General features: G+C 46.2%; 1 protein-coding gene across 6 annotated transcripts; it reads right to left on the reverse strand.

Moving 5' to 3' along the window:
* Nucleotides 1-36,215: 36,215 nt before the first annotated feature.
* On the reverse strand, nucleotides 36,216-105,801 carry PATZ1 (POZ/BTB and AT hook containing zinc finger 1). 6 transcript variants are annotated; one of them, XM_069619804.1, is made up of 5 exons: nucleotides 103,446-105,578; nucleotides 100,534-100,564; nucleotides 93,817-93,988; nucleotides 45,292-45,429; nucleotides 36,216-37,446 (listed from the first exon to the last, which is right to left on the reverse strand). In XM_069619804.1, the coding sequence occupies exons 1-5, from the start codon at nucleotides 104,675-104,677 to the stop codon at nucleotides 36,917-36,919; spliced, it is 2,103 nt and encodes a 700-aa protein (XP_069475905.1). In that variant the 5' UTR covers nucleotides 104,678-105,578; the 3' UTR covers nucleotides 36,216-36,916. The 6 variants fall into 6 exon arrangements, with proteins under 6 accessions (XP_069475905.1, XP_069475904.1, XP_069475903.1 ...); XM_069619803.1 differs by having other exon boundaries at nucleotides 100,501-100,564; XM_069619802.1 differs by having other exon boundaries at nucleotides 100,402-100,564.
* Nucleotides 105,802-144,179: the final 38,378 nt, after the last annotated feature.

Raw genomic sequence — 144,179 nt, forward strand, 5'->3', positions numbered from 1 at the left:
AAGATGTGTGTGAGTTGTGGGAGTTTGAGGCAAAAGTAGAGGCCTGACTGGAATGACAAAAGGCAATTAATAACTTGCTTATCAGAGGTTCTTCCTCATGGGAAGGGGGGAGTATACCACACCCTGGCCAACTGAGTCCAAACATCTCTCTGGTAGTTGTCTCCTCCTATGTGATCCTTCCTCATGAAACCGCCCGCAGGGTCAGGTAGCGGCTGCCATCCCCTGGCCACATGGGAGGAGGTCACTGCTGTGGAATCCGTGATAAGTCCACTGGATTCATCACAGAGGCCTCTTCCAACCCCACAGATACTCGCACATATCTCCTACTACCCTGACTTTCCACTCAGCACCTACAACACTAGAATGCAGCTAACCTCCACAATGAACTTTTTCTATCTGCACACAAATATATACCACTTTGGACACCGCAACAAACTTTAGAACCCAGCTATTCCCCACAATTCAGCCTAGCTGCACACATTGTCTCATATACCGTGAACACCACTTCCAGAATTAGAATGCGGCTATCCACCACAAATAATTCAGTCTAGCTACACACATACAGAGTGCACACATGCACCCATTTATTGCTCTGAGTATCTCGACTGACCTGGATTCAGGTTCCAGAGGATGTTCAACCTAAAACGCGTTGAGACGATACCATCTGTGAAAGGCGGTATACAAATTCCCATGAACATAACAATTAATTTCAAGGGTTTTGTTATACCATAGTTTATTCATGGGCCATTGTACATGTTGCACCAATAGTTTTTTCCAGGACCCACTAGCTATGGCATTTGCCCGTGTCCACTGCATATTTTAATGCACAATTTCATTCAAGTCCAGCCATTAGGTCTTCGACCATGGCTAGTGGCCACAGCCGTTTTTGTGTATGGGAAAGTGAAGGGGAGTTGGCCGAAAATGTAACTTGTTTGCTTTCTTAATGGGGACCCATGGTAACTTTTTGCTTGGAAAATATAAGCAAAATCCGCCATGCAAGTCAAAAGTTATTAGCACTAGAATGTTCCAATTTCCTATGGCTCATGTCATTATCGTAATCATATTTTGGGATTAATTAAAGCCGATACAGACCTCTAAATATTAATCCAGAACCCAATGAAAGCAAAAAAGGCTATGATACGATGGACTGGATTCTCACAATATGCGAGCCAAGGTTGGTGTAAACTCATTTCTGTCAGCGGATAAAAAATTGGGGTACATCACAAAATATATTGTGAAGTTTCCCGATTGGAAAATAAGGAAAAAATTCCTCAGATTGCGGTTAAATGTCGCTCAAGCTGGAGAGGTGCTGTCAAAAAGAGGAATGAGGGAATTAACTAAATTCTGCTGCAATGGGTGTAAATCCCCAGAGGAACAAATACTTCAAACATCTGCTAATGGAGGGAACACGGCAGCTAAGATCTTTACTATTCAATAGATTTGGTGTGAACTCCGAGGGGCATGTGCCAGATACGTTTTAGGATTGGTTAATCTCAGGACAGAATCAGGCCCTCTCAATTGCTGTAGTACAAGTGTTTGGATAGATTCAATATAGCATTCTAAAAGAGTAAAGCTTCTGGCAAGCTTGAGAACAAACCCTTTGGAATTTCTGGAGTAATGTGAGCTGCCATAGCAATAGGACTCTTCTTGGGCATGTCACTTCCCCCTTCCTCAACCCTCCCACTGTTCGTCCATTTTGAATTTAATTACTCATCAGTTTTACTATATGAATGTTACCTTTTATGAATTTTATGTTAATTATTCAATGTTCATTATGATTTGACAATTGTCTCTGTAAAATGTTAAAGTTGTGTGTATATGTAAAAGGTTACATTTTAACCAAATACAATAAAATATACATTTTTTAAAGTAATATTCCTGATTCTTACATCTGCTTAGATTCACATGCTTTGCATAGGCCAACAAACAGTGGTAGGAGCTGAGTATTGCACATGCTCTTTTCGAAGTTCAAAAAGGGACGTCGACTGGTCAGGTTTCTAATCTGAGCCCTAGTTTGACATCACTGTACCCTCTTTTTCAACACTTAGCAAGCCCCGCCCACCTGGTATCTTCCAGCTTCCTGCTCTTTTTCACCACTTAGCAAGCCCCGCCCACCTGGTGTCTTCCTGCCTGCCGCTCTTTTTCACCACTTAGCAAGCCCCGCCCACCTGGTGCCTTCTTGCTTGCCGCTCTTTTTCACCACTTAGCAAGCCCCGCCCACCTGGTGCCTTCCTGCTCTTTTTCACCACTTAGCAAGCCCCGCCCACCTGGTGCCTTCCTGCTTCCCGCGTTTTTTCACCACTTAGCAAGCCACGCCCACCTGGTGCCTTCCTGCTTGCCGCTCTGTTTCCCTACTTAAGGAGCCCTCCAGCTTCTTTTCCTTTGCAGAGGGGGAGCAGGTGCAAGTGGATCTAGGTCACCAGCCCCGCCCACCTGGTGCCTTCCTGCCTGCCGCTCTTTTTCACCACTTAGCAAGCCTCGCCCACCTGGTGCCTTCCTGCTTCCCGCTCTTTTTCACCACTTAGCAAGCCCCGCCCACCTGGTGCCTTCCTGCTTCCCGCTCTTTTTCACCACTTAGCAAGCCACGCCCACATGGTGCCATCCTGCTTGCCGCTCTGTTTCCCTACTTAAGGAGCCCTGCAGCTTCTTTTCCTTTGCAGATGGGGAGCAGATGCAAGTGGATCTAGGTCACCTGGCCTAAGCCCCGCCCACCTGGTGCCTTCCTGCCTGCCCCTCTTTTTCACCACTTAGCAAGCCCCGCCCAATTGGTGCCTTCCTGCTTGCCGCTCTTTTTCACCACTTAGCAAGCCCCGCCCACCTGGTGCCTTCCTGCTTCCCGCTCTTTTTCACCACTTAGCAAGCCATGCCCACCTGGTGCCTTCCTGCTTGCCGCTCTGTTTCCCTACTTAAGGAGCCCTCGATCTTCTTTCCTTTGCAGATGGGGAGCAGGTGCAAGTGGATCTAGGTCACCTGGCCTAAGCCCCACCCACCTGGTACCTTCCTGCCTGTTGATCTTTTTCACCACTTAGCAAGCCCCGCCCACCTGGTGCCTTCCTTCACCATCACTGTCTTGTGCCCAATGCTGGATTTGACTTTTATGGACTTCATTCATTCACGGTGTGTCACTCTTTCTCAACTCTCATGCTGGACTTCCTTTGCATCTTGTACTCATGGTGGCCCTGAATCATACTGTTCCCATCTTCATCTTGTATCCTGGCTTGCAACATTATGTGTTAGTACTGACTTCTGCAATTGTATTCACTCTCCACTCTTGCTTCTCCACTCTTTTTGACTGCTTACTCTCTTTTCTCTCCTCCTTTCCCTTCTCCCTTTTCCCATCTCCTCCCCTTACTTTCTTCTATGCACTTACTCTATCAGAATTGTCCCTGGACCTAATATGATAGCAACCTCGTCTGTTTCCTCCACCCTCCCATTACTGTTTTTTTTCCTCCCCACCATCCCTCCAGCACTATCTGAAATGTCGTCAGGCCTAGTATGATAGTCGCTTGTTTTGTTCCTCCCCTCCCTTTCTGCACCCCTCTCCCTCACCTTTTGTTTTTCTCCGGCTCTACCAGAAATGTCGTCAGGCCTAGTATGATAGTCGCTTGTTTTGTTCCTCCCCTCCCTTTCTGCACCCCTCTCCCTCACCTTTTGTTTTTCTCCGGCTCTACCAGAAATGTCGTCAGGCCTAGTACGGTAGTCGCCTGTCTGTTTCCATTTCCTTCCCACTCTCCCCCTCCCTCCCTTATCTATGTCTTAGCTCTTGCACTATCTGAAATGTTGTCAGGCCGAGTATGATAGTTAATTTCACATCCTTACTGTTCATGGCCTGTAAGAATGTGGTTGTATTTTCCCTTGTTCCCTCCCTTGCCTTGAAGCGCTTTGTGTATAGGCGCTATATACATAAACAATCATATATTATACCCATGATCCCTCACGCATCGAGGTTTCTCATGTTTCTGACATGAGGGAGTATGAAGCATTAGCATGAAGTATAGGTAAGTTCTGAAGAGGTGTGAAATATTTATGATTTGTCCCAGAACCTTCAAATTGAAAAGGGGAGGAAGGGTGTGTGCATGCGAGTCTAAGCAGATATCAGAAATCCGATTATGGCAAGTAATGTTTGCATTCTGAAAGTTGTGGATCTGCTTAGAATCACATGGTTTGCATAGACTAGCAAGCAGTACCTGGAGAAGGTGGTGGGTTATTTGAAGGTAGAGAAGCAAAAGGATGTTTTAACACTGCTTGACCCACTTGTATCACCTCTTGAATGTATATCTAAAAGAGAAGTGTTTTGTGAAGGTATGAATGGAACTCCACGTGGCAGCTTTGCAAATGTTATCTAAGGGCACATTCACAATGAAAGCTAGAGTAGCCCCAGTGCGCAGAGGTGAGCGTGCTCTGAGCTTGAAAAGTGGTTCTCCTAGCAAGTGAATAACAAGGTTGGATGCATCTGACAATCCATTTAGAGATAGCAGATTTAGAGACAGGATCCCCTTTCTTCCCTCCCTGTGGTTAGAGACACAAAAAGCAGTCTGATTTTCTGAGTGGTTTAGTCTTTTGAATGTAATACATGACAGCCTTCCTGACATCCAAGGTATGCAGACTTTTTTCTGTGTTTTGAGGGTTTTAGAAGAAAGCAGGATCTTCTATGGATTGGTTTACATGGAACTTCGAGATGAATTTTGAAGAAAAGTGTGGATGTGTGCGTAGTACCACTTTGTCCTTGTGAACCATGACAAAGTGATATTGCACTGGAAGGGCTTGTAGTTCACTCACTCTCCTTATTGATGTAGTGGCCACAAGGAAAGCAGTTTTATACATTAGATTTTTTTTTTTTTTTACTGTTTTTGCACATTGGCTCGAAAGGGGCTCCCATGAGCTTTGTGAGTACAACATTACAATACAAGTCCCAGCTAGCACTAGATCATCCCACTGACTGCTTGCCAGAGATCAGAGACCATCGTTTTGCTAACCAGTTGCGCCTGTGGAACTAGGTAAATGCATGAGGCCATCATCTCGAGCAGGCACACAGTTATTACAGTTAACTTGCCTTGCATACAGTTATTTGGCGAACGGCTAGGTAGTGGGGTATTTGCAACAGCATGTTCTGAAATCTTTCATTTGAGGGGAAGACTAGTCCCTCTTTTCTCTTCATGATTGCTCCCAGAAATTGTTTTGTTTGACTGGGTACAAGACTTGATTTTTTCTCGATGGAGAATCCCAAATTGAACAGAAGGTTGATTGTTCTTTGGGTGTTGTCTTTGAAAATTTTAGGGGACACCCCCGATCAGCCAGTCGTTCAGATAAGGGTAAAATGGGATTGACTCTGCATAGTGTATGGGGGGAAAGGTCTTTAGGGCCCCCATCCCCTCCATTTCTCACCAACGTGCAGCCTATGACTCGCCCAGCCATCCATGCACCTGGGGCTCGGGATGACTGCGGGTCGACACATGGGGCTGCACGGCTCATCCTGAAGTATGGTACAGACTCCATTTTGTGACCCACTTAGACTCCATTTTGAAAATAAGCAAACTTAGGCCTCACTAACACAAGCAGTCTGTAGGGCTACAGTTCTCCCCTCCTGACTGCGCACAACGAGCCCGGCGCTTCCCTCGCCCTCCTCCACTTCGTGGGCCTGCTGCAAGCTTGTTCTCATGGGAGACTAGGCGCGAACAAGTTACATAAAAAAAAAACAGTATCTTTCTCTTTCCGCAGTTCATCATTGACCTGCACATGACGGGCCAAAGCTGGGGTTTGAGAAAAGCAAGCTATCTATATAAAACTTGCCCTGTCCCCTTGCAGGCCCCCAATTTATTACACCAGCTGTGGATAACCCCCAACCCTGTTCCCCGTTTGAAGTGCCAGACATGTATGCTAAGCGCGCGTGCCACCCTGTTTCACCCATGCAGCTAAGCCATCTGAAGGAACAATAAATTCACTTTGAGTCCATAAAACTGATTATATATATTGAAATAAGATGGCCATCACGCATCCCAGATCATACACGAAACCACGACGTGTATGTTCAAGCTTTTCATTACTAATCAAGGATTACTGTTTTGCACAATAAACAAGGCAATGTATGATCTCAATATATACTTAAGAATGTATGATTCTAAATGTATTCAAGTAAGGGTTGCAATATGTATGGTATTTATGTAAGGAGTGCCTATTGTATAATAGAGTGTCCTTCGCAGCATTCATTTAACCCCCGAGTATTGAATTATGCATGTCATATTAGAAGCAGAACATTGCAGACATTTCACTGTACCAATGCACACACTAACCTATTTCTACCTCAGTTAAAATGAAAACCCTATGTGTGCCCCACACAACGTAGCGAATGCACGGCCCAAAATGCTATAGGGCTGTTTCTCCCCTCACCCCTCTCAGGTACTGCTGCGTGCACAGCCCCCACATACCCTCCCACTCTGGCCGGGCTCGGATTCAAAACCTTAGCCTTGTGAATGATGCAATGCTACAACTGTAACCTCTCACCCCTTTCGCTGAGCCTGCACCAAGTATGCCCCCTCACCTCAGCCTCCTTAATTAACATTGTCACCATGAATCTGCCTACCACCCCCAGACACTGGTTAATGAAATATGGGCAACAAGGCCCTCATCTTAATCTTAACGCTTTGTTGAAGTTAATAGTGCATGCCCCTTCTGAAGTGTATCGCCTCAGCTCACCCCTCATCCCCTGTGTGGCAATATATTCTTCTCACACAAACAATAAATAATTGTCTCAGGAGATCTAACAGAATGATTGGGGTCTGTGACACCTTAATGTTATGGGTAATTTTGCCTCTTGGACCTATGTGTTCTCACTTTTATTGTTTAGGACAAATTTGAAAGAGTATGCCTTTCATGTGTTAACTTAGATAGATGATGGTCAAAGTATGTGTGGCCACAAGGGAAAATGTTATGTAGCATAAATTGTAACAGTTTGGACTTCCTCGGACCAGGCGATCCACCCAGATGAGCCCAGCTGACCCGAGCACCCCGCACTGGCACCACGTGGATCTCCACCAATCATGGAGCACTGCGCTTATACAATGTTTAGTATCCAGTCTTCGCCACCCAATCCCCACGACTATGTGCCCGCTATAGCTCACCTCACCAATGACGTTATTTTGTAATAAATATGAATGTTTTTCTATTGCCAGACAGAGCACTCTCGGAGTTCGCAGAGTTCTCTGCTTGCCCTATATTAGTTTGGATAAACTTTTATTTATTAACTTCACCCGCACTTGCTTTTGGTCTCATTCCCATCTGGGGTGTGTCCATCATTGACTCTTCTTGGGGAGTTCTAAAGGCCTTTTCGGGGGGACGCTCACTTTCAAGTGGTGACCCCTAGGGCGAGAGGGTACAGGTACCACTTCACAAAACCCATAGTACCGCTCGCTGGAGCCGGGGGTGGCCATTGAGCGTGGGGCAGCGCCTGGACAGACCGGGTCCAGAGGGTGTCGGATCAAGACGGACACGTGAGTATCAAGTGCGAGCAACATTAAAAGGAGTTGGATGTGGAACATAGTGTACAAGGTCAGACTGAGTTAAGGGGGAAACTGGAATGGGGACCAGTGGGGTATAATAAATACTATCCTATTCATTTTCTTTTTCTGCTTATGGCCATTAGGATGAGTTAAGATTACAAAGTGAAAAGGGAGTACAGAACCTAGCTCTGCAAGGGGGTAGAAGGCGGCGCTGCATAGTGCTATCTTGACTAGTACTGGGAATAAGGGGAAAATAGACAAAATTAGTGGGAGTCTCACATAAGTGGAAGACTCGGAGTACAACTTAGAAACGCTTTATTATTTTTCTTTTCCTGATGTACAGGAAAAATACTCACGACCTAAGGGGTAAGCGGTGTAAGGTTTAGGAATAAAGGAGGACCTCGTTGGTAGAGCAGTGAGAAGAGGGAGGGTATATGTTGTATTTGAACTATCTATTGGTCAATGTTATATATTGGATTTGTTATGTTGGTTTGTAATCACTGTGTTTTTGTATTGGCTAAAATGACTTATTATCCTATGAATAAGTGGGCATTGTAAGTGTGACACTGTTACGAACCGTTCCCAACGGTGGTCTTTTCTGCGCCGGTGGCGCTTCATGCCATCTGTTCACGCCGTCACTCCCAAGATGGCGTCGCGGAATCGAATGGACGGTCTAGAACCCATCCCATCCATTGAGGAAACTCCGCCCGGTGATTTGATCACGTTACTTAAACCGCCGGAATGGGAGACTCAGCGCGTTGCTACTGTTGTTAGTGGTCACGCTCCGTAAGTCTTCACTTAGGACAAATACTGGAATTTCGTTTCCAAATTGGTTCCAACCTTCCACCTCCTCCCTTTATTGAAACCTGCTTGTCTATCCTCTTTTCTCTTTCCCAGGCTGACCGCGACCAATCACTGTCACTTCATAGCGTTCAAGAGCTCGTTACCGGTGAAGTCGCCTTCAGACCTGCTCACAGTCCGTAGGTTACCTCCCCTCTCCCTTCGATTCACATTTCATCACACAGGAAGCCTAGTTCTATACTTACCTCTCATTGTTTCCCCCTCGTGTCTATTCATTAGGAATCTCCGGACTACATCTCCCATCATTCATCCCGGGAATCTCCATTCACATCCCCCTTCGTACTCAGACTGGGTAGGTGGAGCCAAATCCCTTACATATTCCTACAACCTGTCTTCTCTTAAAACATCACTGACCTTGTTTTCTTCCTCTCCCAAAGTTCCCGCCGGTCCCGAACCTCTCAACAAACCCACCTCCGAGAATCGGCATAGCAATCAGCGAACTATCGGAGAACTTCCGGGAGAAACCTGCACGCTGAAACATTTCCACCTCGAGGCTGCAGCAGAAGTCTTGTCAAATCCCATTAACTCAACGCTCTCAAGCGGCACAGGGTTTTTTCCCCTTTACAAAGGGTTTCCCTGCCGCATCCTTCATTTGCCGAGTTAGAGGCGAAGGGAGGGTGTAACAGGTGAACTCCTGATAGCCTCACCTCACTATTGAAGACAAGGTAGGAAATCTCCAGTTGTTGTGTGGTGTTGGGGGGAAACTGAGTGAGCCATTACGTTCCCACAGTTACAACTAACTCTAAAGTTAACAGATAGCAACGCCTGTGGGTGGTAGCTTGTAGCGTTTTGACTCTCTTGGTGCTCCCTACCTCACCGCAAATTAGTATGGAGCAGCAGGTCCAACAGTTGATGTCGGCTGTACAAGCCCTCTATGGGGAGGTCCAACAGCTTAAACAGGAAAACCAAATATTGCGACAACAGGTGGGTCGCTCAGCCCATAGCTCAGAGGTTCCCCCGGGTCCACTTCCATTCGGAAAATTCGATGGAAATCCACATGCCATTAAGGAATACCTAGAGGCTTGCACAGTTCTGTTTGCTTTTAAGGCAGCCTTTTTTCCTACGGATCGCGACAAGGTGGGCCATATGATTGTCCAAATGACGGGCGCAGCATTAGCATGGGCTACCCCCCTTGTCACTAATAATAACCTGATTCTGGACTCCTACCCCGCCTTTTGCAACAGTGTCAAAAGCATGTTTGGCAGGCAAGAAATCACGATAGCCTCACAAGAGAGGCTGTTGGACCTTAAGCAGGGAAGTCAGGACCTCTTGACATACATTACTAGGTTTAAGCAGATGTCCGCCGACACCTCCTGGGCGGACGACACTCTAGTTACCATATTTCGACGAGGGCTATCTGAAGACCTAAAGGACGAAGTTTCACGAGTCCCCCGTCCTCACAACTTAACAGAATGTATTGCATTAACAATGCAACTAGACTATCGCCTCCAGGAAAGACAGCGAGAACGACGCAAGTGTCGTTCACAAAAAGCCTTTTCTGAAGGGACAGTCCCTCTACCCAAGACTTCAGTAACAGAAGAACCGATGCAATTAGGTCCCACTAGAGGTCCTCTTTCTCCAGAAGATAGGTACAGAAGAAAATCGTTAAGTTTGTGCATGTATTGTGGGGCTAGTACACATACGGTAAAGGAGTGTCCCCTTAGTCCCAAAAGGAAATCGGGAAACGCCAGCGCCCGGCCGTGAGGGGAACAACGGTCCAGGGCTCTTTGACAGTTACCGGTTCCCTATTGGCCATACACTCGGATCCCGACCCTGTCCCAGAAAGCGCCATGATTGTGCTAGAAGTGACCCTATCCTGGGACAACATACAGCCTCAAAGAGTGTCTGCTCTCATAGATAGTGGAGCTGCAGGGAACTTTATTGACGATGTCTGGGCGGCACGACATGGTATTCCGAGAAGAGCAAAACCCATAGCAATCCCAGTGGAAAGCGTGGATGGTAGCCCCTTAACCTCAGGACCCATTACTAATCATACTGGCCCTTTAAATTTGAGCATTTCTAATCACCATGAATCACTGGTGTTAGACATTCTCAAAACAGCCCATTACCCGTTAATCTTAGGGTTACCTTGGTTGAGGAAACACAATCCTTACATAAATTGGGCTGCCGGCACTTTGTTCCTAGGCTCGGAACACTGTGTTCAACACTGCTTAGGATCAAACAACCCGTCCTTAAACCAATCAACAACCAACCAGGGGCTCCACCAGGTGAAGATTCTTCCCCCTGTCTACCAACAATATCAGGAAGTCTTTGCACAGACAGAGTACTCCTCTCTTCCACCACACCGCAGAGATGACTGCGCTATCGATCTAATCCCTGACAGTCCTCTCCCCTTTGGGAGGATGTATATACTATCTGCCAAGGAAAAGGAAGTACTGAAAGATTACTTACACACACATGTACAGAACGGGTTGATTACTGAGTCTAATTCCCCGGCAGCAGCTTCTTTGTTTTTTATCCCGAAAAAAGACTCTGCCGAACTTCGCCCATGTATAGATTATCGAGGGTTGAACAAAATTACAGTCCCAGACAGGTACCCTATGCCCTTAATCCCTGACATATTGGAGGCGGTCAGGGGTGCACAGATATACACCAAGCTAGATCTCAGGGGAGCCTACCACTTGATACGCATAAAATCTGGGGATGAGTGGAAAACAGCCTTCCGCACCCCTTTTGGTCACTACCAGTACCAAGTTATGCCCTTTGGTCTTACCAACGCTCCCGCAGTGTTCCAAAGGTTCATGGACCACTTGTTCGCAGATATATTGCTACATTATGTTATCATCTATCTGGACGATATCCTGGTCTTTTCTCCCAATGAAACTACACACGTTCAACATGTCAAAAGTGTCCTTTCCCGTCTGCAAGATAACCATCTATTTTGTAAAATAGAAAAGTGCGAATTTCATCAAACTTCTGTCACTTACTTGGGGTATGTCCTTTCACCGCAAGGAATCTCTATGGACCCGACAAAGATCTGCGCCATTAGGGACTGGCCATCCCCCAAGTCCATCAAAGACATACAGAGGTTTTTGGGATTCGCCAACTTTTATAGACGGTTTATTCCACACTTCTCTTCTCTTTCTCAATCACTTACACATTTGCTCAAAAAAGGGGTCCCATTTGTTTGGACTCCCGAAACTGAGACCTCCTTTAACGCTTTGAAATCCATGTTCACTAGAGCACCCATTTTGGCGGTTCCAGATCAAAACCGACCATTTATAGTGGAATCAGACGCTTCCCATTCGGCACTTGGAGCGGTCCTATTACAGCCGGATGCACAGAATATGGAAAGACCAGTAGCATATTTGTCAAAAACCCTCACTCAAGCGGAGCTCAACTACACAGTCTTGGGGAAGGAGCTCCTGGCTATAAAAAGAACTTTTGAGGAGTGGCGACATCTGCTGTTGGGAGCGCAACACCCTATAGAAGTGAGGACGGATCACCAAAATCTACGAACCCTGCAGTATGCACAGACATGCAATAGTCGCCAAGCTCGATGGGCACATTTCTTTTCACCATTCCGAATCACTTTTACCTTCATTCCAGGTAGAGTTAATTTAAAAGCGGATGCTCTATCTCGACGGGAGGGCAAGGACCATAAGAGCTTTAAACCGGAGCCCTTATTCCCCGTTGCTAAATTCATTCCAGTCATACATCTTTTTATACAGAAAATCAGAGATCATACTCAGAGGATGTTGACGGTCAATCCAGACATTACCACTCAGCAAGAGTTATCAGTTAACAACGGACTCCTATTTAAAGGAGATAGGCTATTCATCCCTAATGAAACCCTTCAATTGGAGGTACTGCGACTATGCCACGATTCACGGATCGCTGGGCATAGAGGAATCTCCAATACCGTAGAACTGATCCTCAGGCATTTTTGGTGGGCCACGGTTAAGGAGGATGTACGGGAATACATAGCTTCCTGTGCAATTTGTCTACAGACTAAAGTTCCTCGCAGACCACCTGTGGGAAAATTGGTGCAAATGCCACTACCCAATAGCCCCTGGCAAATTATATCCACTGACTTTATTGTGGACCTTCCAGACTCGGACCATTGTTCCACCATTATGGTCACCGTGGATTCGCTAACTAAAATGGCACATTTCATCCCCCTTCCATCTGTACCTTCTGCCCTACGTATGGCCCAAGTCTTTTTGGATCGTATCTTCTCTTTACATGGTCTTCCCGACACGATTATCTCTGATCGGGGTCCCCAGTTCACCTCCCGGTTCTGGAAACATTTGTGTAACACCTTAGGAATCTCACGTGCTCTGAGTTTGGGCTTCCACCCTCAATCTAACAGACAAACGGAACGCCTAAATCAGACGCTAGAGGGATACCTCCGATGCTATATTTCGGCAGCACAAGACAATTGGAAAGACCTACTACCTCTTACAGAATTTGCGTATAATAATGCTGTGCATTAGGCCACAAAAGTCAGCCCTTTCTACTGTACCTGTGGCTTTCATCCTTCCGTATTTCCATCAGTCTCCCCTTCTTCCTCAATCTTCCCGAGCTTGGAGAAGCTTTCGGACTCCGTTCGACAAGGACACCAAAGGGCATTGGAATCCTTGAAGGTGGCACAGGATAGAAGCAAGGCGCAGACGGACAAACACAGATCCCCAGATCCTCCTCTTGCTGTAGGGGATCGTGTATGGTTGGCCAGGACGTTTTTGCCCCGGAGACTCTTCCCTTCTAAACTGTCCCCTAAGTACTTTGGACCTTTTAAAGTGCTTGAGCGGAAGGGATTGGCGGCCTTCAAATTGGAGCTACCCAGGTCCTGGAGCAGGATCCACCCTACTTTCCATGTCTCTCAGCTGAAATCGGATATTTGGAACCGTTTTCATCTTGTCCCTACTGGTACACCCCCTCCGATACTTCGGAGTTCTGGCCCCGAATACGAGGTATCAGATATCTGTGATGCACATTTTCACAGGGGGTCTCTGCAGTTTTTGGTCGATTGGAAGGGCTATTCACCGGCTGAGAGATCCTGGGAGCCCGCCTCTGCGGTACATGCTCCGCGCTTGATTCGCACCTTCTATCGCCAGCATCCGGGTAAACCGGGTGCCGCCTCCTTTGGCAGGGGGCATACTGTTATGAACCATTCCCAACGGTGGTCTTTTCTGCGCCGGTGGCGCTTCATGCCATCTATTCACGCCGTCACTCCCAAGATGGCGTCGCGGAATCGAATGGACGGTCTAGAACCCATCCCATCCCATCCATTGAGGAAACTCCGCCCGGTGATTTGATCATGTTATTTAAACCGCCGGAATGGAAGACTCAGCACGTTGCTACTGTTGTTAGTGGTCACGCTCCGTAAGTCTTCGCTTAGGAGAAATACTGGAATTTCGTTTCCGAATTGGTTCCAACCTTCCACCTCCTCCCTTTATTGAAACCTGCTTGTCTATCCTCTTTTCTCTTTCCCAGGCTGACCGCGACCAATCACTGTCACTTCATAGGGTTCAAGAACTCGTTACCGGTGAAGTCGCCTTCAGACCTGCTCACAGTCCGTAGGTTACCTCCCCTCTCCCTTCGATTTACATTTCATCACACAGGAAGCCTTGTTCTATACTTACCTCTCATTGTTTCCCCCTCATGTCTATTCATTAGGAATCTCCGGACTACATCTCCCATCATTCATCCCGGGAATCTCCATTCACATCCCCCTTCGTACTCAGACTGGGTAGGTGGAGCCAAATCCCTTACATATTCCTACAACCTGTCTTCTCTTAAAACATCACTGACCTTGTTTTCTTCCTCTCCCAAAGTTCCCGCCGGTCCCGAACCTCTCAACAAACCCACCTCCGAGAATCGGCATAGCAATCGGCGAACTATCGGAGAATCTCCGGGAGAACCCTGCACGCTGAAACATTTCCACCTCGAGGCTGCAGCAGAAGTCTTGTCAAATCCCATTAACTCAACGTTCTCAAGCGGCACAGGGTTTTTTCCCCTTTACAAAGGGTTTCCCTGCCGCATCCTTCATTTGCTGAGTTAGAGGCGAATGGAGGGTGTAACAGGTGAACTCCTGATAGCCTCACCTCACTATTGAAGACAAGGTAGGAAATCTCCAGTTGTTGTGTGGTGTTGGGGGGAAACTGAGTGAGCCATTACGTTCCCACAGTTACAACTAACTCTAAAGTTAACAGACACACTTTACGACACAGAGTAAGTGTATAGAAGTGGTATATAAACGAAACAATACTGGTGTAGATAGCATTGTAACTACATAATACATATACCAGTAAAAGGTACTAAGGGGGGGGAGGGGAGAACTCAACATTGGTGCAGAAACACCACTGGCCCATATGTGTTAGAGTCTACCAGGTTATGCGGATAGGATAACTAAATACCATGATCAATGGATCACGGAATTAAAACGAGAGGGGTTACCACAAGTATGGCCCCAGGGAGGATCCTTCGTTAAGAATATACTGGATATGGTGGCCACATGTCTATTCGTAAAATATAAAGGAAAACAATTGCAGAATAGAAGAGAGATATTAGACTTGTGGAGGTTATTTGAAGAAGTGCCTCCAATAAAAAGAAAAGAACAGATAAAGGAACAGATTGCCCTCCTTTCCATTATTCTCTATTGCCAGGGGAGATGCAAAGAAAAGGAAGGGCCGACAGAGGTTGCACGAATATACCCCCTTTTAAACAAACCAGTGCCAGCCGAGGGATACAGTGACCCGGTGTATGTGTCAAAACCCACTACCCCAACCCCACCAAGACCCGCAGCACCCCCACCATACAAGCGCCCAAGAGCGAGTGGACAGGCGAGTACCCCGGCAATAGATATTGAAACATTCACAGAAGATTTAGACTCCAGGTTATCAATGGCCCGAAGCGAACTGTCCAGACTAAGAGATATGTGTGAACAAAGTGGGTCAGGTACTTCCAGGATCGATCAGACACAGAGGGCACAGACACCCAACAGGTCCATAGAAGAAGGATGGAAGAAGGAGGAGATACTATTCCGAATAAACAATGAGCCAACAAGAATAATAGAGCTAGAGGTGGGAGAGGGCATGGCATCGGGAGGAGCGGAAGAGCTATGGTGTGACAGAGGAAGATGAGCTGGAAGGAAGGAGAATAGGGATTGCAGCAGGAGGACTAAAAGTAAGGTTAGATGAAACACCTCTGGGGTGGACAATGGAAGAAGAATGGACTGGGAGGCTAAGAAACAGAGTGGGAAGGATGGCCGGAGTGGGAAAATGAAGGACAAAGGTCAGTACTGGGAAAGGAACAAAAGGAAGGTTGGAGCTGCCCCTGATACACCAGGGAGGAGGGAGGCCAAATTATATACCCTGGGCACAGATCGATAAGGCAAACTTGTTGAAATCACTGCCCCCACTATCAGGAGGTGCCAGTAAATGGATATATGCATTCGAGAAGAACACGGCAGGGGTTCCATTGGCAGTAGGTGATGTTAAAAGCTTGCTGGTATCAGCGGTGGGCGAACAAGCTGATCGGGTTTGGGCGAAAGCGGGCTTCCCAGGAATAACATTATATTGTGTTCGACATGATGGTGCTTTCTTTAATACAGTAAGAGCCAGAATCTGGGACGCATTAAGGGACACATTCCCAGACACAACTGACTTAAAGTCAGTAATGCAATGCACAATGAATGACGAGGAAGATGCAATGGCCTTCATTTTACAGGTGCAGGAAATGTGGAGAGCGAAGACGGGCACGGCCTGGGATCAGTCAACATCCCTGTTTTACTTTATAATAAAAAGAGGGCTCCGGAAAGAAGTTCAGAAAGTGCTATATAAAGTAGCTGGGATTGAAGCCAAAGGTTGGCCCGAGATACAAAGTATTATAGTGCACCATTGCAAAAGGATCAAAGAAAGGGAGAAATAGATAGCACAGAGAAGACTGGCAGACAAGGCAAAATTAATTCAGACGAAACTATTAAAGGTCACAGCAGCTGTAGCTGCACTCCCCACAAAAGGGACAGAGAAGAGGAGGAAGGGTCAGCAGTAATCCAAGCAAGAATGGCAACCAATTGGGTCAGAAATGGACAGGAGCAGTGGAATGGTGAGGAACAATACGGTGGGCCACAGTGGCAAGTGAGGAGTGCTCGCAGAGGATGAATTGGGTACAGGGGGCAAAGAGGTGGTGGTCTAGGATATGGCGGGTATGGAGGTCCAGGTTCAAGGTGAGGACAAGGGAATTGTTGAAATTGCGGAAGGTGGGGACATTTTTCAAGGCAGTGTAGAAGCAGACCAATGAAATATTACCAAAATGAACAACAGTACGGCCACCCCCAGCCCGGAAGCCCACATGGGCTGCCAATGGGTGGTAGAGGGAGAGAAGAACAACAGGATCAAAGATAAACAGATGAGCGCAGGGCACCATCTTGTCATGTTCAACAGCACCCACAATACCGCGAACATATGATGCATGTACAAGATAACCCTTTCATCACAACGGCAAATGGTGCGCCCACAGCCTTTGGCGGAGTGGCAGTGGTGTCAGGAGATGTTTTTGACCATGGGGGAACAACAAGGCACCCAGCATAGGACAGCCCACAGAGAACACTTGTGTGTCCAGTACTATCAATGACCCTCGATGCAGCTGAGGAACAATTGGTGGTGGCGGAGATAGGAAATAATTTATTTTTATGGTGGACTCGGGAGCCGAAAAATAATGCCTACGGGACTGCAGGTTTCTGTTATCTAATCGTAAATTGGAAATTCAGGGGTTCTCTGGGGACGTTCCTAACTGTCATGACCCATGCCCCTGGCCCTCACTGGCAAGTAAGCTTTCCAGTTAGGGCCAGGTCAAAGGCCTTAAATCCTCCTCCAAGACTCTCTTGGAGTTAGTCCTGGCGCCTTTGGCACCAGGCTCATAACCATCATGAAGACCAACATTAGAATGGGACTATTTAACTTGGGGGGCGGGGTGGGTCAGCCAACATGGAGGCACACACATAGCACACACAAGGAACTGAGCTATGCGGTCTAGTCTTTTGGGTGTGGCAGGCCTGGGACTACTTTACCTGGACTACTTTGGATGTGGCAAGCCTGGGACTATTTTACCTGGACTACTTTACCTGAGACTATTTCAACCGCACCCAAACAGCAGAACATGCTTTGCATTATTCTGCTGTGGGCAGCGTAACGCTCACCGTGTCCAGTTCTTTCATGCCAGCTTACCTGAAACCAAGGACCTGCAGAGAGAGAAAGAACACTACAAAACTTACCTGGAAGAGTATCCTGTCTTCGATGCATCGCTGACTTCAGTTCCACTCACCTGAAGGTATGAACTCCATCATCCGGCACCGCATGCATCCTGGAATACCATAACCTGGAAAGAGGAGAAAGAAAGACAGCATTAGTAAGAGTTTACTCTCGTTTCCTCCTGAATGAAGAAAGCCACACAATTCTTACCTGGTTCGACATCTCCTGGTCAGTATCATTGCTGGAACATTACGGCGCTCGGTGAGGAACATCGCAACCTGCAAGGAGAGAAAAGACACAGGTTAGTAATATAAAAGGCGAAACAGCACTGCGCATCGCTCATTACTCACCGGACAGCATCACGCACACCACGCTTTCGCCTACCGGCCCATGCTCATCTTCAAACTGCATGACAACACCAAAATACCTTTCCATACCTAAAAGGAAAAAAGCAAGACATTAGTATTCGAACTAAGAGGAACATAAGAACTGCATATGAAGACTGTAAAGCAGCAAACCTACAGAGTCGCAGCAAAAGGGGGCTTGCACCAGTGAAGTAACTGGGTCGCTGCTCGTCCCCAACATGTACGCGCACCTGCCACGAGGAGCAGGACATAAGCATCCAACTTTTACAATATTAAGACCCATCTTTAAACAGAGGCCTTACCAAGGGACCGGGAGAGGGTTCGAGAGTGCAAATCATCCAACCAGGGCTGGGTGGTGTCCCCGTGGATACCAGGTGAGCATAACACTTACACAGAGGATTTGGATGTAAAAGTGGGTGGGAAGACAGTACGAGCACCTTTACTGTACTATGAAGAATCACTGATTAACTCGCTGGGCAAGGACCTCCTCAGCAAGCTCAATATGACTATATCATTCACAGAAAGAGGGATAGTATGCTCGACCCCGGGATTTGCGCAATGTGAGTGATGTTGGTGGTACACTCATGAGCCACAGCGCCAGAGGCCCGCGGCATACCAGTTGATCCAGACATGTTCATCCAGGGACTAAAAACACTAGCACGAGTGGTCCCTAAGTTAAAGCATCAAGAATGGAGTGTGCCCGCAGAGTTTGTTTTCCACCCTATAGCACGCCCAGAAATAATGCCAGGAACAGTGATGTCCTTAGATTTGCATGCAGTACATGTGTCAGCACAAAGAATAGCAGTTATAGGAATGGGCATACATGGGTGTCAGTGGCGTACAGTATTGTGCATGAATGCCAACATAGCACTGCGAGACTTGTCCAACGAGGACCTTTTTACTGATTCAGACAGCGATGGGGAGATAGTGATGGAGATTGCAATCCCCTGTGATATCATGATACAGACAAAACAGGTGTCAGTACAGCTGATGGCAGTGGTAGGGGCGCCAACTTCCTTCTTTAATGAAGACATGCAACTGGTGCCACAAGAATTATGGACCACAGGCCCACACAATGTCGGACTGTTGCGCAAAGTGACACCAGTAAAAATAAAACTCAAACCTGTGGCATTGCTCTCCAGGATGAAGCAATACACACTGTCTCGAGAAGCAGAAGAAGGGATAAAAGAAACAATATATGCCCTGTTAGGGGAGGGGATAATAGTGCCCTCCAATTCACCATGTAATACTTCTATCTACCCCATCAAGAATGCAAAGGGCGGGGCGTGGAGGATGATCCAGGACCTACGCCTCCTTAATGACATCATACAAAAAGAATTTCCTTTGGTCCCAAATCCTGCGTCAATTTTGTGTAGCATACCAAAAGGTGCATCATACTTTACAGTGGTAGACTTGAAGAATGCATTCTTCTCTTTCCCATTGGACCCCAAGTCACAATACTTGAGAAGCATTCACCCTGGGAGGGAAAAGATATGAGCATTGCAGATTAACTCAGGGGTACTGTGAGAGCCCAAGTATACTCAAAATAATTTTACATGAAGATCTAGGCAATATTGTCACAAAGAGCACGATCATTCAATATGTGGATGACCTACTGATTTTCGGAAAAGATGAAAATGAGTGCAGAAAACACTATTACACTTTTGACGTTACTGGCCCAGAAAGGTTACAAGGTGGATAAGGAGAAATTACAATACTGTCAGAAGAAGTGTTGTTTCTGGGTCAGTTCATATCAAAGGATGGTAAAAGAATCATATCAGACAGGGCGGCTGCAGTACGCACTGTAAACGAGCCAAAGACAGTGAAAGAAATGCAGAAATGTCTCGGCATGTGCAATTACTGCCGTACCTGGATATCAGAATATGCAGGATACAGGAAACCATCACTGCAGGGACTCAAAGAAGCACAAAAAGAAAATATAGAGATACAATGGACAGCAGAAAAGCACAAGGCCTTCAACACGTTAAAAAAAATGGATCTCTACAGCACCAGTACTCGCAACCCCAGATTATGAACGCGAGTTCTACTTATTTTCACATTGTAATGGGACACTCATGACTGCAGTGCTAACACAAAAAACATTGTTAGGTCACAAGCCACTGGCGTACTACGGTGGTACGTTAGATGCAGTAATGCAAGAACAAAGTATGTGTGGCCACAAGGGCAATATGTACCATAAATTGTAACAGTTCGGACATCCTCAGACCCAGCACTCCACCTAGATGAGCCCAGCTGACCCGAGTACCCCGCACTGGCACCACATGGATCTCCACCAATCATGGAGCACTGCCCTTAGACAATGTTATACAATGTTTAGTATCCAGTCTTCACCACCCAATCCCCACGACTATGTGCCCTCTATAGCTCACCTCACTGATGACATAATTTTGTAATAAATATGAATGTTTTTCTATTGCCAGACAGAGCACTCTCGGAGTCGCAGAGTTCTCGGCTTGCCCTACATTTGTTTGGATAAACTTTCACTTATTAACTTCACCCGCACTTGGTTTTGGTCTCATTCCCATCTGGGGTGCGACCATCATTGACTCTTCTTGGGGAGTTCTAAATGCCTTTTTGGGGGGACGCTCACTTTCAATAGGTGCGCCGCTAACACTGCTAGTACCTTTGTGAATACGCTTGGTGCAGAGGCCATGCCGAAAGTGAGCACCTTGAATCGGTACTGTTATCCTGCTATTTGAAAGCATAGATTATTTTGGTGCACTGGGAACATTGAAATATGAAAGTATGCATCTTTCATATCCAATATTGCCGTGTAATCCCCAAGAGAGGAATTACTTCCTGAAGTGTTATTATGCAAAATCTTTGTGACTTGACATACGCGTTCGCTGGATGCACATCAAGTACAGGGCAGATTGTTAGGTCTTTCTTTGGCACAAGGAGGTAGGTTGAATAAACACCTGTGGTTACCTCGTTTGCTCGGATGATTTCTATCCCCGCCACAGAGGATAACACCCACTTGTCCAAAGTGATCCCCTCCCATGCGTGGGTGAATTGTGTGATGCAACCTACTACAGGAGTGGCATGGGAGGAGAACTCGAGTGAGGAGTCATTGCATGCTTGGGTGGAGTGGAGCCTCTAGACCATTTGTAACTTCTTTGAAAGTTGGAGGACTGTCCTTGTGAGGTGCCCCAAATGGTGATGGGCTGCCTTGATTGTAACCAGAGGATTGTTGTGGACCCTGGCCACTGAACCTTCTAGTGTTAAAAGTCCCCTTTTGGTCAAAAGGTTTGTTGGATAGTTGTCCAAGAGATTTTAGGGTGTCATATTCCAGTTTGGCACTTTTCAGGGCACCCTTGACTGCCTTACCGAACAGGACATTAGTTTCAATGGGCATGTTGAGCAACGTGGCATGCATTTCTTGTTTGAACCCTGGACTGCCTTAGCCAGGCATAGCATTTGATTAATGTGCCCTCGGCTATAATGCGGTCTGTATCGTCAGCAGCATCTAATTAGTTTTTTAAAATGCAGTTATCCACCTGCTTGCCTTCTGACACAGTTGTTAGAAGTTGTGACTTAAGAAGCTCGGGGATTGCCTCATAGATCTTTTTGCTTTCTTCATCAGGCAGAGCCTTCACAGAGGCTAGAGGTGTGCCCGCCCTTTTCCTTTTAGTGGTGACTGCCAAGGAATCGGGTCTACGCTGAACTCTGATGTACCTAGGGTTTTGGTGGGGGCTGGCCTAAATATTTCCAGATGCAGGGGTTGACCTCTCTTGTAAGGTTTGGTGTAAGAAGGGAAGGCTGAATACACCTTTGGATAGATTGCAGGGGGGGGATAAATTGTGTGGCAGATTTCTTGTCTGTCACAACTATCACGACTTGTTTGTGGGCTCACCTGTTGAGGCTTGGAGTGCTTCTTCTTTGTTGGTTCTGGCTGCCCGCGTTTCTTTGAGGTGCGGGTCTCATGGAGGTAAAGACAGGCTTCACCTGACGCCACACTGTCGGTAGCCGATGGTCTAGGAGTTCAATGTTCAAGAGGTAGGCAGGTGCCCGGGAGGAGAGGAAGCGATCCGAAGGCAACCGCGAGGTGAGCAGTCCTGGATGGATGAACCGCCGAAGACGGTAAGGCACAGTTGTGGTCGAGCAGTCCGAATGGCTCAGGAAGTTCTGGGTGAAGAGGTAAGGCAGTGCGAGGGCAACCGCGGAAGTGTAATCCTGGGAGGAAGGACCGCAGAAGGCGGCAAGGCACGGCTGTGGTCGGGAAGTCCGGAAGGCTCAGGAAGTCTTGGGTGAAGAGGTAAGGCGGTCCGAGGGCAACCGCAGAAGAGCAATCTTGGGAGGAAGGACCGCGGAAGGCAGCAAGGCACGGCCACGGTCGGGAAGTCCGGAAGGCTCAGGAAGTCCTGGGTGAAGAGGTAAGGCGGTCTGAGGGCAACCGTGGAAGAGCAATCCTGGGAGAGGACCGCGGAAGGCAGCAAGGCTGGGCCGCGGTCGGGAAGTCCAGGAAGGCACAAGGGAAACAAGGAAGATTCCCAGTAGTGAAAGCTAGGAACAGCAGCCGAACTAGGAACTGTGAGCAAATTGACACGCGCCGAACCGCAGGGGCGGGGCGATTCTCTAGCCGAGCTAGAAGCTATACCGCTGATCAGAGAGCGGTGTCCGTCATGTTGGAGGGTGTGTGGAACCATTCTGGCACGTGGTCGTACGGACCAGGACATCCAAAGGGGGCAGTAGCGTGGTTTCATGACATTGTCTCCAAGAATGTCCTCCACAAAATCCTTGTAAATTTGGGCCTACTGGGTGTCTATTTTAAAATGTTGGGCAGCCTTAGGAAGTATTATACTGGAGCAGATTTTTTTAGGGGCGGTGTCTGAAACTGCTTTCGGCACCTGTTTTGGAGGCCTGTCATGTGGCGACCACTATTGCCCAAAGAACAGGGATGGCTTAGAGGATTACTCCTGGGGTGTGCGTTTAGTGTGGCGTGAAGTGTGTGTGCCGGAGCTGCCGGGTGATTTCTCTGTCACAGGACCACTGGCCTGCTTGGGGTTAGCACAAAGGATTACATTTTTTTTTATTTTTTTATTTTCCATAACAATACCAACAAACCAAGTTATCAACATTGAAACATTGTTCAGCAGTCTTACGCGTTAACCCCTTCCCCCTCCCTCCTCCCTCCCAAGACCACAGTCTGTGCTTTGAGTCTGCTATTCCAGGGCTCCGATTACAAGCTGCCATCTATGGTAGTGTCTTTGTTCCTCGAATTGAATAAAGGCACTGTGAACGCCACCCATTGTTGCAGATCATCACTGTTGTCTAGTTTCTGTTCCCGTAATGTGTTCTCCCATGCTCCAGATTCCGCCGTTACCCATTTCTGGAGGTCTCCCCACCACAATACTGCACTTGGGCTTTTGATGTTTCTCCACCCCATGGCGATACACCTTTTTGCTAGTATGTACGTCAGGTCTTTTAGCGTATTCAGTGGTTTGTTCTTTCGACTTCTTCTATGTCCACCCAGAATGCATGACACCGGGGTTTGTATGTACAAATCTATGCATGCCTCAGCCACCTTGGTAGCTATCTGTGTCCAAAAGAGTTGTATTTTCTGGCCCCTGCTCCCTTGAACTTCGAGAGCACCTCTGGTGTGAGGTACGCTCTGTTGGTGATGTAAAACTGTATCAGCTGCAGTCTGGCGTTTCTGGAGACCTTTTTGTGGTAGTGGGTTATTTTTTCCCCATGACTTGTCCTCGAATTCCATACCCAGCTCGTTTTCCCACTTCGCCTTGCATCTAAGCTCCTCATTGGATGTACAGTCCAGTAATGTTTCATAAATTCTCGAGATTTCGTGGCCCCCTTTCATGACATTTAGTAGGTTTTCTATGGTTTCATGTTCTGTTACTTGGTTCTTGATGTCAGGCCATCTTTCTGTGAGCCTTTCCATCACTGCTCCATGTAGCAGGAACTGTCCAGCGGGCAGTGCCGTAGATTTGTGCAGTTCGGCAAAGGTCAGGATCTCTTGGTCATTTAACAGATCCTCCAATGTGGCTACTCTGCAGGGCTCCCACCCAATTCTTATTTCCGTTTCACCCCAGTGTCTGCCCGCCATGGTCGCTGCTATAGGGATCTGGGGGGAAATCAGATCCATTATCTTTGTGATACGGCATACCCGTTTCCAAATCTGAATCCCAAGTTTCACCAAGTAGGGGCAGTTTTGTGTTGTGCTTGCCGGGGCCCGGAATAGGTCTCTAAGGAGCATTTGTGGGATGGTCGGTTGTAGGAGTCGAATGTCTGTCGTGATCTCATCCGCCATCCATGTCACTACATGTCGCAGTTGTCCTGCCAAAAAATACAGCTCGAAATTGGGGATTTTCAGGCCTCCCTTTTCATAGGGTCTCTGCAGTACTTGTAGTGAGACTGTATGCCTTCCCCCTTGCCAGAGGAATTGCCTACAGAGCTTGTCCAGGTCCCTGAAAAATAATGGGGGGTTTGGGGGATGGGGGTGGACGTTGAATGGAACATTGCTAAAGCAGTGCAACAGCCGGGGCAATGCTACCATTTTGAGGAGCCCGGCCCTCCCTGCAACCGACAGTGGTAATTTTCTCCAGAAGACCATTGATTTTTCTAGGCCCTCCCTAGCTCTCACCGTGTTCAATGTATGTTCTACTTTGGGGTTTCGGTGGATGGCGATTCCCAGGTACTTGAATGAGGTGGTCTTCCACTGGAGGGCCATAGCAGGGAGATTCTCAATTCATTCCTCGCCCAAGGCAGCCAGGGGGAAGAGGCATGACTTTTCTTTGTTTATATGGACTCCCGTATATCTATGGAACCCATCCAGTGTCTCCAATATGTATGGTAGTAGGTGTTCGGGATTATTCAGATATAGTAGCGTGTCATCCGCGTACATAGACACTAAATGTGGCACCCAGTCTAATATTATGCCCCCATCGCCTGTCGTAGGTAGGCAGCTACTGGTTCGGCGGCAATGATGTATAACATGGGGGAAAGTGGGCAACCCTGTCATGTGCCCGTGTAATTTCCACTTATCTGAGTATGTTTTTCCTGTACGTACTATGGCCATCGGGTCTGTGTATAGCACAAGGGATTACATTGAACTCCGATCGCCTTCAGCAACACCAAGGATGTCGATGCTGCCCTCACTGGATTCCCCCACCACATCTATGGAGGCCTCAGCCTGCATGGCATGGGCGGCCCAGTGTCGGGTTCAACGGTCCTTTAGGGTTTTTTGGGTGGAAAAGTCTGCAGAACTTGCAGTTTTTCTCAGGCAGACAGTGATTGCACACCTCGTGCATGTCTTTCCAGGGTTATTTCCTGTTGCAGGAAGGGCAAAATTAAAAAGGAATGTTTTCCATTGCTAGTTTAAGGGTAGCACAGTGATAAAAGGGAAGATAAGGAGTCAGAAGAGGCATTCTCTAAAAGGTTACAAGTGTATGATCTCCACCCACTCTGCCTACTGTACAGGGCTAAGGACCGTTGGGGCCTAGGTAGGCTGCAGACAAAGTTCGTCAAGACAGGAATAGTTGTCGACGAATGGTCTTGTCTTCGAAAGCCATCGCCGGAGAACAGTGTACGGTCATAGAAAGGACAGAAAGAAAATCTAACTTTAAACTTTTTATAAGCCAGAGGGAGGAACTCCACGATGTACATCAAACTACGATGGTGGACGCGTGAAGGATCATGGGTACAGTCGACGTCCCTTTGAGTTTCGAAAACAAAAAATGTAATACTCTGCGGCTACCACTAGATGCCAGCCTTTGCATAGCATGTGATCTAAGCAGATCCACATGCCTCAGAAAAAGAATAAAACACCATTACATAATAGTCAGATCATTTTCAAGCTCTGCTGACCCCCTCACTTGTCTTGCCCAAACTCCTTTTCCTGTTGGTAGACATCTTTTCCCTAATCCTCCTTTTTTATTATTGTTTTTAATATTTAAGTGTTACTCTGATTGATTGTCTTAATAACAAACTTTTGTAATATTGAGCGCTAGTGGGATCATCTAGAAAGCCCATCTGGGAACTGCCTATCCCTAATAAGTCTTTCTCAAAAGGATGTGCTAATTGGGAGTATGGTTGGACAGCACTTTCTGGTTCCATGCATTCCATCCAGGTACGAGACAATTTAGACTCTAGACTCTCGAATCTCATTCTAATTGCATTGTGATCTATGGTTTAAGTTGTATTTAACTTAATATGGCCAAGGACATTCCAAATTGCCTTCTTATCATCAGGCATCTCCTCTACATACATCAAACCATAAGGGCAAGCCTGGTATTGATCTGTAGTTGGTGCATCAGGCATTTTCAGTCCAATGGACTATTTGCGAATTTGGACAGAAATTAATTTGTAGCAGAAGCACCAAGCAATTTCTGCACCACGCACTTTTGCACATAAACAGGTTCATCGGATCCATATTTATATTGATCCAGCGCATGATGCAACCCTTAAGCCCCATGTGATAAATCAAACATACCCACTCTGTAGCACCTGCACCAAATATTGCCTTTTGAATTATAATGATTACAGGCCAACTAGTATACAGCCAGTTCATCTTCGTGAACAGCTGCTTGGGCTGCATGTTCTAAAACCCAGGCATCTAGTAATTCAATCAGCGGATTGTATTGTGAGCACTATACACTTGATCTGCGATTTTGCACAAAAAATGGGCTTGTCGGGCTCATACACAATGATCTAGTCCATGACGCTACTGTATGTGGCCTCATGTGATCTACTTAATGCCCCCGATGCAACGATAGGATCATTGGACAACATTGAGAGCACTATGCACTTTATTTGCCATCATGCACAGGTAAGGCCTTGTAGGACTTGCATACAAATTGATTTTGTCCATAGCGTAACTGTACACAACCATCTGGCCCAATGTGATCAATTTAATGCCCCCAATGCAACAATAAGAATACTGTGTAACCTGAACTAGCTTGACCCCGAGCACAAATTAGCATAAGCCATAGACAACCAAATTGAATTCCCTAAAATATGAACTTTAGTATCAATGCGATGTGCGTCCTTGTAAGGATAGTCTTATTCCTTACGGTACTATTAACTAATGCATGTTCCATGACCTAATGGCTCCGCAATTCCGAAGCACTATTTACCATAGAGAGTGCCCGACTGCCCATGTAAGTAAAGTACCAGAGTAACCATGTGGAAATATCCGTGAGCAAGGGGCCAGTGGGCTACGAAACGCACAATATCTTTCAATCCTGGGACCCAAAATAAACTGGAATTGGTTCATGAAAACTTACTCTGACTGGAAGCTGCGAGGAGAGATTATGCCCTGAACATCATTCCACTGGGCCTGTGTCCCTTCCTCCAAATCTTCCTAAGGAGAAACGCTGCCCCTCTCCATCCAGGGGAATCCTGTCTCAGGCGCTTCCTCCCTATGATCTGGTGGGGGCAACTGGTTCCTCATTCACCACAGCCTTGTGTGCATCATGTTGATCTCCTGCATAGATTGTCTGCAAACAGGACAGAAGAGCTCTTGCTGCCTTCCTAGAACCAAGTGATTTATTTCTGCTGCTCAAACGCTTCTGATCCAGTGCAGGACATCATGGTCTTCACTCTTACAGCTGTTTTTAGTTTGGGCTATCAGATGTAAGCCAAAACTATTACATTTGAGTATATATATGGTGTAATGATACGAAGAGGGACGCAGAGTCTGTAGGCGTTGTTGGGTTATGTGCCCACCCATTGCCTGCTGCGACGAATCACAGCAGTTCATTATTTTTCCAAAGGGGGAGCCTTTCCCTATAAAGCTAGGGAGGTGAGCTCGCTACACGATACCATCCCTAGGGCTAGAGGCAAGTGGGACCTCACCAGGAGAGACACCCCCCCCTGGGGATAAGGACTCTTGTTCCAATGAGGAACTCCCTGCCCAATTCACTAAACAATCAAAAGGTAGTGAACCCTTCTGGAAAACAACAGAACAAATCACTATACATTTGTTACTGCAGTATCCAATCTGAGAAGAATTACCTGCATGGTACTGTGACAAAAAAAAGAAAATGGAACAATAGCGAATAATTGTCAAAGAAGGACTACAACATTATGCAGGGGAAGTCCCAGTGCAGCGTCATAAGGACTGGAGGAGGAGACTCCAATGAGAAGCCCTGGAGGCTAAAAGCTGTGAAGGCAGCAAAGCAAGTGGAAAGGAGGTGGCGCAGCTTACTACCAACTATGGTGTCCGAGTTTCACCAGGAAGAAATAGAGCTTTGGTAAGCTGAAGGTGCAGCTCTCGGGGGGGTGGGAGGGGGTCGTCGGGAGCTTTTGAAAACCGCAGGAGTCGGTGCAGTTCGCTGGAAAGAGTCGTCCAGACTGGTCTAGCAAGGCGAGAACATTGGAGAACGTCATCCTGATCCACACAAAAGAATCCCAGAGACAAGCTGCCAACCAGGTGACCCGGCCCCAACACCAAGAACGTAACTGGGAGAGAGGGAGACTCAGGTAGGGTAACAAGTATAACAAATACTATTCTCTTCACAGTATTGTTACAGAAATTGTGAGTCATCTCTGGGTCCATCATGCACGTCCTAGTGAGACACAAGGTATCAACCTAAGTGAAAATCCCTACTGGGCCCCTCATACTCGCCCCAGTGAGAGACAAAGCAACAAAAGAGTGAGGCTCATCACTGGACCCATCATACACATCCCAGTGAGACGCAGTGTGCCAAGAACAGTGAAAAATCGTTATCGGTATCTCATCTCATACTCGTTCTCATGAGAGGCAAAGTAATAAGAGGAGTTGGAATCATCACTGGTTACCTCATACTGGTCCCAGTGAGAAGCAAAGCAATAGGTAGAGTGAGAATCATTACTGTGTTCATTCTACGTGCCACAGTAGAAAGCCAAGTGATAAGAAGAGAGAGAATTCTAACGGAAACCAGATTGCACATGCTATTCAAAATACAAGTTGAAAGTTAGACCAAGCGTTTCAAGTAATTGCAATTGGTTATTTTTTAATCACAGACCCAGGAATAGAACCTGTGTTGCTCCGCGTCGTCTTGCTTGCAAGGCGAGCACGTTGCCCCCAAGCTACCCTCCCGAGACTACATGTAGGAAACCAAATTTGAAAGAACCTCCAGGACGAGGAACCCCTTTAAAGAGAATATGGAAAGGCCAAGAGAAGAAAGAACAAGAGGGGTGGAAAAGTCCTCCAAGTAAATTAAAGGAACTGATTAAAGTGATCGCCAAGAACCATCTAAAATTTCTATACTAACAGACTTCCCGCGGAAGCAATCGAATAGAAAGGAACTATTCTCCTGAACTTTAGTTTAGCATTAGTGGAAGTGTCAGAATAGATTCGTTTTGACAGACTATTCCTTTGGACTTCACAACTGACTAACGAGAACCCTACTTTAGTTAGTTTTGTAGGGAAACCCATAGCTTAGGGGAAGCGAGGTACGTTTCTTATTTAATTAATTCATATTAACATGGAAAACCCTAGTCTATCTCCTTCTGACCTGCCACACTGCCCATGGCCATGCTAATCCCTATGACCATTTCCATCCATTCCAGCCCTGCCTGCACAAAACTCTTTGAGATCACTTTAATCAAACCTTACCATCAGGGTTTGCATTCAAAGTGCCTGCCATTGTTCGTTCAAAGCAGTCTACTAAGAGTTAATGACTTAATTGGAGTTGTAAACACACTACTGGTATAATAAAAATGTCTTACCAGGCCTGCCTTCAGTCACTTGATTTATAAGCACTCGGTTTTCTGGAAATGTAATCAGATAGTTGGGAGAACATTCAGAGATGTCCCATCCTGAGTAATGTAGGGGTATTTTTTACAATCTGCAATAGTTTCATCATCATCTTCACACTTGTATAACACAGCAAATCACCACAGGCATCAAGGCACACTTGCAACCAATCATTCCCCCACAATCGCTTTTTTGTTCTTTGCAGGTTCGTAGTTATAGTTCAAAGAGCGATCATGGTCCGCCAATGTTAAGAAACACTTTGACCCATTTGTTAATCACTGCCACCTTACTACCGATCACAACTTGAAGCAGAGAGTAGAATAGTTATTACCACTGTGGCTGTGTCTGACAAGTGGCTTTCGCAAGTCTACACAAAAGCCCAAACTGTTGGTGTTAAGTAGGTTTTTCATTTCTATGCCAAATGTCCTTCACCTGTGAGACCCAAAGTACTTTTTGCTGGACTTACTTGTCTGAGTGAGTGGGAGCCTTTTTCCCACTTGCTCACTATTTTACTCCTTGTATGGGAACCCTTGTTCATTACTTTTGTAAGGCATCTGTAATTTACTTTGTAGCACATATCACCTTGTGTGCAGTGCTACTGGGAGCCCTTTGGGCTTCCCATTTTCCTTGTGGGGGCACATGTTCCCAAAGGTAGAGGGATAATTCTTATCCTTTCCACATTTTGTATTGTGAGATCAGCACACCCCACATTATCTGGAGTGCTGATGAGGCAAGCAGTAACTCTTTTCTCACTGCTACTGTTACAGTGACAAGCTAACCTGAATGGCTGGGGGGCAGTGTACATGTTGTAAAGACTTGTGTGATATTTTTTTTTTTATCCACAGGCAGTGTTCACAGCCCCTGCGATTGACCCAAAACGGTGCGCCCTTCTTATTTTGCCATTTCTTATGCGCTTGTTCTTTCTTGGTCCTTCTTCTGCAGTCTTTGGGTGGGAGAGTTCCTGGTTTGACTGGACTTCGTCCCCACCCCAAAGTTTGAATGCAGCACGAGTGCCAATTGGCTGGGCTTTCCTGGATAAATAGCCTGGCCCTGGAAGCTGAAGACAAGACGACCACTGGAACAGAAGAACCAAATATCCAGTTGACCAGAGACACCTGCAGCCCCCTCCAGTTACTAGTGAAGCCTGAAGTGACCGCTGCTGTCATGACCCAGTTTTTGAATCGGCAGGGAAGCTCCAAAGAGGACGGCTTCCCCCAATGGACTGGTGGGCATAAGCAGTCCCAAGATAACCTGCAACTTGAGCCATCCCACGATGTGCTGCGACGTTCCTGGACTGCAAACCGACAACCTGGGACCTGCGACCATCCTGCGTGGCATGGCTTTCCGAAGAAAAAAAAATCTTCCTGCAACTTTGGTGAATCCTGCTGGACCTCCAGAAACAAGATTCCACTCTCAAAGTCCCTTTATCAGAGTGCAAGACCAAGCAAACAAGACAAATCAAATCCGACGAGAAAACACTTCACTGGTGTCTCTGAAAAGGCACCAATCCACAGATCCGCATTGGAGCATGAAGAATCCTTTAATGGGAGTCCCCTCCCCTGACTGCTCCTGTGAAATCCCATCCAGGGTCCCTCCTTTCATCACCACGACCAAGGAACAGGAGACCGGGTCTACAGCTCCTACTGTGTGAAGTCATCTGGCTTCATCTTCATCGCTCCTAATGTACTGTAGGACTAGAGGTACTACTTACCTAGTCTTTCTGTCGCCCCTGCACAACCAGAGGAGAAATGTGTGTAGTCGGGAGTCCATCCATCCACACTCACCCAGGCCGAACACTCGAATGCATGCAGGGAGTCTTAACTCCCTGAAGCCTTTTACCCGCAAGAACTGTGACTTAGTCAAACTACCAGCTGCACCTCCTCAGAGGTATTCTCCCCCTCCTCACTTTCCCCCTCCTCACTTTCCCCCAGAGGCTTACTGTCTCCAGAGCTCTGGTTCCCTCTAGGCTGGACTACTGCAACAGCCCCTTTCTAAATCCTCCTGCCTCTACAACTCCAGAACAGGACTGCAAGACGTGTCCTTGGCCTCAAGCCCAGGGATTGTATCTCTCCAGCTCTGAAATTCCTTTACTGGTTCCCAGTGGCAGCAACAATCAAGTTCAATACCCTCTGCATTGTCCACAGGGATTTCTGGGGCCTAGGACCACACTACCTCCAACTCTCTCTTCCCAACTATCTGCCTTCTCAAGCTCTCCGCTCTTCCTCCAACTCCAACTCTCTGATGGTCAGTCACTTTTCCAAGCAAAGAGTTAGGGGCAGATCGCTTTCTTCGGCTGGGGCCTCCCTCTGGAACTGCCTCCCTGCTCTCTGAAACTTGAGCAGAACCATCTCCGGGTTTCGAAAGCAACTCAAGACCTTTCTCTTTGCTTCTGCCTTCTCTCATCCTCTCCCTTGATCACTTGCCTGTTCCATGCACTGGTCACCCTCCGAATTCGGGCCCAGGTCCCTACCTGTCTAGCTGAAATCCTGCACTGCCTCTTGGCTCCCCTGCACTTGTGGTCTGCATCTGTAACCCTGCAGTCCCCTCTTCCACTTATTTGACACCCGTTGGCTGGCCTAATGAGTACTCGCACTTGGGACCCGTTGGCTGCACTCTTGTTCTCCTTTGTCCCACACTTCACCACCCCCTCCTTTCCTTGCTCTTGTTGATCTGAATGACACAAGGCATAGTAAGATCCTTGTTGTGTCCTCCCTTTCGTTTCCCCCTCATTGTCTTGTCGCACCTAGAAACACTTGTGTACAGGCGCGTTCTAAATTCCATATCATATCTACTACAGAAGATTTCCACACAAACTCATTTACAGCCTGCGCCTACCTTTTTGACCCCCATTCTGACGCTGAAAGTAACTCAGAAGTAGATGGGGGAAGGACTCTTAAAGCCTAGGCTGTGTGAAATTATTTCTAAGTAACTTACCTTGTGTTGGTGTTGTTTCTATCATAATTATCTGAACCAAAGTGTAACAAAGTTCTCAATTACCTTTGAATTGTGTCACTATTCCAAAAAGTAACTAAGTATTGTACTCACTTTCTACTGTAGTTAGTGTAACTGTATTATTCCTGAAACAGAATAGGTTACGAGTGTTGCGAATTACTTGCTAATGTTGGCAGTATAACCGTATTTCTTGAAACAGAATAAGCTACATACATTTTTCCTTACCTCTAAATGGTTTCCACTATTCTAAGAAGTAATTGCAGGCACTGTAAAAAGGTGCTCGTGTTGGTCTTGTACCAACATGCTGATCCTGAAACTGAATAACTCCCAAAGTCTACTACAATAGTGGTTTTACTTACCTAGAATTGCCTGCTGCCATTCTAGAAGACTTTTACACCCGTTTACTTACAAAATGTATTGTATTGGTTTTGTATTGCGTTTGCTTATTATGACCTTTCGAAAGAATTCTCTTTACATGTGTGTCTGTATATATTTATATTTGTACCTCCCTACAGCCCTCTCTCCCTCCTATGATAAGCCTGGCAGCAAGCTACACACTATCACTACCTTGAGTGGTACAGACTTGAGTTGGAGTTTCTGTATTGCCCAAGGATAGTCTTCTACAGTTCTCTGGGTGGACTTAAGAAAAACTATCCTAACAGTTGGCATTGCCAATGCTGGTTTATAAGGGGGGCCCATCTGCATTCAGTCCTCAAGCCCCATTTCTCCACCAGAGTCTCAATGGCCTACATCCGAAAGGCTAGTACTTGGGGGCATTTTGCTGCTGCCGAAGTCCTTCCTCTGTCGTTAAGGTGGACTGGTGTAGGTGCCCTGAGGAAGGTGCCCAGACTTCGCCTGGGTTGCTGGAACCACCCTTCTGTGCAGGCTATGGATAAGGCGTTGGAACCATGACATGCAAAAGCAGGAGTCTCCTTTGAGCATAGGAGCCTAGAACACCAGGTTGTTTCCACAGGACTCCGCAACCTCAGGGACTTAGGTCTCAGTCACTAAGTCACTCAGTCTCAGTCACTAATGGCACGCTTCAGTCCTTGGAGACATCCATTGCAGACCACGTTCCGAGGTACCACCACAGAGACTGTCTGCTTCTGAGCTTATTCAGCCATCCTCTTTCGGACCTCTGGATTTAAAACCAGTTTGCGGTCTGTAAACTGCAAACCTAGAAGACAAAGCACAAAAGGTGGGGCTTCCGGGTTCAGGGTCTGCAGACCGTGAACAGAGGCAGCCAGAGCCTGCAACAAGTACGGGGGCAGGAGAGGCGCACAGAAGGTGGTATGCAGGGGGCGAAAAGGGTCTGGGAGTGGGCCGGGTACAAAAGACCAACCTCGCAGGTGCAGCCTTCTCGGGCTACAATCTGAGAAGTTGGTCTTTTGTTCCTGGGCCCCAGAAATATTTCTGTCAAACCTGGCTTTGGGACTCGTCTGGAGCAATCCTTTATCCTCACTAACCTGTTCTACAACTTCTCTGGAACACTTCGTCTGGAGCAATCCTTTATCCTCACTAACCTTTTCTACAACTTCTCTGGAACACTAGTAGCGCTTACTTTTCCCTATAACCACACGCTGATCTATTTACCTTGTACCAACGCCGTTGGTTTCTATGGACAAATTGTTCTGGTCTTAAAACAAATCCCCCAAAATACTTTAGACATTTAATCATCTGTAAATCTTCATTGCAAACACGTTCCCATTTTGGTTTAGGAATTTTGTTGTACTCTGTTGCTTTTTATTTCCTACCGGCTATCTCATTGCTTTGCACTCTTTAAATCCCTTTTTTTTAAAAAAAAAACAACAAAAAAAAAAAAAAACATTGCTCTAACCTATATATTCTTTTTCCTACCTACTGGTTTTTAATTGTACCCCTGGTGCCAACCAGTAAAATCATTTTCCTATCGACTTTTAATGAGCTTTGGGATCTTTGTGGGACCCTTTAATGTTTATACAGTTCTTATGTGTAATTTTAGCACTTAAGTGATGCATACATTTACACGTAACTAACTGCTTGTCATGTCACCAAAATAAAAGTCAACCGTAAACCCTACCTAGTACCTACCTAGTAATAAAGGTTGTTTTTTCTTACATAAAATAACAAGCTAGCATAACAAAATCTGCATTATGTTGGGAAAAAAAAAGGCGGGTGACCAAAAAGGAACAAAACTAGCTTGAGACTGAAAAATTAAATTCGGTTTCAAAATCAAGAAGAAGAAATTACAAAATTAAAAACACAAGAGTAGATCAGGGTCAATTATAGCTGGGAGGGGCCTAGAAGTTGTAGTCCAACGGGGAGTCTCGGCAGGTTGGGTTGGAAGGGGTGGGGCGGTTGGAAACACCCCCATAAAAGCAAAGAGCGGGTGTAAGACCATGTCATGTTAAAATGTTTAGTAAAGGTACATTTGGGAACATAACACATAGATCCTAATAGGCCAACATTGCCTACCATATTAGCATAGCACAGCATACCGAAGAACGAACAGCATTTCAAAGAAGGGGGTGGCAGAACCAAAATGGCATTAAGTAGCATGCCAGACTCGGGGCATGGTAATAGCAGAACAGCATCAGCAAATGCCACATGTCCCAAATAAAAAAATTAAGAGTGGCTGCTAAGAGGAGCGGGTATAGAGTAGCAGGGTTCAACCCAGCACAAACTTTCAATGACAAACACGTTCACCTCCCCCCCCCGCCCCCCAACAATAACCTAGCACCCACCACACATGGACCTTGCTCAACCACAAAACCCCAACTTCAGCCTCATCCCTCCAGAGTTGAGTTTCCCTCTTTTGCAGGTTAGCTGGCAAAATGGGAATGGAGCACTGTAGAAGAACAGCCACAGAAATAAAAGGGATGAAAACTTTACCCACGACGCATCTGCTTACTTCTTCCTGCGGTAAAACGTTTTGGAGACTTCCGAACCCCCGCCCCTCCCAAGAGAAAGCTGTCAAATAATGCATGTCTGATCATTTCAAAGAAACAGGGGCTTTCGGAATATTGGTTTGCTTTTCCGTTTCATGCAAAACCAACAAACTGCCTTACATTTGCATACTAGCCCTCTGAGACATGGCCACATGTTGTAAAACCTAGAAACCTTGCCCGGTTCAGAAGCCAAGATGCAGAAGTGGCCCATGAGCACTGTGCAGACAGGCCCTAGACCCCCAACAAGTCTGGTTGACCATGCATACTTCTCATAGAAAGACCACGTTTTGATCTGACCCCCCACCCCCACCCCTACAGGTCCTGTGAGAAACCTTGCCAAATAATTCATAGTCGACTCAATTGTTTTGGAAGGTTTGTAAAGGAGTTGCCGAATGACTTGATGAGCAGCTCAAATGGTGTTTTTTTTCTACGGGACCATAGCTGCAAGGTTGCTATCGCCAACCTCCATATATCATACCATATGCAGGCCGGTGTGCTTCTCTCACTCCTTCAACCTGCTGCTTCTGCTTAGTCAAGCTAAACTATTACAATACACCCAAAACAAAATTCCCGGCTTCTAGATGATCAGTCTAGTACTTTGTCAGAGAAGGCTACCACCCTCCGAGTAGCAAATTACCAACTCATTAGCGATCAACAGCAGGAACATAAATTATAGCAGGCAGTTAAGAGAATTAAAAACCGGCAGCAAATTTAATGAATTGAAAATAAAATTAAGCAAAAAAAAATAATAAAGCACATGGTCTCTGTTGACTAGTGAACACTGTCCAAGTATTGACTGTTGCTGGCGTCTCCTCTTCTCGGAACGCAAAGTCCAAACTGCATTTCATCAAGAAGGGATGTGGTGGGGAGGAGGAGGTGGTGGTCTCCCACAATGGGGTGGGGAAAAAGGTCCCTGCCAAAGTGGGGGATAGCACAGGAGCAGTACTGTGGCAGCTTGCAAGGCACACGTGCTTGTTGACCCACGTGCAATCGCCTACCCTAGCATTGTTCACTGCTGGCACAGTATCTATGTTACCAGGGTGGACACACACCTCAAAGTTTGGGACAACAGTAGAAAGAGTCAGTATGCAAATAGAGTCCAAGCCCACCCCTACCTCCGGGCAAACAGCCCTGACACAAGGGAACTGCAATCGTGAGCTGCCATCGGACATCTGGTAACCAGCCCCGCGCCCCCGCCCGTAGGGGGGGTTCACAGTACAGCCTCTGCATCCCTTTACTGGTCCCGTGATCCATCGAGGATAAGCCAGGCTATTGTGGGTCTCCTAAACAGTAAGAAAGATTACAAAGAAAACTAAGTGTAAAGGATCGCCAAAGAGATCCAATGGGCTCCACTTCCGGTTGTGTCTCTTGCTCAGGGGCAGCCTCACTTTCCATCCTGGCTCATGGACTGATGTCCCGCTTCTGACTCGCCCACAAGTGAAGACGCAAAGGCGGACTGAACAATCTGAAACCCAAAAGACTCCAGAAGAGACATGTTCTGTTGCGGCGAAAAGGGAGAGCCCAAGGCGGGACCCAAGGTTGGACCCAGAGCTGGACCCAGAGCTGGACCCAGAGCTGGACCAAGGGCTGGCCCCAAGGTGGGACCAAGAGCCGGGCCTAGGGCAGGTCCAAGAGTCGGGCCTAGATCAGCCAAAGAGCCCCCCATGGGTGGCATGTGAACTTTCTGGATGTGCTTGTTCAGATAGGACTTAGAACGGAAGAGGCTGCCGCATTCCGGACATGGGTATTTCTTCTCTGTATCAGACTCCAGCTTGGTTTTCGCAGCAATTATTTCGCAGGCGGTAAAAGAGCCATTGGTGCTCTGCTTTTCGGGGGTCTTCAGGTCACTGGCGTCCGATAGTTCTCCATACGAGTCAGAGCTTTCCATCGGTTCCTGGTGTGGGCACTTCCCCTCTGAATAAAAGAAGACAATGAAACCAAGTTAGAAACCACTTACCATGGAATATAATCGCTGTACATTGTAGCCAACAGGGACTGACCTACCATTCACTTAATGGGACTTAATCGAACCCCAGGCACTGCATGCAACTGGGTTTGACAGTGTGACTCCTGCCGTGGCAGGCCCAGTAATAGGCTTCCTAGCTACCCACCCCTAAACAAGCACGTGACACTGCCCTTATCATCCATAGTACAGCCGCATTCAATCCACCAAAATAATCTAGACATTTATATGCAAATGTTGCAATTCCATAAGTGCTATCTCGAAGCCTCCAAAAGGAATGATTTAATAAAAAAAATTAAGACATCCAGGAGAGGGTGTTGACGAACTTTAGATCCATCAAGATGGAGGCAGGCTTCTCCCAACCGCAGGAAATGCATAAGGCACCCTGCCGGCTGTGCACCATGCCTGCACATAGACATATCCAAACAGACACAGACAGCGGATTAGCTCGAGAAGAGGGAATGGGAAGCAGATGACATGGTGATGGAGATCACTGCAAAGAGCGCCTTGAAGCAGCATGATCATGATCAGCTATTCATTCTGAGGCAGCCATCATGTAACTTGTATTTGGCGTTCAGAGAGTTTATAGGACCGGCCAAATGCATTAGACCTACGCAAGGCCTCGCTTTCATCTAGAGTTCAGGCACAGCAGCCAGATACATTTGCCTGCCCCACTGCCACACCCAAGCGCCGATCAATGCCCCACTGCCACACCCAAACGCCGATCAATGCCCCACTGCCACACCCAAGCGCCGATCAATGCCCCACTGCCACACCCAAGCGCCGATCAATGCCACACCCAAGCGCCGATCAATGCCCCACTGCCACACCCAAGCGCCGATCAATGCCCCACTGCCACACCCAAGCGCCGATCAATGCCCCACTGCCACATCCAAGCGCCCATCAATGCACACTCTCTGCGGGGAAGGTTCTTCCCAGATAACAGCAACCTGACATCCCCAACGCATTCCTACATACAGGCGTTTCAGTCCCTGTCAGTTGAAGCACTGGCAACCCCTCCGTCATGCTTGACACCAGCGTTGGGATACACACTATGCTGTGGCAAGAACTGCAGGGCTGAAATAAGCCGAGCAGAAATGCGTTGGGCAATTCTGTCAAGAGGCCACCAGGAATGCCGATACAACTGGGAAGACCGGGGAGTGATTCCAAAATTTTCAAACAAATTGATCAGAACAAGCACAACAGGTGAAAGCACAACATATGCACACATTCCATAGAACTGGAGAGAGAGTCTATGCTGAATACAGTGAGCATCTACACGGGGAGCCCACCATTTCTTCCCCACTCAGCATTTGAAAAGCCCTTCTCTGTGGAAACGTCCTCAATGAATAGGAGGTGCACCCTGCCATCAAGCCTCCGCCCTCTCGCTAGATCACGAGCACCGAATGGGCGAGAGTGAACCCTGGGCATTCAATGCTTGGCCTAGTGCTAGGAAGAGTGAGCTCAGATCATTGACCGATTACCCTACCACTCTCAAGCGACTGTCCAGGAATAGGATGCCTCTTCTTTAGAAGGTGTTGCCATTGCCAAGTCTGGCATTTGCAGTGAGAAGTGGAGTACATTCTCATTGCCCATTAAACCTTTAGCCTCGATCTCCCAAGGGAACGCATTCGGAGTGGCAGAGAGTAGCCAGCTAAGGGGCCTACACTGAAACGCTGATGCAGCTTGCTCTTGAGGCTCACCTGATTTAGGAGTCACAGTGCTTCGAGGTCAGACCGAATGTGGACTATTTATTTGGCACCCATGTCAATTTCCCTTTCTCCATTGGTTCTACAATACGGGGTTAAAGCTTTGCCAAAGCATTGCAACCCACAAGTCACCCACTGTTGCTAACGTAAACAATGCAATATTGCTGCATGCCCAGTTTATGCACCAGAGGTTCTGACATCATTACAAAGACAATTAGATATCTAGCTTTCCTACAGACCCAAGGATGGGGCAGTATTCTCGAACCCATCTACTTCTAAACATGCCCCCGAATGCCACGGGCCAGACTTTCGGCACCATCACAGATTCCACATATGATCAGAATTAGAAAACAAGTTACTGGTCAGTGCTGGTTGCTCACTTACATATCCCAGGCTGTGCCTATTTAAGAAATACCCAAGCCCTGACATGATGGCAAGCCTTTGCTCTAGCATTTTCTTAGCTGGAACACAGATTAGTGTTTGAACTACAGCTCTGCTCATCCCTTAATATGCATACCAGCTCCCAAGTGCCCAACACTTTCCTGGCTTTGTGTTGTAGCTAGCAGTTCCCAATTTCAGAGTCTCTCCTTGCTAGCAAAAGCGGTCACGCTTTTGCCAGAATTTGGGCACTGCTGGTTTCTGTGGCCCTTCTTCAATTGCTAGGTTAGCCGGGCACACCGTCTTTTTGCTTCGCCAACTGAGAATTGCTAGCCAATCCGACAGCTCAGCCAGATCAGCACCTGACCCAGACATCTGACTCTGTCCTTCATGCTTCTAAGGATATCGTACCTTTAAATTAGACAGTAACTGCAACAATTACAGCGCTGAGAAGCAAGGAATCCAGCATGAAGCACAACTTAGAATTGCAATGCCACCCATTTCCTGTGCTTACTTACCAGTGCCATGCTAGCTTCACCTCTGTAAAGTTCTAGAGTCTTGCCTGTAAGGCAGCGCTACTCTTTTCCGTCATGTTGCAACTTGGGGGCACTTTCTCCCTTCGCTCATTGTAATCTGTCAAAGAGGTATTCTTCACCCTCAAGTTCAGCTTTGCCAAGTAATATCACTACCCTGATGCCTGCCTAAATTGCCCAGCCTTGAATTATTTTAAACATACATGTTGCATTCCTCCTCGACTATGCCCATGTGCCTTCCTCTGTTCTAGTTAGAGTACGTGGAGCACCCACTGTGGCATTTCGGCAACCGCTCAGTGTTTTTATTTTTAGCCGCTGTAATATATGCCCAGGAGTAACCAGTGCCCATTAGGGTCATTTTAAAGGGCACCGTACAGCCAGTACATTAGTCCTTCTTGCCTGATGAACTGGGTAATAGGTATAATATTATACACCAGCACTCGACTACTGAAGGCACTCTCAGAGAGTCCCCATAGACCTTTGGTGAACATCCCTCGTATGGTTTTTGTCATGGAAGTCTGTGTTTTTGTTCCCTCTTTCAGACTGCGGCACATCAGCCTCTGTTCTGCAGCACCATAGCAGTCCCTGCCTAGAGTCAACCATGCCCTGCTCTACCTGCTGCTTACTCCCTCTCTCGGCAGTTCAGTCACTCACAGTACTAAAGGGTTACTCCCAATCCTGCATAGCTTCCAGGCCCAGTTTATAGGATTGTCGGAAGGTTCCTGCGGTACTATAAGGGAACCTATGCATTCTGTTATTTGCCAGTGAATTGGCAGTCCTAGTTTGGAGTCCTTTAGCTCTACTGGCCATTACCGCAACACACTGTCCATTTCATGCTTGGCCTCCCTCTCTGCAGGGTGGGTGCAGTGGATTACACTCTTAGCCAGGAAGAGATCAGCGACAGCAGCATCAAATGTTTAATGTCACTCACTCGAGGAATTGTGAATGGGCGGGAGATCAAAGCTGCAGCAGGGATGGCCACAAAGGAAGGCTGATCTGTGGAGGGGTGTGCAGTCTAGCTAGGGATAGCTGGCAGCAGGGAGGAGCTCAGTCTCTAGGACCATTAAATCGGATCCTTGAGGGTCTGCAATTAGGGGCCTCGTGCCTGTGACCATTCAATCTTCAAGCCAGCTCTCCTGGCTTAAAGATAGTGGGGGGGGGGGGGCTTGAAATATTTGGCTTTGCTCTAGGAGCATGTGGTTCAGAGATGGGAGGGGCGAGCAGTCTTTGTGAACTTTGAAGTTGAACCATGCTCGCCTGCAATCCTCAATTCAGGGGAGGATTCGGTCTATTTTGACAATAACCATTCTGCCTCGTCCAATCACAATTTACATAGCTTAATTAGCTGCTCGTTAGCATGACCTCCAAAATATAGCACTGTGGAGCGCTCTCTTCAAGTCTATCCACTGCGTGCCCATTCTGGGGCAAGAGTATTTAACCATCCTCCCCTTTTTTGAAGAACTCCCCATAATCTCAACCATCAATCACTGGCACCTTTTAGAGGACAAGTTGTATGTGCAAGAATAAAGCAGGTACATCTTAAAAGGTGTAAAGGGAATTCAGTTCATGTGGCCATTTCGACCACGGGCTGCATCGCTAGGCCATGGTCTGCAACCTTCGTCTTTCCAAGTGTTTTCAGACAACAGCGCCCACTATCCCTAGCCAGCATAGCCAACGGAAAGGGATCATGGGAGTCATAGTCCCAAACATCTGGTTGCCCTGCACTAGGGTGACCAACCCAAGTGAGGAAGCATGCTAACATTCATGATTTTGGCTTCTGACAAAGAACGCCCACTGGTTCATCTACTAGAATACATTTTAGAGGTGCAAAGTGGAACCGTCTGTGCCCCCATCAATCTGCGTTTTACTAGAAGAGTTCAAGTGAGCTAAATCTCGGTGCACATCGAGGACTTCAGTACAGGCCACAAAATCTTTAAGAAAACAAGGGAGGTATCTTCGCTCTGTCACCACAGCAATTATATAATTGGTCCTCCTCCAGGGCGCCACCTGTTCGGCATCATTCACCACATGCATCCAACCCTTGGCTTCACCTCTGAATGAATGAATGAATGAATAAATGGTGAGAAGAAAGCTGAATAAATGGCGAGATGGAAACTTGCTCGCATGCCCATTTAATCAACAACCACTCAGGGTGGACTACCTTATGGGGTTGAGAGGGAAGATCACTGGATCCCTGACAAAGGGATCTGCATTCGAGTCGATTGGGGAGGCTACTTCCAACGTTCCCTGGATCAGCAACCTCTCGCCAGATGAACCATGCGTTCACGCAGGATCACTTCTTGGGAGGGGAATAGGTTGGGAAGGGATGCCAACATGCCTATTCAGTTATCAGCTGCTCTAAAGAGACCATCGAAGGTGGCACTGCGGTTGGGCAATCTGATGCAAAGGTGCCATCAATGACCAACAGCTTCTCTTGGTCTAGTCCTGAAGAACTGCAGCGGGCATGAAATGCATGTTGACCGGCAGCCCCGTTTTGCATTTCATACACCCACTATTTGTTCCTTTGGATTTATTTAAACACTTAAACATCATAATTTTCAAAAATAAGGAAATGTACAAGGGATTCAGAGTGCTTATGTATGCACGAGCATAATGGCTTGGAAATAGTTGGCCTTTCTTTATTTAAAGGATTGCCTCCTTAAGAATGAGGGAAACCAGGGCCAATCGCCAAGCAGGCGATCATAAATCCTCCATTATCGTCTCCTAGCAGGTGCGTGGCTGCTTTTTAAACTAATCATGGGGAGAAAAAGAGCAAACGCCTTCATATATTGTATTTTCCCAACTGATCTAATTTAAGGAGGCAGAGTGGAGTATCATGCCATTTCACCTACTGCCCTCCTTATAAGGCATAGATCAATGCAGCGATTGAGGGAAGGCGGCAATCTAGAAATCAAGTTACTTCTAGTCCTTGCTATGGTGGGATGCCCTGTGGTTTTGGAGGACAGGGTCATTTGGCTCAGCTGTATGTACTAGATTCATCTCAGGACAGTATAGTGCATCAGCATCTGGCTGTCTAGGTCCTGACACTATACGAGTGACTGGAGGGGGGGAGCAGATCCACCATGTTCCCTTGATCATTAGACCTGTCCTCATAAGGTTGAGTTGAGAGTCAAGGCCCCTTAGTTGCCCAGTTTTGCATCTTCTACCTTGAAGCCACACTTCCTTGGATGTTGGGGTGGAGGGAAGTCCAAGGTCAAGTCATGTTTGGTTTCTCTTTGGAGAACCAACTCAAAGCGTAAGGGAGGAAGTTGAATCAAATACTTGCCCAGCCTCACTCCTTCGAAACAGCTTATTGCAAAGGAGTTGGAGAGAATCTAAAACCACAATTGCATTCCTGCAGGTCATCCGAAAGGAGGCATCCAAGTGGGGAAAGGAAGCGTCTCAACAGCCACTTAGTCTGTGCCTTCTGCATAAAAGATATCACAAGAGTGCAGAGAATCTTAGACTAAACCCCAATAATTACGCTGCTTGCCTTTTGGGAGAATACCCTAGGGTCTTCTCAAATGGAAAGGGCCTTCCCTCTTGGCTTCACTGGAATTGTAAACCAAGATCCAGTTTGAAAGGGATCTCAAATTAGAAGTTCAATTAATCATGGACGTCTTCCGAGCAGAACCTAATTTTAGGTGCAATAGTGAGCCTGCAACCAGGACCAACGAATCCTTGCTTTACCACTAGAGGACACAATGTGGGGAAAGGAGCGTGCTCAGTCATTACTACAAAAAGGGGGCTTGTAATGAATGCATGTAATCACTTCAGAGAAGCGTTCCATCACAGAGACTTTTCAGTCGGTTTATGGTCTTTCCAATGAAAACTTCCAACAAACGTTTTGCATCGAAAGCTATCCATCTAAACAATTTGCATCGAATACATTTTTTTCTATTTTTTTGGGCCCCCCAACCCCAATTCTTTACCCTTAAAAATCCACCCCAACGAAAATGAACCCTTTACCATACACATATGCATTTGATGCATACATTTTCGATGGATAGGTTTCGATGGAAAAGGTTTCGTTGGAAACCTTTTTAATGGAAACACTAGATACCTTTGCATCGCATCTAGAGAAGTTAACCCGGGCCCAGAGGAAACAACACTTGCATGCTCAGTTCATCCTCGGCTTCTCTCGAGTGAGGATAATTCTTATGCTCGGTCACTTGCCCCCCCTCCTTACTTTCTCTGGGGTCTGCAGGTCCGGGGAGTGGAGAAGGAAGGGCATTGCTCATCTTTAGTGCTGAATAGCACATACAGCATTTACTACACATTTTATTTCTAGGGGATTCCACTGTAGAGGGTCGGGAGAGTTCAGTCTCATCTCAGTGCCCTTTCAATCATTGGGCTCTGTCGATGGATCCACTGCAGGGGTCTGAGAGCAGCTCTTGCCTCTGGGCCACTGAAACAATGGTGGACAAGGGACATGGTCTCCCAATTCGTGACCTTCCTCCGCAGACTGCTTGCTCATGAAGGCCTTGAATCCCCTCTTACACTATCCATCAGAGTGATCAGGGAGTTTACCCCAATGTATTTAGAAATTACATACAGGAATGTGTCCCACTGCAGCTTTGCATTTCATACAACTGGCTTGAGGCAGTTTCATCTCGCTCAGATCAGGAGGGCTGAACAGAAGAGGCCAATCGGCTATTCTCCCCCTTTAACACCTGCCCAGATGTGTCTAAAGACTCTGTAGCACAGAGGTACCTGGTTGACCATTTGAAGCTGCATGCATAGACAGATAATAGAAGTGGTCAAACCTGTAACCATCCCCATCCCTACAGTCAACAAATTAAAGTTTGCCAAATAATTTGCAAAGTTCAATTTCATGGCTGCTCCATGCCATGGTCCTCTTACTGGTTGTAAGAGCACGTAACTTTGAGGTCAATGCAAGCCGACAGATTATATGATTAGGGTGTAAGCGTAAAGGCTACAATGGCCTCCAGGTGAATACTTAAGCAGCTTTATGCTACCGTGATGAAGCAAAATCGGTATAACAAGAGACTGGGATGGGATGGTCACCAAAGGACACGTCTGGCCAAATCCAACAGTAGTGTGATCTGCTGCCCTCGTTCCCCCTGGCGAGTCCCATTCTCCCGAGCCCAGTCCCGCCTCCCGCAACTCCATATCATGTGTAGAGAAGCAAAGTGCATAGCCAGGTGCCGCTTGCCTTTGACGCCACACATCCGGACACAGTGGAAAGCCGCTCCCCCATCTGAGATGGACTCCGGGTGCTGAGAGGCCTGGGGAAGCAGGGCCCCATGGTGGGTTTTAACATGGATCTTTAAGTAGGAGGCAGAGGAGAAACCTATACAAGATAAAAGGAGATGAGATGCTGTCACAAGCAGAGACAGACCTCTGCCTTCCGCGTTGCTCACAACTTTTTCAGTCGCAACCTTTGCTCTTTATGGATACTCGCTTCCCCAGAACCTGCTCAAATCCCAATAGGACGCAGCGCTGCATGGACAAATCCCTAGTGTGGCGGCATCAAGATGCACTGCGCTGCAGGATAAAGCATGCATCAAATGCGTGATCACAGGGAACCCTGAACAGGCGTTTCCACAGACTGTACATCACAGAGTAGGGGTTCTTCTGGCATGACCAACTACACCCCAAATTAATCTCAAGAAACTTTCTTCACCCTCTGGTCTTACATTCTGCCTGAAATAACCAGTCTTCCCATTGGTCACCCAATGGTCAGTACAAAGGCCCAATGCCAGAAGGGTGTCTGCGATCAAACTTATTGGTTACATAAATGGTTTATTGACCTACAATACAGTACATGAGACTGGCACTTGCGATACCAGGAAAGGCCTGTAAAGGATTTTGCAACAATGTCTGAAAACCTTGTAATGCTCTTTGAAATATGACGGGCTTGTAAGCTAATTGGGCATAGCCTCTCTAGGACCTGTGAGGTATGATGACATGGCTTAAGTGCTTTGGCATGCATGCTGTCAGAGCCTTTAAGTGCTGTGGCACTGGCTGTTAGAGATGCTTGTTAGGCGCTTTAGTACACAGTCTGTTCAAAGACTGGTTTAGGGCTTTCGCAGTCCGCTGGAATTTCAGTACTGTGGTGGAGCTTGTTGGGGAGGCTTGTTAAGTGATTTGGCGAAGTCTGTTAGAGGCGTAAGCGCAGTCCCCTTTGACGTGTTGTAAATGCAGATTATCGACAACCGAACGTTGATACAGTGGGTTAAGTGTCATCTCACAAGTCACTTGAAAAGGGCATTACAGGCTCTAGTTTCATGATGGATTTTGCTGGGAGGGCTTGTTAAGTGTGGCACTTACTTGTTAAGCGGTTTGGTTGGCAAAAATGTGTATAAAACATAACCCTCAGGATAACCTTTGAAGAAAAGTCACGGGCGTCCATGTGCAATTGCTCGATGTGCAGCGTGCAACGGGATTTTCAGAATATAGTGGCAACTGTGGTTTATGTGCCCCTTAAACACTTTCAACCCCTACTGTCATGCAGAGGATTTGTTCTTACAATATCCTAAAGGTGCTGACAGAGGTTTCTTGTGCATGGTTCAGTGGCAAGAAGAAAGGAAGTGGTTAGGTATAATTCAATTTTTGGGGGTTTTGACGTCTCATTGTGAAACACGTAAACATTTTGTTCATTCCCTTTTCTTATCTAGGATCTCTGGTTTATGTCTGCGGTCAGAGGAACTTCTACTGATGTCCCCTTGTCAGGGCAACTTTTTTTTTTAACCATATTATCCTATAGTAGCCCACAAGGACAGGGGTGCTTTTTAAGCACTCCATTTTGGTCCCATGATTACATCACCCTAGAATGGTTTTGTGGAGTAGGATGGAGAACGCTGTAATTTAGTGTTGGCTTTGCCACATTAGCAGCCCAAAGTAACCTTTTGGGGCCACTGGGATATTAATGTATTCTTTAAGTTCTAGTCTCAGCCATTTTCTCTCGAGTCGAGTTCTTCCGCGGGGCACCATTGACTGAAATTGTGTGGGCTAGCCCACGTGTTGCACTGGGAAGAGTTGTGTGGGTTGGCCAACATATTGCACTAGTAGGAATCATGTAGGCTAGCCCATGTATTGGACTTGGAAAAATTGGGCAGGTTATGTATGGGGCGGGTAATGCGTAGGTTAGCCATTGTATTGCACTTGGAAGAATTTGAGGTTAGCCACCATGTCACACTTGGTAGTATTGTGCAGATTAGCCCACGTATTGTGTTCAGAAACAGTGTGTACGTCCGCCGTGTACGGCTCTTGAAAGAATGGTGAAAGTTAGCCCATGTATCGCACTTAGAAGAGCTGTGTAGGTTAATCTTTTCATTGCACCTGGAAGAAATGTATAGGTTAGCCAAGTTTCACACTTGGACGAATTGTGTAGGCTAGCAATCCCCCTCTGCATACATCATCAGTGCGATCACAACACCAATGAAATGAAAGGTGGCGGTGTCGCCATCATACACAAAATGTCCACTGGTCTCAGAATCATCCCTAATCTTCAGATCCCCTCAGCAGAACTACTTTCTGTAAACCCTATCACTTCCAACCAAATATCTACCCTACATCTTATCTATAGGCCTGCGGGACCAGCCACCACCTTCGCTGGCAACATTACATCCATCCTAGTTGACAAAATCAAAATCCAATCCCAGACTATGCTACTTGGCGACTTCAACCTTGGCTTCCAAGACACCAACGATAGTAAAGCTATGGATTTGGCCAACACTAACTGACCCGGGATTCACCCACCGCATCCAGGAACCCACTCACTCAAAAGGGAGAACTCTAGACTGGCTAGTTGACTAATTGCAACATCAGCCTTCAAGCCAATTCTCCATGTGCTTGGTCAGATCACCACACAATCACTTTCAATATCAAAGCGATCAACCAATGTCTCAAGCAAGACATGGCCCCCCCCCCTTCCTACTAGAAATAAAAGGCACATAACACGTGAGAATCTACTCCCTCTCATTCTGAACAATGCGTCATCTTGCTCCACTGACCCTACATCATTGACACCTTCACCCACACCATGCTCCAAGCATTGAACGCCATTGCGCCCATCAATCTAAGGAAATCTCACCTTAACTCGTGGTTCACTCCACACTTAAGAGTGTTACGCAAAGAGAAGCGAACCGCGGAAGCCCGATGGAAGAGTCATTCCTCTGACGCCAACAAAGACAATCTTACCTTAGCAACCTTAAACTATAAAGAGGGTATTTTCCTGGCGAACAAGACACCTACAATCAGCATATCTGGCAAGCGCAGTCTAACACCAAAGAGCTTTTCAAGATCTTGAAAGAACTTGAAACTCCTGTAACCCCACCAGACACCTGTAGCAAAAGATAGCACATGGTGTACGAACATCCAAAATGTGCTCTTCAGCAAAATTGCTACACTCCAGGCCAAAATCAATGCCAAACAAACTAGCCTTCAACCTGATTACCAGTTCAACCCCCCCCCATGTCACATACCACCACACACCCCACACCCCCTCTCACTCACAAACCTTTCCGCTTTGCACCATTAACCATAATGGAAGTGGAAAACATTATCAACAAGCTCAAACCATCAAACTGCCAAGGTGACTCCTGCCCGGCCTCTACCATTAAGGAGGCTTCACATGAACTAGCCTCTTTTATCACCACCTTCATAAACATTTCCTTCAGCTCTGGTATCGTCCCTGACAATCTTAAAAGACGTGTGGGTCATCCCCCTTCTAAAGAAACCCACCCTTAACCGTAAAACACCCTCCAACTATAAGCCCATCACCACAGTACCATTCTTACTTAAAATACTGGACCACGCCGCCTTCTTACAGATACAGGAGTATCTGGAATCCAACGAACTCCTTGGCCTCAGGGAATCTGGTTTCCGACCTAAACACTGTACCGAAACCGCCCTCAAAACTCAGATTGAGCATCTAAAAGACAATGGTAAACTCGCCCTCCTACTGTTATTAGACCCATCAGCAGCTTTTGACTTTGTCAACCACCAAATCCTCTGTCAACATCTTAAATCTGCTGCCCATTTCTCAGACTCTGCCACTTCATGGATCAGATCCTTCCTAGACAATAGATTGATGCAGGTTTTTTCTCCCCTTCGGCGTCTGCGGAGCCCTCTCCTGTGCTCTGCTGTGTCCCACAGGGATCATGTGTCTCCCCAACACTATATAACCTGTTTACTAAACCCCTATTTGATATCCTTGACCATATGGGCGCAATCTACAATAATTATACAGAGGACATCCGGATACTCATACCTATCACTGGTGACCATACAGCGGACACTAAATCCCTGAATGATGTCTACCTAGTCAGTCAGGCCTGGATGGCTCAACACGAGCTTTGCCTCAATGACGATAAGACGGAGCTCTCATCCTGGGTTCACCTCATCGTCTCAACAAACTAGATCCTGCCTTCAACTCATTTACCATCAACGGCATTCCCGTCAAGGTCTCCAATGACACTAAAACTCTTGGTATCTATCCTCAACTCCACCTTGTCACTCTCTAAACAAACTAACGCTGTTACGTCAGCTTCCACATACACATGCAAACTCATCACAGCCTGCCGACCATTCCCAACCACCGCAAACTGCACTATCTTAGCTAGAACACTGTCGAAGATCGACTACTGCAATGCACTATATTTAGGGACGATTCAAAGCAATCTAAACAAACTTCAGGTCACACAAAATAACGCCATAAGGCCAGCCCTTAACATATCCAAGAACCGGCACATTTCGGACACTAGACACAACTTACACTGGCTCTCAGTAGCTCAAAGAATTTCCCTGAAAACGCTTGCACTTACTCACAAGTGTCTCGCTAATCAGGCTCCCACTTATCTTGCCTGCCGCTTTACACCGCACAAATCTAACCGACCTCAGATCCACCCAATCCCATTGTCTGTCCATTCCCAGATTCAAGCTGCAGAAAGCGGGCGGAACTAGTTTCCTGGTCCTTGCCACTAAAATGTGGAACACCATGCCCACCCCTCTTAGATCGGAACGTTCCTTCAAGACCTTCAAGTGCAAAGCCAAACCGTGGCTCACTGCTTGAAACATCCAACCTTCACAATGGCCTACACTACATGGTACTCGGTCACTCCCCTCTATGGGACTCTAATTCTCTATTCAGAACTGTATATACTGTATTTTTATTTGTAAATATCCTGTACATAGAACCTAATAGCTGCCTTCTATGTATGCACCTGCCTGGAATTACTTTACTTTGCTTTGTATCATCTCATGTACTATCTTAACACCCGTACCTGTAACCTAAGATAAGTGCCCAGATGCCTTTGAGCCAGGCGCGCTATACAAATAAGGACATACAAATATCTATTGCTCTTGGAGGTCGTGTGAAGAGAGCCAAAGCACTGCAATTAGAAGATTTAAGGGTAACCTATGCGCTGATGCACTTAGACGGACTATGATGCTAGCCTATACGTAAACACAGCATTTTCATGAGGATAGCACTTACACATAAAATGAAGATAGCCAATGTATTGCTCCTGGGAATGTTTTAAGAGCAGCCCGTGTATTACGCTTGAAGGGGTTGGGAAAGGTGGCTCATGTATGACAACTTAGAACAATTGTAAGGGTGGCCAATGCATTGCTCCTGGAAATATGGAGAGTAGCCACTACACTTAACCTATGTGATTTTTGGAACTAGCAAGCTCAGTATTCCGGGTATATAAGAAGGCAGAGAATGTAGCCGTGTACTATATCTAGTTGAGGGTTGAATTATAACCTATGTATTGAATTTAGGTGAACGCTTGTTGTAGCCAGTGCATTGAAACTTGGCGATTGTAGAACACGGCCTTTTCATGGAATGTAGAACTAGTAGAATCAGACTTGGCTAGTTCCAAGTTCAATATATGTGCTCTAACATGTATCCGCTGTAGTATAGCGGACTTCAAGTAGATCAATGCCACTAAATTAACATTCATTCTAGATGTCTCCGGATATGGTGAATGTTAGAAAACGGAGACAATGTACTTCAACCTATCGCACTCCATGCTTATGGAACTTTATCTGAAGGCACGGTCACCATCCTGCACGCATCTGCTCTCACAGGACACTGAAAGACACTTTGCACAACACTTCTGCCAGATGAAGCTACCTTTCATGACAAAAAATTGAAACCGTAGCTACAGACATAATGACTATCCTCTTGCATACCCCTCCAACCCACCTCTCTCCACCCATCCACATGCCAATTAGACATGGGTGGCTTGCAGAGACTGCCGGTCTTCCTGGGGCTTTTGATCCTGAAGCTGGAACCGCAATTCTCCTAAAGGGTCTGCTCTTAGTTGCCACCATTCCCGCACCTGTGGGATAGAACTAGACTTACGAGATGATCTTATAGCCTGGCCGTGCCCATCAGATTTGTCCCGTTTATTCCTCTGGCAAACCTCTATAAACTCCAATAAATGGAAGGCACTTGCCTCTGCAATTGATTGGGACCCAGGAGTTTTCTAAAAGAGACTGGATTTTTAACCCATAGCACCCATTTATTACACAGTTTTAAAAACCCTGCGTTACGCTCCCAGCAAAGGAAATGTGGCGTTACAAAAATAAACCGTTATATGCAGAATTCTAGATTTCTAGGAGCGTAAGGAGCCTTTGTGTGTCTGGTATTGTTGCACTAATTGTATCCCAACTAGTGGTGGCCCTCCGAGTATTGTTGGTTTAGTGTAAACTCATTTTCCTCTGTCTAGGTGTGTAATATTTAGTGTATGTAGGGTGCACATTTGTATCATTATTCCTACGGAGTGCCGGAGGTGAGGGGATACCCGTCACTATTTATTTGTGGCATTTTTGGGACGTGAACAGGACTTCTATGCATTACGCCCATCACCAGATAGCGGTCATCCTTACCCACTCCGAAGCTAAATGTAGGTACATGGCCAGGTACAGGGTGTATACATACACTGGGTCTTGCCATGTGTCATATTGAATCCAAAGCACTAATTTGACCTTCAAGATATTCTTATATTTGATCATTGAACCAGTGTGCTGTATTTTCTAGGGGTGACTATTGGGAATAACTGTACGCCACTTCCAGACTACCTACTTACTGAACTACTCTGCCATAGCTACCAGTTTGGAGAGGTGGATCTTTCTTCAGGTTACATCCCTCACGAGGGGCTTTTGTGGGGGGCAGGGGCGCCTTCTGCAAAGGTGCGCCAAGGAGAGGATCTGGATGGTCCAGTGGAGTGAGACCTACAGAAGACCCTTGATGATGAAGAGGGCGCTCAGGGACGCAGAAGCAAATAAAGGAAAAGCTAGCCAGTACTGCCAACGTGTCGGGAGAGCAATGCACTGGGACTGGCAACGCAGTTCTGCAGCAGGCGGCTGGCAGTTTCCAGAGGCGGTCGCTGTGCACGCGGTTTGGCAAGCACCTCCGGTTCCAGAGATTGCTCTGAGGGCAGTGAGTGAACAAAGCATCCAATCACATAAAATGAATCATTCAAACAGAGGGGTGGTGAGCCAATGGCAGTCTATACCCCCCAAGCATACCCATGCTTTCTGAAGGGGCCGGCCACACAAATGAATGAATAAAGGGCAGATGTTGGTGTTTGGGCTTTTCCAGATCTTGGGGCTCTGTCCCACTGTCACAAGGCCTTTCTGGAGTGAGAAATTCGGTTTCTGGTTACAAACATTCTCAACTTGGAGACGTGTGCTTCAGTGGGTTGGCGTCGGTCCCGAGACGCGAGAGTCTTATCCCTTTCCTGCCTCAATGGAATCCTCATATGGACTCCCTTAGTACCCTGGCTCAAACCTGTAGGCCTATATTTTGGGGGTCGCCCCTCCCCCCCCAAATAGATCCCCGTCAGGGCATCTACTATTTAAGCCTAACAACTGGGCACCCATTTATTAATGCAGTGGAAACCCCTTCAAAGACCACCTCCCCTTGCTCCCCCACCAGAATTGTGTGCTTTTTGGTGGGTAATGGGCATTCTCTCCAACTAAACCGCACTGAAAATAGTGCCGATAGTTTGGAACAATGGCGAGAAATTTAGAGTGCTGCTTTTCTAAAGTGGGTAAACAATGGCATAGACAAATGTGGTAATTATGTTAAAATTGAAATAAATATGTGACATATTTGGTACACATAATAATTCAAATATTTTAACTGCAGTTTGCATTGCATAATTTTGTTTGTATACACCACTACAATAAAAAAAAAAGTGTGAATTGTTGCTGATTGATTTTGCACCCTTGTATCCCTCGAGGAACTTGTCCTCAAAGCGAACGCACATTGCTCCCTCCTTCATAGCCGAAGGCAGCAAGCTAGGGATTGGCTCATGCAGAGGGCGGCAAGCGAGGGATTGGCTCACGCAGACCATAAGTGTCCATAGGAAGGTCAGATCATGTGAAATATTGCTGCAAGTGGAGCAAAGCTGCGCAGGCACCCACAAATGAAAGGGTTAATCATGAGGTCGTCAGGCTTTCCCCTCCCTAATCAGCGACCCCTGCCAATAACCCTCGTTATCATCTCTGCCCATAGACTATCTGTTCCATTGTTCTAAAGGTCCCCGTGTATTTCGTGCATTGCAGAGGCTGAGATTCTCTGTTATTTAAACTGCACAGGGATCCCAGGCACAGCCCCAGCCCATCACATGTGCATGCATTTAGACGGCTAAAAGCGCGCTGGTAACCTTGCAAGATGTAATTAAACATACATGAATGGGTTCCCTTATGTTTTGCCGTCGTACTCATACTTTACCAGACCAGTAATCCTTTGTATGCGCTGGGTGTTTTCCATAATTTTTTTTGCCCAATTCGACGCTTTTTCCCAGCTATAAAATTCTGTCCGTACCATAGAACACGGGTGGTGCCTTTCCCTGGTCTTTGGCGCCCCCTGGTGGTTACTCGACGTTTCTTATATGTAGCGCCACTTGGTCTCTTATCCTGCTCGGTGCTTGATGCCGTCTAGGAGTGGTCCACTGACGTTTGGCAAACTATATGGGTCCTTGTTTCCGTTTTATTCAGCTAGCCGATTTCTTAGATCTGGGTCTATGCGATAATATTTAATGAAAAAACACGGGTGCTTTTTTTCAGCAATTCTGTTTTGTCGATTGCCCTAAAGCTGACCTTTCCTAACTTTTAGAAGTCAATTTAGTTGATATTAAAACGTAAAGACCGAACTAATTCATGTATTTAATTTATTTGTGTATTTGGATTATACATTAAGAAATTGTGTTTCTAAGTGCCCACTGGGCATGTGGAGGAAACATGGGACAAAGGCAAATAGAAAAACAATGATGAGCAAGCTAGAGGTTGTCCTACTAGGCCTTGTGAGCATTCAGAGCGTGCAAGTGCAAAAGAGAGGGGGACAAGGGGAGGGGGCAAGTGCTGGGATTTCCCAGGAGGGGGGGGCTGACAGGATGTCCGTTACCAGCATGAGTGTAATTGTAGGAGGGGGACCGGGATGCCCCCCCCACCCCCCTAACTTTCATGGCACACTATTTTGCCCCCATTCATTTGGCTGGGCACCTTTCCTTCAGATGTCTTGTCCCCCCCCCCCAACATTTTCAGCAAAGTTACTCCACTGATTACCGGGGACCGGTAAGTGCCTGACAGAGGCCCCATGGTAATGAGTGGTCTTCTGCCAATACAAGAAGTGGAGTCCTGTGAGGGAAGCACAGGCCGGTGGGTACCCAAGGGGCAAGTGCTGGACACGGGAGGAGGCTAAAGGAGATTGGGCGGAAGGCATGGAGGACACAATAGTCCATGCCACCAATCTCAGCGACTGTGGGGTTTAGCAGGGGAGTGGGAGGAGGAAGGAGGCGGTGAAGAGCAAAGTCTTCAGGCGCATCTGGAATTTGAGGAGATCCGGCTCAAGACAGAGGGAGGCTGTTCCAGAGGAGGGAGCCAGCCGAGGAAAGTGATTGACCGCCGCTCGCTGCTTAGAGAAGCGCGTGACAAGCAGAGAGTTAGAGTCGGAAGAGAGTAAAGATCTAGAGGGAGAGTGTTTGGCATGAGCAAGTTGTAGATGGCGTGGTCTCCGGCCCCAGACAGCCTTATGGATGCAGAGGGATTTGACTTTGATCCTTGCAGCAACCAGGAATCCCGGGAAGGACTGGCAATCAAAAGAGGCCCTAGAAATAATTTTAAAAGTGGCCCCATATTGCACAATTTCAGCAAATCCAATCCCCTTCATATCAGAAAAAAATTGTAAATCGGTTAGCACACAAAAGAGACCCAGGGTCCAGAAGGCCTACCGAAAATCTCCCGAGATCCCTATAAGCCCATCCACCCCTGGACACCCGACTCTACCCCTGTCCATCCCCAGTTCTCCACCCGGCGTTCCCGGTTCATTTCTCTACCCTCACCCCCACACCCCTCTTAGCTACCTGGGGCCAGAGCCCCAAAGTTTTTTTTGTCACAAGTCCAATACAGACATGCACTATGCGCCAAGGGCATACAAATGTAGGTACCCTTTCCAACCCCTTTGCACAAAGAAGGGCTCATTATGCGCCCTTCAAAGCACACCCTAAATTCTAAAACGGGGTACGCATTGAAATGTATGTACATGGTGTCCAGTCAACTCGTCGAAAAAAAACTGGTCGACTGCAATTTGGTCGACGCAATTTGGTCGAAAACCATTTCGTCGAAATTTTTTTTTTATTTATATATTTATTTTTTGGGTTTTCGTTTTGTTAAAAAATGGGTTTTTAGAGAAAAAAAGGGGGTTGGGGGGGGGGGGGGGGGGGGGCCAAAAAAAAAAGGGTTAAAATAGAAAAAAAAAAAAATTCGACGAAATGGTTTTCGACCAATTTGATTCGACCATTTGTCTGGTCGACCAATTTTTTTCGACGAATTCACTGGCAACCTATGTACATAACTGACCTTTTTTTCTTCTTAACTGTTAACAGCATCAATTTGAATAAATGCCATCAAATGTACATCCCAGATAGAGGGATAGAAATTGTACTTTTTTTTTTAAACACTTCACAAATACAGGCCCTTAAGGACCAGTCACGGCAACATGGGCTCCAGCCAGCCTTACATTAGTGCTGGGAGCATGCTCTCGGAACTAACGTATGCATGGGGGCTGAACAGTGCATAGTTTGAGCTTCTGTCCAGCCTCACTAAAATGCACGGACCACATGTGAGAAGGTGGTGACCTGCTCATTTCTCAAACTAGCGCAAAGAAAAGGTGCATACTCTGTACTTTTAGTTTGAAATATGATGTGCCGCTTGCACCTTCTAGAAGCTGAAACTATGGCATATGAGGGACACAAAGCTTGTAGGTGCCGTTTGATTATTTGGCCACCCATTGACTGCCCATAGCCATGCTAATCCCCATGGCCATTACCCTATGGTTTCTGCCCCTCCCGCCCAAAACACTGCCTCATGGGAACTTGGGTTCACTATAAATCAAACCTTCCCATCAAACGTTGCACTCCAAGTACCTTTTCACTCTGCTACGAGCCACTATATTTATAAGCACTATGCGTGTCCTTCACTGAAGTCCTGTTAAACACCAGCATTGGCCAGCTTGGCTGGTGTAGAAGTGTTAGACATTTGCCAGGCTCTGCTATTAGATACCCAAGTACTCTCAACATTTAGCACCTGCTACCATCATTGGCCAGTTAATACCATTATGGCAGTGCCTGGCAAGTGCCTTTCCCATGCCTACACAAAAGCCTAAACTGTTGGCTTTGCCAATACTGGTTTTCCTTTGAGCTTGTTTGAGAGAATCTAGCCCTTAGTAGATCGCTTTGCACCTTCCATCCCCATTTAAAAGTACCACAAAAACGAACCCGAGTATGCCACAAAAGCATACATTTCTGGTAGTGAAATCACATTTCTTTGCGACTTTACACCAACTGAGACTATCGACTTAATGGTATGGACTTAGTTCCTTTTCTCCGTCAACCGGAGTTTGGGCTTTCTTGCATTTAACAACATGAAGCCCAAAAGGAAGCTGCTGGGTGCAGGCCAAGTACAACCGCAACTTGAGCCGACTACTCCTTTTCAAACAAATCCCATTTATGAACTCTTTCCTTGAAATGTTGTGACTTCTGGAGGAAACCACTGCATGAGAGGCTACCCTAAAAGCTACTCACCTGTTGCATACTACATTTCCAATTCTGCTAAATTTAAAGAGTATATTTTGACATATACGCTATGTGGGCATTGCATTATTGTGTGTTATTACATGCCCCCCCCTCTGGTGGTACCCCCCCTATTCTGCGGCTCTTTAACCCAGCTCCATATGTCCATGTTTTCTGGTCTACGGTTTATTGTCCCATTCCTTCCCAATTGCTCCTACTCCTGGTGCCCGCCTGCCTTTTGCTGGATCTGTTGCCCCCTCTGTAAGTCTTTACCATGGAACCCATCGACTGGTTGCAGCCCAGTCTAATTTATTAGCTATATTTAATGTTAGCCTTACATTTCTTTCCACTAGTTACCGGGTTTCTTTCCTGCTTCTTTTGGTTGCATTCCTTTTTTAATATGCTGCCCCTTTTGGTTGCATTCCTTTTTTAATTGCTGCCCCTTTTGGTTGCATCCCTTTTTTATTTGCTGCCCCTTTTGGTTGCATTTCTTTTTTTAATATGCTGCCCCTTTTGGTTGCATTCCTTTTTTAATATGCTGCCCCTTTTGGTTGCATTCCTTTTTTATTTGATGCCCCTTTTGGTTGCATTTCTGGTCTTAGTTTCGTAGCTGTAGCGCACCCCTTGCCGACTACTCCATTGGGAGTTTTGGTTCCTCATCCCAAATATTTGTTTCTTTTCATTATAGTGAAATGCATACCACCCTGTTCCGTCTTCAGAATACTGTCCATGATGCATTTGTTCCACAATCTAGCCTATATATATTTGGCGTTAACTACTTGTCGGTAATCTAACCAGTATGCAGAGGTATTTAAAAAAACAGGTGGTACTAAAACAAAGTAGAAATAGTGCACCAAAGTCACGAAAAGCCTTCAAGATGTCTAAACCTGGAAAAGTGACCGTGTGCGTTCAAGCTTTCTCTCTTCGTGTAAATGAAATAAAAATGGGGAGAGCAGACGAGTAAGTGGAAATGTGTTATAACCGGAAGCATGGAGCGGGTTAATAAGCATGTGCTTGAACAAGAGCGTAGTTGTAAAAGTAGCTATGCAATATGTGGTCCAATGGTCAAGTTGCCAACCTTGGAACCTGGATACATGGTTTCTAATCCCAGGAAGGGCACTTATCTGACAACAGATTTGGGGGAACAATTTCCCTGCTCTTCAAATTGTAAATATATCCAATATTAACAAACTTAAACAGGGTGTAATTTAAGGTGGTTCTAATGACAATGCATTACTTAACGTAAAAGCATTTCTGATGGTTGTATCTGCTTAGATTCACATGCTGTACATAGGTCCGACATCCAGTGGTCACTGCGGAGTATTGCATTTTGTTTTTCGTAGTCGAAAAGGGGACGTCAACAAGGCGTGTCTGTAACACTATCCCTATAGTGACGTGCGTTGTACCCACAATCCCTCACGCGTCGAGGTCCCTCTGTTTGTATTTTTCTGCCCTGAGGGAGCCTGCTAGACGTGAGTGAGTACAGAAAAGAGAGAAATATATAGAAAAGGATGTCTTTGTTCCTTCCATCCGAGCGGGGAGGAAGGGTGGGCGCATGTGAATCTAAGCAGATACAACCATCAGAAATGCTTTTACGGTAAGTAATGCATTGTCTTCTGATGTTTGTTAATCTGCTTAGAATCACATGCTGTGCATAGACTAGCGAGCAGTACCCGGAGTTGGCGGTGGGTTATGAGAAGGAACAGTAGAGAAAAGATGTCTTAATACTGCCTGTCCCACCTAGGAGTCAGATCTAGAGTGTGTATCTAGACAGTAGTGTTTTGTAAAGGTGTGCACAGAACTCCAGGTAGCCGCTTTGCAGATGGACTCAAGGGGAACATTTGCAATGAATGCTATGGAAGCCCCAGTGCCTCGAGTGGAATGTGCTCTTGGCTTGAAGGGTAGTTCTCTCTTAGCAAGAGTGTAACAGAGAGTGATGCATTGAACAATCCATCTAGATATAGTGGACTTTGAGACTGCATTTCCTTCTCTTCCTGCTGCCACCGAGACAAAGAACTGATTAGTCTTTCTCAGTGGTCTGGTTCTTTCCATGTAGAACATGACAGCTCTGCGTACATCCAGTGTATGCAGACTCTTTTCTCCCAAGCTGGAAGGGTTTTGAAAGAACGTTGGTAGTTGGTTTACATGAAATTTCGATATGAATTTTGGTGCAAACCTTGGGTGTCTGCGTAGAACCACTTTATCTTTGTGAACTGTTACGAAGGGGTCTAGTACAGAAAGAGCCTGTAGTTCACTTACTCTCCTAATGGAAGTGATGGCTATTAGGAAAGCAGTCTTAAGAGTGAGGTCTTTAAGAGTTGCCTTGTGCATGGGTTCGAAAGGAGGGCCCATGAGTCTTGAAAGTACCACATTTAGGTCCCATCAGGGAGCTGGGTTAGCTATTGGAGGATGTATTCTCTTTACCCCCTCCATGAAGGCCTTGATAACTGGTATCTTCCACCACGACACTTTAAGATGGGAAGTGGTGTATGCAGAAAGTGCCGCTAGGTGGACCTTAATGGAATTGAACACTAGACCTGAATCCAGTAAATGGGTCAAGTATAGGACAATGTTAGTGGGAGAGCAGTCAACTGGGTTGATGCTCTTAATTCTACACCAGATGACAAATCTTTTCCACTTGCTAGAATAGCAGTGGCGAGTATTCGGTTTTCTGGATTCCCTGAGGATGTCCATACATCTCTGCGGGAGTTGTAAATGTCCAAATTCTACGATCTCAGGAGCCAGGCTGCTAACTTCATGGTCTGAGGGCATGGGTGCAGTGTCCTGCCCTTGTCCTGTGACAGCATGTTGTGCGGGCAGGGAAGTTTCACTGGGGGAGATAGGGACATCTCCATCAAGTGAGTGAACCATGGCTGCCGGGCCCACATTGGGGCCACTAGTATCATGGTAACCTGCTCGTGGTGCATCTTGTGCACCACTTTGTTGAGAAGGGGAGTCGGGGGGGGAAAGGCGTAAACAAATTTCCCTGACCATTGAATCGACAGACCGTTCCCTTTGGACTGGTTCTGGGGGTACCTGGAGGCGTAACTTTGGCATTGTGAGTTTTCTATAGTTGCGAACAGGTCTATTTCCGGGAATCCCCATTGCGTGAAGACGTCTAAGACGATGTCTTCGTGCAATTGCCATTCGTACTCTTCGGGCAGGGGGAAGTCTCTGCTGAGCTTGTCTGCTAGCAGATTGAGTTCCCCTGGTACATGTTGTGATAGTAGGAACATGTTCTGTTTGAGAGCCCACTTCCATATATTCTGGGACAGCTTGGACAGTCCTGGAGAGTGAGTGCCCCCTTGCTTGTTGAGGTAGTAAATGGCTGTGGTGCTGTCTGTGAGGACCATCACGGTCTTTCCTTGTAGGTGTTCCTGAAAGGCTCTTAGTGCTTTGAACACCGCTAGAAGTTCCAGCAGGTTTATATGCTTGGATGCTAAGCTCGGAGTCCACGCTCCGTGAGCAGTCTGATGGGATAGGTGAGCCCCCCATCCTGTGAGGGATGCGTCTGTGGTTAGAGTGGCTTCCACTGCGGTTGTGGCAAAAGCCTTCCCTAACAACAGGTTTTCTTTTGTCCACCACCGCAGCGAGAGAACTAAGGCCTGCGAGACCACCACTAGATCGTCCCATTGTCCGCTGGCCTGACACCACTGGCTGTTGAGCTACTCCTGCATTGGGCGCATGCGCAGGCGCGCGTGAGGTACCAAATAAATACATGACGCCATCATCCCTAGCAAGCGCATAGCCTTGCGTCACCTCTCGACCTGCTACATAATGGGGGATCTGAAACAGCATGTTTTGGACCCTCTCGTTGGAGGGGAAGACGAGGCCTTCCTTTGTTTGAATTAGAGCCCCTAAAAATTGTTTGACTTGGCTGGGGTCTAAGCTGGACTTCTTTTCGTTGATGGAGAAGCCCAGTTGGTACAAAAGGTCTACGGTCTTTTGGGTATTGGAGAAGCATGTCTCGTAAGAATCCCCGGTTATGAGCCAGTCGTCGAGGTAAGGGTATACTGGGATGGATAGCCTGCACAGGTGGGCCGCTGCTACTGCCAGTACTTTTGTGAATATCCTCGGTGCAGAAGCTATCCCGAAGGGTAGTACTCTGAATTGGTAGGGTTTGTTCCCTATCTTGAACCTGAGGTACTTTCTGTGTGCTGGCAACATTAAAATATGAAAGTATGCATCTTTCATGTCTAGCGTTGTCATGTAATCCCCTTGTGATAACAGTGGGATTACTTCCTGCAAGGTCACCATACGAAACTTTTGGGGTTTGACAAAGTTGTTCGCTGGGCGCAGATCTAATACAGGGCGCATGGTTAGGTCCTTTTTGGGTACAAGGAAGTACACTGAATAAATACCTTCTGTTACCTGAGATAGGGGGACAACTTCTATAGCTTCTTTTTTCAGAAGTTCTTCTACTTCTTGAAGAAGAATGGTGAGGTGTTCCGGTGTTATGCGTTGGTTCCGTGGGGGTCTGTACTTCGGGGAACCGTTGAATTCTATGCAGTATCCGTGGGCTATGGTGGATAATACCCAGCGGTCTGACGATATTCCCTCCCATGCTGATAGGAACGATGTTAACCGGCCCCCGACCGGTGACGCATGGGAGGGGACCCGAATCTTCGGGTCATTTGTTGGTATTGGGCGTGGAACCTCTGGGGCTGGAGCCGCGACCTCTTCCTCTGCCACGCCGTTGGCCTCTTTGACTGAACTGGGTGTTACCCTGGTTAGAGGGCCAGTTGGTAGCAGAGTAAAATTGTTGTTGGTTCTGCTGCTGGCGTTGGCCACGAAAGGAGCGTCTATTGCCATAGCCGCCTCCGTTAGGGGGCCTAGAAATTTGGTCAAGAGTCTTGATTGTATCAAACTCTTTCTTCGCATGTTCTAGGGCCTCATCAACTGCTTTCCCAAACAGATGTGTTTGTTCTATGGGCTTATTTATGAGGGAGGCTTGGGTTTCTGGCTTAAAACCTGAATTGCGTAGCCAGACATGGCGTTTGAGAAGTATTCCCTGAACCAGGGAGCGGCCAGCCGTCTCAGCGGCATCTAGGGAGTTCTTCACGATGCCCTGATTTACAAGCGTTCCCTCTGATATTACAGCTAACAGGCGTGAACGCAGGGGTTCAGGTGCGTCCTCCGCTTCGCTGCGCAGCTTGCTCCACTGTGCATCTGCATAGCTAGCTAGTAGGGAATTGTTATTTGCAATCCTAGTTGAGAAGGTGGCGGAGGTCGTGATTCTTTTCCCAAGTGCGTAGAGCTTCTTGCCCTCCTTGTCAGGTGGTGCTTCACTAGTGGATAGTGGTACCCCCGCTCTTTTTCTTGTATTAGTAACTACAAGGAGTCCGGAATAGAATGTCCTCTGATGTACAAAGGGTCAGAGGATGAAGGGCTGAAGAGCTTTTCTATTCTAGGGTTGACCCCTCTTACTAAGGCTGGATTGGAAAGGGAAGGAGATATTCTTCTCTTAATAGAAGCCAGGAGCGGAATAGACTGGCTAACAGGGGCTTTTTCTTTAATAACTTTTTCTACAAAGTCTATGTCAGGAAGAGTTTCCCCTGTGTCTATCTCAAAATGCGCTGCTGCCTTGCGCAATAGTGCATTGAGTGAAGGTTGGTCATCTATGGGAGAGGAGTTCCCAATATGTGAATCCTTGAGAGGAGAAGGGTGAAAGGCATCAGGGTCTGAGTGCACTGATGGGGATTGCCAAGGCTGCACTGACGGGGATTGCCAGGGCTGCGAGGTAGCTGTATCTTCTTCAAAAGCTCCTGCAGTAGTGTAAAGATCTTCTTCGAACCCCTCTTCCTCATGTTCTTCCTCTCCACCCAAACACTCATCTTCCTGTAGGTATTGCTCCTCCTCAGTGAGGTCATATACATCTGTGGAAGGGGGAAACAGCCTAGGAATCTTGACTCTAGGGTCATCCTGGGGCCATTCTCTTTGTCTCTTGTGAGTGGGTGGGTCTTGGCTTCCCAGAAACCTTTCCATTTTCTCCATACAAGAATGGAGTCTTTCAAGGGTCTCATGGGGGACCCCTGAATAGTCTAAAGGGGGGAAATCAGTGTTTTCACCTTCAAAACGCTTAGAACGCTCCCACAACGTCGAGGAGAGGTTTCCGTCTCCCTCTGAAAAGCCCTCCGGTAGTTCAGAAGTGCCCTTAGATGAAAGGGGCTGTTCCTGGCTACTTTTGTGCTTTTTCGGCGCGGTATTCGACGTTTGTTTCGTCGTCCGCGTACGTTTGTCTTCAGAGACAATTCTCGCTAGGCTCTCGACAACGAGTTTGTCAGTCGAGGGCTCTGGTGTCGACGTTGCCTGCGTTGCGCGTTGTTCCTCGACGGCCGCTCTATGGAGCGTTACGTCGGATGATTTTGAGGTAGCGCCCGTGTTTGATGAAAGCCCAATCGCTGGTCGCGGCTGCGTTTGCGGGTGGGGCTTGAGACCTTTACGGTCTGAGGTAGACGGAGTACCCTGCGTCCCCTTCGGCGCTGATGGATCCTTCGTCCTCGACGAAGAAGAGCCGTGGGTTGTGTGTTTAGTTTTATGGGGTCTATGTGCGTCCTTGTCGCCGGGGTGTTCATCCCCATAAGCAGGGCATGAGCCGAGCCCGTCGGGGCCGGGGACGGACGTCGAGGAGCGCGAGCGCTCCTTCTGGGGGTTCATGACTTCCGTGACGGACGTCGAGTTATCACCCTCCTCGTCACTTTCTGTAACACCGGCGGCGGGTGAGGAAACCGACTTCGACATAGCGTAGTCCGCCCACCTCTTAACCTTTCGTTCTTTGAGAGTTCTTGGTTTCAAGAGCTTGCAGGCCGCGCAGCTGTACTCTTTTATGATCGAGGGGCAAGCAACGATTACAGAGCTTGTGTTTATTCTTCCAAGTGTATTTGCCCCTACAGCGTGGGCAAAACTTAAAAGGTGTCCTCTCCATAGCTGAGGCAATAATAGCTGGTGATAACAACCCCAAGGGAAAGATAGGGGAGAAAGAAAGACATTCTCAAAGAGAAGATAAAAGTTCGAACCCCCACTCTCCCTACTGTATGTTGGCCGTCGAGGCCAGGCCACGTGTTCGGCAGCGCCGAAGGATCTCCTCCGCCTCTTCCCCTCCGTCGAGAACTTGTTCGGCGGAGAAACAGCTTCACAGCTAACGTAGAGGGGAGGGATCGTTAACAATATAATAAGTATAATTAAGGACCGAGGTCCGTGGTAAGTATTAGCAATGTCTAACCATATAAGAAAAGTTCATCCTCACCGATCACCCCGCTAAACAAAAAATGATCCTACAGTGCTCAATGATATGCGCTTAAAACGATTTGATCCGCAAATCTCAGATTCAGTAAAATCCAGCAAAATCCTTAGACTTCACAATGGACAGCAGCCTGTCCCTTCAGAAACACATAACCAAGAAGGCCCAAATGACCTGGCTCCAAATCGCCACCCTTTGCAAAAATCAAACCCTTCATACCGCCGCAGGACTTCTGGACCATGGTGCAGGCCCTGGTCATCTTCCACATGGATGGGGGAAATGGCCTCCTGAAGAAGAAGTTCCCAGTCACTCACTTGGCTCCCCTAAAAGCAGTCTACCATGCTGCAGCACGTCTTATTAGAGTTGTGCAGAAATTTGACTAAGTCACCCAGTCATATGCAAACTACATTGGCTTCCTCTCCAGGCAAAGATACTGTTCCAAGACAGCATGCATCATCTACAAAGCAGTCATGAGTAGTACACCTGTGTACCTGATGGCTAAGCTTCACATATCTGGTGGCACACTCTCCTCGTGCAGCAATTAACAAATCAGCTCAAATCACAACTCATCTGCAAAGAGGACCAGCAAACAATCCTTCGCTGGTCAGGCAATCAGCCTTTAGGACTTAATCCCGGTATGGGCTCGGAATTAGAAGTGTTCATTTATAAACACGCGCAATACCAGGAGGGGTTTCTAAGCACGGGATCTGGATTCGAACCTGTGCTGCGCTGTCTTGCTTCCAAGACAAACTTGTTGCCCCTGAGCTTTAGCTCCTGCTCATCGAATCTTAATTTCAAACTATGCAAGAATAATCCCAACAGATGTACAGACTGACTCAGAGACAAAATCACAGTACTGCACTACAGTTAAAACATGCCAGCCCATACGCTGGCTACCAACACCCAATACAGAGCTGTGCTGCCATCGAGCTAGATCCATGCTTTAAACAATAAAATAAGTTACAGGATTTCATGTTCAATGATGCTCCTACTATAGATAGTTGATTAAGTAGGCGGGGCAACAGCCATGCTCTTGGATTTGGCGAAGCGCCATTTCCAGGAAGCACAGCAACAGTTGTGACAAAACATTTTAGCAATACACATACACCCAAATTCGCAGAAATATCTTCTCCAATTGAGTGTGTTCTGTGCAAAGGCAGAGAGAAAATGCCATAAGACACATACCCTGAACAAAGGGGAGGGTCAGGATATAAGCGTGGGTGCAATTCTCCCCCTCCCCTGTTGCACCCTATCGGAACCCTGTTCTTGAAAGTGCTTGCCTTCTCAAGGGCACCCTATACCAAAAGCAAAAGCTCCAAATGATGGCCACCCAAAACCCAAGCAGTCCTGAGCCGAGCCTCCCTTCATAGAATAAACCTTCATACAGTCCAAAACCTTATCTTAACGAGTCAGTTCCTTCTAAATAGGTGTTGTACAAAGGCTCTATTAGCCTGTACTCCTAGTTGGGTTGTTTCTTGGGCCTTTGATCTCAGCCGGCTCGTTGGGCCTTTCTCAAGTCCTGGGTGCTTTCTCCTAAGTGTCTTGGATCCTTTCTCTTCACTCTGGAGGTCCCGGACAGTAGCTGGATGCACTTTCCTTCCATTATATCATGGTTTCTTGCAATATAATTTCTCGTTTTATTAGGAGGGCGTGTATCAAAACCAGCCTGGCTCTCTCAGCAGAGCCTTCTGTTTTCTGCTCGGGTCATTCCTAGACTGCCCCTGCCTGCAGGTGGTGCAAAGCATTTCATTCCACCCCCCCTTCTGTATCAACTCCCCAAACAAGTGATATTCTATTGGCCCTCTGGCCACAGACCTGCCTCTGCATCACCAGTGAAGGCTACAGCTTCTCAACCTCCAGTTCCCTTCACAGTGAGGTTGGGGGTCCGTTCCAGACTTCTAGCCTGTTGCCAGGCCCTCCGTTAGGCAAGATTGTATGTAGTAACCCTGTGGGAGACTACACTAGCCTTGTCCTCTTGGCAATAGGTAACCCAACATTTGGTATAGGCCTGTACTACACAGGTTGGTAGAGTGACTGAGCAGCCAGGCTGATCTCAAGAGGGGTCAATGTGAGCTGTAGGGTTGCAACAGATATTCAGTGACATGTATTCAAATAACAGTCAGTTTTAAAATAAGCCTTCTTTAGAAGGGGAGCAATTCTTAACAATAAAAAACACACTTCAAAAACACACTCCTTCAGTTTCAGTTAAGTAAGTAGATACCCTTTTGGGATGTCACACACACACACTTCCTATACCCTGAGGTGACTTCAATTGCTAGGACACTGGACGTTGATATATCACTTCACACTTAATGCAATAATGGAGTTGTGGAAATAGGGAACGGTTAGGGAAGAAACGATGGTTAACACGTTTCTCCAAACCGGTAAAGTATTTTACAATCCCACAATGAAATGCAGGTTAACCCTTTCTCAGCTATACAAGTAAGTTATGTATGAATTTTTGAGGGACAGTCAGAGTGTAAGAAGAGTCTACAGGGAGCTAAAACAGCCAATGTCAGTTGAGCAAAGTCATGGGGAGCTAAGGCACTTCTTGAAGATAGCACAAATGTCTTGCACAATGTTAAAGAGAGTTTTGTAGCAAAAAGAATCACTGTTGAGCCACACACTGGGGGCCTGTGAGAAGCAAAGATGTTAGCAACTCTGCAAAAGGCAGCCAATGCAAGTCCGCAGTGAGAACAAGCAAGCTACACACAACCAGAGGTAATTATGCCTAGTTACACAGTACCTTGAGTCTGAAGAAAGGAATCCAGCTGGCTTCTGTTCCTGTTGCAGTCCTGCAGATCTCGTTGTTCCTGGGCCTCAGTCGCGGGGACAAGAGCGAGGATGTCTGGAATTCCTTCACTACGGTTTGAAGATCTGCTGCAGCAAGGGGCACAATTGAAATCAGCGGTACTTTGCAGTTTCAGCTACTCGCAAATAGCACCACCACAGTTCTTGGACACCTTGTCGACTCCTTACTTCTTAGGTCCAGAAGTCTGTTGAGAAGGTTCAGGCTTGGTTAGGAGTACGGAGAATCTTCCTGGAGCTCGGATCCGGCTTAAAAACAATGCACTCAATTCTGGTGCTCCTGTCCCCTGGCACTCGGTTCCAGCAACAGCAAATAAGTACAACCAGCTGGGAGAGGGGTTCCAGTCATGTTAGTCTTGGGGTCAGTTGGTCCCACCAACCCAAGGGGAGAAGTCATCCGTTCCAGGCTTCTCTAGTCGATTTGAAATATTGAGTGTCAGCACTGCAGCAGGGCTTCACTGGGCAAGCCAACAGTCCAGGAGGGTGCAGCAAGCTTCTCTTCCAGTATCTTCTTCAGTTCCTTCTTCCAGTGGTCGACTCTTCATCCTTGCACAAGACCTCACCTTTTATGCAAGTTTCTCCCATTCATTCGCAGCCTAGCTGTCACTCACAAAGCAGGGTGGCTGTCCTCCAAGGACAGCCAGCCGGCCAATCACCTTTGGGTGCATTCCTATAACCAAGGGGACTAAGCACAAGGAGTCGAGTACCTCCCTCGCTGCCTGCCCTGCCAGATACACTGCAGCCATGGGCGGGCTTCACCAGTGAATCCCTCCAAAGACAAAACAAACAAAGGGACAAAACCTGGTTTGGCGTGCAGAGTAAATCTCAAGAAGGAACTTACAAACAAGAAATGGCGAAAAAAGAAGACTGGGGCCATTTTGACAAAATGGTCATCCATGGGTGCAATACTGGGTATTACCCAAATTTACCTTTTACAATTGACTTTTTGCACAATTGACCTAATTATAGTGGTCCCAATTGACCTTCTGCACAATTGACTTATATAAAATAATGTATGCATTAGGTTGGTTTAGGATTATAAATAATAAAAGGGGATTGGGTGGAGGGTTTTGGATTGGGTCGGGGGCTGCGGGGGGTTTCCCCCGCATATATGTCCTAATTGACCTTCTAAATTAGGTCAATTCTCCCGAGGTCAATTCTCCCATGGTCAATTAGTATACTACTAACGCAGAATAGTATAAACATTAAACCACTGCCACCAGCCATTAAATGTAGTAAGGGTAACAAAAAATGTTATATGAGAAGGTAGACGAAGGGGATACTAAGTAACTCCTCCAGCACCCTATGTAAGATAGTGTGTGCTTGGTCTACAAAGAGAAAAGGGTAAGTAAAGCCAATTTTGCTTTACTGCTCTTGGAACAGTTTTTCCAAGAGAATTTATTTAAACCTTAGCAGAAATCCAAAGACTTCTCTGTGACGCTGCACCAAAGGTGCAGTGTATCACAATATAAAAAGATGCCTATGGAGTTTGTCCTACTCCAAATCCAAAAGTAACACAGGGTTCAAATCAAAGAAAAATACAGAGTGGGAAAAAGGTCTCACGCTCTCCAGGATAAAAATTAAAAGTCCAGCAAAAGAGCTGGGGGTCTGTAAGGTAAAAGGGAATTAGCACAGAAATTAGAGCTTTACTGGCTATCCCAAGGCTTGCAACAGCCTTCGAGTCATTCTTCTAAGGTCCCCACTGGTATCAGGGGAGTTGGGGCTTCGGGTTGTTTGTCTCTGATACAGCTCCCTCCTTTGACACTTTCCTGTGCGGCCCAGGCGCGTCTCCTCCTGGTTGCTCCCTCTTGTGCCAGGGTGGCCATGATGGTGCATCTCCTCCAGCTGTCTCCTCTGTCTGCCATTGCATCACCCTTTTTGTAGTTGCAAGAGAGGCTCCACCTCTCTCCCTTTTTACCCCATGGCTTTAATCCAAGCAGAAGTTGGCACGATTCAGTTCGGATAATTGGGGTACTTGCGCCCTTTCTTCCCTCTGCTCAGAGCAAGGTTTCAAAAGTCAGCCTGAGGGTCAGGGCCAGATTGAATATGCGATCCGCATCTTCCCAGTATGGCTCTGCTCCTTGGGACAGAAAGATTTTGGGAGCATGTCCTGCACTCTCTCGGTTCAGTGATGCATCTGCTGCAAGGGGCAAATGGTTTGTGGAGACCGCAGTCCTCTGAAAACGTGGGAACAAAACCGGTTAGAGAAGAACAGAACACTGCTATTTCTCTTCGTTGTCCATTTATCCTCGTGGGCACTTTGTCACCAACCTGCACCTGGGAAAACTCTGAAGCATTCAACATTCATGCTCTGTGCTTTCAGAAACCCCGCTCAAGAGGCATAGCGGGTCTGTGGGATCCTGCAGCGGCCAACATTCATGGAGGAGTGTTGGGTAATGACAGGTCCACCCGTGTCTCTAGCGACTCACTGCCCTCATAAGTTGAGGTAGTTCTTGGTGTAACTTCACCACACCACCCATTGATTGCCAATGGCCATACAAACCCCTTTGGTCTGTCCCACCGACTACTGCCCCTCCCTGCCCAAGATCCTGCCTGGGATCTGTTTGAGCTAGTTATAGCAAACAGTAACATCAAACTTACAGATGTATAGGGCTCAACAGGATTATACCAAAGCCATCTTCTACTTAAATGCAGCTGTAAACGCGCTACTGGTGTAAAGAAAATGTCTCATCTAAGTGTGCCTTTTGCCATTTGATTTAGGTCTGCCTCGTCCTGTTAAAAAACCAGCAATGGCAAAGCCAGCGGTTTTGGCTTGTGAATAGGTATTAGATAAGCATTTCGGAGGCCCCAGCAGAGGAAAGAGCTCTACCACCAACTTGTTGCTTGGAAAAGCGACTGACCCTGAGCGAGTTGGAGGCTGATAAGTGAAGTACTCGAGAGGGAAGATATTTAGGAAAAGAGAGAGTTGAAGGTATTGAGGCCCCAGAAGGCCTTGTGGACAATGCAAAGGGTTTTGAACTTAATCCTCTGAGCCACTGGGAGCCAGAGCAGAGATTTCAGTCTTGGAGAGATACGATCCCTGGGCTTGAGGCCCAGGGCAAGTCTCGCAGTCCTGTTCTGGATGAGGTGCAGTGGGCAGAGAGGAGAAGCATGTAGATTTAGAAAGAGGCTGTTGCAATAGTCCAGCCTAGAGAGAACCAGAGCTCTCGAGACTTCTGGGGGAAGGAGAGGAGAGGAAGAATACCTCCGAGTAGGTGCAGCTGGCAGTGTGACTTCTTAGGGACATCAGAAATGTGAGGAGAGAATGAGAGTGTGGAGTCGAAGATGACCCGAAGGTTTTTTGCCTCGCAGGAAGAGGGCCAAGAGAGTGAGCGGGTGTGCCGATGAGGAGAATTTCAGTCTTACTAGCATTAAGCCAGAGATTATTGGCAGCACAACACTCCTGGATAGCAGACGGACAGTGGAGGTGAGTGAAGGAGACGGGGTGGCTGAAGGTAGCCTGAAAATGAGCTGAGTGTCGTCCGCATAGCACTGGAAGTTGGGGCAGAGAGCAGCAATGTTGTAGGCAAGCAGTGCCATGTATTGTATGAACAGCCAGGGAGACAGGTTAGACCCCCTGGGGGACAGGTTAGACCCCCTGGGGAACACCACAGGTAGAGATAGAGAAAGGACCCAATTTGGACCTGGGAAGGTCGATCAGAAAGGAAAGAAGTCAGCCATGCCTGGGCCTGACCGGTGATACCCAGGTTATCACAGAGACTGTTGAGCAGGATGGCATGGTTGACAGTGTCAAAGGCAGACGAGAGGTCAAGTAAGATGAGAACACAGGGGGTGTTGGAATCAAGGTTGGAGAGCAGGTATTCATGGATGTTCAGGAGAGCAGTTTCCGTGCTTCTGGCAGTTCTGAAGCCAGACTGATGATCATGAAGACAACCAACAGATTCAGTGTTAAGATTAAGCTGGGAGATGGCCAGCTTTTCTAGGAGCTTGCCCACTTTTTTTCTTAGTCTCATTTTAGACTCCGTTTCTCTTTGGCTGTGCCTCTCTTTCCTCCCTTTTTGCCCCATTTCATTTAGGTTTTCTTCATTTTACGCCATTTTTCATTCTCATTCTTCCTTTTGTGTCTGAGAAAGCAGCCCCTTTCTTTCCTTGCAATTCTGATAATTTTAGTGTGGTCTCCCCCAACCCCATTTTAAAATGTAGAACTACAAATCCCACAATTCCCCCAAAAGGACTGGCTGCTCATGCATAGAACTGAGTAATGTTCGGCCTCTGTGCTTCTTTCTTTTCACACAATATCTGTTCCCCCTTCTGTTTCTAGCTTCCTAACTTCTTCCTGCTCTCTCACGCTAGCTGTAACTCTTTCTTCCTTTCAGCACTTTTATTTTCATCGCCCCGTTTCACCTTAAATTACATGAGAGTAAAGCCTTTCTAACACAGTCACACCACCTTTGCCTTCAAGAGTGTGGGAGGGCAGGCTGTTACAGCCATATAATGGTCCCTGCATTCTGGGAAATTGAATCTGGCTGCAAAGGGAGGCAGATTTGCTTTGGTTAAGAAGTCCACCTGCATAATGAGAGTAGGGCCTGTGCCTGCAGGGTAGACACGAGGTGGGGGCAGGAGGGGCAAACTGCCCTGGGCATCATACTCGGGGGTGGGGCACTTGCAGCACCCCCCACCCTCATCCCCAATGCGCCCCCCCCCCACCCCCACCCCCCCCCACCCCCCCCCCCCACCCCCGAGTAGAAGGCAGCACAGTCCATCCGTGTCCTTTATTCACACAGGGTTTGTGCAGGCTGCTCTTTGCCCCTGCCATGATTTTGCTGTAACAGCAAAATAACGGGAGACAGCAAGGCTCAGAAGTGAGCTCTGCCACCTCCCGTTATTCAGCTGACAACGTAGAGAAGCTGAATGACAAGAGAGGACTCCTCTCCTGTCTGTCAGTGTGTTCACGCTGAGCAGCGTGAACATGCCAACTGATAGGAGAGGAGTCCTCTCCTGTCAGGCAGCATGTCTACGTGTCGGAGTGCAGCTAGGGCCATCCGCTCCTCCAGTTGCTGCGCGGGTGCTTTTGAAGGGTGCATGGAGGTAAGGTATGTTTTTTTATTTCAATACTTGTATGAATGTATGCGTGTATGTTGGTGTTTATGTTTGCGTCAATGTTGTGTTTGGTTTTAAGTATTCATGCATGCATGCACCATTAAGGGATGGGTGCATGGCATCAGGGGGGCACCTAAGCTACAATTTCAGGGAGGGGGGGGGCTAACACTTCAAATGTTTGGAGGGGCACCAACTTTAGTGGCTGTGGAGGAGGGTCAAACTTACTTGTATGTGGGCATCTAACGTCTTTGCACATTCGAATGAGCCTAGTCTGGTGAAGCTTCAATGTTACAAGAAGTTAACTCTCTCCTTCATTTCTGAAACGCCACACTTAAGGACTGCTGTGAGAATGAGAGGTCTCATGTCACCACATGCCTTCTAATCACCCCGCTGGAATGAAAGTGCTAACCCCACATCATGATTTCAATTGTGAATGCAGGTGCCAATAGTGAAATGCTTTATGTTAGTAATTGAAGGGCCTTTGTTAACAGCAAATCCCAGGCACCGTTTAACATCTGTGACCTGTTCCCTTCCGACCTCAGCTCTGTAGGTCAGTCTGGCAGGAACAGAGCGAGCCTCAAACTTATGGGGGTGCTGGTTGACAGTTTTGAAAGCGGATAGTGAGTGAGGCCAATAAACCCATTGTGCTGTTGGTCTCCCCACCCAGGGATGGCGTCTGGACCCTTCAGCTTTTACTGTTGAAATGGGCCCTCAAGCAGCTGCTCCCATGTTGGCAGTCTTGGGACACGGAAACATACTGATAATCTGCAGCGTTTAAACACCTAGCTGCATTCTTTTGACTTCATTTTTTATTTAAGCACTCCACAGGTACCTTGGCCTATGTAAGGCAAGGGGTGCCCCCCGCACATTAAAAAGAAATGGGCTCACACCAGCCGCATCACATTTTTAGCCACCCTTGCTCCCACTTCCCTCCCAATTCTCTGAGCCCAGCCAAGAAGCTGAATAGCTAATTCACCTTTGCTTTGGCTACTAGTCATACCTTTGACCCCAATTCAGAGGCTGGTTACATTCATAATGCTATGCTAATCACTGGAGACAAGGGCCATCTAAATGCTGAGCCCAGAAGTTAAGACTTTAGCTTTATCAAAGTGAGTCTGTTGATTGGGCAGGCTTTTGTCCTGTGCATGATTGATGCTGCTGCCGCTCGTTAACAAGTGCTTCAACATAAGCAAATACAACGCTCCTTCAAAGACTCTTGATTTTTCTATCGAAGCTATGGGCTGGCGACACACCGAAAAATAGGCTTCAGACCTCTCTAGCCAGGTGCTGCCACCGACCATGCAGCCAGGTCGAGTCGAAGCAGGCCAACATTTTGTGAGGGGACAGGAGCCTGATCTGCTCAATGGTTTTGCACCACTGCAGGGCATTCTTTTTAGTTTGGTTTATTAGGTGGCACTTTTGTGCCACCAATAAGTCAAAGAACAGACATGGGTGGACTTTTTTTTTATTTTTTTTAACTGGGGCACCCACACCTAGGACAGGTTCAGCATGGGGAGGATTGGGGGGGTATTGGGCAGGTATTTTAGTCATCCCTCATGAACATTTTCCTCTTCACCCGAGAGGATTCATCATGTCAGCAAAGTACACATTCTGCACCCCCTTTGAACCTAAACAATTCACATAAATATTTCCAGTACAGTGCAACAATGGCAAGAGATTGCATTGGGCTCCTGCTCAGACCCTCAAGTTGTCTTGTGGGGAAGTGTCTCACTTGGAATTTAGCAGCCACGGGTCAAATCCCTGCATGACAGTTTAAAACAAAACACACCACAGCATTCTAAAATAAATGTATAAGGCACAGATTCCTCAGGATTGTGGAGCTGAACCAGAGATCAGGGGAGATATTTTTGCCGGATCTCAGAGGATCCGTCCGAATGACAGCACTGAGAAGAAATGGCATATGAGGGTCACAAAGCTTGTAGGTGTTGTTTTTATTTGCCCACCCATTGACTTCCCATGGCCATGCTAATCCCTATGGCAATTCCCACCCAGTTCCTGCCGGGCCCCACCGAAAAAACCTCTTCATTGGAATACTTTGGGCTAGCTTTAATGAAGCCTTAACATCAAACTTTGCCCAAAGTGTCTGCAAGTGTTCTCAAATGTGTCTTCTGAGAGTTAATGGCTTAATTGGAGTTGTAAACAAGCTACTGGCGTAATAATGTCTTGGCCAGGTCTGCGTTCAGCCACTTGATGCACCACGTATCTTTCACTGAAGTCCTGTTAAAAACAAGCATTGGCAGAGCCAACTGTTTTGGCTTGTGCATACGTATTAGGCATTTGCCAGGCACTGCCATAGGATGCTCAGGTACTCGAACCATTTAAAATAATTTGTATTTATTTTACTTCTTGTTTGCTTGTTAGGCACTGATACAGCAAGTAAAATACCGTTTCAACGCACCCACAGGGCGAAGGGGAGGGAGCAAGGGAAGGGAGTACATTACAAATCACAATAATTAATAATAGCAGTGGGGGGAGGGGGGGAACGTATTATGCACCCGCTACCATCAAAAGCCAGTTGATACCAATACAGCAGCGCCTTTCAAATTCCTACGCGAAAGCCAAAACTGTTAGCATTGCCAAGGCTTGTTTTTCTGTACCTTTGACGCACAAGACCATGCATCAAGGGTAAAGCAAACATACTACTTGGCTAAACTGAACCACATTGAAAAAATAAGAATGGTGCAGAGTTGGACTGGACATATTTTCTATATGCAGGGCATTTTTACTGGCTGGGAGTCATTATATGGTAATAATGGTATACATCTGTGCAACCTGAATGGACATACAAGGGAACAACCGGCAAGAATGTATTTTGATATTAGCATATGTTGTGGGCAAAGGCGGCGTGAAATGTATTGGAAAATGTTCCTGTGCATGGTTGTGTCTTGCAACTATTGGTTTTGTATGGAAGCACATGGAAAATTGCAAACTAAGTATTTCTATCCAATTTTGAAAAAGAAATTGCCGTAAAATGCATAATTCTAACCCAATGCTTCAAACATGTTCTTGGGAGTGAGAATTGCCCTCAAGGACCCTTGCTTGGCCTGGGCTCCCTCACTGTGCACGGTCGATCCTGCATAATTGGCACAAACATTTTCAGTTCAGAAATTATCAGCCTCCACTTTAAATCATCTATCTGTCACTGTATATGATGTGTGTTTTAATGCTCACACAAGGACAGGGTGCTCCATGATGCTGGCGTCACGCACCACACGCCGTCATGCCATCATATATATATATATTTATGCATACGATACAAAAGTTAGTCTGGCATAAACCTTTCTTCAGTAGGGAAATTAACTTTGCTGTAGTTGATTTGCAGTTGCAACAATAAACCATATTTGGATCCCTCCACCCAAGGTTTTCTTGAGTCTGTTTGCAGCGGTGCCGCCGCTAGCCCAGTGCAAAAAAATCATAAGGGGGCCGCACCCAATTCTTTTGCCCCAGACCTCTCCACACCTTGTGACAGCCCCGTGTCCCTGCCACACATCAAAACACATCCGAATTAACAATGTAGGATTCAGCATTATTGTGGAGGTGGACTTGTGTAGGTTTATTTTAATGGTTGATTTTTCATCAGTGGTAGTTCTGGAGCATCTGATTTATCGTGTATTGTAATATTTGGTGGACACCCATTTCATGCAACATGCACCCTCTCTTTCTCTCTCCCTCTCGCTCAAGGCCAGTTTGAGTTTATTTATTGGTCACTTGTAGGCGCTTATACAGCAAGTAGATACTGTTTCAAAGCGCCCACAGGGCAAAGGGAGGGACCAAGGGAGCAATACATATTTAATACACAACAGAGGAGGAAAAAAGGAAAATGGGGGAACCTACTATGCCTTGTGAGTATTCAGAACGTCCAAGTGCAGGAAGGAAGAGGGCAGAGGGGGTAGGTGCTGGAATGTCTGTGCTTGTGAGGGAACAACAGATGAAGTGCATAGTTTAGTAAGTGCTACATAGCGGAGGGAGAGCCAAGGCAAGTGCTGAGAGTAGACAGAAGCTGGGGTGATTGGGTGCATAAGGTGCCATGACACCAATCACAGCAACTGTGAGATTAGCAGATGAGAGATGATGGGAAGGAGGAGGTAAAGAGGAAAGTCTTGAGGATCTTACAGGATTTAAGTAAGTCATGCTGAAGGAGCAGAGGGAGGCTGTTCCATAGTAGGGAGCCGACTGAGGAAAGTGATCGACCTCCTGCCTTCCGTTTAGCAAAGCACTTTACACACAAAGAGTTGGTGTCAGAGGAACTTAAGAGTCTGGAAGGAGAGTATTTAGTGAGATAAAGTTGAAGATAGTGAGGTCCCCAGGCCCAGACAGCCTTGTGGATGATGCAGAGGGATTTGAATTTAATCCGTGCAGCAACCGTGATCCAGTGAACAGGAGAGATGCAGTCCCTGGGCTTAAAGCCAAGGATAAGTCGTGCTGCCCTATTCTGGATTAGTTGGAGAGGTTGCAAAGTGGAAGAAGGTAGATTCATGGGGAGGCTATTTCAATAGTTAAGCCTAGAGAGAATCAGGGCTCGGATAACATTAAGCCTCTGGGGGAAAGTGAGAAAAGACAAAATTCCTTTGAGAAGGAAGAGCTGAAAGTGGGACTTCTTGGCAATGTCCTCAGTGTGAGGGAGGAGTCGAAGATGACTTCAAGGTTTCTGGCTTCAGAAGAAGGAGCCAGGGGAGAGCCCATGGAGGAAGGCCAGAGTGAAGGGAAGAAAGAGGGAGCAGGTGTCTCGATTGGAAGGATCTCAATTTTACAGGCATTGAGGCAGGGATTGTTGGAGGTACACCAGGACTGGATGGCAGATAGGGAGTCAGGGATGATGGAAGGTGCAAGGGGGTCAGCAGGAAGTTTGAGAAAGAGTTGTGTGTCGTCTGTATAACACTGGAAGTTGGGGGTGGGGGGGAAGGAGATAAGGCGTACCAGCAAAGAGAGTTAGATGTTAAAGAGCCAAGGGGAGAGGATAGAACTTTGAGGGACACCACAGGTGGAGAAGGAAGTAGGAAAGGAGAAGGTGCCCAGGATGACCTGGGACGATTGGTCAATAAGGAAGGATGTCAGCCAGTCCAGTGCCTGATCCGAGAAACCAAGGGTATCGTGGAGTCTTAGTATGAGGATGGAATGGTTGACCGTGTCAAATGCAGAGGATAGATCGAGTAGGATGAGGACAGCTGGGGAGTTGGAGTACAGAGATGACAGCAGTTCTTCACGGGTGTTCAGAAGAGCAGTTTCCATGCCTCTGGATGCGCGGAATCGAGATTGATGATCATGGACAAGTTCAATGTGTAAGACGAGTTGGGGCAAGGCCAGCTTCTCCAGCAGTTTCCCCAGGAAGGGGGTGATGGAAATAGGGAGGTAGTTGGCAGGACAGGTAGGGTCTGCTGAAGGTTTTTTCAGAGGAGGACACACAAGGGAGTGCTTGAGGGAGGAGGGGAAGATACTGTGGCAAAAGAGTGATGCAGAAATCAGTGAGTGAGGGGGCAAGAGGGCCAATGTTGTCCTTGACGGTTCTGGATGTGCAAGGGGAAACCTGTTAACAGGAGACCTTCATGGAGCAGACAGCTCTTGTAACTTCTTCAGGTGTGACAGGGGAGAAGGAGGAGAGGGAGGCGAGTGAGGGGCCAAGGGAGGCAATGGGGTGTGGGAAGGTTTGGAGGGAGTAACAAGGGAGATCAGGATCTCCTGAGCTTTGATGGCGAAGTGTGTGGCCACTTGCAATGTAAAGGCTCATCGTCCCCATTGCTAATGTGTGGGGCACTTGAAAGTTTGCAGAGTTGCGATGTTCGTGGACTACAGAGGTAATTCACGAATCCAACGTGGCATCCCATATCATTGATGCACTTCACGTTTCTCAAGTGAGCTATGAGCAGCCGCATACAATGTCGGCAAACGTCCCCGATTTGCTCAGAAGCGTCCGCGAACACTGAATCAGGAAGAAAGTCCACAGACCGGACGGAGAAGATCTACTGGACGAATTAACGCCAAATTTTTCAGGGCCAGACCAGCGCTCCCAAGTTTGGTGCAAATCCATCCAGCGGTTTGGGCTGTAGCTGCAAGCAAGAAAATGTTCTATTCATGTCTATGGACATTAATGTTTTGGGATCCCCACCCTATAATTCCCACCCCATTAAAGACACTGCAGCAGAGTTTGCAAAAACATTTTTGTTGAGTATATATTTTATTTTTGCAAAGATTGGTGCGTATTCGCCAAACAGCACCAAAGTTATAACCCCCCAAAAACTGCTCTTCCCATGGGAAGTGCAACTTAGCCATAACTACAGGGTCGCTACCGCAGACCCAGTAAAATTATATTTATAGAGAGAGAGATTAACTACAAGAAACCATTCAAGATGATCATCTGCAGCAACTGAAGGGTTATTGCAACATGGTAAGCCATGAGCCAGAGCCGTCATGGTAGAATAGGGCACATGAATGGATGTATATCTGGATGTATTTTGTATCGTTCATTCGTGATTCCCACTGTGTGATCCTCTAAAAGTTAAAAGAATGGCGAAATGCCAGTGCATATCGTGGCATAATTTATAAGCATGGCATGCTTCCTGCGCTGTACAGGCAGCGAGAACATGGAACGTTAAATAACATTGGCCAGTGCCAATGAATGCATGAATATGGACTGGGTTTAACTTTTCATTATTGTGTGGAAGGGGACATTTCTACTACATCGTGTGCTTTTTTTTTTTTTAACTCATTCCTTCCTGTCTGTCTTCATCAAGTGATGGTTTATGTCAATTTGGTTAAATACTGTTTGACAATTTATTAGCGTGTAATGCTTCCGGTTCCACAGTACAATTTAATTGCTATGCAACACAGGTTTTAAATAAACTATAGAAAAATATATATTTTTAAAAAGAATACTGGCTAAAGAAGTGACATAACTCGCCAGCTGCCCACGCTTAACAGCACCTGTCTGCATACTTTCTTTTGACTTTCTTTCACAGTTCTCTTGCTAAACACTTTACTAATTCTGAGTAGGAGCTCACCACAACCCTAACCTACCAAGCAGCAGCAAACGAGAGGACAGAAAAAGTGAAAATTGAATGCAGCAGACACAGCCAGCCTTACTATATGAGCCAACGACCATACAAACAGAGCAACAAGAACATTATTTTTTCAAAGAAAACAGTGTTGGTAACTATGGGAGACAGAAAGGGAATGGTCCGGAAATTAAGTGTACTAAAGCTTCACTTTTGGAATTACATTCTCAAGAATAAATATATATTTTATATGTTTTGGGAAGCCTACCAGTAAAGCAAAAAGATCAACATAGTTTTAGGAAACGTTAAGGCAGCCTGGAAGGAAAGGAGTGAAGCGTGGTTATCTTAAGGAACAGCTGGAGACTAGCCGCAGGCCCAGAAGTGAAGTGTGTTAGATAAACAATCGTGCCATCCACAGCCAATATCAAGGACGGGAAACAGGGGAAACAGAAGTTCCAGCCAGCCGATTTGACCCCCAAAAAGTAAAATACTAAAATTACTGAAAATGCCAGAATGCTCTCGCCGTGAGATCCAGATATATCCACTGAAACTATCTGCAAACGACAAGCCAATAATTTGAGGAAATAAACAATGTAACGTAGAGGCAAAGAAATATACCTCAGGCTGCAGATGCAATTGTTGGACAACTGCATAGCTCATATACTATTGTCAAACAACTTAAGTTCAAAGCACGTTTCATCATCATCAATAAGTGCATTTTGGAATAAAAAGATTCCTTAAGAACACTTTAAACAAAAGGAAAATCAAATATATGCATTCATAAAATGTAAGCGACTGCACAGAACACAGCTGCAGAAATGTATGCATACAAGCTAAAAAAAAGTAGCAGGTGCATTATCAAGATAAGTATCGGACGGCCCAGATCAGGACAGAGGCAGACACCCCAAGCGCGTCCAACGGACAGACCGGGCTGAAGCCACCAACAGCACATCACTGCTCTCTTGCACTTTTCCAGCTTATGCCCACTAACTCACCCCTGTTTCTTTCAGAGCCGCCAGAGCGCCAGATGACCACTCAGGTGGTGATAGTGCGCGGTACAAATATCCATTAACATTGACATAATAGTTAGAGATACAAGTGCTCCTGATTTTCATAGCTTTTCAGAAAAAAGATGCGCCCAGCCAATTAAAGGGGATTGAGCTCCCAATAAAGTAAAGCCAGTTTCCCTCGACTACCTTCAGTGCTTTTGATCTAATATCAAGAGTAGGCAGGGGGGAAAAAACGAATTATAATAGGACTTCACAAGGTGCGTCGCATAATATACAATTTATCTCGCCTCCAAACATTAACCACGTAGCAGTATCAGCTCTTAATGGCAGACCATGAACTCTAGCTCTTGTGATTAGGCACCCGTCATGCAGAGATTAAAGGTTTCAGTAATTCTTTGCTCTCCCGCTCATCCGAGATTTCAGATCCTAAAATAATGGGAGCAGAAAAGTAACCAAGCATTCCTTGTCTCAAAGCACTTTCATAAAATACACCATACCCTAATTCCAAAATTTGCAAAGTTATTTCTAGGAGTAAATAAGAAAGGCTTAAATTCCAGAACAATGCAATCCTCAAAAGCAAATTAAATAAAAAAAAATAATCCTCCCAAAACACCAGAATGCAACTAGTGAACTCAAAGCGAGCACTCATTTGGCTTGTTGCGTAAAAAAAATGAATGATTAATTTATTCCGAGATTAGATATGGTGGGTACAATGGCCGAGGCGGGTCGCAAATCGTATATTGATAGTTAGCAATTTGGACAAAAACAGTCAAGGAAAAGGTTTTTATTACAGAAGAGGACGATGAGAGAATTATCGGGCAGGATGTTTAATTTAGACTTCATTTGTTTGTGTGTAACCAATAATGTGGACATAGGTACAATGTCTCATGCCATGCAAGAGTATTCCAGGACGAAATCCCGTGCTAAGCGAGATTTGGCCCGCGTAGAAATGTGAGTAGTTCAAACGCCCCAGACGTTGCTCACAGCACAGACCCGAAAAGACAGCAGGGATTCCACAGAAATGTGTCACTTGAAAACCCCGTGGTCTAAAGTTAGTTTAAAAGCCACTTGAACAATTACCAAGGCAGCCACAGATAGGCCCACTCTAAATGGGGATTTATTACACAGGCATTATACCTCGGGGCATAAGCGTCAGAGGTCTAGGTGCAAAGTGCAGTCACAAGGCAAATACATGGATTACCAGAACACCTACTACTACAGCACTTCAAAACTGAAGGAATCCAGCAAGGAGTGCTAAATAGTACCTACCCGAGCATGAAAACTCATGGTCCACATGAGGCCAAGAGAAGTATACATACTACTCAATGATGCGGTCACAGAACAGAGGTGTGGTGGACCACACGAGAAAATAGGATGATTACAGGTGAATTGTTCCAGATAAACTAACAATATCATGCTAGTAGAAGCTCCAAGGATTACCAAGATGGCAAAACCTGTGTCAATCAAATAAGACATGTCCCTGTGGGGCTTACATCGGTATCTAAAATACTGTAGAGCAGGGGTTTCCAACCTGCGGCTCGCCAGATGTTTCAGACGGTTTATAGACATAATTTCGAAATCAAAAATTTCGAAAGTCAAAAAGTCGAAAAAAAAATGTCGAAAAAAATAATGTCGAATTTATTTTTTATGATGTTTTTTTTCGAAATGGGAGGGTTCCCCCCCAACCCCCGTTTTTTCTTTTTACCTATTTTTTTTATATAAACTAGAGCCCAAAAAAAAATATCGAAAAAAAAAATAAATTCGACATTTTTTTTTTCGACATTCGAAATTTTGTATTCGATATTATGACTGGACACCGTTTCAGACTACGACTCCCATGCACCCTCACACTGATTGATTATTTAGGTTAGAGAGGATGGTAGTTGAAGTCCAAAATATCTGAAAAGCCAAAGGATGGAGACCCCTGCTGTAGACAAAATCTGAGTGTAGGCCCAGAGGGCTTAAATTAACAGTTGCACCGCAGAGCACACACAGGAAATCCACTGTAAACCTTTCCTGCACTGCAAGTGCCAAGAGGCTGCCAAAATAGATGATGCACTAAAACCACATTATATTAAATAGACATGATCCAGGCCCCACTGAAGTATTACATAGAGGAAAAAAATATACATTAGTACGGCAAATATGGTGTTATTTTAAAAGCACGTCTAGTCTTCACATCGGCAGATATGACGTGTGTCCAGAATGGACCTAACTGGAAAATATTTTGGGTCTCGAATAGAATTTTTACACATCAAGAATGTGAAAATGCCAACATGCAAGGCACAACGGTATCCACTGTGACAAAGTCGGATCTCGGACCACGTCAGACTCTGCAGCATGGGAAAGCCAGCCTACCGCAAGGCGCTGACAGAGCTGGAGGCGGCTCCAAACCAATAACATGTGCAAATGTAGAGCGCACCTTCACCTCCAGAGGGGCATCTTTGCGCCATCCACAGACCCAACTTAATAGCACTCATTTTATCGACCTCAGAAGGACGAAGGTCTGAGAGGACATATCAGGATTTGAACCCGTGACCATGAGGTCAATCACAGGCTCCTGTAGTGGATGCATTAGTCCACTGAGCCACAGACCCGGCTATGGTCATTACTGGACCGGACTGAGGAGATCCCGAAACTAGAAGAAGAATACAGGCTAAACCTCTCATGCAGTGGCGGGGGTGGGTTGAGGAGCGGGGCACACCTGGTCCAGTACAAATGCATGAAATCCCTTAAGACTTTACAGACTTTGGCAATGATTGTTACGATAGCCCCAAGGAATCCCAAGAGCCGGAGCAAGAAATGGCAGAGCGGTTCTGAGGAGGTTTTCACTGAGGGCGGATGAGCAATGCGTTTCACGGGATCCCGTTTGTCCCATGATGCACAGTGATGGAAGGCACCCTCTGAACATTTAGCACAGAAAGCAAAGTCCTGGGCTCGCAGGTTTCCAGTTGCTAGTGCAGCCACCTTCTGCAAGCCACTGCGCAGAACACAGCTGCAGGGAAACAGATGGACAATGCAAAGCGCCACGGGAGCCAACAGCGAGGAGTCCTGGTGATCCAAAGCTCTGAAAAGCAGAGCAGGCTGGACCTAGCAACATAGTGAGACTTCTGCCTGATGCCAAGATGGCTGCACGAGAACCAGAGAACCACAGACCTACAAGAGGAGGGGACTCCAGCTGCCCAATCCCACGGCTCTTGACAGAAAAACAAAGCACCAGTCAATCCAAAAGGTGCGAGTGAATGAAAGAAAGCATCTGTAAAGCTGGTTGAGCAAGAAGATAGGAGCAATGAAGAGATCACTTCATAATGGACTGGTGCAAAGATAGGAGCAATGAAGAGATCACTTCATAATGGACTGGTGCAGTGCGGTAGGCAGGAGAGTTCCAGAGGCAGGCACAGGACAGAAGGAAAAGCAGTCCCAAAAGGAGTATTCCACATTAACAGTGGACAAAAGCCATAGGCCAAAGAGGCCAGAGACTGGATCAGAGACATGTTGGCACATGGGTGTTATCTAGTCATCTAGAAAGGCCAACCCAACAATTGAGCTAGTTCTGAAGGAAGGGCACTTCTTAACAGTGGGAAGCACACCATATTCCCTTATTGAGTCAGAGAAGGGCACCATATCTTTCACCAGTGAACCAAGACACCAGAATGCCAGATCAGGAAGAAGGACGACAGGTACTATTCATCGAGCTGGATTACAGGAAGCAAGCTACGCGTTATATCCCTGTGGAGAGGATGACAGGCCAAGAAGAGGCTCGGCGCTATACCCCTGTGACTGGGCTCAAGTCAAGAAGAGCCAGGATTCACCTCAGAGGCATGTTAGGTTAGAGAACCTGAGAGAGGCGGGTATCCCCCTGAAAAAGAAACTGGACACCAAATTATTTGACCCATCCAAACACCATTAGTTTAAACTGTTTGCACAGAGGGAGTCCCAGGGCTCTAGATAAACCCCCAAGTGTCCATAGGAGTTTATCAAAACCAAACTGTGTTGGACTAAAAAAAACATTTGAACAGACATTTGGTGGGTCACGTGGCTTGTCGATCCGCCCTACCAAACAGCTTGATTGCTAGCATGTGCTGCAATACCACATTCCATGGGTCATCCTGCAAGCAATGTAACCAACTACAGACAAGGTCTTGGAATGGGGGCGGGGGTCTTAAACATTTCTTCCTCTTTCAATAAGAGCACAATGGAACGAAGATCTGTTATGTTATGTTACTTAGCATTTATTTAGCGCTCTATATATCACTGGTATGACCTCAAAGTGCTGGTAGGTTGAACGCCCACAGGAACCGTAGTTCCTGTCAGCAGATAGAGATAGTGTTGTACGGTGCACCAGATGTGTGCAGCTGATGCAATTGCCGGGTGGTAGCAGCATCCTAGTGGTGCTGAAGATATCAGTTGGATGTGTGCAGTCTGGTGGGTGGACACCCAGACTGGGCTCTGGCTGCGTTAGACCCGAAGGATGCATATGTGAGATACTAGGCCGTAATGTCCTCGGCTAGCTGCGTTTTATTAGGGTGATGAGGTGTTCATGGTGTCGTATTCGTATGTGAACAGCTAGGCCGAATTAATCAGGGGTATAGCTGTGTTCTAGTTGAATTATGGTGTAGAGTAAGCGTAGTGATGTGATGGTTATCTTTCAAGCGCCCAAGACCAGGCACGTCAACAGGATGGCAGGGAACAGAGCGACACACTGACAATAGAGACGGGGGTTGGGCTTAAAGCGACAGGAGGGGTGGATACGGATATATAGCAACAGCATGGGGAACAGGAAAGCAGAGTACACAGTGATACACGTGTGGGGCATGTTAACATACACATTTCTATCCAGATGTGATTCTGGCCAATATTCATAGCTCCACCCAAGTGTGGGACATGCCAACATTTGCATTTCTATCTAGAAGCGACTCAGACTAACGTTCACAATCCTGTCAGGGTCTGGCGCAAGGGGTAGGACATAGGGATGTAAAACAACCGCATGGGAATAGGAAGGCAGGGTACACAGACACGTGCATGGGGCACACAGGAGCTAGAGGGTAGGGTAATTTCATCCATTAAATTACTTCATCCAACCATTTCTTCATCACTTCATTCAAGCAACCATCCATTCAATCAATGCATAAATCCATTGCTTTCTTTTCTTCTTCTGTTCATTCAATGTATCCATTCAGTCAGTGCATCCATCCGTCTTTTCTTTCTTCTTCCACTCATTCCATCCATCCGATGCCTTCCATCAATTCTCTTCCATTCTATCAATTCCATCTATCTATTCCAACCATCCATCATCAATTCTATAAACATGTATTCCAATTCCATCCATTTCATCAATCAATTCCATATACATACATTCTATTAATTCTGCATGCATCCATGCTCCACATTTCGTCCATTTATTCGACATGCATCCATCCGTTCCATCGATTCCTTCCATTTCATCCATCCCTCCCTCCAACCACTCTATCCATCTCCTCCATTCCATCCGCTCCACCCATTCCATCCGCTCCACCCATTCCATCCGCTCCACCCATTCCATCCATCCATTTCCCCCACTCCATCCGTTCCATCCATTCTGTCTACTCCACCCATTCCACCCACTCGTTCCAACTCTTCCATTCATTCAACCTATTTTATCCATTCCATTCACTCTATCCACGCGGTCTACTCCATCCATCCCATATCCATTATACTCACTCCATTCAATCCACCCCATCCGTTTCATTCATCTGTTTTGATCCATTCCGTCTGATCATCCATTTCATCCATCCGTTTCACCCATCCATTCAATCAACTCTGTCTACTCCATCCATCCGTTTTATCCATCCGTATCCATACATACATACCATTTAATTCCACACACACCATCCAATTCCATCCATAGGTTCCGTATACACATATTCCGACCATTCCATCCATTGCATTCATTAATTCTCTATACATGTTTTAGTCACTCCATAGGCATCCATGCCATCCACTCATCCTACATGCGTTCATCTACTCCATTCATCTCATCCATCCGTCCACTCATTCCCTCGATCCATTCCATCCATCAATTCATCCACCGGTCCTCTCGTCCGCTCCATCCATGCACTCCATCCCCTCCGTCCAGTCCATCCGTTCACTCAATTCGTCACTCAATACATGCATCCATCCATCCATACCATCTATTCCATCCAGCCATTCATCCATCTAAACCCTCAATCCATTCTGTCCATCCGTCCATCCTATCCTGTGGGTAGGGTCAGACGTCGTTGAACAAATGATAGAGAGTCCCATTGTGTATTTAGTCATTGGGTTGTCAGGGGTTCAGACATAGCTTTAGGGTTGTCTTTGGTGTTATGGAAAGAGCCATGTTTTTAGTAATTTGCGGAATGTCATAGTCTAGGGTGTGTTGGATGTGAGGTGAGAGCGAGTTCCACAGAGTCGGGGTCAATGCTGAGAAAGAGGATCCTCCGATCCTGACGGAGTTGGTGGTTGGGATCACTAAGAGGAGGGCATAGCTTGATCCAAGGGTGCAGGGTGGGAGGTAAGGTTTTAGCTCATCTTGCAGGTATAGAGGGCCGGACTTGTGCACTGCACAATGTGTGATGCACAGGGTCTTGAAGGTGGCCCTTAATCCGACTGGGAGCCAGTGGAGGGTTCTGAGAGCTGGCGAGGTGTGGTTTCTTGGCCCCAGGCTAGTAGCATTTTAGCTGCAGCGCTTTGCGCTCTCTGGAGTTTACTGAGGTAGTATGCCGGGACTCCTAGGTAAAGGGAGTTGGAATAGTCCAGTCTCGACATTACAATGGACAGAACAGCGGCAAGTCTGTTCGGGAAGGAGAGGTAGAGGAAAAAAAGTGCCTGAGAATTTTGAGTGGTAGTGACAAGATTTAGATAAGATGTTGATCTGTCGAGAGAGTTAGGCCAGGGTCCATAGTGCATCCAAGGTTTTATACTATGACGGAGGGTGTGGGCAGTTAGCCCATGGAAGGGGGCCAAGGGAGCGGATGAGGGAGAAGCTCAGTGTTGCCGCACACCAGGATTTCGGTTTTAGTGGGGTTTAGGAGGAGGCAGTTTGTAGTCATCCAACAGTCGATATCTAGGAAGCAGGCTGCGAGGTTGGGCTGAGAGTTGGAGTTTAAGGATGATTTGGGTATCGTCGGCATAGTTGTAGCACAGGATATTGTGCGGACGGATGATTCCAGGGTGGGTGGAAATATAGAGGTTGAATAGGAGAGCTGATAAGACACGTGCCTTGCGGTACTCCAGTATTAACTGGGCGAGCAGCCGAGACAAAAGGGGAGAGGAGGTTTATTTGTTTGCTGTTGAGGAAGAAGGCGATACATTTGAGAGCGGTTCCACAGATTCCTAGGGAGTGGAGGTGGTCAAGGAGGATTGAGTGGTTAATGGTGTTGAAAGCTGCAGACAGGTTGAGGAAAATTAGTGCAGCGCATCCTGCAGAGTCTGCAGTGATCTTAAGATCGTCCCAAATTGAGGCAAGAGTGGTTTCGGTTAAATGTCATGGACTGAAGCCTGACTGGGCGGGGTCAAGGAGGTTGTTGGATTTGACAAAGGCGTTTAGTTTGTAGTATGCTGTTCGGTCGATGAGTTTTGCAAGGAATCTGGTGTTTGAAATGGGACGGTAACTTTTGGGGTCAAGGGATGGATGGTTTTTTAAGAAAAGGCTTGACATGTGCAATTTTGAAGGCATTGTGAAAGATTCTAGAGCTGGGGAAGTCATTTAGGATGGTTCTTGCATGCTCTCCTGTGCAGGTGGACGAGAATACTTCTTTGAGGACGGGGGGGGGGGGCAGGGGTCCAGGAGAGAACCAGAGGGTTTGCAAGCAGATAGGTCAATTGATTCTTCTATGGAGATGGGTTTGAAGGAGTCAAAAGGTGGGTAGGGTAGCGGTGGGCGTTGGATTGGACGGTATTTGGGACTGTGAGAGGAGGGACAGTGTTGTTAAGGGAAGTCGTTCTGTTGAGAGCAGTGATGTAGAAGTGGAGGGAGGGAGAGACTCAGAGTGATTGTGATGGGGTAGATTGGGCAAAGGTGCAGTTGGGTTTGATGAATTCAAATATAATTCTGTGTAGTTCTTTGCTGCGGTTTCCACAGTTGAGAATCCGATTGTTGTAGTGGGCTTATTTGGCTTTCCGGATTTCTGCTTTGTAGTTGCGATGGTGGATCTACCTAGACTGTTTTTTTCTGCTCGCCATTTGCGTTCCGAGGAATTATTTAGTTTTTGGGCATTCCTTAGTTCAGGAGCATACCATTTGGGAAATGGTCCGAGGCGTGAGGAGGAGGGGGGTGAGCGGAATTAATGAGTCATTGAGCCATGAATCGATGGGTAAAAATCTATCGGGATGGGGGTGTTCTGGGGGGTATGAGAAGCAGGGCTTCGGCTAGGTCAGGGAAGATCTTTAGTTTGTTCCAGCTTTTGCGGTGAAGGGGGGAGGCGGGTTGGGGGTGGATGCAGGGGAGAGGATGGAGAACGGGACAACAAAGTGGTCGGACCAAATGAGTGGTGAGGGGGGGGCTAGATGCATCAGGTCGTGGGAGCCGAAGATAGCATCAGACATCTTCTAACTGCAATATCAAGGATACATGCATATATTTAGAACTAAAATGATACCTTCAATATAATACTGGCAGACCCTACACAGCACGGTGTTTGATGTTCCTGCTTGATATAGCTATCTTAAAGACATCCACAGGGAGGTGCGTTTTGACAGGGAGGGGTGGCAGTGGATGGGAATGCCCATAGGGATTAGCAGGGTCATGGGCAATCAATGGGTGGGCAAATAACCAAACACACAAAAGCTTTGTATCCCTCCTCACATCCTACCTCCCTCCTATTCTGTACTATTAACAGAAATGCTTCAGTTAATATGTTGCTTTAGCACCATGTAACAGTCAAAACTAAAAAGGATAGGACAGGACCACATTACATTGGGTGAAGGAGCCACATGATCTCCCTTTCGAGGCAAGAATCAAGTTCATAATGGCATGCTTATCCTATAGAAAACATTTTCACACTAAAAACTATTTCTCAACCTTCTAAACATCACCAGACCTTGTGCAATCATAAAACCCCAAAAACATCCAGAAACTGGACACATCCAGTGTCAGGGTTGTGCAGTCAACCAATCTTTTTCGTCAATTAGAACTCTCCTGCGACTGTAAGCAGAGGCCAATGGGTTTGATAACACATGCCCCTTTTTCACAACAAATTCAGCAAGATTAATAAAATGTTCACCTCCCAAGTATGGAGGGGCAGAATTGACCAAATTAGCCTAAAGATCCACTTTCCTCCCAGAGTGATTCCCACCCGATTTGGCTACTGCGAGGCTCCAAAATCCAATTTCGCCATTTGCTTCGAGTGCCAAAATATTTGCCTAATTAGGTGTACGTAAGGTTTCGTAAAGCGTCAATTTTGTGAAACATTGGCAGATAGTGAATAACCTCGTATTCAGGCTTATAAAATCCGAAATTGCCCACTTCTCTTTACAGGAGAAATGGTGAAGCGGGTACCTTTTGCCCAACAATTTGCCCAAAATGGAGGGTTTCTGCAGCTAAATTCAGACTTTTACCCACCATTACTGCTAAAATGGTAGGATTAAATAGATATTCAGCTTTACAGTTAATGGAACCTCTCTTCCAGTGTCCCTATTTCTAATGTGCACTTTATACCCCTGTAGGTTTTACAATACACCACTAAATACATGCTTAAAACACTGCATTGATAATAGAGATGGGAAAGAAATTGATGGGCAGAGAATGGAACAAAAGAGAAGAGTGGCAGAGTGAAATAGATAAGAAAGAAGCAGACAGTGAGGAGAGAGTGATGCACAGAGACGGGATATATGAGATAAGGAATTTAGAAGGAACGAGGGAACAGAGTAAGGGAGAGTGAAATGTAGGGAATAGACACTGGGAGGCAAGGGAGAAGTGTCACGGAAATCGATGGATGAAGGGAAAGAGGCAGATAAACAGCAAGAGACAAAGAAAGGAAACAGAGGTGGGAGGTAAAGAGAGAAGTAAAATGCGGGAAGAGCGAGAAATGGGTTAATGTGGTGCGTTAAGGAGCTTTCTCCAAATGTCCTCAAGAGTAGGCTTAGAAAAGCTAACCTGTAGCTTTAGGCAGGACCCCCCACTGTGTTACTCCCGACTCTCACAATGGTACTGCGACCTGCAGCTGGGGGAGGAGGGAGGGGGGGTAGTGGTTGGTGTCGTAAAGCAGTCAACTCACGGCACATGATGGAACTAGGTGCTTAAAAATAAAGTATTTCGTAAACCACCAAGCTTATTTTGCGACTAGTGCCAAAATTAGGGCAAAACGTACTACTAAAAAGTAAAGACGCTGTACAAACACCGTTTAGCACAACTTAAAAGGTTTAAAAAAGTGAGAAGCAGCAATGCACAAAAACGCTAATGTAAAATAGTAAGTAGATAGATAGTTTCAAAAACTCAGAATTCAAAAACTCAGAATTCAACAGGGACGAGTATGGAATGCAAATGTATAGGTACGTAAATGTCAAGTATTTTTAGGGCGTTTTTGAAGTGCAGAAACGTGTGTCCATGTGAACCAGGTACAAAGCTGGCATGAACCTGTGACACTAAACACATTTACAAGGTGAGGAAATTAAAATACAGTTGTTGCCTTCAGACGGACCTCAGTAGAGATCGCCCCGACAGCAACCGTAAGGTAGGATTACGGCATGGAGCCAAAATCCAAGGGGACTAACAGTTAATAAGAGGCGAGTGATAGATGGCTTATTCACCCGATTTGGTGGAAGCAGTGAAGGAGGCAGCAGGCGGGAACAAAATGGAGGGGAAAAGGCAGAGTTGACAAAATCACAGTGTAACCTATAATATGGTGGCTAGTAAGAAAACACCCCCACGCTCCAAATGCGACTTTCCTTCTTCCCATTGCACATGGTAAGTCGCAGGCCTGCCTGCTGCATGCAAGACATTCACAACTGATGCAACTTGGGGACTGGAAGTGCATAAATGGTTTACGAAGTGAATGAAATGGCATTTAATAAAGTGATTAAATAAAGGATGACTTTCTGAAGTTTAATAAAAGCACAAATCTTTTTCATGAAACAACGTCAAGGGTAAATTTAAGACTTCCGAAGAAACACATTTCAAAAGGAGGGGCTAAGAAGAATTAAGACCACCAAATTTCCACAGCACTTATAAGCACTTGACTAAGAGGAGGCAGTTACCAATCTCGGTGGGTCACAGTGATCTTTTTGAGAAGGAAGATAAACTGTTAAGCAGATAAGACGGTATTGGAGGCATAAAACGGGAAGGAATAATGAAGCACTTAGCAGGTTTGCCATAAATGCACCAAATTGTTGTAATTTAGTTTCAAGTCAGTATTGGGAACATTTTGGCTTGTTGTGTGATAAATTGATGCTTAGCGTCTACGACATTCCTACTAGGGGTCCTCGGCATTAAATCTGCGAGGTCTGATGGTGAAAGCTCACTTACTGGTGCAGAAACCCACAGCCACGCGGTGGCAAGAGTTGTGGAGATGAATCACAGAAAATAAATAGGAAAAAAACTAAAGATACAATACACTTGGAGCCTTGCTTGCGCCAAGATAAACAGGTGCCTTTATGGAGCAGCACTTCAAATATTCAAATGGAATGCAGCTTTTGTGAGCAAACCTAGCCAGGAAGCAATCCAGCAGGGTGCATAGCAAAGCAACAACACAAAATGGGGTTTCTCTCCCTTTATCAGATCACGGTTAAGAGCACCCGGCTAAATATTTTTTTATCCATGAAGTGCAAAGTCTTCTCTTCATAGCTCGTCGGATGGTGGAGAAAATAAGTAAACTAAAGATGCCTGGAGGGATAGGGAAATTATTTTAGACTTGATGGTGTCAAGGTGCTTGAGCAAGATCCAGTCTCGGAACAAAAATTCCAAAGCGTGTGATGAACCATTATATCTATCAGACAGTCTTGTGTTGAAGCCATGGGGCAAGTTTAGTTAACACCAGCAGAGTTAATGCTAATTAGTCAAAGCTAATTTGCATACCGACAATGCCTTGCTCAGGTATTATGGCATGTGTGACTTGGCTCAAATGGATTATTCAATTTTCACATTTCAGGTGGCAGGTTTATTCCCCCTATCCCCAAAACCTTTTTAAACTCACCATAACTTTGCTGGTGATCATTAATCATGCCTCAATGCTTCAACTCCAAGATTGTCAGACTATGCTATGCCCCTTCCAGAAAATGGGTGCAAGGAGGCCTGGGTGGGATAACAAACTGAATCACACGTGAGTGACAGAACTAGGGATGGGACCTGAAAATAGAGGGTTAAACTAGAATTGGGGAAAAATTGAAAGAAAAAACCATGGTGGAGAAAGGAAATTGGAATGTCTCGACAAGAAAAAGAAGGGTGAGAAAACTTTTCTTTTAGGTAAGATTTCTGATGAACATTGCATAACGTAGACAGTCGCAGGCACAAGTCAAAGTGTCATGGCTCTCCCTGATAACCGTATTAAAGGGCAGCTTCATAAAGCAAATTATGAAAAAGCAGCAACATGCGAGAGTGCCTGCTGCAGTGAAACTTCCAAGCCACGCGTGAACTTGACAGCAAGGTTCCCCAACTAGCGGTCATTTTGCAATGGAGTATTTATTGCTAGAAAGGTCCACACACTCAGAACGAAAATAAATCACTTGCCATCTTGGAAAGAAAATTCCTGGCAAATTCCCTTTCCACCCACATGCACACTAGCAGCCATTTTGCAATAAGTGTTTGTTCATTGCAGTAGGAGTCTTGCTCAGAAACTCTATACTAACAAAACATGCACTTTTGCACAAAAAAACTACAAAATGATTAATTATGCGTTTCTTCCCTCCCCCACCCACTTAAAACGAGATTCTGCAGGGAAAAATATCAATGCATCGGATAACTAAACGGACATATTTTAATGTAAGAAATTGTAAATTCATTAAAAGTTAGAAAGGGTGTGGGTGCAAGTAATCATAAAATAGTCCCACCTGTGGCAAAGGAAAAGGTCTGGTCCCCAGAGAGAACGCATGGCAAATATGCCAAAAATTAAAAATGCCCATCAGCACTCTCAGGGGGTACAGGGTGCAACTTTCACAAATGCGCATATCGTTGCAAACACTGTGGAACTCAACATTGCATGTGATTTTGTGGAAGGGGGAGAAACAAAAAGGAGGGGAGAAGGGAGGGGGAATTTGTAAGGGCATCACTTTTGCATTCTTAATACTTGAAATGTGTTTCCAAAAGTAAATGGAAATACAAAGCAAAATTATGAAAAAACTAAAATTCCCGTTTTTGAGCAAGGCTCAACGTGCAGTGAGCGGAGACACAACACAATGTGCTTCAAAACAATGAATGAATAAGTATCATTCCCTAATATCGGGGTACCGATAAAACACAACATAAAAGGGATAACAGATGCAGAGCCTGACGCTGCGCATTGCACGCTAACAAAAGCAACGCTACCCTCTGGCCACCTATATATTCTAGAGAACATGAGGCTTCTTTACCTCGGTTGCAGATGGAGCAGAAGTTGCTGGGACCCTCACTGTGCTTCTTCAGGTGATCTGCCATGTAGGCCGCCCGCAGGTACTTGCCGCACACTTGGCATGGCACTTTATCTTCGTGGCAGGCAAGGTGTGAGCGCAACCGGTCTCGAGTCGCAAAGGACGCGTTGCAGGTCTACAACGAAATTGGGAGCAGAAGAACAAAAAGCAAGAGTAATAGAGATGAGGGAATAACAAAGGCGACATAGGCCTGACTTTTGAGGTCCGAGCCTAGCCTTCTTCATACACTACAAAGCTACAGAACTCTCGCTCTAATTCTCCCAACTACTATTGTGGACATCATAGCCACAGACACATCTTCATCAGCCCCCACTAGCCTGGCAACCCATAGCCCCTACCCTCTGCATCACTCTATACACAGCTCCCAATTCAACATCAAAGCCAGAGACTTTGGTCTACCAACATAATGAGCTCCATTACTAGCCTGGAGTCATTGGCACAAACTACCCCAGTGGATGCTCTTCCCCTGTGCATTCTTCATCAGAGCCGTGGCAAAGTTAGTACGAAGGACAGGAAGCAAAGGAATATGGGTCTTCAGTTTTGCAAAACAGCAAAGATTGACGACATTTAAGTTCGTACATTTAAGTTTGATGAGGTTTCTCTGTGCATTTAATTTGTTAATGTGTTTTAAGTGCTGTTGCTTCTGCTACCCTGCCGGCATCCTCTTGTTGTGTCCTCCCTCCTCTGCGCCAATTAATTTTCCCCATTACGGAGCCATGCCTTTCCTTTCCCATTATGACTGGTAGAGAGTGAAGGAGGGTTTGGAAGTGGAGGAGGTGAATTTGGGGCGGAACACAAGCAGTTACCCCCTTTTCACACTGATCTTTTCTCTGTTGATTCTGCGTCTTTCCGCGTGTTATCAGAAAATTAATTTGGATTCTCTGACATTTTTAGTAAGACAGTTTTACTATTTTTAAAGTTACCATTGTATCCTTACTCTACATCAATGATCATATTATGTTATTTAGGTTTAATCTAATTAATGTATGGCTTATTTGTTTAAGGTTTGATATAAACCGCAACACAATAAAAGTTTTTCTTTTAAAATTAAAACAAAGGGACATTTCCGTTTTCCTCCTCCAAGCACTTGACATCCTTGCTCGATTGTTGTTGCATCTCGGTTTTTAAATCTTTAATTAATTAAATTAAGCACCAGAAACGAATAGAGGTTGACAAAAGTGCAGCCCCGGGTCTCCTGAAGGAACGGGCCCTGGAGTATTAAAGGGCAGCGACCACTACTGATCCCCCATGTTACTAGGATTGCGTGCCTACACGCCCGAGATTTCAGAACTACTGGTGCAAGACTATTGTACCATGGGTCCACATAAACTTGCGGAAAAAAGTATGGCAGTCAGCAACGGGGAGAGGTTGATGGCACTGGTGGACAGTATCCAAGCTCTGGTCGAGATATGAGTATTTATCACACCATTGGTTTGCAAGCCGGGGGGTACTGAGAAGAACGGGAACTCCTGCAAGATGTGCGTATGTGCATACATGTGAGGAGAGGAGTAACCCTCATTTCGATGTAATTGGCAGAACTGAACGTGCAGTTAGCCTCCTTTTTTAGTTAGATTATCCGACATCACCTGACCACTTGCCTTTATGATTGGTTTTCCTCTACTTCTTCTAAAAAAGAAGGACAAAAAGAGCTGCCAGGCTAAACCTAAAAACAGTGATGGGGCCCCTTTCAAACAGAGCCACTATTTGAGTTGGCATACACTGTGTCAACACGAGGAAGTGAAAACAAACATTACACCGTGCATGGCCACAAACCCTAGGGTTGGAATCCTTCAAATGGACCCACGCTTGGGGGACAGGCAAGGCTTCAGCCTCCTGTGACTAAGCATCTGGTAAGATCCAAAGGAGTGTAAGAACTCTTCCCAAAAATGGCAGTTACATGGTTATCAAAAAACTTCCAAGAAACAAAGTGAAACCACTTTGCTAAGAAAGGCGCATCTCAGTTAGCCCCAAATAGGTTGCTAATCAACCAACAATAAACAAATTTTGTCGGAAAACATTACAGGAATGTGAATTAAACAATTCCTGCTATAATATTTCTTTGGAAAATATTTCTTTGAAATTCATTACTTTTATATCATAAACTGGATACCTAATCTCTAATATATTAAAGATTAGCAACCTATTTGGGGCCAACTGAGATGCGCCTTTCTTAGCAAAGTGGTTTCACTTTGTTTCTTGGAAGTTTTTTATTTGATTAGGTCCTAGTGCCACAGGACCGTTTTTGAATTGGCAGCTCCAGGCGAGAACATTATGATCAACTTACTGTATAGTGAATTTAGTATTTTTTTAATATAAGCAACTACTATAATATGTGGTGCCCTCCTCACCCTCTTTTTCTTAGTTTCATGGTTATCAACATGTTCCACCTGCAACAGCATGTGGCATGCAAGCTGCTCACTCTCCACCAGCATGTACTCCTTGATCTCGAGTCTGCCCTTCCACCACCAAACTGGACCACCCTGACAACTTTGCATTGGGTACCACCTTTAAGAATCCAACTTGGACACTGAAGGACCGAGAGCTTAATCGCATTCAACGCCTTCGTGCTCATCATTGTAAGGCTCGAAGTCTGCACAACCAGAGGCATTTAATTTGGAGTTGAAGAGTCAGATTGGTCACCCCGCCTCCTTTATTTTTGTGAGAACCGATCTAAATCTTATAGTTTATGTACTTTCACCAGTACTTTATGGGTGAATTTTAGCCTCACGCTAGGGATTAACCACCCCCTATTATACTCGCAGTAGTTTGAAGAATCTCAATTCCTGCATAGTCACCTTACCCGATAAACACAGAAGTGAATGCGTCAAAACACATTCGCCATGAAAAGGCTCAGCTCTCATTTTGAGAGTTTCCTGCTGTGGATGGATGCCTCATAGGATCGTGAGCTCAATTATCCCTGAAAAGTGTCCTCACTCCATATAAGTGGAATCGCAAACTTCCAGGTAAATCATGCCTACTACCTAGAAAAAGTTGCTTCCATTGACCTCCACCAGGTGCCCACTTCCGGTACACATTGCCATGGATTCTGGTGACAGAAAGCTTATGCAATTTGGTAAACGAAAGCTGCTTAGCGCCAGTGACCGCTAGAAAAATTGCAACCTAAATCCCTTAAACTGTTGCCACTCGCAAGGTGTGTTTCATCTCATCAATTTCTGAATTAGCCCTACCATGCATGTCGGCATTCCAAAGGGTCTGACATTGTTTTCTTTGTCTGATATTTTGTGGACCATCAACTTGGCGGTCTGTCAGCTACGATACAGGGGTGTCTGCTTGTTAGCAGATGTCCTGAAGGAGGGAGTTTTTGGGACAGTTCCTGGAGACATGTTAGATAATTACCTTGGACCAGTTGCAGCTGTAGATATAAATCTGTCATTTGTCAAGATCACTGTGCAATAGGCAAACCGCTTTGAGTGACCCAAAAAAAGACAAATTAGTAACTAAACTGAGTGCAGTCTGCATCAGTGTATGGAAACATGGCAAGTACGAGTTATTAAAAGCAAGAGGCTGATGTGATTAGGGAATATGTGGTGCTTTATCCTCTGCTACCCCACCAAAGGCTTACTTAGTTGGCCAAAATCACACCAGATGCCCCATGGCTGTAAGAAAGACCAAGGACTCTGGTTGACTAAACAAAGTGATGTAGGTGGAGCAGAACTTCATGTTCCTTAAAACGGGGCTCAAATTGTGCACTCACAAATTGCCAATGGCTAGTTTTAATTGACGAGTAAGAAATGGTGTGCTGTGTGTATCTGTATAATTGGGGTAGCAAGTGACTATGCCCGTCTAGAAGCCTGCAACTTGAAATGTTGCCCCCCCAATCCCATTTAAAACATTTAATTCATAGATGTACATGCCTGAAAAGCTTGCACACAAGTCGGTTTTGTTTGCTGAACGGCCACCATTAACAAATTGTCAGGTATGATTCTAAAGCTTTGCTAGAAGCATCAAATGAGACACTCTGCAGCATGAGCTGAAGGTCCTAAAACGGACATTGACTCCTGATCACACAATATGAATTGACCGTCATTTCAGAGTTTTAACTACATTCCCCCTGTGAAGCTCTTAATCATTAATTTCTTAGTTGATAAAATAAATGTTTAAGGAGCATCACCACCAGCGGACCCCCAGATGATATGCTTAAGTGGGACTATTTAACTCGTTCATTTTTTAATTTGCAAGTAAAATGATTTTAGGAAGTACAAAAAAAATTCAATGGGGATTTTTTTTAGATGAGGAAAATGTATACACTAAAGGCAGCATCTTTTTATAACCCATATTTTGCACCTGTAAATTGACATAAATTGAAAGATCAATTTTGACCAAATGAGACAGTAATAATATTAGAGCGCCTTTGTCTAACACTGCTGTGCAGCGACCACTGTTCCAAACACATCGGTAGAACTGCATAGATCGGGGCAGGCACCTATTTGTCAATTGTTTCCTATCGTTTTTTGGCAGTATTTTTCTACCTATTTTTTGGTTGGGAGGATTTGCCGTTTTACACAGCACGTGCCTGGTACACATTTTTAGGACTTGCTGCCAGGCATCCCCATTGGGGTCTATGTGGCTTCAAAGCAATGGTTCACCCTTTGCTTGGTCGCAGTTCAACAATTTGTGCAGTAACTGGAACAACAAGTTCACCCTGAAACTGCTGCATGCGTGGGCGACATCACTGCAGGCCTACGGAAAGCCCCCAGACAATACATTTAGATGGGGATCACAAGCAATCATCAAATCTTTATTAAATAGGCTATTGCTACGGAAAAAAGGCGCTATAAAAGGTGGCTCAAATAGGGCGCTAATGGACCTCTCCATTACAGATGTGCTGTCACTGGATGGAATGGGGGGTGGGGGTCAGCTGCCCATCACTGCATGCCGCTCAGTCTGTTTGGGAAACACATTCTAGACCCCGATGGCCAAGATATGGCTACTTTTTGGCCAGTTAGTACCCCAGAACATTTTGCAGTGTAAGGGCATTTTCTGGGACTGCAATCCAATTGGACCGCGAGTAGAGTTTTCTGATGCAGCTATATAGGAAAAACAGTGATTAAAAGTTCCCACCAGGCCTTTACGGGTTATAAAACGCATAATCTCTTCCTTTGCAGAATCTTTATCTGCATCATCGACCTCTTATGGAATAAATCTTAAACAAGTCTTGTATTAGAGGAAATGTTATAGGGAAGAAGAGGGGCACTCGTGAGGGTCACCAATCATATCCTTGCTCTGGTGAGAATACCACCCATGCCTTTGCATTTCACTGTCGCCACAGCACAGACAAAAAATTGGGGATAGCCTAAAGACAAAGAATAAGCAAGGGGAAGGAACAGTATACTTAGGAAACATTGTTCATCACAGAGTATAACTGTATAGGTGCTCCTTTACTCTCAAAACCGACAACAAGCACCAGTCCTATAAATACCCAACTTCAACAGGTCCTACCGCCAGCATCAGCAGCAGAGGCAAATATATGCAGATCTTCATCTACCAGTACCTGCAGTGCCTACACTCGGCTTTATCGCCACAAACTAGTCTGTTTTAGCATCTTCTCTTCATGCACTAGTGGCCATACTGGCCAAGAAGATATATTAGAGCAATTGCTTCAGCAAATAAAATACCACAACATGAACGCCAGTGACAGATCTTGAATATCTAAACTGCTGGGATAATTCACACCCTGAACAGGAGGCATTCAGGCCCCAGACACACAAGCCCCAACAAATTCTCCTCTTCTGTATTGCTGCTAGAGACGTGTACACGGTAGTCTACTCCACCACCACTGTCAGTATAGAAGTGCAGCTGGTACCCACTTGCCCGCTCAACACTTGGAGGCTCTATACCAAGCGGATGTGAGAAACTCAACTAGGCTAAGGAGTGTGGGAGGCATTTTGATAGGAAAACCATTCTGGGCATAAATAACAGGGTATTCAGCCAACTTCTCAGGTACTCACAGAATCAAAAGCTGCACATCTCTCCTGCTCGTTACTGGACGCTCCGATGCACAGGCACAGCCTGAACTAGGCCACTTCGTCAATGCTCAGGGTACTCCTAGCGCCTGCCACCACAGCATTTTGACAACATCCTAAACTGTAAATCACCCACTTGCCACAAGCATCAACTTCACTTCGCAAAGTAAAATCAGTGGCATAGGAGCATAGTACCTGTATCACCACCTCCACCCAGGTAATCATTGCCCCCACCTGCATGGAGCATTAACTCCACAGACCCATCTGTGCTCCCAGTAATGTGCTAGCGAACCAAAACCATGTCAAAGATAACCAATACTTAGAAAGTAAACCCCCACAGAATCAAGATGTTCTTTGGAAGTGCACTGGTGCCTGCTTCATGGGTCTAAGTGCCAGTCCCTATGCCACAGGCCCATCAACCATGTCCCACCCACTCAGTAATCACAGCGTCTGCAAACAAAGCATCGGTGCCACAGACCCATCTGTACCATCCCAACAGCTCCTACAAACAAAAGAGCAATACAACAGACCTATCTGTACTCACCCGCCTGCTCTGGTCCCAATAGGGCCTACACTCAGAAGGTACTGATGCCACAGTCCTACTCTCACCCTTCCCATCTGCTCTCGTACCCACGGTTCCTACCTCACACTTATGAGGTCTTTCTGAGGTATGCACCTGTTTGATGTGCCCGTTCAAATGGTCCGGTCTAAAGAAAAACAAAACAAAGGATAGAACAAGTTAGACATGACAACACATTTAATTGGCTACCCAACCACACCACCTGACACCCATCGCAAAAATGGACCAGAAACAGGAGCAGATTCCATGTACCGTTTTACTCCCTAGGAGTTGAAACCAGACAATGAATGCATGTATGCTGGGCCCTGCAGTACTGTTATCTTCTCAACTAGCATTCAAAACTACAGGTCCCATGATGTACTGCGATTAACAAACAACCCTACACGAGATAAACGGTAATCACAGTTAACTTCTTGTCCCACTTTGATAAATCGCTAAAAGATATGGCTCACAATAGCGATCTCAGAATGCAATACTAACAACAACATGCAATACAATAAATCCCACAATGCCTTCCGATATTGGGCTACTGTAACAATTTGAAGCCCACATTGCATAGAATGCCCAAAGATTCTTATCCAATGCATTAATGAGTAGAACTTCAAAAAAGAAAATCCAATACTAAATAGGCCAACATTACCCTTCCTACTGGGTGGCTCTTTTAAAAGTGCAGAGGACTACATTTCCCACAATGCACTATGATGCACGGCTGGTACAGTACCGAACAGGACATCTTATGTGTATTATGGGTTATTGCACCAGTGATCAGGACTATATCCATATGGTTGCACATCGAGAAAGAAGCCACGTGATGTTAACTAGGACTATATATCACACGATTATAAACACCAAGGCCAAGCGTTTTTCACCAGCCACCCCGATACTTGTAAGAACAAAAATGTCTTGATGCACCGAGGCAGAGTGCTGGCACAGTGTTAAGCAAACCTGTCCATCTCGGAATGCACCCCGATTCGGGATAGAATAGCATACACAGGTAGTTCAACACTGGCATATATCTTAATGTATCTATGGAAACAGTGCGCCTTGCCAACAGCTTGCAGGGCAGGGCGTGTTGCATGGCAGGGGGTCGACCCCTTAATGATATTGTGTCTGGATAGGAAACTTCCATGGGGTCTCTGGTTTGGAATGCACGAACCCCAGAGGGTGTGTTAGCCTCAAATCTATGCCAGAATACAACGAAAACATGGGGGCACTGGGCAGCCCATTCGCGGGAGTAGGAGTGGCCTTGCCCTTCGACTGGCTCTGGTTCAGTAGGAGATGGGAAGAGATGAGCGTCGGATCGCCCGGGGGGAGGGAGTGGGGGTATGAAAGCGTCTTTGTGAGCTGGCAGAGCTGCCAAGGGAATGCTCGCCCTTCCCTCAAATTCCAGGCCAAGCTCAATGCGCGAGGCCTGCAATTCCCAAAAGGAGGGTGTGAAGCAGACCCCAGCCTTAGCGCCAAAGGTGAGCCTTTTACAAGCACAGGCTGTAGGTGGGAGGGCAGGTCCATGAGCGGGGGAACCGGGCTTCGAGGCCAACACTATAAGACACACACACCCCAAAGGACAGACAGCGCGGGCAATTCTGAAGTCCCAGAACCACGGGCGATAAAGGCACCCTTGCTGCATCAAACAACCTCAGTATCAGCCACACCCAAGTTAAACATGCATATTCATCTGAGAGCGGCCTCCAGCGACCCATCCAAATTAACGTGCGCAATAAGAAGCGCACACGCGTTAACAGACCGGACATGCCCACCACTCACTGCTCATCGGACACACTCCTTGGCACGGTGCATATGAACCACAAGCATCACATGTGGTGCACACCCTGGGTCACGAATTACACGGCCTGGGCGGCACTGCATCTCCAACATACCGGTTCTACTGGTGGACACAGTCTTATTGAATTATAAGCATCACAACCAGTTACAATGCACTGCACACGCCGTCCATCGTGCTGCATTCCAACCATCCACTGCAAATGACTTTGGGTCAGCACTGTGCAGACGTGTGCTACTCAAAACAAATGGCATGACTTATTACATGCACACCAAGCGAAGCGGCCTTTAACAAGGGCAATCGCTGCTGCCACCATCCCATTCTACCCAGGTGTGTTGTGCATCAACTCTGGCACTACTTAGTACACACACCGGCGACTGCATCAATCAGAAGACACACTCAGCTTAAGTTAGATACACGACAGGCACACCAGCTTAAAGTGAACAACTGGGTCAATGACCCACGACTTCCACTCAAGCAGGGTGCAATCAGCACACCGCCGAACTCAGCCCAGGCAGGCTGCTCAATAAACCGCAGCATATTCACACTCAAAGCACCAGATTCAGACTCTACACACCCAACCTGGGACACCATCTTTCCCCACCATAATACTGCACACCTGACAAGCTGTGCAGGGGTTTATAATATTGTCCAGCGAATGATGGGTTGGGCGTGAACTGAAATGCTGTATGCACCGAAATGTTAGGGTCAGTTTTGTCATGCACCCACTCCCCTCAATTGTGGCCCTTTATGGCGGGATTAGCGAATACACATTTACTCTGAGGAAGTGGCTACTGTCCCAGCACAGGTGAGCACCAGACCACAATCTAAGCGTCTAAGGGTGTTCTTGTCCAGCACCTGCTGAGACAGGAGAGTTTCTGGGCACCATCTCTGAACGTCTACTGGGAAAGGTGAGTTTTATGGCAGTCCCCCCTGAACATGGGCATTCTACCAGCATTTGCCGGGACAGTAATTTGTGAGCACAACATGCCAGTTATGTTGAAACGGGAGTATTATCTGGGCACAATGTTAGGAAGCGTTTGCTGGGACAGTAGTCAAGCCATCCTCAACCTACAACCAGCCAACACAAATCATACTCAAAACAAATTACTCCTTCCCGTGGCCACAACCTCCTCCCCTCAATTTGATAAGCCAGCAGCAGCCAGCAGCAGTCACCCCAAACCTCAAAGACTCCATGTAAAGGAAGAAGTTGGTTCCTCAATCTTACCTGGAGAAGCCTTTGCCGCAGCTCTGGCAGATGTAAGGCTTGCCCACTGATCCATCGTGGGATCGCACGTGGTAAGACATGCGGTCTTTCCTCTTGAACCTCAGCCCACACACCGGACAGGAGTAAGGCTTCTCGCCAGAGTGCGACAACTTGTGCCGGTTGAGGTGGTAGACGTCCCGAAATATCTTGCCGCAGAGTTCACATGCAACCTGCTTCCTGCTGCGGTTCCTCTTCTGTGCTGGGTCAGGGTTGTCTTGGCTGAGCAACCCATTCTCACTGATCCGTGTTGGTGATGCCATTTCCCCATAACCCAGCTGGAGGCTGGTCACGCCATGCTGGGCCTCATGTTGGCGAAGGCGAGCGGCATCCGTAAAGACTTTACCGCACAGCCCGCAAGGAAGAATGCCTGCATCCCTTAAACCACTGGGGCCTCCAAACAACACAGAGTCTAACATGCTGGCTTTTCTGGGCCTACCTCTGCCTCTTTTACTATTGCTGCTTAAACTTTGTAAACTCTGGCCGATATTCTGAAATGGAGAAGCCAGAAGCTGGGGCGAGACTTGACCGGCCACCATTGACAATCGATCCACGCCCTGCATAAGTGGCAGTGAGGACTGGCTGCCAATGGCTGCCCCAGGGCGCACACTGTCTTCATCTTGCATGCTTCCTGCAATTCCATTTGAACTCATACCTTGGCTATGAGTCATGTCCAAGGGAAAACCAAGGTCGCCCCCTGGACGGAAGAGCATAATGTCTGCACGGGATGGAGGTACCAAGATCTGAACATTGGACTGCTTGATGACTTCTTGGCAGATGTCAATGACCGACCTCATCACCAGGAACTTAGCTGCGGTCATGAGTTCAGGAAAGCTCTCCAACCGCACGACAATGCGCGAGGTATAGGCAAAATCCAGGATGTCCCCGAACACCTTGGGACTGATGGTGTGCATTTCCAGCTCACGACAGCCAGAACCACTTCCCTCTGAGCTTCCACCATCCCTCCCATTACCCATGTTGGACTGGGCACTGAAAACGGACTCAAAGTACTCACTGCAAGCAGCTAGCACTGCCCTATGTGCAGGAAAGCTTTCGTCCCCTACCCGCAAGAGGACATCACAGAAACGGCCACCGTTCTTGCGCTGCTGGTTCAGGCCGTGCAGCATTTCAGCACTGTGCCTGGTCACCTGGTAGGTGTAGTAGGAGGGCCCGCACGCCTCGTTTATGCGCTCCATTTTTGGTAATGAGCGTCCTGGGGGGTGGACAAGTTTTGCCTTAAGCCCCTCCAATGCAGAAACTTTTCAACTCTAAACCCGAAAGTACTATTACGGGAGGCTTGTGTCTTTGGAGAGAGCTGGCGGAGAAACACTATATCTGGTCCCACCTTCTATTGAGAGGGGCAGGGAAATTACATTTAAATGGGGGGTGTTATTGTCTGGGCTATGTTTCAAGTTCGAGATGCCTAAAGGTTATCAATGTATAGGCATGGCATTAGACTATATATTTTTCGGTAGGAGCCTGTTGAGGTCAACTGCAAACAAGTGGAGTATATTTTATGTGGGCGGTCCTTTTGCGCAAACAAGTAAATAATACATGGTATGCTTGTGTCTCTTTGGAGAGTGAACACTTTTAGCTTGGAATTAAAACGTTTTGTGTTCACTTTTTTCATTAATTTGTTAGAGGAATTTGCATAAGAATTGTGGATTGGGGGGGGGGGGTTAGAGGGAGCAAGGAAGATTAAAACGTAGGTACTATTCTGTGTGGGGCGTCACTGTGCCATGCGCGCTCCCGGCTGGGGATGCTCCACGGTCTGCCCCGAGCACGAGCCCCACCTTCCTTCCCGCCTCTAAAGACTTCCCTGCGCGCTCCGGCGGCAGCGCTAGAATGCGCGCTCTTCGCAGAGCCAGGGTAGGGGGGTTATGAGGAAAAACGAGGTGCACACCTAGGGCGCAGCCACCTCTCGGAGACCCTGTCCGTGCGTGGGCGCGCGCTGCACACCTCTCTTTCTCCACCCTGCGGCCTGGAGCGCAATGTGGATCCCCGGACTAGAGTAGTGGCGGTGCCCGGCTGAGGCCACCGGCTGCTTGCTCGCCGCCTCCCCCGCTCCGCTTGGCGTCTCTCCGGCTCGGGAGGAGGAAAGATGGCAGCGGCTGCACTTCCTCTTGCACTTTCACCCCTGGGGGGGAAGAGGAGGGGGGAGAATTGACTCCCCCCATCCACACACACCCCCCCGAGGGGGAGAGGCAGCCAGGGGGGGGAGTTGGGGAGGGGGCGGTCGGGACACGACTGTGAGCTCAGATAAACTCCCCTCTAAATTTTGGGAACTAGTTTTGTGTATTTTAAGCCCCCCCCCGTACCGATGCAACAGCCCCCTCCCCCCCCCCCAGTAAGAAAGCCCAGCCCCCACTACACTGAACCAACCCAGCCCCCTCCGGCCCAGGCTGACTAGACCCTCCCACCCCCACCGTCAGAAGCCTCCCCCCACCCCTCCCGCTCCTTAGCATCGCCCTCCCCCAGCATACGCCAGGAAGTGGGAGCGCTCCAACTCCCCCCACACCCCCCTCACCAAACGCAGCACAGCCCCCAACGACCGTGCACAGTGTACTGACTGAACCTGCTGCCATCTCGCCCCCTCCGCTGTAAAGAGCCCCCACAGCGCCCTCTGTCAGCGCCACGAGGGGGCCGGTATGCTCCCATGCCCCCACCACGCACAGCCAGACACTGACTAGCTCTAGTGTTTCTCCACCGCCATGCACAGTAGATAAACACGCGCCCCCCCATCTCTGTCACTGTGCCTACCATTATGAACAGCGACCGATACCTCACGTTACAGAGCTCACTGTTCTGCACCCACCCACAAGAACATACTTCAACATTTCCCTGCGAACTGCCATAGCAGCGCCCACACAATAAGCAACAGTTGTTGCTGACGCTGTCAGCACTCCTGCGACTGGTACTACTGCGACCATAGGTAAAAGCTTTCAATGCCAGCCCACCTTGAGCTGCACGCTACCTCACACTTCTAGCCCACCTCGATCTGTCCTAGCAATGTCCCAACCGCAGGCAAAAGGTTTCGCTGCTGGTCACCCACTAGCTTCCCTAGCACTGCACCTGCCTCTGGTAACACTATACGCAACGCTGCTTGCTAGTATTTCCAAGTGAAGTCTTCACATAATGCAGTCATCGATGCACCACTTTCACCCTTAATCATACCTCTCAACCTTTAATTCCCCGGGCCGGTTGAAAAATAATTTTGTTTTGGGAGGGTTAGAGCCCATTGAAATGAATGGATGGGTGGGAGGCTTGGAAGGTGAATTAATTCATTCCACAACGGATGACACCCGCCTAAAGTATGTGAGCTGGGAGGTATGTGTTTAGTGCATCTGTCACTTCCAGGCATGCCTCCTGTCGTGGAAGAGTTCAGTCACACAGCAGGTCCCTAGGTATAGGAGAGGGGTAATCTCCAATGTTGAAGGAGATATTTTATGGTCCGGAATCAGCTATACGGGTCAAGGGAGATAGTTCCACAATGTTGTCTCCCATTTGCTTTATTTTTAGTTCTGTTGTATATAGACTGGGCAGTGTTCCTTAGGTGACGGCACAATGGGCGCAGTGAATGTGCTGCATTATTTTGTGACCGACAGGCTTTGGTCGCCCTCCTTCACATACGCTGAAATGTCCTTTTCTTGTTCACTGCTTCACTGCATGAACGTGTGCATGAAGAAGCTCCATACCCGTGGCTGACATGACAGCTGTCTGGATCGGTTACATCCGATCCCTCCATGCAAAATATAGTCCCACCTTAACATCTCTTCAATGGAAACAGTTCTGCCCTATTATGGCTTCTAGATTAGTCTTTTCACCCATTTGGTATCCATCACTGTGTTTTGGCCAGTTGGCTGAGGGAATGCCGTTTGGTTGGGTTCCAGACAATCCACTTTTGAGCAGCTCGTGATCTCTGAAAGCCTGGGGATTGTCTCTAGATCTTCACATGCCTCCCCAAGGTCGATGTCTTCTCTGTGGATGTATTCATCTTGTGGAAGATTTTCGCCAGCGAACAGATTTCTGACGGGTTTGAAGTGTGAAGAATCTTGCGTCACCAATGCTGATTCTCGTTGACCAGTGATCATTTTGCCTTCCTTGACATTCACAGTAAAAGATACTGGGCCTCATTCCGAGTACGGCGCTAACCAATGGCGCTATTAACGCCTTGGTTGACGCCGTACCCGGACCGGCAGCGCCTTGGTGGATGGCGGAATTACCGCCCCATTCCAAGGTTGGCAGGGCGGTAATTCCCCATTCACCAAGGTTCTTCCCCATTCCCAAATGAGCCCCCATAGAGCTCAACGGGAATGGGGAAGATGCAAATAACGGTGACCGTTCATTACGGTCACCGTTATTGGCTTGGAGGCCCCTTTGCGCCCTCGACTTTAACACCTGCTCAAAGCAGGCGTTAAGGGCGAGGGCACAAAGGGAACTCGGAGTATGGCGGTAAGGGATCACCGCCACCGGTCTCGTTACCGGTGGCCGCTATCCCTTACCGCCATACTCGGAATGAGGCCCACTGACTCATAAACTCGTGTGATCCACCAGTTTTTTAGTAGTACAGTGTCTCCCACTTAGCGGGATCTTTGTCATGCTGTCTACTGCTTTCTTATTGATATTGATATTTTATTTCTATTGCGCTTGTACACAAGTGTTTCAGAGCGCGATTGATTACACAATGCTTGTTGCCTTCGCTTTGTTCTAGTGCAGTGGCTCTCAAGAAGGATGTGAGGACATCGTGGAATAGGGCTTCATTCTACAGAGGGCATGTCTCAGTATGTACCCCTGTCGACCGACAAGTGAGGAGTAGTTCGGGATTCCCTTGGGAACCGTAAGAGGGGACTCTCGATTTCTGATTGTTGGTCAGTAGCGATTCTCAAGACTTTGTTCAGTGTTTGCATGAACCTTTCAGCATCGCTACTGGCTTGTGGCCTGCAATGTGTAATATGTGCCTATTTTTTTTTTCAGGAACTCATGGAATTGGCAGTGTCTGTGAAACGGGTGACCGTTGTAATCGTTGATGGATTGTGGTAGTGAATGAGTCACCAAGAACTCCAATTTGGGTTTTTGCCGTTGACTTCATTTTTGCGTTCTGGTAGAGTGAGGACATAGTGTCCAGAGGGTAGCAATACAACGTCAGTGCAGAGGCATTGCCATGGTGTATCTCCCCATGGCATTGACTTGAAGGGTGCTGGACTTTGAAGCCCTGTGGCCTGGCATTTTTTGCAGTTTCCTACTGCTTATTTCAGTTAATTCAAGGGGGACCTCTCCTCCTCGCTAGCATAGGCCTTGCTCTGACCTTGATGGCTAGCTGGACAATTCTGGGCATAAGAGTTGGAAGACTACGATATGATATGATATGGCATTCATAACACGCCTATACACAAGTGTTTCAAGGTGTGACGAGGCAAGGGAGGGGGAACAGACGGAAGACAGACAATGATCTTACTAGGCCAGGTGTGTCATTCAGATCACGCAAATGCGTGGGAAAGTGTGGGAAGGGGACAGTGCTGGACATGGGATAATAGAATAAATAACAATACTTAAAATTACGGCCAGCAGATGTGCAAGTCTTTTAAGAGGTGAACGTCTGTGGTTTCGGAGAGTTCAGCCCTGAGCGGAGTAGTAGCGGTGTTAGCCATTAAGCACTGAGGCCTGGCTTTGGTGGAACTGCCGGTGCGGTGGCGTGGGCCCAGAGTTGTTCCACGTAGCCCTCTGCCTTTGGACATTTGGGTATGTTATGTTACTTGCCATTTATATAGCACCTTATGTATCATTGGCATGTTCTCAAAGTGCTGGTAGGTGGAACGCCCTCGGAAACCGTAGGTCAAGTCAGTAGAAAGAGAGAGTGTCGTATGGTGCGTGGGTGCACCAGATATGTGTCCAGCTGGTGTAGTTGTTGGATGGTAGCTGCTTCTTAGCGATGGGTGTGGTGCTGAGGAAATCAGTTGGATGTGTTCAGTCTGGTGGGTGGACGCCCAGACTGGATTCTGGCTGTGTTAGGCCTGAGGAACGCCTATGCTAGCCGGAATGTGCTCAGCTAGCTGTGTTTTATTAGGGTTATGAGGTGATCATGGGGTCGTGTTCGTATGTGAACAGCTAGGCCGAATTATCAGGGGTATAGCTGTGTTCTGGTTGAATGATGGTGTTTAGTAGAGGGTAGGCATAGTGGTGTGATATGGTGGCTTCCTTAAAAGCGCCTGAGACTAGGCACGTGAGCAGGTCAGTGGGCACGTACATAGCGACGTACATACATATAGAGACAGGATGGATAGAGGTATATATGGGGATACAGATATTTGGTAACATTGTGGTGAACAGGTATTGCCTCTATCAGCATCATCCGCACCATCTGCATCAACCTCTGTGCCATCTGCATCCTCTGTGCCATCTGCAACCTCTGTGCCATCTGCAACCTCCGTGACAGCTGCACTGTCCGTAACATGCGCACTGTCCGTAACATCCGCACTATCCTTAACCGTAACATCACCAACATGCCCACCGTCCATAACATGCGCACCGCCCGTACAATCCGTACCATCTGCAACATCCGTATTATCCTTAAGATCCATAACATCACCAACATCTTCACCATCCGTAACATTCTGCACCATCCGTTCTGACCACTTCATCCGTTTCGCCAAATCCATGCGATGCATCCACTCAGTACGTTCCATACACTCCATCAGTTCCATCCGCTCTATCTGCACCTTCCACTACATCCGCTTAATCCATTCCATTCAGTCTACCCGTTTCAGTCTATCTGTTTTAGTCACTATCCACTCCATTTGTTCCTTTATTTTCCCTGTTTGATCTACTCTGATTTTCTTTTTACTGTGACTATTCACTCCGTTTACTCCATCCTTCGACTCTATTCACTCCATCAGTCCCTCTGATCCAACCATTATGTCCTATCATGTGGGTGTGCACCAGGTAGGACAGCTTCGTTGTGTGTTTCGTCATTCGGTTGCTGGGCGATTTGGACATATCTTGGGAGGTCATTGGTGTTAGGGGAAGAGCCACGTTTTCAGTAGTTTACGGAACGACAAGTAGTCTTCGATGAGTCAGATGTGGGGTAGAAGCGAGTTCCATAGAGTGGGGGCTAAGGCTGAGAACTACAATCCCCCTATCCTGACTGAGTTGGTGTTTGGTATCACGAAAAGGAGGGCGGAGCTTGATCGTAGAGTGCGTTGTGGGTGGTATGGTTGAAGCTTGTCTTGCAGGTATATCGGGCCGGTATTGTGCACTGTTCGGTGTGTGATGCATAGGGTTTTGAAAGTCGCCCTTCGTCCAACAGGGAGCCGGTGGAGAGTTCTGCGAGCTGGAGAGAGGTGTGGTCTTTTGGGCCCAGTGCTAGAAGCAATTTGGCCGCAGCGTTTTGTGCTCTTTGTTATTTAGTGAGGTGGTATGACAGGACTCCCGAGATAGACAGAGTTAGCGTAGTCCAGTCTCGACATTACAATAGAATGAACAGCGGCAAGTCTGTTTTTTAGGAAAGGAGAGGTATGGAAAATGCATCTAAGAATTTTGAGGTGGTAATGACAAGATTTAGATACGTAGTTTATTTGGCGAGAGAGGGTTAGGTCAGATTTGAGAGTGCATCCAAAGTTTTTTACTGTGGCCGAGGTGGTGGATGGATTGCCCAAGGATGTGGGCCAAGGTAAAGGGTGGGGAAGAAGCTCGGTGTTGCTGCACACCATGATTTCGGTTTTAGTGGGGTTTAGGAGGAGGTGGTTTGTAGTCCTCCAACAATCAATGTCAAGGAGGCAGGTTGCGAGTTGGAGTCTGAGATGAGGAGTTTTAAGATTATTTGGGTGTCATCGGCGTAGTTATAGCTCAGGATATTGCGCGGGCAAATTATTCCAGGGAGGTTGGACATATAGAGGTTGAACAGGAGGGCTGATAGGTATGCTCCTTTTGGTACGCCAGTATTGACTGTTCGGGCGACGGAAGTGAAGATGGAGAGGAGGGTCATCTGTTTCCTGTTGTTGAGGAAGGAGGCTATCCACTTGAGCGCGTTTCCATGGATTCCTAGGGAGTGGAGGTGGTCAAGTAGGATTGAGTGGTTAATTGGGTCGAAGGTGGCAGAGTGGTCTAGTAGGATTAGTGCAGCGCATCCTGCAGAGTCCATGTTGATCTTAAGATCGTCCCAGATTGAGGCCAGAGTGGTTTTGGTTCCGTGTCGTGGTCTGAAGCCTGATTGTGCGGGGTCCAGGAGGTTGTTGGATTCGACAAAGGTGTTTAGTTTGGGAGTATGGGGTTCGATCGATGAGTTTAGCAAGGAACCTGGTGTTTGAGATGGGGCGGTAGTTTTTAGGGTCGAGGTAAGTTTTTTTTTAGGCTTGACGTGCAGTTTTGAGGGCGGCGGGGAAGATTCCCGAGCTGAGGGAGTCATTCAGTATGGTTCTTGCGTTTTCTCCTGTGCAGGTGGATGAGAATATTTCTGTGATCACTGAGGCAGGGATCAAGGGGGGGATCCAGATGGTTTCCGAGCAGAGAGAAGGTCAAGAAATTCATCTCTTGAGATTGGTGTGAACGAGTCGAAAGTGGGTGGAGTTGTTGTCGTGGCAGGCGGGGGGTGATTGATAGGACGGACGGATTATGTGGCGGTGAGAGGAGGGCCAGTTTGTTGTCAAGGGAGGTTGTTTTGTCGAGAGCAGTGGTGTAGAAGTGGAGAGAGAGCAAGTCGCAGAGTGATTGAGATGGGGTGGATTGGGCTGAGGTGCAGGTCGGTTTAACAAATTCAGACATTATTTTGTGGAGTTCCACTGTTGAGAATTTGAGAGTTGTAGTGGGCTTTTTTAGCTTATCGGAATCCAGCTTTGTAATGGCGATGGTGCAGGGCAAGGTTGGATCTACTCAGGTTGGTTTTACTTTTCGGCCATTTGCGTTCGAGGGATTCAGCTGTTTTGCAATCTTCAGTTCTGGTGTAAACCATCTGGGATTAGGACCACAGCGAGCGGAGGATTGGCAAGTGGGGGTGAGCGGGATTAGTGAGATATTGAGCCAGGAGTCAAAGGAGTCGATGGTTAAGGGTTCATTACGTGGGATGGTTGAAGGAGATCTTTGAAGCAGAGCTTTGGCTAGGTCAGGGAAGATCTTTAGTTTCTTCCAGCATTTGCGGTGTAGGGGGGCAGCTGGCGCAAGGATGGTTATGGAGGCAGGCGAGGGGATGGTGAAAGGGACAATGAAGTGGTCACACCAGATGACCGGGGACGGGCGGGGTTAGATGTATCTGGATGTTGGAGCTAAAGATGGCATCAAGGGTGTGTCCTTTAGTGTGCGTTGGGCCGTTCATGTGGAGGCGGAGGCTAAGCGCATCAAGGCAGTCGACCAGTGAGTGGGTCATGTGGTTGGTGGGAGTGTCTAGCCAGATATTGAAGTCCCATAGAAGAGTGAGAGGGGTGCTTTACTTGGATGGTGCCTATAGAGTCACAGAGATTGGTTGTGAAATGTCTGTCATAGCCATTGAAGATGGTGGTCTGTGGCTCTTGTCTGCAGATAGCAACAGTGAGCTTGGCCTCTTAGCAGTGCTGCTGTTGCTGTGTGTTGGTTTCCCTGGTTGGGTAGATTGATAGTTCCCCCTTGCTATCCCTTGCCCGCTGCTCCATCGATTACTTTTTGCTTCAATTACTTTTTCCATCTGTCCCAGGCTGCCTGTTGGTGAACTGTTATAATGGCTGTTTTATCTTGCCTTCTATGTCCTCCTTTTTTGTTCACTGTTTAAGAAATGTTCTCTTGTCTTACAAGTGTTTTCAAATTGCTCGACTTTCATATTGCTAGACTGACTAGATCATCTTGACTTTTTCTTTTCTCTGTGGTTGCTTTTGTCTTTTTCCTTTCTCTGTTCTTATAGTATTATGTTTCTACCCTATGTTGTACTAACTCATTCATTTTATACAGCGCTTAGGCGTACGCGCTTTAGAAATAAAAATACAAATCATGAACTGGCTCTTTGGAATGTTGTGTGTCGCTTCGGTGCAGGGTCATTGAGCTTCCATCAAACCCCTTCATCTGTCGGTGGCCAGTGCTTTTTTTTAATTATGCCAAAGTATTTGTTTTACATAGAGGCAGCTGTACTTTTTACGATGGAAACAGCTCTCGATTTGCAGTTGGATACGAAGTTGACATGCTGGTGTAATCAGTAGGCTACTTTCTTCTCTTGTTTGGTATCTGCCCGCTGATGTCATGAGAGGAATTCCACCAGGTTTTTCACTCCTGGCCAGTAAGTTATTTGGTATACATATTCTTGCAGCCGAAGGGTAATTTTTATTTTTATCCATGTTGGTGGACAGAGTGCCAAACAATTGAAATTGTGCACCAGCATTTTTTGATCAGTGATGATCATAAACTTATTTCCGTTTATATACTTGTGGCAATGGCCTCCTTCTTGATCTGCAAGTATTTTGATTTTAGTGGGGCGAGTGCCCTGCTCGCATATGCCAAAGGGGCGACGACATCCCCTGTCAGGGATATTTGCATCTGCACGGCACCAATCCCATGGGGGTTGGCGTCGACCACCAGTTCTGTCGGGCCATATGAGACGAAATAGGCAACAGTAATTTCCACCACCAAGACTTCTTTTGTGGATTGGAAGGCTTGTTGTGATGAGTCCCAAGAGCAAAGCTCAGTAGATCTCATCAGTCTTCTTAGTGGCTAAGTGAGGGAGGTAAAGTCGGCGATGAACCTGCCCTCATAATTAACAATGCCAAGGAAGCGCTGCACTTCGATTTTGTTTAGAGGCAGAGGGGCTGACTTAATGTCTGTTGATCAAACTGCTTATGCTTCCAGGCTACTGTGCTCTGGCACCTTGAGTGTCTTTTGTGCTAGATGGAATTGCAATAATAGATCTTAGACCAAATAATCGGAAAAACTCAGTATGACAAAGTACTACTTTATTCTCAGTTTAATAAAGCAGGGTCAACTGGCAGACATCGGATTGCTGCTTGCACACTCGCAACCAAGTTTGATAACATAGAGGTCTTATACGTCAATATGCGGCATCTATGACGTAATTCTAAGAGGCAAAATAAAAAAACTATTGAGGGAAATTATTGGTGAAGGGAACATATCTACTTATAGAACATAAGGATCAGTGCTTCATTGGCTACCCCATGTCTGTAGGGCAAGCCTTGAACTACCTCTAAACACATATAGTAATGGTTATAGTGAACAAAACGTCAGTGGATTTGCTCCTGCAACTTTGTATGTTGGGGTGTCCCCCAACCCCACTGATTGGCTGACATTCTATCCCAACCTTGGACTTTTAGCTCCTTAGCAGCACATATGTTATACGAAACCTAGGTGTTTGAATTCCGTCAGACTGCTCCCCATTTTCCCAATTAGTCTATCATCGGTAGGCCATCGGCCAAAGTCTTTCATTTGTAGTTGATCTTGTTGCTGCTTACTGTTCTGGAACTTTCAAGGGAGTGTGAGCACACCACTATCTTAGCTTAAGGCTCTAATGAATAGCCTTTGTTTTCGACTTCTGAGTCACGTGTGAAAAGACCACAAATGTGTCTTTTTCAGCCTTCTATTTACTGCTATTTGATTTTAATTATGCAAGGTGCTGTTGCTCCTCTTGGCCTCTAGAGACTTGCTCGCTCTATCTCATATAAACTTTATACACATTTAATTGACCAGCAGTTTTGCTCTCTCCGATGTTTTCGTCTTCCATCTATAAAGAATGTTCCACATTTGGAGCTTATCCATGTACTCCCTTTGTGTTTTGCGCTTATCCCCCAAAAAACATCTTCGCCCTGGGACAACTTTGAGTTATCATCGGGTCTGCTCACAAGGCTGTTTTTCAGCATCTCCTGATTCTTACAGCTTTGGCCTATCTCTGAGGTAGCTTGGTTAAATATAACGTAAGTTGTCATCCATTTTCCTAATATGGCCGTCCTTGCCACATTATATATTCCTCTATAGCAAGCTTCCATATGGTGTCTTTCTACCTTGCATTGCAGCGTATTTACAGTTATTGGTTAGTAAATTACTTCATTTTCTTTAGATACATTATTACTTCAGTTTAAGGATCCTGTTCATCTCAGTGCTTCAGTTACATTGTAACTTAATATCTTCATATTGTTTCAACATAGGTTTATATATCTTCTTTATGACATCACTTTGTCCTCATCAGATTTCCTTAAATGTTCGTCCATGATGTTCACAGATGCATTCTGACATCTTGGCAGGCAACATTCTTCTAAGCAACATCCATCCGCACTTTCAGTGCGAGGGTACATTCTGTATGGCTGTCTGAGTGCATAACGGTTCTCATACACTCGATGCGGTATAGGAATGATACAGGGGGGTGCCATCTATGGCTTTTCTTAGACTGTTCCAATAGGATGGTGCTGAGGCGGCAGGAACTGGCAAGAAAACATTTATCTGCTCCTCTACATTTCCCCCCTCTGGTCAAATCTTCAATCACATACTCTTCTTCCATGGTCTTTATCTCTTCTTCATCCTCTATCAGCATCTTCTCTTAATCATGCTTCTTTTTTGGGATCCAAAACTTTGTCACCCCCGTCAGGTGGCCTGCATTTTCTTATTTGTTCACCCACACTCCAGGTCATATCACGGCACTCTTCAGATGGCGATCAGAATTTCAAACGTCCTACATATATTTTCCGATCCTTGGGGTATTGGAACTTGGTTCCTGGAGGTGCAAGGGTACTTTTCTTTATATTGTCACAGGTACTGGCTTAATTGTGCATCTGCTCGCACGTTTCAGCATCAATGTCAATTATTATATTCATCCCAATAGCTTTCTTGGCTGTCTACTTGCATTGTCCCACATTGATACTTTTGAGACAGAATCCTAGCAACACAAACACTAGTATTGCTCCAAGCATTTTGAAAGCATTTGCTAGCCAGGCTGGAATCCATGAGAACAGAGATGTAAACAATCATCTTCAATTTCGTCTACTTCCTCCACCGTCTTTGTGTGCAAAGTTGACAACATGGTTATTGCTTTGGTCAGGGTTCCATTTCGTCCATCACGAGATGGTATAAAAGTACAGCAAGAAGGGCTGACCTCGGTGCACACGCGTCCTTGCATTGCTATAATTAAGTCCAGGACATAACTGTTCTGGAGAGTCATCAGCCTGATAGCTCTCAATTCTTCTGATTGCATTGAATTCTTTTATTGTTGCATTTATTGTCTGCAGCAGCTCCCATCTTGTAATCTGCAGCCACTTGGCGTTTGTGCAGCTTGAAGTCCTGGCAAGAATAAAGCTGTCATTATTTTTTTCCATTTTTTTATTGTGCATTTGGTTAAAACCTTTTACACAATCAATTCATCAACTGGACTGGAAATGGTGCCCCTGGTCACATGGATTGATCTCATCTCCAAAGCCTGTCCCCTTCCTCTGAGAAGGTGGCATTTCATTGCGAGGGGGCGGGTGGGCAGCAATTACTGCCCCCCAGAGTAGCCCCATGCCACATCGACCAGAAGCAGTGGTGATTAAATGGGGCAGAAGTTGGCATTTTCTTTCTGTTATGCCCAAGAGGGCCTGGTGCAGGCCGCTCAGCTGATCGTCCCCAGGCATGCCTTCTTGGAGGCTCTGGCATGGAAACTCTCAGACAGAGAGCACTGGTTGCCAGGGAGCCGCACACCAAATAGCAGAACCCTCCCGGCAACACCGCCCCCTCCACAAAGCAATGCAACCCAAGGGAGGGAGCAAGAGGCGACTCATGGCCAGCGTGAGAACGCGAGGCGGGCAGGCCCACGAAGCCCAGACAGCACAGACTTCCAAGAACCAAGATTTGCTGCAAAGGAACCCATCAACGAAGAGAGGAAAAGAAGGCAGCAGTGTTTAACAAAGGACACAGGGAGCACCACACACCCCGAAACGGTGCACAGGGGATGGCTTTGGCAAGGCTTTCTGAAATTAAATCTCCCAGGCCTCAAACTACCACGTGGGTTTCTCCAGCATGTACTATCCAAAGACTCTGTACCCACTGGCCTCAATCTCCGAAAAAAGGCATTAACTTAACAACGAGGGCTGTACCGTCCGATATAGTCTCAGCCACCTGGACTGCACCTGGCAGTGTCATGTTAGCCAATAGGCCTGTACCTGACTGGTAATGTCTTAGCCAAAAGGCCTAGCCCCGCAACGTCTTGCACAAGCGGCCTGTTTGGACTGGTTTGGTTTTAGCCAAACTTGCTAGACAGACCAAATTTCCAAAAGGCAAAAGGCAGTGTTACGTTACCACGTGACTGCGCAAGTGATTCGCAAGGTTCTAGAGTAAAATGACGCATGGTGATCTATCTGCAAAGGTTTGCATGAGGGAAGGAAAAAAGTGCGCATGTGTGAAAGATTGGAGCAATCCAAAGATGCAAAAATGATTCACGTTACTGCAACCGAGACAAATTAGTGACTCACTAGAAAAAGTGAAGCTTGCATGGAGTGAATGGGGCAAGTTTCGATTTCCTCGCCACTCTCCCCCTCCCTTCCTTATCTATGTCTTAGCTCTTGCACTATCTGAAATGTCGTCAGTCTGAGTACGATAGTTAATTTCACATCCTTACTGTTCATGGCCTGTAAGAATGTAATTGTATTTTCCCTAGTTCCCTCCCTTGCCTTGAAGCGCTTTGAAACACATTGTATATAGGCGCTATATAAATACACCATCATATCATATCAAGTTGCACAACAACAATTACACAACAATATAATTCTAGTAAAAACATTTACAGAAAATAAACAGCTTTTTGAGTAATTAGTTACCTTTTCAAAGAAATTCCTATGATTCACATTCAGAAGATGAGATTTTTCTAAAAATTCAAAGGTTGCAATTAAAAAACTTTTCATTCAAATTTTAAAATGCAAATTAATAAATGGTCTGCCGGAGTGGCCCCACAGACTTAAATAAATGTAGCCAACTTCTCATACAGGAGCTGCGTAAGCTTTGGGCATTCCACACATAGGTGTTTTAATGTCTCCTGATCTTGATTACAGTAGCGACATAATCTCAAACTGAGCGACAGACCTTCTCTTAAACCTTGTACCTCCTTGGTTAAGAATAGATTAAATAGTCCCTAGACGTCTGCTTTCTCAAGTAAGCAGACAATGTATTAAAACTTTAAATAATATATTGAAAATGGTTGTTGAAGCATTGATAGTTCATCAGACTCGGCCTATTCTTCATCCATTCACTAGTATAAAGTTTACTTTTCACCTTGTTAGGGTTGCTGACAAGTTCCAACGCAGATGAATCAATCCTTGTTAATATCAGCTCACAATTAACCCTCCAGGCCACTAGTGGTTTGCAGACTGCTCGGTTGAATTCCTGCCCCAGTGTTGTGCATAGAAATGCATTCAGGGAAGCTAGAGTTGGCGCATATGTTTTGTAGCGTTTTCCATTCAATGAGACGGTCAGCCGGTATCAAACCCAGTTCGTACCTCTGTGCCGTCATAGGGTGAGAATTAGGTAAATGCAGTGCCTTTCTCCACAGGAGGGCCTCTAGTGGGGCCTCTAGTGATGACCAATCTATAGCAATTCCCAAATTCTCTGCGCAATACATCATGCCTGCCATTTTCAGCATGGGCAGCATTGAGTAACGACCAAACTTGTTGTCGAATAGTCGTAACTGGGAAGCCAAAGCCAGGAAAGATGTTCTGAGTTTCATATAGGTTTCAACTTTATTTTTATGAGATGACACAATGCTTCCCAGATATTTGAACTGTTTTACGACTTCTAAAACACGGCCCTAGACGTCCATGAGTGAGCTTTCCATTTGGACTTTGTTGCATTCAAAATCAAAATCTTCAATTTTGCGCCATTTATTTTAAGATCCTGGCTTTCTAAGTAACAATTTAGACTGCCCAGGGCCCGTTGAAGACCTGTCAGAGTTTTATCAAAGATAATGACATCATCCGCATAGTTTAGATATTGGATCTTGTATTGGCCTGATAGAGGTGGATTGCTGCGGACAGATTCCTAACGTAAACATTTGAAAGGCAGGGGGCCAGCACGCATCCATGTCACAATCCCCTGGTCGTAGTAATCCAGGCAGTGCAGTACCCATTGGCATCTAGTCTGACTCTGATCTTTGTATCCCTGTGTAACATTACCAGGATGTCTGTCACACCGCTGGAGGATGCAGTTGACCCCTTCCACCTTAGTTGGCACAGGCTCCTGATTATAGTACATACAGGCACCACGAGGTAGGCAATGGGGGAAAGAGGGTTGCGTAGAGGTTGTGGATAGGAAGGGGGTGTTTAGGGTCCCTGGAAAAAGGTGTTTGGATAAACAACCCGAACAAAACTTGCACATCCCCTGCCTAGCACTCCTACTCAGTCAGAACCCTTTTTAGTTAGAGTACTGACTTGACTACCTGACGTTCCCCTAAGAACAACAAACATATGCTCATATAGCATGAATGAAATGAGCCATGGTACTGTGGCAAAACATACATAAAAACTGATACACTGATGCAGTACAGCTAGGTTAGTAATGCCTCCAGATTGTGCTTTGCTCCTTCATCTGAGGCACCTACACATGAATAGACAAGCATTTGACTAGAAACATAATATGTGGTACGAAACATGAAAAGTGGACAATGAGCCGCCACACACAACATAGCGTTACTTCATGTATGCTTAATTCACTGTTCCCCACACGCTCTGAGCCTCTAAAGCGTTCAGAGGACTGGCGTTATGCCGGAAATTAGTTTGTGTTAATTGCAAAACACATAACCGGGTGCGGTTTTAAATAACCCAAGAAAAGATGTTGCCGGGTAAAGTTCATATACGTTCTCACAATGATGCAAAGAAGAAACACACTCTTATCATGATTCATACTGTTAGGCACTTAACTGACGCCTGGGGGAAGCATGCCGGCTCCTCCACACGCATTGAATTCTCCAGCGTTGATCGGTCTACTGCCGTGCTTCAGCTCCTTCCCCGCACGAACTGGGAGCTGTTGAAAAGGCAGGGTTTTACCGCCGGGCGCGGGTAGTAGTACATTCTAAGCCTAACCTGGGTCCTGCGTGAGAGGGATTCTCCACACTCTCCATGCACCTGTGTTTTCCGGCGGAGGACGTTCTTAAATAGCGATTGACTGCACCTGCCTCATTCCAGACCAACTGCTACCCCCAAAGGATCATGGGGATTGTAGTCTCTTCCTGTTTTGGCACAAAACACACTTTTAGCACGGCTTATCCATGCCTTCAGTCCCCTTTTCCTTACAGTCTATTAGTACCTTCGGGCAGCCGTGCTTTGATAGTTTTGCCCATAAAAGTTTTCGATTTACACAGTCAGAACGCCTTACTGATGTCCAAGAATGCCAATTATAGAGCCTGTTTTTGGCCACTTGCCTGAACACCTAATAGATTTACCAAGAAACTGCTAAGGCCCGTCCCGACTCCCTTTTTAAAACCTGATTGGAAAAGATCAAGCTTGCCTAGATCTCGGGCCCAAGCCTGCAAGTCACGTAGAATCAACGTAGAAAGGTCTTTTGCAACTTAACGGCCAGAAGAGAGATCAGCCTATAATTAACAGGCGAGAATATGTCCCCTCCCTTAAAAATGACCACCACGGTAGCCAATTTCCAAGATTGGGGGATGTTACTTTTGGCAAGTACATTCACAAAGAGTGCAGAGATTATCTTTGCCCATAGTATGGGGTCAGATTTAAATGTCATGACTGACAAGCCATCCTGGCCAGGTGTGTTTGAGCTGTTGCTGGAGCCAATAAGGGACAACAAGTCATCCAAGTCCCAAGGAAAAGCACCCTGCCATGGTACCTTGAAGGGCTTCGAAGTGAGTAACCCAACATGTCTTCGATATAGACTGCACTTGTAGGGGGCGTTGCCTGGAGCTCATGGTGTGAAGCTGCGTGCGTCCTGAGCTCTGGCATCTTTTGCTAAAAGATCCTGCATACGGCGTGAGATCGGCTTGCAACTTACCTTTTCTGCGGATGCACCTTTACTGTGCTCTTCGTTGCATCAGAGAGGACGGTGTGAAACCTGTGCACCGGCGCCAGGGAGCAGTGGAAGGATTGGAGGCTTGCTCGGCGCGTGACGACAAAATGGCGGCCGGTGCGTGCGTCCCTCTCTGACCTGCGGATTGGATTTTGCAACTGCCGAGAAGTGGTGACGCTGGTGCTAATATACGCATCCGTCCTCCCCCGCCCCTTTTAAGCTTCAGGAGACCTGGGTGGCACGAAGCGGGGCTCTTGATGCCATTGCAGGCTTGCTTCTGCGCGGCCAGTAGCTCGCACAACACAGAGACAGAGATATGCGAGCCCCGGAGGGGAAGTGGATGCAACCGGCTGTGGGACCGCTCGCCTGATTGCAGTAATCTCAGAACTGTGCAGTGATATGGTGCGGGACTCGGTCGACACTGCGTCCGTATAGGTGGTGAAGATACAACACCTTTGGCTTTCGGTCTGTGGAGTCGAACTCTGTGAGAGCCTGGCCACCGTGCCCCATTGATCTGGAGAGTGTGAGGATCGGAAGAGCTGCGCCAGCTGGGAGCACCAGGAGTCACTAGAGGGTACGGGCGACATTGCCTGCAGGATTGTCGTCCTTGAGGAGTGCTCTTGGAACTCTCTGGGCATGCTGCAGTACGGCTACCAAACGTAGTGTTCTCTGATTGTTGGAGCCAGGTACTGTATTCTTCCTCTTTTATACGTACAGCAAGGGATCCCACTTATCCACCTTGGTAGCTCTTTGGTAAAGTCCCCTGCACAGGAAGGCGTGTCATAAGGGACACTGTGTGAGATTGAAGTCCAAGAGAGCTCCACCGCAACGGGTTCGCTGATACGCATTTAGTGCAAGTCCCTTACTTTCTCAATATACTTTGCTGCTGCGCCATGAAACTGGGGCCTACGGCAGTCTGATTGGAGAGAGGGTGAGTGACTGCCCCCCCTTTTTTCCACTGGTGGATGTAAACTGGATATTGCCTGCTACTTACAGGGAGACTGCTTGTGGGTTACCTAGTACTGGCTCTGACCGTCACCGAGTGAATGAGGACTTAGCTGGCGCTCCTGAGACCTGGTACAGACAACTGCTATAATGGAAGCCCCCCCCCCCCCTGGCTGCGGAGATTGGCTGGCGGCAGGGGTGGGGTTCATAAAAGAGCCAGGAGAGCCACACACACTCATGATTACCTTCTGCCTAGACTACTACTGCTCCTAGGTCCTGAGATACAGGAACAAACATCTACACATAATGCTGCAACGACACTCGAGTGAACACTTGAGTGAACATTCTTCTTCCTTATAACTAACACTTTGGGTTTGGGGCACATTTCAGAAGGTGGGTTAAGATACTATACACTTCTCCCATGGCCAGGCCAGATTAAACGGGAGCTATGTATCCAAGCTATGGGACATACAAAGAGGGACGCGTCAGGGATGCCCTCTATCTCCAATGCTTTATATATTAGTACTGGAACCTGTATATCTCAGACATGAAGCCGGCATATGCATAGGTAATACTACACACCTACTTTCGATGCACGCTGATGATGTGCTGTTGTATCTGAGTCAACTGCATGAAACCCTTCCCATAATATTGGAAATATTAGACAACTTTGCATGATTCTCTGGGATCACATTCAATAAACAAAAATCATGTCTCTTCGCTCTAGCAAAGCTAAACAACCTGGAACTGACCCAGACGCTGAACTGGGGACTGCAGTGGGAACCAGATTCATTCAGGTATTTGGGCATATGAGTAACACACACCCCGCAACAAACACACGCCCTGAACACGTTGAGAGCAGTAGAAGGAGTCAAGAAATCAATGGTGTTTTGGTCTCGACTGCCTCTCTAAGAAATAGACTGCACCTGTAAAAACAGGTCATCCCGTTTGACCCAATGAGCCGCCAGAAGTTAGACCATAACAAACAGTTCAACATTTGTTCAGCGTCATTAATTGTCCTCAAGAACCTATGCCCGCGGATCCAATTTTTAAATTTGGTCAGTAAGGCATGCCTTTCTGTTAAGAAAGATAGGCTGTTTTTATTCAGCCTCCTTACGTCAAACCTCAGTTCTTTCTTACAGCACTTTACTGCATTGTCAAAGGCATGTGGACAAACGGCACCCACCCCTTTTGCCAGAGACTTAGCAGTGCACAGAATCCCCAGAGGGAATATTTTCCTCAAACTCTGCTTCCATTAACCCATTAAATTGCCTCGCAAATCTAAATTGCCAGCAGATATTATGGTCCCTTGGGTTGACCATTATTGCCAATTTTACGTTGCCGGCTGTACAGGGCTATATTGCATTGAAATTGTACAATAGCATCGAATGGACAGTTAGATGGGTGGACCGTAACTCTAGAGATCCACCCCTAGCTAGCAATTTCGAAGACACAAAGACATAGGGCATCATTACGAGTCTGGCGATAGCCGTCCCGGAAAAACTGGCAGGCTGCCGCCGGACCCGCCTCTGAGATTGCCGGAATCACCAGGGCATTACAACCCCGGTGACCCGGTAATTCAGGAGGCGTAATTCCGTTAATCCCCATTCCCATGGAGTCCCATGGGACTCCATGGGGATGGGGACAATGGAAACACCGGCACCGTAAATAACGGTGCTGATGTTTCCATTTCTGTCTGCAGATGGGTGGCTTTACTCCCGCCAGTATACACAGGAGGGAGTGCCCAACACAGACCCAGGACTAAGGGCTATAAGTAAATGTGTACAAAAAGGGGTTTTGTCCTGGCTGTAGGAGTCGGAGCTAATTGCAACTTATTTATTGCAAGTCAACGTTGTGGAGTATTCATACCCTTCGGTGGCACTATTTATGCATATCTTAGGGTAGGTGTACATGAAAGAGAATAATGATCCACATGTGCTAGCTTGTTTACGAGGGGGGGAGCAGCTTTTATTAAGTAACTGTCATTCCGCCCATATAACGGACCAAAGTTCAAACAAATGTAAGCGGTAAGCATAGATCAAAGCCAAAAACAAATTGATGCATGAACATGCTGCATGGTAACAGTGATAGAGAGAGACACACATTCAAAGACTTCTTATTGTTTCGAATACATTCTGTTCTTCTCATTGTAAACCATGTTTTTTTATAGCAGGTTTTAAACAAGTTCACCTAACCAAAAGTGGAACTAACATAACCTATTGTTCCTCTAAAATTGGTCAGACCTGGCGGGAGTGACACCAGCCGCCTACAGAACTCGTAGTCTGTCGGTCTGGAGACAACAGTGGCATCGGTTTTACCACCACTGTTGTTTCCGGACCGGCAGGCTTGTAATGAGGCCCATAGTCTGTGGTTGATTGCCAGAGATTGTTGTGCGATGAAATCTGTGCGGAATGTCAGACTGAAGTATTCCATTCAAGGGAGATAGATCCCACGACCGAAGTTCTTGAGAGATCTGACTCCTGTTTTGTCGTTTTATAGCTGACACCGCCAACCAATCTTGTTTTTGGTACCGAAACTGTTCAAGACACTCAACATTAAAGTCACCCACAACTATAACATGGCCCCCTTCCTCTGGGGATTCACTGAGCATTTAATAAGAGAAATCAGACAAAAAGTCATCCTAATTTACGGGATCAGGGTTAAAGTTAACATTAAATAGGAGACCTGTTGTGAATTCGGTTGAGGTGGTCTCTTCCAAGACAGAAGGGTAATTAACATATCTGTTCTTGATTAACCAAGTTAACTTCGAGCCCCTGGTTGTATTTAATAGCTGTTGAAAGCCCACCATAAGGGCCGCCTCTTTCCCCCCCGTTCAGCCTTAATTGCAAACACCTTGTAGCCGTCCATGATAGGGACATCACAATTAGGGTTTTCTGTAAACAAATGATATCAAAAACACTTAGGGCATCTTTGTTACTTAGAATATTGTGGAACCCCTTGAGTTCCAAGACACCATAGAAGCTGTACATAATCATGCATGGGCACCCGAGGTAGCTACTTTCCCCGTGTAGTGCATTTACAATCCTGACCCAGTCATAACTTTCTCTTCTATCCCCCTCCTGCATAATAAGATGAGGTTTCTGGGTTCCCTGGGATTGTATAGTAAACAGGTTAACTTTTAGGTGTTCAGAGTGTTACCTGGAACGCCAATTTTCAGTAGTGCTGTCCCTGCCAGGTGAAGAGGCAGGAGACTTTAAATTCTCAAAGATTTCATACCCAAGTGACAGTAAGGCCTCACCCTCAGCAAGGATCGCATTTGTTACTATGTTAGAATGTATGTACACTTTTACAACATTCAGACTATCTTCGTACACAAAAACCACCTGTTTTATGTCATTAGATCTAATTTGCCTTAAGCTTGGTATTTCTGAAAACACCCCCCCTAACTTTTTTTAAATCTGTACCGGAGTTAAATCCCTTTCTTGAGGCTAGCGCCGGGTACTATGCACCAATGTTTTGTTGGGATTAACATTAAGCGGTGGTATTTGGGCCAGGTCCCTTCTTTTCTCTTCTAAAGTCTTAAATATTGGGAATACCTCCTTACCCAGGGTGATCGAATCATTGCCGTCTTGCTGAACGGTTTATGCCCATCTAGGATATTGTCATAGGACTCCATTGATTTTGCTGAAAAATAATTGCTTTGCTTCAGTCAGCGGAGTTCGGGCTATCTCTTCATCCTCAGATGTTCATCAATTTTTGGAAATTCATCAATATGGAGGTCGCTTTGGGGCATCACTAATGGTGGTACATGTAGCATTACCATAGAGCATATTCCTCCCCATTTCTTAGGCAATTGCATTTAGGCTCTAGACACACAGGAAGTGGAAGGATAGCTTGTGGGCAACACGCTCGCCTTGGAAGCAAGATGACGTGGAGCAACACAGGTTCGATCCCCGGGTCTGCGATTAGAAACCTCTGGGTTTTAAGTGTGTTCTAACGAATTACAATCAATACAATATCGATCCATTAACACTGCAGTTCTCCATTCATTCCTGGGACTTCAATTATCTGTCCACGTCCTTTATTTTTCCCAACCAGGATCAGGCCATCATTCCTGTAGCATTTTATTGCATTTCTCAGTGGTATCATAGAACATGGTCCTGCTTCATTGTTGACCCATGTGAGTAACTTTGAGTACTTGGCCCATGATTCCAGGCATTTGTCGCTCACTATCTGCACTATACTTGCTGATTCTTTCTTCAATAAATGGGCAGGGCAGGCCAATAGCCCTTCTTCCCATCCAGTACTAGTAAAACCATGTCCATATGTCACGTGAGGTCTTTCTCCACATCTCGGCTCTCCTGATTTTTCAGTGATATATGAGCAATTCAACTTCTTCATCTGGAATGTATATGTACTGCGGGTTGCCTTAATGGCTCACCAATAAAATAACAAAGGTAATCCAAAAAGGAGTGTACACCAGACAAGAAATTATCCAATTTATTCAGATTCACACAGGACTGCATGAAAAGCGCTGTCAAAGATACCCCCCTTCACCAAACCTTTTATAACGATGTAAACTCATTAACATCAAAACACATTGCAACATTAAGTCCGTCGTCCATCAGGAACTTGTAAATGAAAAACACGTCATTCCCCTGTAGCAGGACATACATTGTTCTGAAATGATTGGTCCCAGAAAGTCTTACCACAACACCCTCGACTCACACTGTGATGTCACAGTCCAACCCATAATTCCCACATCATTGTGCCAAAGCATTGAGACATTTGAGACAATCAGCGGATCTTTTTTCATCTGCCACTGATCAGCTCCATCTGTTTCTCACAGGAGAACTACCGATCATTACACTGACAGAAACTTGAACAGCGGACAAGTTAATAATGTTGCAACTTGAGTACTCCTGAAACCATTTCCCAGGTTAAGTTATGCTGGAGGGCAATTTGAAACCGCCACGGGGGCACTTTGAAACTGGCAGTAGACCAGTTTCATAAACTAATATGCTGAATAATGTCACTTTCACTTCCATTCCTCGGCACGCATGAGCTTGGCTTCCTAACCTTAAAAGTATCAAAGGCTGTCCATTCCTTTCAGCATGTTCCTGGGAACGTTTAGTTTGCATTTGCTCTCAGCCTCTGTGGCTGCTAAGCAAAATCAAAGTGTGAGTTTGTTTCTTGGGGGGAAAAGCAAGTTTTAAAACCTGTTGACGGTGCCTCAATCTAATGTTACACCCTACATACTTACCTATAGTCTATCGTTTAGTGCTTCTATGTTGTTTGCTTAGAATTAAATTACTCTGGCATTCTCTAATTTAGCGCATATAGCTAAGTGGTTATCTATGAAGCCCCCTTCCCCTTTTGGCAGGCTATTCTCACAACTAATATGTTTGAGCTTTTTTACTGTGCTGTGTTTGCATTTCCACTACATCATCCCCCCCTTTTATTGATTTATCAATAACAAACTCTTTTCCCTCACTCAACACCCATTCTGCTATTGTCTTTTTAGGTATCCACACCTTTTTTATTCTAGTTATGTCCCTTCCATCTTCCTACCAGTCCTCCAATGAACCCCCTATCAGTATGCAACCCTGCCCATCCTTGTTACAAGAGACCCAATATTCTTCATAATTTTCTATATCCTCAGGTTGAGTAACAACCAAATCATCAACTACATTACCCTTGGTTAGTTTAGTACACTTATCTTTTACCCTGTCACCAATCATGGGCACCATACATTTTCCTCTCTGTTTCTTAGTATAAAGTCTCAGAGTGCTCTTGCCAATGCAGAAGGTGACCAGCAGGAAGACGAATGCGGGGACAGTCACTTGAACGCTCCTGAGGGCCAAGTGGGCATCCAAGCAAAGAGGGTGTCCAGCCAAGTATTTGATTGCACTCCATTTGCTTCATTTGTCATCCGTTCATGGAGTGTCTGTGTTTCATCGATAGCCGCTTCAGTTTGATGTATCTCCATCAGGTCCTACAATGCAGCAACTGCTGCCAATCTTTGCGCACACCCCTCCCTCCTTAGCAGTTCATAGGTCCAGAACGTACCTGTTCTGGAGTGCCAACAAACGAAGCACCCTCAGTTCTTCTTTTACTGTGTTTAGGCCTTTTGCTGTTGTTAGCCAGTCACAGTAACTCGTAGCGTGTCACTTGCAGACTCTTAGCATTAGCTGCAGTTTGCACCCCTAGTAGAAACAATGAATGTAGTGGCTTTGGAAAATAGCCTGTATTCTGCTGGAATTGCTGCCAAGCTTTCTGCACTCTTCTCTGACCAGTAATTATTTGACATCCTTTTCCTACTATGCACTCCTTTTATTCCTTGTACTTTTATTGTGTTGCACCACTTTTTCCTTCAGTTTGATTGATTCCTCCTTCAACAAAAGCACCATATTGTTGTTGCTGCTTCGGGGCACCACCAGGGCTGGGCTAAGCAGTGTAACTATCGCACAAAGACCGCCCCAATCAGGAGGAAGGCCCACCACATGTCCATCAGGACTGCTGTCCCCTGAGTCAGTGCTGGACTCCTCATCACCTTGGCACATCCATTGTTGGTTTCCAAATAAACAGACCCATTGGAGCTGAAACGCAAAGGAAATTGTGTAAAGCTCTTTATGTAGACTGGTTGTTTTGTTTCACTTAGCCAGGTCAATGCATGCACATATTTTCCCCAAATTGTTTTGCAGCTGTCATTCATCTTGGACACCACATTTTGTTCAAACCCCACTAATCCCTCAACACGATATTGCATTATTCCCCCATCTCACTGGTCACCGTACCCCTGTGCCCCCTTTATTTTCATTAAAGGTCTTGTATGACACGGAATGCTACACCTTTCTTCATTTATGCACTGCGTTTGTGTTCACTAATCATTTGCCCCCCCGCCCCCCGCTCCCTCTTTTTAAAGCCTTCTGTTGTTATTATTCTCTTTTCTGTTTCTTCCTTTGGGCCATCCCATCAAGCTGCACATTGAACTGAAACACTTGTTCCCTGGAAGAGACCCCTGGTTTTACAGATGGATAGGTGCATTAGGCATCTTGCTTACTCGTACGATAGTGCCTGTGGTAGGATAAGCTTGGGTGCTCCTATTCCGTGTGGGATTAGTGAGCAAACGTAACATATGCCATTTGATCTTTCTCTTACCAACCGTTACATTTCATCATGCCAGACATTCCCAGATGCTATTTTGCTGTATCATGATAGAACTCTTCTTCCTTTAAAGCATTTCTTTTGTTTCTTTTCACATTGGTTGTTAAAGGTATATCACCCTTTTTTAAACACAAAAAACATAATGACCATATTAGTCCTATACTAATGATATTAATATAATAACACTTCAATAAATAGACATTTTTTGTCTATTTATAAAAATATTGTCCTGAAGAACACCTTCTCCTTCTTCCCTTGGTGGCCTTCTATAAAATCTTATTGCTGAAAAAAAAGTTAATGAAACCTGATCTATAATCCGCATCATGTTGCGCTCTGCTCCTCGTCTCTAGTGGAGCTGGTGCTCTTGTCCCTGCATATGTCGCTGATGTGGACCCATGCCCGGCGACCCTCGATTTTCACTGCCATTGGTGTTGAATAGATTATGGTGTGCGGTCCAGTGAAGTGTCCCTCCTTCCACTTCCTGACGTGGTTTCTGATGAGAACCTTGACGCCAGGATATAGAAGTGCTGCTTGTGGAAAGTCCCTTATTTGTTCGTCTGCCTGCTCAGTCGTGTCCTTGTGTTGCTTTGTTGAGATATATATATTTAAGGGACTTTGTAAATTTAGTGATGTGCATATGGAAAGAATCCCTCAAAACAGTTACCAGAGGAGTTGGCATCAGAAAGTGTACGTGCTGGAGATCCAGGTGCATGCATTCTCCAACCAGTAACCTTTTTAAAAATTATTTATTTAGTGCATGCGATTATACAACAAACCATTCGCACAAATAACATTCAAATATATGACCTACAATTATGACTTAAAATTTCTCGATACATACAGTCTATAGAATTGTACAAATATGCAAGATTATAAGAAATCAACTAATGATTGATAAAAGAGCAATACAATATATTTTTGTAATTTTATTTTATTTGTGTTTAGTCAACAAGACATTTCACAATTTATAGTAGGATAAAAAAGAACATATAAAAACACACATGGGGCCTCATTACGGCGTTGGCGGTAGCCATGCCGCTATTGGCGGCACGGCTGCCTCCAAAACCGGGTCCGGGTTCCCTAAATAGGGAATTACCGGGCCATTCCGAGTTTGGAGGGCCTAGTCATTCCTCCCACAGGGAACCCGGGCCCGGACCTTCCCCATTCCCATTCGAGCCCCCATAGGGCTCAATGGGAATGGGTGCAGGGAGCTAACAACGGGCCGATTACGACTGGCCCGTTGTTAGCTCCCTGGTCCCCTCGCGGGACACGATAAGTCCTTACCGGGTCCCGCGAGGGGACCTCGTAATCAGGTGGAATGGGTTTAACGGGTCCGCCTCCTTTAGCGGCACCCGTTAACCCTTTCCGCCAAGGTTATAATGAGGCGCAAAGAGTCCTTATCAGTTAAGAGCATTAAAGGGAATAATACAAAGATCCGAACCTCAATATCATCAGTGAGTACATCACACACCCATTGATGGTAGTAAACCTTCCCATAAGTGTTACTCAATGATAGGTTTGGTTCTACGTTATTTCGCCGACCTATTTTTCAATGTGGGACTTTTCATTGTCAGAATTTTCATCGCCAAAAACCCTGTTTTCTTTAATGCTCCAACGTCTAGTGCTGTGTGGATGACACCCAGCCTGCTTTCAGGCTCCCCACTGCCACCTCTTCTTCTTCTATCATCCTGGATTGTCTGTCTGCAATCCAAGAGTGGTGCGCTGTCAATGATCTCTGCCTGAATGCCAGCAAAACGACAATCCTCCTCATCGGCACACCTGCTCCCCTCTTTCCCTTCATTCTCTGGCCGGCACCCCTTGGCCCCCTTCCTGCTTTCACCTGTGAGGCTAGAAACCTCTGGGGTATCTTCGACTCCACACTCTCCTTCTCTCCTCACATCTCCGACGTCTCTAAGAAGTCAAACTACCAACTGCACCACCTCAGAGGTATTCTTCCTTTCCTCTTCTTCCCCCAGACGCTCACTGTTTCTAGAGCTCTGGTTCCCTATAGGCTTGACTACTGTAACAGCCTCTTTTTAAATCTGCCTGCCTCTACTTTCCGTCCTCTGCAACTCATCCAGAACAGGACTGGAAGACTTGTCCTTGGCCTCAAGCCCAGGAATCGTATCTCTCCAGCACTGAAATATCTCCATGGCTCCCATTGGATGCAAGGATCAATTTCAAGACCCTTTGCATTGTCCCCAAGGCCCTCTGGGGCCTGGGACCAAAATATCTCCAGCTTTCTCTTCTAAAGTATCTTCCTATTTGAGCTCTTCTCTCCTCCACCTCCAACTCCTTGAGGGTCAATCCCTTTTCCAAGCAATGAGCTGGGAGCAGATCTCTCTTCGGCTGGTGCCTCCCTCTGGAACAGCCTCCCTGGCTCTCTGAAACTTGAGCAGAACCATCTCTGGTTCCGGAAGCAGCTCAAGACTTCCCTGTTTGCTTCTGCCTTCTCTCTTCCTCTCCCCTGCTGACCTCCTGTCTGTTACTGTACTGGTTATCTGACTATCCTCTGAACAACAGGCCCAGGTCCCTGCCCTCAAAGTTGCACACCTGCACTGCCTCCTGCACTTGGAGCTGTATCTGTAAGCCTACAGTCCTCTTACCCCTACCTGCATTATCTATCACTTGCTGTTCTGCACTTAACCTTGCACTGCCACCTGCTGGCAGTGATCCAACTGGCTGCGTTTGATGAGAAGGCAGCTGCTGAGGTTAGGTGTTGGGTCAGAATTTCATGGTCTACCAAGTCGAAGGCAGCTGAAAGATTGAAAAGCAGGAGAATGGCAAGCTTGCCTCTGTCTTTGAGCTCATCCATCTGGATCTTGAGATCTAGCATTGCGGTCTCGGTGCCATACCTAGGTCTAAATCCGAATTGCCGAAGGCCTAATAAGTTATTGTCTTCAAGGTGTCTTTGAATTTGTATATAGGCTGCACGGTCCAGGATCTTTAAGAGAAAAGGGACCGTGGTGATGGGCCTATAATTTGTGGGCACTTTGGGGTCTAGATTAGGCTTTTTCAATAGTGGCATGACCCAAGCTTCCTTGAGGTTGTCGGCTCTGAGCAGTTTTTGAATGAGGCATTTATCAGGGTAGTGATAAATGGGGCTAGTTCTCTTGCACCGTCCGTGATGATCGCTGCTGGGCATATGTCACCCTGACAGTTAGAAGGTATGATTCCTAGAATAATATTTTCCACATCTTTGATGGAGACCTGGGAGAATTGGAAGGGGGTACATGGTGGGATTTTGAGACTGGTTCCTTTAGAGGAGTGCAAGTTCAGTGGTAGGTTGTTTTTTTAATGTTGATTTTTGATTGTAGGAGCGCTATTGTGTCTGAAAGAGCCTTCTGGATGTTAGCGCACCAGGTCTCATTTTTGAACATGCGTCGATGATAAGTGCAGGAGACTCACGTTCCCTTAGGATTGTAAAGAGTTCCTTGGTGCTTGATTTGGCATTTTGGATTCTTTCATTATAGATTTCCTTTTTAGATCCTAGGGATGGCTGTTTTGTAAAACGAGGCAGTTGTCATATAGTTTTCCTTATTTGCGAGAGAGGGATTTTTTCTCCAAATAGTTTCAGCTGTCCTTTTTTCATTACAGAGTATTTTTAGATCAGAAGTAAAACATTTGTTTAGATGGGAGGTAGGTTCAGCTTTTCGTAGTTTTAGTGGCGCAATCTGGTTGATTGCTTGCTTAATTGTGGTGTTATAACCATCGACTAGCTCTGTAGGGTCTTTATTGATATTCAGTGGAATGTTGGCGATAGGATGCAGCAGAGGTAATAATAGGTCAGGTGTAAGGTTACGCTTATACCGTGCTAGGGTGGGAGGGACTATGGTAGTGTTAGAATCAAGGGGCACTTTTCCCTGAATGGAAAAGGTGATGCAGTGGTGGTCAGACCATGCACACGGTTCGTTGTTGAGGATAGTAGTGGAGCAATTGAGATCGGCCATCCAGTCCAAGGTTCTGCCTTTGTCGTGTGTGGGTTTGAGGATGCGTGATTTGAAGTCAATCTGTGAGATGGTATTCTCTAGAGCAGTGGCGTTAGGGTCTTTGGTTTCGTGTAGGCCTAGGTTCATGTCTCCCAGTAGAATTATCTGAGATCCTGGCTTAGTGTTTTGGGTGAGAAGGGTCAAAATGTCTTCCTCAAATGTGGAGAGGGGTCCGGGTGGACAATAGATGAGGTGCAGGAGTTTGGTACTTGTCGGGGACAAGGGAAGTTTAACTGACAGCAGTTCTGCCGATGGGCTGTGGATACTAGAGAGGCCGAGGTGAGTTTTGGCAATGAATGCTACGCCACCTCCTTTCCCTGAGGACCTATCAACTTTTAATGATGATGTAATTGTCTGGGAGGGCTAGTGCTAAAGCTGGTCCTGAGGCGTGGTTGAGCCAGGTTTCAGAGATGGCAAGAAAGTCCAGCTGGTTGGCGATAATGAAATCTGCAATGTCGGTGAAGTGGGCTACTAGGGAGCGGGCATTGATCAGGGCTCCTTTGATGTCTGGTGGAGCAGTGGAGCTATGTTTCCTAGTCTTCGGTTGTTTGTGCGCTGCATCTAGTGTAGGAGTGGTGATGGGATCTGAGGGCCATTGGAGTAGATCCTGATGTGTGCTTGGAGAGGGTCGCCTGAAACGGGATCCTAGTCTAGTATTTCTCATGATGAGAGAGCATGGGATGAGAGGTGTGGGTGGGGAGGCGAATCAATGGATCCATTTTTCGGGGGTGAGATGGGTGCAGAGGTCCAGGGGTATGAGACCCGTGGTGGGGAAGGTGAAGGGCAAATGCGTGGATGTCATGGTGAGGAGAGTTAAAGAGAGGTAAGCAAACATGAGAGCTACAGGGTAAGAATAGGCAATTCGGAAGTGGATAAAGCCGAGTGTAGTGGAGATGACCAGGTAATGTGTAATGGTAGCCCGAAGTTCGTAGGCTAGTGGTGAAGGATGCAATCATGCAGGCAGGTGCGATTGGGGGGATAATAGAGTAGAAAGCAAGATCATTAAATTCCGTAATATGCAACTAGTTGGAGATTACGTGGTTAGTAGTGGCAGATTGCAGGTGAGGCAACAGATAATGTGGGTGAGGTCAGACGAGCAAGTGTATCAACCATTAAATGCTTGCAGTCAAGCAGTCAGACAATGGGGCCGCTAGAGAGAGATGTCACTAGGTGAACAATAGTTACAGGGTAGCAGAACATAGCAACAGTAATAACAACATTATTTACAGAATTGCGCCGGCACTATTGACCACATGTATAATCTCGAGCTATCAGTTTGTGTAGGCATGAAAGATTGAGTACAGTGCCCCTAGGTGCTCCATTGGAGCGGGCCGGTCTGAGTGACAATGATAGCAGTCTAGAGTGGTGCACGGAGCAATGGAGTGTACAGAAGGCCAGTGGCAGGGCATATACAAAGTAACAAGCATGTGCATCAGATGTTAGAACAATAGGCACTTAGTGTTAAGATGTGCGTCCCGGGGACGCTGCATACCTGAGCTTCCAGGGGTTGTACGTTGAGGTGAAGCCAGTCTGTCCAGTAGGTTGATGGTGTTACGATATGATGAAAGGTAGCGCAAAGAACCAGCCCCACTTCCACCCTAAATACACAGGTTTGAAGGGGAGTCGACTCCTGACACCACAAATGGGCTCTTCCCTGTGTTTTAACATGACACCAGAACAGTGCAAGCACTGACAGGGAAGGCTGTCTCCAACTGGAATGATGAGCTGACAGATTTATGTAGCTGTGTGCTGAAATGTGGAGAAGTGGTAGATCTCCACTAAGAGCAGGTACCCAGGCTAGAGGCAGAATGCAGACAAGGCCAGGCAGAGGCTCTCCTATCAGGGCAATGACAAAACCCCAAGGCCAGGGGAAGGGCCCAGAAACCAGGAGGAAGGGGGGAGACCCTAGGCAGAGTGGAAGGTACCAAGGAACAAGAGGACCACGAGCCAAGGGAAAAATGAGTGGGAACCCAGTACAGGGAAGGGGGGATCCAAGGAGAGAGGATCCAAGGGAAGCAGGGACCCAAGAACCAGGAAGCCAGGAAAGGGAACAGGCCAGGAAGGAACCAAGGAGCAAGAAATAGGCAGCAGAGCAAAACGAGCAGCAACAAGGCCAGGAGCGAAGCGGAGGGTCAGGAAACAAGCCGCGTTGAGACGCGACTAATTCCTGACCCGACTGCTAGATAAGGAAGCCAGTGGGGAACTGAGGCCTGGAACACAACACGTCCCAGCCAATCCACACTGGCGAGCCGGCGCGAAATCGAGGCTTGACACGCAAGCTGAAGCGCCGCCGTCCAAGGTGCATGCACGAAGGACGGAATGCGTCTGTGTGCGCAAACGCGAGCCAACAACCACGTTGCCCCCAGCGAATTGACTGGTGGTGATACCTGATTGAGTCTCCTCCTGGGTTAGAGAGATTTGGAATGTGAACAGGGTGACAGAGTTCAGTGCCCTGGTCCCTTGCAGTCCTGGACAGGTATAGACCTTGTTCTGGTGGCCTTCGTCATGTGGGGCGGCTTCTGCCTCCAGTCCCACTCGATTGGTTATGAGGCCGCTCCTGGAGGTTGGTAGGCAAACGTAATAAACAAAATGTACACTCGTTGGGCGGCGGCCATTTTAACTCAGTATCCACAGAGTGCAAGCTGGTGGTTGCAAACTCACGGGGCAAGCTTTTTAAGGCACAATGCAGCGTTAAGAGATAGATGATCTCTGGAGCGACTGCGCTAATAGCAGAAAGGCGTCAGGTGAGAGTGGATCACGCGTAGTGCTGCTCCTGCAACTGGCTGACTACGATGCTGGTGGTGCTGCTCCTGCAGCTGGGATGTGTGTTTTGGGGCTCCTGCCCTGAAGCGGGTGACTCTGCAAGAGGGGCAAAGGGGCACGGACAGGTATAGGCCTTGTTCTGGTGGCCTTCGTCATGTGGGGCCGGCTTACGCCTCCGGTCCCACTCAATTGATCTTAACAGCCAAGTTGTCCATTTTGATACCATACATCAGAACCAGAATCACTTTACCTGTATACAATTTAATGAGTGGATGCAGAGTGAATCTACAGTATGAGTGTACTATTATTTTCATTTGGGATTAGCTCTCCCTCTTTTTCCGTCTGAGTTTTTTAATGAGGGACTAGATTTTATAATGAATCCTAGATATTTGATTTTGTTCACTACTGGGAGGCTCTGTGAATCATGTTCCCACCGAAACCTGGCGCTATTATTCCTTTTCAGGTGATTACAAGACATAAGAAAAGTCTTCTTTATATTGATAATCAAATCATTTGCCAGGGCATATTTGCCAAATGCTGTGATCGAGCATTGGAAGCATATGGGATGTGATCAACAAGACACATCATCCACGTAGGCCAAAACATTTACCTTTGTTACGCCCAATGGTGGCGCTTCCAGAGCATAGGGTCTTAGGAAATCCCAGAGATCAGCCGGGAAGAGATTGAAAAGATAAGGGGTTACTATGCATCCCTGTCTTAATCCTTTCTCAGTATTTATAGGGCGGGAGAGATGCCCCCCCCCAAATCCAATCTCACTTGAATAGATGTTTTATTGTGGACATGTATTAAGATCAACAGGAAACCCTCTGGGATTCCCCAATCGTTTAGCTTCCCCCAGAGCTTTCCTCTGTTTATTTTTTTGAAAGCCCTCGATGGATCAAACCACACACCATAAACCGAGGGATCCATCATCCTACTCAGGTTCAATGTATTTAGTATGAGGCCATTCAGCGTAGCTGGCAAGCCTTTACGCAAACCCGTTTTGGAATTTGGAAATATTAGACCGGTCAGCCCAGTCTTCCAAATCTTTCAAGATTAATCTCGAGACGATTTTACTCTAGATCACCCTTTTTGAGAATTGGAATTACTATGGCTTTATTCCATATAGCAGGACACATCCTCATCTCCATGATGTTTTGTAAATAAATTGAACAGAATTGCAGTCCACACACTCAATGGTATTTTCATAATTTCATTAGTGAGGCCACTTGGGCCTGCCGGTCTTGAACTAGATGAAGTGTTGTTGGGTGTCTTGACCCACGTTCAAGTTATTATGCTGCAACATTTGGTGCTGTGGGCTTAGGAAATCCAAGATGGCGGAAAATCCCACATTTGCGCCAGAATCCAGGAGAACCGCACAGTTTTGCGCACACCAAAATGGTCCCCTGACCTGCCACCCACCAGTGCAAAGAAAGATGGTTCTGTTCAAAATCCGTTTTTATTAATGTCAAAAATTGCTAAGATCATGGGCCCGAAACCACCAAACAAAAATCCAACTATGCTTGGTTGTTTTACTTTAATCTAATGCAGATCCACATCAATGCCATGTCAAGCAAGGATCATATACTATCAAGTAAAATCCTTTCTTTTTGAAATGTATTAATTCAAGACAGCTGTCAAAAGTAGGTGCAGTACCAGTATTGGACACTGACTGGCACTGGCGCTCTTTTATTTATTTATTGATTAGATATACATATAGCCAATTGGCTTTATATAACACATTAACAAAACAACATAAATACACACAATCTAAAAACATATTACATTTTCACATGTGCTATACAATACAGTTTAAAATTGCCACAATTTTCAAATAAAATACCACCATAAAATATATCAAGTTAATATCATTGCCTCGCATGCAATTCATCCATTGCACAGAGATCTCAGTCATCACTGTGTCATTGTTATAAGATTTAAAACATGTAGTTTGCAGATCATTTAGACTTTCACAACACATGATTAGATGATGAAGGGACTCAACTACATTTACTCCACATAGGCGACAATACTTCAACATATGTGTGGAACCAATGTTCGCACAATTTGTTTCTAGTGCATCAGTCACATTAAATTTCATCATTAGGTAGGTGCGAATTATGCCAGCATTGGGATAAGCAAGAATATAAGAGGGAGACAACACTCTACTCATATATTCATCAAGAAACCTGCCACTATGTTCATGGCAATAGTCCTGCACCTTGACCTTAAGTCTCATTTTTAAAGATAGTAGAGAAAGAGTACCTGGATCAGACCCATTAGTCCATGTACAGTGTAGTCTTTGAATTATACCAATGGTACCAATCAACACATTATCTTCCAGACTGAGATATACTTTTACAAATGGCACAAAGATAGTTTCAGTGCGGAGTGTTGCTGCTTTCTCATAGGATAGAACACATTGGCAGATATATGCATACAAATAACTTTTGATGTTGAATTCCAAATACAGATATTCCACACTCACTCTCGGAGGGAGACGTAGTAATTTTCTTAAGAGAATAGACTCAAAGACCACACTACGTTTGACAAACGTATGCCCCCAAATTTCCACAGCCTAGAGCAGCATTGATCTTATTTTTGCAAGGTAAATGTTGAGAACTGCAATGACCGAATAACAGCAATTGCGACCAAAAAAACACTTAAAGCGTTTGCAGCCACAGTACATCTGCTCTTGATAGATGACCACTGTTCCTCCCAATTCAACTTTTCATCAATAACAACTCCCAGATATTTATATGATTTGACCTGTTCCACTTTTTTGCTTTCCAACCTCCATGAGTATTTCTTCGGTCTGCATTTATTAGAGAAGACCATTATCTTGCTCTTATCGATGTTAATGGTTAAACCATTCTCAACAGAGTAGATAGCCAAAGAGTCAAGCATATGCTGAAGGCCCGCCGGGGTATAATCTAACAATAGCAGGTCGTCAGCATAGGCAAGCCATCCAATAGTTACTCCATTAACTCTCACGGGGTTAGCTTCTGGGATAGAGAATGCATTCATCATATCTGATAGATACAGATTAAAAAGGATGGCAGCAATCATACAGCCTTGCTTAACACTGCAGCTAGTGGCCATAAATTTCGAAAGTTTACCAGCTGCATTGAGTCTGATGCGTACTGATGTATCAGAGTGTAACAGCATTAACATCTTTAACAGACCTTGGGGAATCCCCCATGTACTTAGTTTTTTCCAGAGTCGGTTTCGAAGTATGGTGTCAAATGCCGCAGAAAAATCAATATATGCGCAATAAACATTTAGATTGCGTTTTTTCCAGGCATGTTCTATCAAAGATATAAACATCATCAAGTTATGTACAGTACTAGATTTGTCACGGAAACCTATTTGGTTGGGAGGTAAGATATTATTTTCACTAACCCAATCATTAAGTTCCTTGAGCAATACTTTGGTAAATATCTTAGAGGACACATCTAACATTGACAACATTCGAAAGTTAGCCGGGTTATCCCATGGCCCTTTTTTATGAACAGTAAGGATGTGGCTTGTCTTCCACAATAAGGGTATTTCACCTAGCGTCCCTATTTGTTTGAACAAGAGTACAAGAGCAGCACCCCACAGTTCAGGCTGCTTTTTCATGACCAGATTACAGACCCCATCTGGCCCTGCGGCCCGTGAGTTCTTAAGGTTTTCAATGATCTTAATGATATCAAGTTCAGAGGATTTACAGACCCAAGTAACTTCGGAAGAAAGAGTAAGCGTAGTACCTAGTTCAACTTTGCCCAGTGTGCCGTTGATATAATGGGCCCACGTGTCTTCAGGGATACAATTTATTGTTAAATCGCGTTTTTTATGTTTGCTAAGGAGATGCCAAATCCCTTGTTGATTGTTGGACAAGGCAGCCAGAGCAATTTTTTTCCATAGTTTGGTTTCACATTCGCGTTTATGGATTTTTAGCCACACTTTATAATTCTTTTTGAGTTTTTTAATTAGACATGCTACCTCACGTTCTGACGACAGGGAGCCATTGTTTCTGAGAACAATGCGAATTTCATTACGCAAATTGTTTTTAGCCAAATTGATCTTTTTGTCATTCCCAGGCCTTCGTGGGATAGCGATATTAGAACGTTCCCCAGTTGATTTGTATGTACGACGTTCACCCACTTGTTTCTGAATATTTTGCATAAGTTCAGTGAAACTGTGCAAAATTTGATTACCGGCATTCATACCGGACACCCCCTCCTTAATGAACTCCGGTGATAGGGTGGATACCAATTGAGAGACATGTTCAATATTACGACTATGCCAGACAATCCTATTATGTCCTTCATTAATACTGAGCACCCCATTATCATCATAGTCATGATGGACTATACCTTTGTCTGTGACAGCAAATAACAGAGACAGGGGTAGATGATCACTCTCATCTCTCTCAACTACACCCATATATATGACAAAATGGAACCCAATTTGATTGGTGAAAATGTAGTCAAGGGTAGCTGCAGATCTACCCTCAACCCTAGTGAAGTTCATAGGCACATCGCTAGGTGTAAAACCATTAAGTTTAATAAAACTATGGGTCTACATAACTTTCATCCACTTTTTGCCTTGTCTATTAGACACAGAGTGGATATTAGATTTGATCGAGGTACCCAGCTGCACATCAGTCAGACAATAATCGCCAATTTTCGCATTCAGAACACCCAAAAGAAATATAGGGTAGCGATGATTGAACAATTTCAACACATTTTCAACAGTCTCAATATTAGTTGCTGTTTTAGCCAGATTAGGAGGATCGTAGATATTAATCACAATTAGGATGGTCGACATCAATGTTAATTTGGCGACTAATATATGTTCATTCGATAACGAGAGTTTGTTAATGGACCATGGTGATTGAACAGAAATCAACAGGCCACCTTTCGGGCGACCAAGAGGGCCCTTTGTCGCAATTTGATGGACAGTACATCTATCGTCAATCTGTATTTCCGCTGTTAGCCATGTTTCCCGGAGTGCAATAATATTAAAGAGAGCCATACATACAATCAAACCATCATCCTGAAACAGATGCGAGTGCCCACGAGTATTCCAAGAATAGAGCAACTGCATCGAGTTTGGTCATTGACGAGTGTCAGCGAAGTGGGACTTAAAACTCATTGGCAACCATTGCCAATAACCTTCAGGAATGGCATCGTTATTATTTGCTACAGTATTAGCGTCATGGTTAGGCAACTGATTCACGGGTGCGGTATTGCATTTGGTGGGCAGATTAGAGCCACTAGTATTAGTGTTACTAAGCCTCTGAGCTTTAGGACTTTGGCGTGATTTTACAGACGGTATTGACACTTTATGAATGGCATAACCAAGACGTAATAGCTCAACTTCATATCCCATAACGTAGTTAAGCGTAGCTTCAGCCTCAAAACACACATTGGTAATATATTTGTTATGAAGCTCAAGCTGGTCAACCAAACGAATATCACTAGATGTAATTACCCTCAATGGAACAATAGTTTTAAATATGCTCAATACAGCAGCACAATTTAAAGGGGGAGAGCACTTTTCCATGTGGACTTGCTGTATTTGTAACGCTGATAGCATTCCAATGCAGTTCCCACCACTGCTAGTGTTAGCATTAGAGGAGGTGGTATTGGCATTATTATTGAGGACCCAGGAATCTGGCAGTGTTGATTGAGTAGGTGCCGCTGGCATATTAGAAATGCCTGCTGGCTTTGTAGTATTTGTTGATGACTCAATCGCAACAATTGAAGACATTAAGGATTCTACCATCACACAATTGGATTTAGGGCCAGTCAGAATATTATTCGAGATCAACTCACTAGATCGAGAAGGAGTGATCACTAAATCACTAGCATTAGCGACTACAGCATCAGCGGATACCTCTGACTCAACCACAGGAATGGCATTCACAGAGGCAGCATCCAGTTCTGGGACTGGATTTTTCTGTTTTTTTGTGGTCCGCTTACTATACATAATCGCCTGGTGGGCAATATTCAATTTCTTACTGACCAGAGTTTTCTTCTTCACAACAGACTCACCCTTACCTTTTAATTTTGTCTTAGGGATGACTACAGGCAGGGCAATAGTGGGAGAAGTATTACGCTTATTTGCGCACACATTACAATGGTAGTCTTTCAGAGACGTCTGGATTAATAATGACTGGACATCATTTTTAGTCTCTAGATGTGCACACTTCTCAAGTAACATAGTCAACAAATTTTCTAGGGCATTAAACATATCATCAGAATTCATACTAGAGTCTACATCATCGTTAGTACGTGAGCCCTCACCATAATCAGTAATTACGTTTTGAGAGGGACATACATGCTCCTGGGTTGGTTTAATCGTATTGAAACAAAATATAGATGGAATACCAACATCAAAACCACTCTCATTCTTCAAAACAGGTTTACAGTTAGGGACAATAGACGTATCGGGTCCCAATGGCAGTGTCATCTTAGTAGGAGGAGTGAAGAATAATGGGGTGGGAGCAATCTCAGTCAAAGATATTTCAGGATCAATTCCCATGTACTCAATTTCTAGTTCATCCAATTCAGAAATTGATATGTCAATAGAGCATTTTCCATGGTTGTTTTTCTCCTTGTGGACCATGGCGTTAGTACTACCATTAACTAATAGTCCACTGGTACATGTGGTCACAGACATAGGAGTTGGTAAAGGAACTATGTTTTGGGTGACTGGCACAAAGTCAGCCACTTTAGGATCAAGTTGACTTAGGGAAACACCCGGCATGACATTTTCATGAGACCCCTTGGCCACAGAAGGTTCAATATGATGCATTTTAGGATTGTCACAAAAAACATCAGACAATAGCTTACCACTTACACAACCAAGATCATTTGTTAAATCTAAGACCAGATCCTCAGATGCAATAAGACGAAGATCCTTATCAATAGGCAGATGGGAAGCCGTTAAAATAGATATGGAGGTCTTTGAAAAATAATCTGTGATAGGATTACTAGGATTACCGAGCACAGCACCCTTTTTAGGACGAGTGATTATCTAAGGAACGCAAACGCGCCTATTGCGCAAATTTCTATGCATAGCCACTTCCTTGTCAAAGTCGTCCATACCTTTGCGACAGTAATACACACAACACAAGCTAGCAGGCTAGTTAAATCCTAGGATAGGGCACTTGAGCACACACCAATAAGAAAGCGTAACAGAATAGGTGCGGAATGCACCCGCAATAAAAAAAAACTACACGATGTGATGCAGTCACAGTGGTTACAGAGTATAGCCCCTCATATGTTGTAGACACAGTGGTTTCAGAGTATAGCCCCTCATATGGCTTATCATAGACACGAAATAGGAGGCACGAAAGCCAGAGAGGATATTGCTGTGCACACGACACAATATAAACACAGTTGAGGGAGCAGCAATAGCAAGAGGAACAAACAGTTAAAAAATATTTTTCAGCTAAAAATAGAACTGGCAATAATAATACAATAAAGCAATCAGTATAACATGTAAAAAGCCAGGAGATTTTTTCAAACAAGCTGTAGACTCACCCCAAGACTACTACAGCAAGTGATAAGCAGATCATATCATATCTACCGTTCCTTCCAATGCGGTCATGACATTAATAACACTAGTGTCAAGAGGAAAGAGTAAAGCAGCAATTGACTAGGCAACATTGCGCTTGCACGTGCAAAGCAGCCAAACAGCCTAACAGCCACTTGCAGAGCCACTTCAGGAGCGCGCGGCGGCTCGTATTTATGACGAAGTGGGCGTGTCCTAGAAAAAATATATAAAATATACGTGATTAGGTCCTATAATTATACAGTAATACGTATAATTATATTAGGAATTATATAAATGTCCACAAGTGATGGTAGTCAGGTAATCAGGGATATCCTTGTAGAATAAGCGTGGAATACCAGCAACAATGTATCCAGCAACGTGACGGAGA

Source organism: Ambystoma mexicanum, chromosome 10 (assembly GCF_040938575.1).
Source record: "Ambystoma mexicanum isolate Mex_15411 chromosome 10, UKY_AmexF1_1, whole genome shotgun sequence".
NCBI lineage: Eukaryota > Metazoa > Chordata > Amphibia > Caudata > Ambystomatidae > Ambystoma > Ambystoma mexicanum.

What these genes read in the sequence shown, in the direction of transcription:
- PATZ1 (XM_069619802.1), bottom strand. Translation starts at nt 104,677, where the DNA reads ATGGAGCGCATAAACGAGGCGTGCGGGCCCTCCTACTACACCTACCAG. An exon ending in ATTGGGACCAGAGCAGGCGG is followed by an intron (nt 93,989 to 100,401) that starts GTGAGTACAGAT and finishes ATTTCGTTGTAG; the next exon opens with ACCTGCAACGCGTCCTTTGC. An exon ending in CTGCTCCATCTGCAACCGAG is followed by an intron (nt 45,430 to 93,816) that starts GTAAAGAAGCCT and finishes TATCTTGTATAG; the next exon opens with GTTTCTCCTCTGCCTCCTAC.